This window comes from Tachypleus tridentatus, chromosome 8 (assembly GCF_004210375.1).
Source record: "Tachypleus tridentatus isolate NWPU-2018 chromosome 8, ASM421037v1, whole genome shotgun sequence".
Lineage (NCBI taxonomy): Eukaryota > Metazoa > Arthropoda > Merostomata > Xiphosura > Limulidae > Tachypleus > Tachypleus tridentatus.
The window spans coordinates 117216396-117318076 of record NC_134832.1 but is presented as its reverse complement, the minus strand read 5'-3'; the positions used below and the strand labels follow the sequence as shown (position 1 = coordinate 117318076).

Here is a 101681-nt window from a genome sequence, read left to right as displayed (position 1 = left end):
AAAAAGTTCCACTCTCCTACTACAACACCTCACAAACATCATGAACATTTCATTAGCGACAGGGTATTACCCTGACACATGGAAAAAAGCCATCATAACAACGATCCCCAAGAAACAAACTAACAGAACAAATCCAGATAATTTCCGCCCCATCAGTCTGTTAAGCTGCCTTGGCAAACTGATGGAGAGAATTATCTCCAACCGTCTCCTCCATTTTGCGAATCAAACAACATCCTTCCAGAATCTCAAAATGCCTCCAGGAAAAATAGACAAACAACAGATCACCTCACACGACTCACCGAATCAATATACAAAGCTTACAACAACAATCAAGTAACCATCGGGGTATTCCTAGATGTCAAAAAAGCATTCGACAGCGTTTGGCACAATGCCATCATATACAAACTAAACCACCTACAAATAAATCCTACGATAGTCAAATGGATTTCAAATTTTTTAACCAATAGAACAGCACAAGTAAAAGTCAATAAAACCATATCCAAATTATTTAATATAACGGCAGGAGTGCCCCAAGGATCAGTCCTCTCTCCACTTCTTTACATAATTTTCGTCAGTGACATACCTTTTCCAAATCTAACATACACACACAATTCACAATACGCAGATGACATCGCAATCTGGAGCACCTCCAGAAACCCAGTAATGGCCATGTCTCGCGTACAAGAATCACTAAACAACGTCTCAACATGGAGCAACAAGTGGAGGGTCTTGTTAAATCCGACAAAAACACAAGCAATCACCTTCTATAGAAAACTAAAGAAGCAAAGAAAAATCTAGGAAAAATAAATCTATCACTTGGAAACACAACCATCAACATGAGCAAAACATCACATTCCTTGGCGTCACTTTCGACACAAAACTAACATGGAAAAACACATAAACAATATACACTCATCAATAAGAAAAAGGATTTCATATCTAAAGACTATAACTGGTAAACAATCAAAATGCGCACCGAACACCATTATACAAATATACAAGGCTTACATCCGTCCACTAATAGAGTACGGATGTCAAGTAACATACAACATGTCAAACAACACACTCCAAAAAATCCAAGTGCAACAAAACAAAATATTAAAATCCGCATTCAGTTTACCATCTTTTACACCAACAAATTATCTACACCAAATTAGTAATTTACCAACTATAAGAGATAGAATAACAGAACTTTCTCTGAAATATTATCGAAAAGCAGAAAACAGAAACAAACTAACGGCATCACTACACAAATTATCAAGTGCACCAACAAAATACATATCACCATACAACATATTTCAAGAATCACAATCCACTCAACAAAGAGTTTAAATACATAAAAACTATGTTATTAACATGAATTCCTTTTTTTTCAGGTACAGGGCACACGACAGGCAAAACTTTCGGCGCCTGTCGTGTGAAAGTGGGTTTTCTCGGGGTACTCCCGTTTCCCCCCCCACATCAAAATCTTCGGGCATTGGATTTCTAGATCCCAGCCCAGGCAACCTTTTTGCCAGACCCAGAATCGGGCCGTTTGATTTGATCTGAACTTGAATGAATTACATTCATGTTCACATCTACCCAACTTTTTCTTTTCGAGACAGGTCCCGACCTTTCCTTCTTTCCACTGCTACCTTTGCCTCCACCCAAAAGACCATTTAGTGAGACATTCCCCACCTAAAAAGTCAAGAATAATAACGATAATTAATTTATTAAAATAATAATAATAAAAAAAACCCACCACTTAATCCTAATAACAATCCACGAAAGGGGACGAAGAGGAACTACAAAGTTCCTGAACACCCCAGTTGGAGAGAGAACTCTTCGGATTTCTCTCTCTCTAAACTGAACCCCTGCCACGTTAGTTTAGTTTAGTTTTATCTCACTTACTTTTCACTTTTCCAAATGTACCGACACCAAGAGTTTCACTAAGTATATAATGGCCTATTTTAACTAAAGGTTGAGCCGATGCTCCTGTCGCTTGAGCTTTCTCCGCCATTTCTATTTAATGAATAGATGGCGCATATAACTTAAAAGACTGAAACTGCGTAGAATAACTAATATATGAGTTATATGTTTTTTATTATATTTTTGAAGTTTTCATACTTTTTCATTTTTTAATAATAAATGGCAAATTGTTTCAAAAATAACTAATAATGCAAGTTAAAATTGGACGATTTTGTTTAAAACACTTTCTAAAATGAATATAAGATACACGAAAATCACTAACGTAAATGAAGTAGTAAAAAAATGTTTTAAAACATTTATTTATCCTAAAGAGAAATTGACTACAGAAATAACATCAGTGTAGTATTTTGACCTCACCGTTTACGAATTTTTAATGCCTTAATTTATCTTCAAAATCACACAAGATTTAAATACGTGTGAAAATCAGTTTACTTCTTGCAAAGCAATCAATATATAATAGACTACAGAGTAGCCAGAATTTTTTTTGTTTGTTTGTTTTGGAATTTCGCACAAAGCTACTCGAGGGCTATCTGTGCTAGCCGTCCCTAATTTAACAGTGTAAGACTAGAGGGAAGGCAGCTAGTCATCACCACCCACCGCCAACTCTTGGAGTAGCCAGAATTAAAGTTCAATTGTAGGTCAGCGATAAGTTACAGACTTTGATTTTAACGCTCAACTCTGGGGCTCATTTCCCAGCTGTATACAAAGTACATGTAGTATATCGTGCAACTTTTCTCTAACAACATTAAAATTTACAATAAAATCACGGGCATATAATTGGGGTATAAATAAAAAGTTAGAAAATATTCCGAAAATTAAGAGCAACAGATATAAGATGAACAAATTCTACTTCATAATGTAATATTTTTTTAGATTACTAAGAATTTTATACACATTTGTGAAATTATTATCAAAAGTAACATCAACTACTTTCATTTATAATTTAATTAATAACGAAAAAATGTTGAAACTTGTACCTCAAAAGCAAAGATTCATGCCAAACAGATGTTTTAATTTTACATATTTTCGGATTAGGATACACATTCCGTAGTGATTTTAAACTTACAATTTTCTAAACAATTGATAGTTGACTTAATCGTATCACGGAGGTTTTTAACTGTATTTAGTTTTATCTAGGGGTTTTCGCCTTTTCCACCAATTTTATGTAGTTTAGCTTTCCTTCCATGCCAGCTTAAAAGTGTGAGTGTTTTTCTTATAACAGAGCCACATCCGGCTATCTGCCGAAATCGAATCCCTGATTGGAGAGGTGTAAATCCCTAGACTTACCGCTGTACTAGCGGGTAGACCCATCGTGAGAGAGACGACATGTGTTAATGGTGTCATAAACGTATTGTGCTATAAAGATTTAAAAAAAAAACACACACAACAAAATGCATCCTTTTATAATATTTCACGAGTTAATTTCTACTTTTTGATATAGAAGACCTTATTCCGAGTGTTTTCATATTGTTTTCTTGGATAAAAATTCCGATATTAGAGAACGATCAAACATTGCATGTTATTTTTCTGACATTATTAGATCTACTACACCAAACATTAACCTGTAGTGAAATATCTACTACGCCAAGTCTATAACATTTATTAGACCTACTTTCATTGGTTGCAACACTTTAATAATGCGTATTTAATGTATTACCACAGTACTATCAATGCTTCCTCCAGGGCTTTATAAGCTTATCAGAAGGTACAGCAGGTATAATCTACTAAAAAAGTAATTTTATGTTAATTATTTCTTTATCTGTGCTATAGGTCTCTAGTCGCGTAGAAAGTGTATGGTAGCGTTGCTACAAGATTATTTAAATAAAACTAACTTATTTGTTGTGTTTGTTACTTCTTCATTTTCAGTTATAACGAAATAGTTTTTGTAAACAACTTGTTGTCATTAGCTTCGACTGTGTAAAACACACGCCCTCTAGACTTACTCACGTACCATCACGATACACTTCTGCACTATACAGTTCATTGCAACTTCTTGGGTATATTATAATCTTGTTAATAAGCTGTTAGTTTTACTATAGTCCGACATTTTACTAGACGAAATTAGATTACTACTGGTAGCAACTGGTACAGCTAGTCCAGTAACTTAGGGCGTCATTATTAACTAATAATATTAAATCTGTGCTCACACGAATCTTTTTCCATTGATAAATACCGAAAATGCAGTCGTTATATGGTTTGTTTACCGTTAAACGACGATAAAGGTGTTTACGGAAATTATTTTGAATTGTTTCCAATATAAACCAACGATACTACATATTTCATTACTTTCACGAGGACAGACTTCTTACAGTTTTGTATGGTTGGTTTGATATTTTATGGCGCAAAGCAACAAGGCTATCTGCGCGACTTCTTACAGGCTATTGTACAAATATCAAAGTAATGTTTTGTCTTTTCTATAAATATGGCGCACAAGGATACTGAATATGACGTCATGTACTCTAAAGCATATATAAACTCGGTGGCTAATGCTGTCCAAAATGGAATTTCAAGGTCGCCGTCAAGCAGAGCAGACCTGCAAGTCAAGAGCTGCGAGACAAGTACATTGAAGACTAAGTATTCGTTGAAGTGCATAAAGTTTTACTCAGAAAGGTTAGCCCTTAGTCCTTATCAGGACTAGTAAAACAAGATGAAGCGAAGGAAGATAGCAACACGATCCAACGGAAAAGCCCTTTTGAACGAAGAGATAATGGAGATGCTGAACAAAGCAATCGAAGGACCAGCCTCTGAATCACTGAGTAGTTCAGCTGAGAGTTCTGAAAGCGAACACTCAGGAGCTGAAGAATCACCAAGACCATAATTTCATGAAACAAACGAGACATCAAACAAGAGGAGGCTGAAGAAGAAGAAGAAAAAGGACATGGTAAGTATAGTTTCTGACAATTCTACTAACCCCAACCTTAACGACGCTACTAATAGTACTAAAAATCAAAGTATTAGTAACATAACCCATGTTAACGACGACAAAGCCACTTGCTCTAACGAAAATAACTTGAATACTAACAACACCACCATCGCCACTAATTCTAAGAACACCATCACTGTCACACAAACACACGATTCTCCTAACTACAGAATCCCAACTCTGTTCATCGAAGGAGTAAACAACACAACACGCATTCCACAGATTGTCAAACAACTGAGGGCCTATTACCCGGGCATTCAGTTTAAAGACATTAAACGTCTTCCTAATGGAAGAATCATGCTTAAATGTTCCGAACCGCAAGAGTTTGCGCATATTTTGGCCCACTGGCCCAAGGATGCCTTTGGTGTTCAAGCCACTATCACTACACCAAAAACCAACACACCAAAACTAACAGTCATAATCAGAGGTGTCGATTTCGACATTGAAGATCATGAAATCACTGACGAACTAATAACTCAAGGCTTTGACATTGCATCATCAAACAGAATTATCTCATTCAGAACGAAATAAAAAACGCCACTGATCAAGGTAACCGTCAACAAAAAAGACGATCAGGAGAAATTATTAAAAAACGGTTGCTTTTTATTTTTCAAAAGACACACGACCGAACCGGAAAAAACACACCAAAAACCAAGTATCCAATGCTACAAATGTCAACGGTTCGGACACACAAAAACTAATTGTATGGCCAAGGACAGATGTGTTAGATGTGGCGGATCTCACGAGGTCGCTCAGTGTCCTAACGAGCGTAACCAAGTTAGATGCGCTAACTGTCAGGGCCCCCACGCAGCCAGTTACAAAGGCTGCCCCAAATACGCAACAGATTCCTTTTCAAAACCACGAACAACAATAATCAAACCCACGGCTACCAAAACAACACCAAACAACCTTTACTACCAACTCCAACTGACTCGCAAATCAAACACGCTCAACCTCAATCAACACGTACTTACGCAGACGTAACACGCCCGAAAACAACACAAGCATTTAACCCCACAGATTTCACCACAAACTTGCTAGCAATGCTGATAGAATTGAGTGATCTCCCCTCATTCGAATCGAGGCACGAGTCACTCAAGGCTGTTTGCAGCCTTGCAAGTTATTATTTTAACCTTCCTCACCTCAAACCACACCATCTTTCACTCAAAATTCATGCAAGGGAAATAAAACAACACATTAAAATCTTACACATCAACTGCCAAGGAAATCTCAAAGACAAAAGGATAGAAATATACAACATAAACAAACATATAAACGCCAACATAATCATCGTTTCAGAAACACTTTGCACAGAGAAACAAAACACCACAATCCCCGGATTCATCTCACACAGCATACCTCACTCAGAAAACAACAGAGGTATAATAACTTACTTTAGTACGAAAATATCGCATTTAATCTCGATAGAAGATTCCTTTAAATCTGACATTAATGAAACCATTTTATGTAATATATACTTTAACAACCGGCTAACTATTCCGATTCTAGCCATATATTGCTCACCAACCAAAGATATCGACATTAACTTCCTTCAAAAATGTGTTAATCGTAAACCCAAACCAATTATTATTGGAGATTTTAATTCACCGCACACAGAATTAATGGGTAACAGAGACACACGCAGAGGATCGTGCATAAAAAATTTTATCTCTAGCAATAAAATGCACTTAATTAATGACAATACACCTACACACTTCTTAGCCGCTAACGGCTCATACGATGTACTCGATTTCATCATCGCACCCAAGGACATGGTTAACAGAATATCTAACTTTAAAGTGCATGATGAGATCACCAGTGACCACTTTCCCATGTCATGTATGATTCACCCGCGCCACCCTGCTGTGGCGTACGTGACTCCTTCCGCATACACCTACACTGAAACAGACTGGCTCACTTTTAATGCCTCTCTGGACTCATACCTACCCCATCCAATCGAACATGTAAATAACAAAACAGAACTAGACAACTATGTTGATCAAATTACAGAAGCCACAAAGAAAGCCATAAAAAACACAATTTCTAAATCAAAAAGAAAACAATCACTTATTCAATGGACTCTAACACCAGAAATTCACGCACTAATAATCAAACGCAGACAATTAAGACGAACACACCACATCACACGCGATCCACACATTAAAACAGAAATCAATAGAACAACTACAAAAATTAAACAAGAAATTTAAAAAGTCAGAGAAAACAATTGGCATAACTTCTGTAAAAACTTAGAAAAAACCAAGAACAATCAAAAAGAATTCTGGAAAAAATTCAAGAGTATTGCTTCAGACAAAAACACAAATCACATGCTACAACATATCACAGACAACAATAAAATCGCAAGGACGGACGAAGAGAAAGCTGACTATTACAAATCCTCTTTTAGCGATTTAAACTCACTAGATTTCGACACACAACACCAACACCATGTCAACAACTACATAAATACAAACCAAGCTTCATTCTCACCAGGATTTCCCGGCGAGACACTAGAAGCATACTCAAATTCAATCAATAGAAAAATAACCACAACCGAACTAAAGATTAATATCAAAAAACTTGAAGAACACTTCCCCCGGACATGACCAAATACCAAATATTATTCTCAAAAAAAGTTCCACTCTCCTACTACAACACCTCACAAACATCATGAACATTTCACTAGCGACCGGGTATTACCCTGACACGTGGAAAAAAGCCATCATAACAACGATCCCCAAGAAACAAACTAACAGAACAAATCCAGATAATTTCCGCCCCATCAGTCTGTTAAGCTGCCTTGGCAAACTGATGGAGAGAATTATCTCCTCCATTTTTGCGAATCAAACAACATCCTTCCAGAATCTCAAAATGCCTCCAGAAAAAATAGAAAAACAACAGATCACCTCACACGACTCACCGAATCAATCTACAAAGCTTACAACAACAATCAAGTAACCATCGGGGTATTCCTAGATGTCAAAAAAGCATTCGACAGCGTTTGGCACAACGCCATCATATACAAAATAAATCCCACGATAGTCAAATGTATTTCAAATTTCTTAACCAATAGAACAGCACAAGTAAAAAGTCAATAAAACCATATCCAAATTATTTAATATAACGGCAGGAGTGCCCCAAGGATCAGTCCTCTCTCCACTTCTATACATAACTTTCGTCAGTGACATACCTTTTCCAAATCTAACATACACACACAATTCACAATACGCAGACGACATCGCAATCTGGAGCACCTCCAGAAACCCAGTAATGGCCATGTCTCGCGTACAAGAATCACTAAACAACGTCTCAACATGGAGCAACAAGTGGAGGGTCGTGTTAAATCCGACAAAAACACAAGCAATCACCTTCTATAGAAAACTAAAGAAGCAAAGAAAAAATCTAGAAAAAATAAAACTATCACTTGGAAACACAACCATTAACATGAGCAAAAACATCACATTCCTTGGCGTCACTTTCGACACAAAACTAACATGGAAAAAACACATAAACAATATACACTCATCAATCAGAAAAAGGATTTCATATCTAAAGACTATAACTGGTAAACAATCGAAATGCGCACCGAACACCATTATACAAATATACAAGGCTTACATCCGTCCACTAATAGAGTACGGATGTCAAGTAACATACAATATGTCAAACAACACACTCCAGAAAATCCAAGTGCAACAAAACAGAATATTCAGTTTACCATCATTTACGCCAGCAAATTATCTACACCAAATTAGTAATTTACCAACTATAAGAGATAGAATAACAGAACTTTCTCTCAAATATTATGTAAAAGCAGAAAATAGAAACAAACTAACGGCATCACTACACAAATTATCAAGTGCACCAACAAAATACATATCACCTTACAACATATTTCAAGAATCACAATCCACTCAACAAAGAATATAAATAAATAAAATCCATGTTATTAACATGAATTCCTTTTTTTCAGGTACAGGGCACACGACAGGCAAAACTTTCGGCGCATGTCGTGTGAAAGTGGGTTTTCTCGGGGCACTCCCGTTTCCCCCCACATCAAAATCTTCAGGCATTGGATTTCTAGTCCCAGCCCAGGCAACTTTTTTGCCAGACCCTGAATCGGGCCGTTTGATTTGATCTGGATTTGAATGAATTACATTCATGTTCACATCTGCCCAACTTTTTCCTTTCGGGACAGGTCCCGGCCTTTCTTTCCACTGCTGCCTTTGCCTCCACCCAAAACAACATTTAGAGAGACATTCTCCACCCAAAAAGTCAAGAATTATAACGATAATTAATTTATTAAAATAATAATAAAAAAAACCACCACTTAATCTTAATAACAATCCACAAAAGGGGACGAAGAGAAACTACAAAGTTCCTGAACACCCCAGTTGGAGAGAGAACTCTTCTGATTTCTCTCTCTCTAAACTGAACCCCTGCCACGTTATTTTAGTTTAGTTTAGTCTGTCCAAAATTCCAGTTAAACGTTTTTCTTATATATAGACATTTACGTTTCGTCACTTTCTGATGAATTCTTATTATTAGACTTATTATGCTTTTTAAGCGTAATGAAGGCACGGGCTGGGATCGAATCTGTACAATATATTACTTACAATTTAAGTTTTAGAATACGTTATGAGAGTTGTAGTTGTTGCGTATTATAATTTATCTCGGACGAGTCTCTGATTTATTATGTTACATGCCTTACGTATTACGATTTGAAATAGCCGGAAATTTTAATTCAGAAGATAACTGAATTTCGATTTGTATCAAATTTATGATATTTGCCAACAAGATAGATGCACACAATTTTGTTTCTTAATAGAAATATATTTTAATATACAAACTGATTTCCACTAAGTTTCACGAAGTGAATAGTCCTATAGAGGTATGTTGTAAAACAATGCTGCTGCTGCTAAGTAATTCAACATTAGGGACGTGACAGATAACCTTAGTAGTTGTATAATAAACACAAAATATATTCATCTCAATGTTGTATGGTGGAATATATACGTGCTGTGCAAGTAGAAGAATCGAGTTTCACAATTCAGGATTATTATTTCTCGCGCTTACTATTGAGCCATCATAGGCGTCTTAATTATGTAATGATGCATCTATGAATCAAACATTTGCTCTCAATAATAGCAGAATAAGAAATGGAGTAGGCTTTATCTCTTTTTATTTTAGTGACTTATCATGTGATATAGATGACAGCTATGAGAAGAGGTAATCATATCTCATTTTTTCACGACCCATCTTTTAGTGCATATTGCTTGAATATTTTTGTTACAGCATGTAAAATACAGAGGTTAAATTCGTTGTAATAAAACAGTTTTTGTTTGTGACACTCCATGTCGCCACATCCGTTCATATTGATGATGGTGCATCTTTACAACAGCTTTGAAGCGTAAATTCCGTTGCCAAAAGGCTCCATATAACTGCTGTCATGTTTGCCTTTCCGTAACCCATCTACTGTATTGGAATGACGATTTCCCAGCACATTGAAATGTATGGTAACTGCCTGTTGTAGAAAAAACACTAGTGTAGAGATCTCAAAATTTGTTGGGCATACTGGAGGGATTTATACATTTGATAAAAGTTGAAAAAAACGATCTTTACAGTCCAGATAAAATATAAAAGAATATATTTTAATTTAAACCAACGTTTCGCCATTGCAGTTTCTTCAGGGTTAGTATGTATATTAATCCTGTCAAAAAATGTCAGCGCTTTTTTCAATATTTCAGTGAAACAGAAATCCATAGATGTTTCATCCGCTGATTTAACCGATATGTAGGCACATAACTTGTTCTCCACCATCTTTATTAACATAGATTGAAAAAAAAAATCATTGAGACTGTTTCAATATAGTTTTAGTGTTATAAGGTGGTCCTGAAAACTGTTGACATTGTTTTAATTATTTTTCAGTCTATGGTACTTAGTGGCACAGAAAACTGCATATCCAGAACCCAAAAGCTTTCAAAGTCTTGAGGCGACTCCTGTACCCTGGCTGCATTGGATGTTCCTTTTAATTTGCATCTTACATCTCTTGTGTTCTCTAGAACAATGGTTCACAAACCTTTTAAATTTATTCTTCTTTTAAAATAGGCACTTTGTTGCGCCCTCACTTCCCGCACTCCGACAAACCTAAATACTTTTTATGTATATACTGTACATGTCATTTTCCCATTTTACTTCTTGTTATCTCTAAGCACGATAGTGCTGACTACGTAGGGATGGATTGGGAAGAAAATGGCCGTCCATATACTCATCATAGTCACAAACAATCTAAGAAACTTTTATAAACACCTAACTTAGGTTTGAAAAGCTAGAAGGATCTTCATTTTAGCCACAAAAAAAAACATCATTAAAATAGAGAACCAGCGAGTAGTGTAACAGCCAATTGTTCTGCAGATTATTCCGATTTTGGCTTCAGAAGGGTTAGTTACTAATGTTTAAAACTGTTGGATAGTTTACATATAAAAATGTTCTGTTGTAACTTGTGAAATGCAGAAACAGTGTAGCATTTCACTAACTTCAACATACGATGTCCATCAAGACAACTTATTACGTCAAGCTAAAATCTAAAACTGCTGCCTTCATAGCGACTACCATTTATTAAACAAAAGAAGAAGAAAAAAGAGGGGAACAAGTAATAACAAAACGTAAGGATGATATAGGAGCGACAATGTCATAAAAACATGTTAGGAACGTAAGAATGATATAGGAGCGACAATGTCATAAAAACATGTTAGGAACGTAAGGATGATATAGGAGTGACAATGTCATGAAAACATGTTAGGAACGTAAGGATGATATAGAAGTGACAATGCCATAGAACATGTTAGGAACGTAAGGATGATATAGGAGCGACAATGTCATAAAAACATGTTAGGAACGTAAGGATGATATAGGAGTGACAATGTCATGAAAACATGTTAGGAACGTAAGGATGATATAGAAGTGACAATGCCATAGAACATGTTAGGAACGTAAGGATGATATAGGAGTGACAATGTCATAAAACATGTTAGGAACGTAAGGATGATATAGGAGCGACAATGTCATAAAACATGTTAGGAACGTAAGGATGATATAGGAGCGACAATGTCATAAAACATGTTAGGAACGTAAGGATGGTATAGGAGTGACAATGTCATAAAACATGTTAGGAACGTAAGGATGGTATAGGAGTGACAATGTCATAAAAACATATTAGGAACGAATACACAATACCGTACAAAAATCCCTACATAAGTAGCCACCAATTCAATGTTACAAGCTTATGGGAATTAACCATTGTAAGACTTTTCTATAGCACTATTCAATTTCAATGCTTTTATTCAAACCTGAATTCATAAAATTGAAATAATTAAACATTTAGTTGCAGATAGAAGGTTTTTCTTAAGTATATTTGGCAATTTATGCAGTTATTTTTTGTGTATTCATTCCTACCTTGTTTTCATACTTTTTAGCATTGTCATCTCTACATCATCCCTACTTTAAAGTTGTTTATTGCTTGTATCTAAAGGTTCACTGAAACAAGAATAAACCCGATTTTAAGAGTTCCATTTATTTATTTTGTCTTTTAGGTTAAGCGATTTTCGTATGATTTTTGTATTCGTCCCTTCCCTGCTTCTCTACTTTTTGGCATTACAATTGCAACATAATCCTTATTTTTCTATTTTTATATTACTTAATATTAATAACATTACATTTTAATGGTAGTCTTTGTTAATTCTTCAACTTGTAATTTTAGATATGTTTTCTAGAGGAACAGCGGCAATTCTGCAAATTTAAAACGCCAAAATCAGGGGTTCGATTACCGTTGGTGGACACAACAGATAGCCCAAGCTGTCTTTATTATAAAAACACATACAATCAGATATAGTTTATACTTTCTATAGTCACAGTTACACTTTGTTTAGTCTCGCATCTTTAAATCTTTCGATGTTGGGCAGAGAACAACTAAAATACAATGATATCCAAATAGTATTTTTACTTGAAGATTTTTTAGTGGAACTAAACTAAGAAAATACATTTCAGTTCTAGTAAATTTAATTTATTTGTCCATTTGACACTTGTTCTCTCACAGCATTGATTGTCTGTGACACACAGATATTGCTATTTTAGCTAGAAAAAATATTACAATAACTGACTGTTAGATTTTTCACGCCTGTTTCAGTTTAATGCGAGCTTTTGATTTAGGTAGCTTATATAGGGTGGGTATCATATCAGTTACTTTTAGAAGCGACAGTTTAGGGTAAATGTACTTACACAACTGTTTAAGAATCATATGTTGTGTAGTTCACTTGCTGTAAATTTGCGATTGTTTGCAATAGTGAGATTATTGTAACATGTTGCTAGATTTGTTTTGAGTTTTTCTCGTTGGTATGATTGAATATTATTGCATTAACATATCTAGTATTGTGTGGAATGATTTAGCCTTCTGTCGAACTACCAATACGCGTTTAAAAATCATTATTTAGTTCTAGACTGCGTGATAGTAAGTTTAACGATAAAGAGTGAATAAAAGCGACTCTTAAAGTAAAATTATCACAGTCTGTATTGTGATATCAAAGCAGAAAAGAGTAATTCGTCTTGTCAGTTGTGTCCTAATGTAACAGAACCAGTCCCTGTGGACTTTGATGTAAAAGAGACAATTATTTAAAGCTCTGGGTCAACTGTGATAACTAAGAGTGTAACAAACATTTGTATAGACGTTTGATTTGTTTTAACACATCTTAAAACAAGCGGATTGTGTTGCTGTTTGTTTATAGTTAAAATTTGTTGTCAACAAGTCACAGAACCAACAATAAAGAATCTAACCCTACACAGTCTGACACTTTCAACATGAATTATATATATATTATTGTAATATATCCTTCAGCAGAATAGGCACTATTTACTATAGAGAATAAGGCAACCCTGATGGCTTTCTGAACCATGTAGTTATTTTAAAACTGCATAAAAACAAAATAATTTTAACTTTCGTTATACTATTTAGATAATATGTGATATGTTTGGATATCACAAGGCCAATCTTGAGCCATTGTATTTTTAACAACACCCATCAAGATTTCGTAACTATCTACTTGAACTTTATTCTAGCCATTCTTATCTGCTACAAGAACATGAACAGATTCGTAACAGTAGACTCGAGCATTTGCTCTTGTACTAACATATCATTGCGCACATTTCAGTGCATCCAAATATTTTTCTTTCCATGGAAATGAAAAAAAAAGCAACTCGTATCGTTACATTTCACCTTCAAAAATCTACAACAGAACTATAAATGCAGTCTTTCTTCCTAACAGTCATTAATACCATGAAAATATCTGTCCATTTGCAGAAAACGAGTAGCTTTGCGCGAAATTCAAAACAAACAAACAAACAAACAAATCTTTCAGAAGACGGTAAAATCCTATCCTTTAGTGTCTGGTGTAGTTGTATGCTAGCTATGTACCTAGTGTTCCTGGAGCTTGTGTGGCAGTTATTTCATCAAACCTGCACTGCCTGCATTTAAATGCAGTGATGAATGAACATAATAGTTTTAACCAATTGGGCCAACATAACAGTATATTAAGCCAACTGACCAATGAGACTTTAACTCTGTAATGAGTCTAAGTTGTTATTACAATTCTAATTAGCGGTCTCAGATGTGCTTGTAACAAAGTATTTGTTTTGGATAGGGTATAACGTAAGTAGTGATGGTGTTACAACTGGTATTAGTCACCTATACTTTGCTTGGCTCTTCAATAACTATTCCAGATGGAATTTGTTTTGTTGGTCTTCCATAACTGAAATTATGGGTCTTTATCCTCAATGGACTGATCGTTATCCAATCTTCTATAATTTTATTTACAAAACAATTTGTTTGGTGTCTTTACTCGACATTGCACGGTACCAGAACTACATGGTACATTATTAGTATAAATGGGAGTACTCTCAACCCTTTAAAAAATGTACATTAGTACTTCACTGTTCCTGGATTGGTGCTGACCAGCATTGGGTAGACTTCCTGCCAGAAATAAGTTAATATGATTTACAATTAAAGTTGGAAGAGAGCTAGTTCAATATATCTGTACTGAGGATGCTAATGCCAGAACCTAGTTCGGCAATGACGAGTTCTTTCTATGGTTTACATAGACCTAGACACAGTTGAAAGCATGCCTCTCAATTCATGTTTATAAATTCTCCATTTACAGAATGAAGTACATATTAAATGGCCAAAGTGCCTTATACGTGACAGTATCTACCATTATTCTCATAGTTCCTGTGTCAACCAGGAACTTCCTGTTCTACTGTGTATACTTACAGACATGTACCAAGCATCACACAGACCTGAAAGGTCTGGGCAGGCCATCAAAAATTTTGATACAAAGATGTTTCTGTGCTCTTCCAAGTAAATTATCATGCTAGGCTCGGGCTTTAGTAGTACTTCTTTCTAAGCCTGAACAGCAGTAGTTGGATAGCTCTGTCCATTTGCTTATCTGTGCTACAAGACTAGAAGGTATCAGTTGTAGTCTAACTTTCATAAAAGCTTGAGCTTAATGGTAGGTACCTTCTTGAGTAGAACAGATTGTCACAACAGGTGCTGCTGTCACTTTCCTTTTCTTCTGCAATTAGCTACGGTGACAATTCTGAACTTCATCACCGCGGATATTGCATCTATCAGAGTAGAAATAACTCGTACCCCCAAATGAAGTCTCGTGGTTTAAGTTGGTTGCTCCTTGATATACTTGTCCATAAGGGTGTCTTAGTGATCTTCTGACACTGTTACAGGGTAAACTTTCTTATCCAAATGATACACATTATCTGTTAAAGCACTCAAATAATCGAATGAACCTCCTTCGAGGCTAAAACTCGGTCCAATGGATGGCTTACTTTCATCAGTTTTAACCATCAATCCAAGCACTTCTAGGACTATGTCCCAATGTTCATGCTTCTCGTTCATTGGGAATTTGATGGCATCAAGGCTAAGACTGCATAAATTCAGAGTTAAGTACTGCGTTAACTCTTCCAGAAACAATAGTTTCTACGCCCTGCAGTATTTGAAATTCCCTAAAATAGTTCAGCAGTTTCAATAAATGAAGAAATTAGAAAGTAAAAGTAAATTTTATATTGGACGTACTTTATTTATTAAGTTAAACCTGTCAAACGTAGAATATCCAAACTTTGGAGTTTGAAGCTAAAAACATAACGTTATTGTTAAGTGGATTGAATGTTTCCTTAAGTATGAATAATTAACACTTGCGTAATGTTAAAATTTAAATATATATAATGTTTATATTCACACAATATAAACTTTATTAAAAATAGAAAAATTGGGCATTTTATTGTTTGTTTGTCTGTTTTTGAATTTCGCGCAAAGCTACACGAGGGCTATCTGCGCTATCCGTCCCTAATTTAACATTCTAAGACTAGAAGGAAGGCAGCTAGTCACCACCACCCACCGCCAACTCTTGGGCTACTCTTTTACCAACGAATAGTGGGATTGACCTTCGAACCCCTGATTTTAGCGTTGTAAATCCTTAGACTTACAGCTGTACCAGTGAGAGACAGTGTAATACGTAAGTAATAATAAAGTTGTTAATATGTATTCATAACTATAGGGCGTGTGATAGTTTCTTTAGTATAGATACAATTACGCTACAGAAGTTTTGTTCTTTAGAATACTTTACAAAAGATGTTTCCAAACAGTGGTTCGCGTTCCCCTAGGTGTCTGCGATAGTACTAACGGGGTTCGCAGTAACACATCAAATTTATGAAATTATCATTTACTAAAAAGTAACGAATAAAATTAAATGCTAAGCCATTTAAACTAATATAGTAATATACATATATATCCCAAACTGGTAATTGTAATTAACATAATTTCAATTGTGTAAATTCGCTGTGCGCCTGGCACCGTTGTTTGCTGATCACAAAAATCGAGACCGTTAATTTCCACTTGTATTGGCAAGTATAAAATAGAAATAAGATAAATGTGGAGCCGAATATTTGTTTGAAACTGTTTGACACTGAGTCACAAATTTACAAAGGTTGATTCAGTATAGCAATTATCATCCTTGACATTAAAATACGTCGTAAGATTAAAAAAAAATTCAGTTTTTCATTGTTCTTTCCTTGAAAATAAAATCAAGCTGTAAAGGTGATAAGATACATGTAAGATACACCAGTTACACATGATTTAACTTATGGGAGGTGATCAGTCCTTGCAGTAAACAAGTTGAAGGGAGTCCGCCAGTTTGTAAAGTTTGGGTTTGTTTTGAATTTCACTCAAAGCTGCTCGATGGCTATCTGCGATAGCCGTCCCTAATTTAGGAGTGTAAGACTATAGGGAAGGCAACTATTCATCACCACCCACCGCCAACCCTTGCACTATTCTTTTACCAACGAATGGTGGGATTGATCATCACATTATAACGCTCCCACGGCTGAAAGGGCGGCTATCTTTGGTGTGGCAGGGATTCGAACATGCGGCCCTCGGATTACATGTAGAGTACCTTAATCACCTGACCATGCCGGGCCGGTAAAGTTTGGGAACCCCTGGTTTACAGTAATAGTATAAGCAAATGTCTTTGTGACTACTAACGTAATTTTAATTTGTTTTCCTGTACACGACAGTTTCAGCTGTAAACAAAGCATACAGAATATGCTCTTAAATACTATTTTTATAACAGTTTCTTGGAATCTGGATAGTTGAAAATATGTTTTTGTGGTTTGACTTTAAACTATAAATAGGGAATATAACAAATTGATGACCGACTAATTACAATCTAAAAGTATTTTTCTACGTATTAAATATTTTATCTAATAAAAATGAAACATATAATAATGCCCAAAGTTTTGTTAATTACTGGTTATTCTGGAATACAATTTATAAACACCTGGGACTAACAAATAATGTCACGTATATATATATACGTATCTTTACTAAAAGTGAACTTCTGTATCGTTCACTCTTTCGATACACTTTCTTACATGTTTCTGTTCGCTAGTCATTCTTTAATGTTCAACACCTTTTTTATTATTTTAACTGAGTGAACTGTAGAATCTTAACCTTCTTAATCACCATGAAAAATATAGGGTATTTTACTAATTTTCAGCGAAGAAATAGTGACTTCTAAATGTGTGGCAAATTTAATTTTATTCTATAAATATAATCTGTAATACGAAATTATGGAATTTTGTGTCATTATATAAAGTCCATTAGTTTGTTAAAGTTCTAAATTAAAAAAAAAGAACTGTTTCGACATTGCTACCCAACCAATCAGTATACGTATATTCAATGATAAAACACTTTATTTACCTAAAGTCACGTGCGACATCAGGCTCTCGTGACTGCGCCTTTTACTGACGTTATTTCTTACTCAAATACACTGTCTCTATTCCTCTCTACGCGTACAGCAAGCGGTAACTAACGGCTTTCGCAGCGTATTTGAATTAAATTGATACAATTGTAATAAGGCTAAAATGGGTGCAATCCTCGCAGTTCCTGTAGGATTTTTGATTTATCACTTTCTGATGACAGAAGACTTGCAACCTTTACATGGAATATACAATTTACCAAATCGTTATTTCCAACTGAAAAGGATTATTACGTTATTGTATTTAAAAATTCGACGTTGGGGATATCGAAGAAGATTTGATCTTTACGACATGAATGACCTACAGGATTTAGTAAAGACAGGTTGCCTGCCGCCAGTTGAAGAAATAATTCTCGAAGAGCCTCAACCACCTACTCACGTTGTTAAAAACTTAGATGAAATTTTCTTTTACGGAGTCAAGTCAACAGGGGAGTGTTTATTAATTAAAATGTCCAGGCTAAAAAATAAGATGTCAGAAGTCATGCTGTTTCTGAGAACTGCAGCTGGTAAACAATACTGTTATCCTGACGGACCAATGCGATACGTGTCCACTGGAAACAGTAGTGCTTTCAGAGGAGGAGGCATCACAATAACCTGTATTAGCGCCATGAGAAAATGGAGGATTTCTTTCAATGGAATTTTAAGAGAAAAATCTGCTATCTCAGAAAATACCAGAATAGTCCATGTGAAATTCAATTTTATATGGAATGCCATGTCTGACGTACAGGATATGACGAGTGACATAGATCCAGGTCTCGTAGCTGACGCTTTAGCAAAAGAGCCGTGGGCTGGATATTTTCCAAATATTTCAAAGTTAGAGAATGCCCTAAATATTTATGAACAAGCAGGGCAATTCTTAGGAACTGTTATCATTGATGAACTGGAAGACGAACTCACCCTGTGGGGAATCCGTAAGCGATCACTAGGTCAAGCTGTTCGGTTACATCGTAGTGTTGACTTTTATGGTTTTACAACGGATGGAAACCTCTTTCACGTCGGTGCTACTTCCTTACCAAGAATCGTCTCTAATCTTGTTTATGGTCATTACATTCACTCTAATGGTATGATGTTCCCTCTCACATCATGTGACTTTCAGCTCCCCCTACTAGCTGAAAATAAACTGATTCCCTCTTCCGAGAAATTTACTTTTGTAGCAGCCAAAAAAATGTTTGAGTGTACTGTAGATTTCGGAGATCATCTGTGTGACTTTATTGGTGAAAATAATGAGCAACACTTCAAACATTCTTCCATTAGTCTCAATGGGATTAAGGGTAGTGGAATATCGGTGTTCTTGTACAAAAATAACAAACCTAAAAGTATCCCTATTCCCAATTACTTAAATATATTCTCTATGCAAGAAGCACCTACATCGAGAACTCTAGTCATTGACTTAGAACACCCACATTGTCAAATAACAGAATTAACTGGTGGAAAGGGTTCATCTCTTGGTAAATTAACTGCAATATCTCATTTCACCAAAGAATTTCTTGTTCCAAAAGGCATTGTGGTAACTACCACAGCTTATCGCGAATTCATGAGGAAAGGACACTTTAGTGAAATGTTGACAGTTTTAGAAGAGGTAGCTTGGTGTCATGTGAAAGGAAACTTAAAGGAGATATGTCAACAGGCGATGATGGATATCGGTAAAACTAGACTCCCAGAAGAATTATGTGAGGCTTTACAGAATAAGATGGAGTCGGCATTTGGAGAACAACTGAGTAGTCTCACTTTTGCTATTAGATCTTCAGCAACAGGTGAAGATTCCGAAAGTATGTCAGCTGCTGGACAAAATGAAACGTATCTTGGGGTCCAAGGACTCGATCAAATCCTTCTTGCTGTATCCAAATGCTGGGCTTCACAGTTTTCTTACGTTGCCATAGAATATAAACGGCATAATGGTCAACTGTTAAACTCTCCAATGGCTGTTGTTATTCAGGAGATGGTTCCTGCTGAAGTTGCAGGGGTGATGTTCACATGTGACCCTGTGACATCTAATCCATCATTAATCACTATTACAGCTAACTATGGTCTCGGAGAAACTGTTGTTTCTGCCGTTGTTGAGCCAGATACTGTCATATTAAATCGAGATTATAAAAACAAGCTAACACACATTTCCACCAGTATTGGGAAGAAAAACGTCTGCAGGCTCATTGACATCAGTGGTCAGATAAAAGAGAAAGCTCTTAGTTATGGGACGTCACAAGCCTGCTTATCTGAGTATGCCGCTTTAACTCTAGGACATGTTGGAATTTTAGTTGAAGAACATTTTGGATATTTTGTAGATATTGAATGGGCTTTGGTAGAAGATAAGGTATATCTGCTACAGGCTAGACCAGTTACAACAGTGGACACAGAAACCGAATTTGAAATTATACATGAAATGGACATACCTTTACGCAGTGAAGAAGAATTTCTCAGTAAAGCTAATATCGGTGAAGTTATGCCGGGAGCTATGAGTCCCTTAGGAATATCAACTAACTTATGCAGTATTGAGACTTTATTTAAGAAACTATTTGCATTTCCACCTGAATTGTGTTACCCGTACTGTACCAAAAGTTTTGCTTGCAAATTTAACCACGTATTTTTTAACTTACTAAGTAATCCAATGTTTGGAGAGGAAAGCAACCTGATTACAAGTATTGAATTGTCAGCATTTGCACGTCCATTGAACATTAAAGAAATAAAAGTTCGAAACAAAGAGCGACACAGTATCAAGAAAATTGATTTAATGACAAAGTTGAAGATCTTGTTTTCAACACTGAAGAACTTAATATCAGCAGAACGTGTCATTAAAGATGTAAAGAAACGATATTCAAGGTATCACATTCCACTTAATTGTAACAACTCTAAAGTAATGTATAAAATAATTGGTCAACATCTTCAAAGTGGCACTAACGAGCCATTTAATTGCCATATGACCTGCACTTCAAGTTCTCAACTGTGGAATGCACTATTGCTAAATTTGTTATTTTCTGTTGAAAAGGAATGGAACGAAAAAGTCTTCTCAGATTTTGGGTACCTCTTGTCTACCTGTACCAATGTGGAGAGCGCTGACGTGCCTGCTGCTCTTGAAAAACTAGCCTTAGAAATTAAAAAAGAAATTGAAAGTGAAGACTTTATGAACATGAAACCAGAGACGGCAGTGAGGTGGCTATCTATTAGCCAATCAATAGCTGGGAAGGCATTTCGGAAATTTCTCCGAAAACATGGACACCGCTGCTGGAAAGAATTTGACGTAAACACCATTACTTGGGGTTCTGATCCGACATCTGTTGTGAAAATTCTTCAGAGTTTGATTGGATCCGTTAATCCTAATACAGTAGTTAAGGAAGAAGTAAGCGTGGAAGAAGCAATGAGAAACCTTCAAGTGCCTTTATCATTTTGGCAAAAGTGGCTTTTGCGGTTCTTGTTACCTCGGGTGAGATCTGCAGTTCGGCTACGCGAAGCTTCCAAATCTATGTTAATTAAGGTTTACGACGTAATACGGCAGGGTTATTGCCGTCTAGGGACGTTGATGGTTCGTGAAGGACGATTACCCGATGCTCGTATTTTATTCTTTTTGACTTTTGAGGAAATCAACGAGCTAATTCAGACTAGATCAGCGCGATTAATTGCTAAAGCAGTTCGTCGAAAAAGAATTCATCCTCACTTGGACTCGTTATGCTTCTCAGAGATAACCCGTGGCACCATTAAACCCATAAATAAAACGGAGCAAACGGACCAAAGCTTCTCTTCATTTGGCTGTATGATAGGTACACCAGTTAGTAAAGGGTTTACGCGGGGTACAGCGAGGGTCATAACTTCCCTTGACCAAGCTATCGAGATACAAACGGGAGATATTTTAGTGACTTACAGTACAGATATCGGTTGGAGTCCGTATTTTCCACTCTTGTCAGGAATTGTAACGGAGTTGGGAGGCCTAGTTTCACACGGAGCTGTCATTGCTCGAGAGTACGGACTTCCTTCTGTGGTGGGACTTCATGGAGCTACAAGCTTTTTCAAGTCCGGAGAAATGGTAGAACTTGATGGAAATAAAGGAAGTTTGAAAAAAATTCAGGGTTAGGGTTAATGTTAATTCGATTTTATTTTCAGTGTTTTAAACCCACATTTGAAAGCTTATCTGTTTTATGTTGAGAAATAATTATACTTAAGGATGTGTCAAACAGTTTAATTGTAAAGGTTTTCACCTTTTTATTTTTTTTTGTTAGAAATTTCAATTTATAACATACTATACGAAAACACTATAAAACGTACGTTTGATGTATTATGTAGAATTTTATTGCTGTTTAAGTAGTTTGTTTTCAATGTTGTTTGTTAATCTGAAGCCTTACTAAAATTAAATACTTGTTTATTTGTGAGTTGTTAAATATGATCGAATCCAATGAGCTATGTTACGTATTGTACTTTATTTTGAACGAGTCCCCGATTTATTATGTTTTGTATGGTAACGTACTGCTATTCCAAATAATCGGAAAGTTGAATATAATAGTTAATTAATACATTGTCGATTCTTAGACTCCATAATTGTCTGTACATTTTGAGAACAGGCGGGACTTGCGCAATACACAGTCAAGAATATACTTCACATGCAAAAAAAAAGAAAACTACGAGTACATTGAAATAAGCATGTGTATTAAAATAAACGTATAACGGTAAACCCATTACAGCTACGTGTGATGTGTTCGTTACGAAGATTGAGGTCTGAATTTTAACATTAAACTTCCTCCAGATTTAAAATTTTAAAAAAGAAAATTCAAGTCGTTGTAATAAAAACTGTTTATATTTATTTTTTCAATACAAAGATACACAATAGATTATATACAATCCGTCTACCACAAGGAATCGAACCCTGGATTTGAGGCCTTAAACTTATCGCTTACCCACAGCGGGTCACAGACTAAATGTGAAATTAAATATGGCAACAACACCTGAAAAAAAAAGATAATATTTGAATTATATACACGTTTATTCGTTTTGGTGGAATTTATTTTAAACAACTGTTTCGTTGTAAGGTTCTCTTGCCTACTATATCAGTACTATGCTTCCAACATTACAAAATTAGATCCGGGCGTGTGTTCTATAAGCTTTACTTCAATTGCAATTCTGACATAAAAAATACCATGCTGAAACCGCAACATTATGACCGTAACATTATAACGGCCCCACGGAAGCGAGCATCTTTGGTGCGACGAGGATTCAAACTCGAGATCCTCAGACTACGAGTAGAATGCTGTGTCGGGCCTAATACTAGTGTAAAAACTGTAAGTTAGTAGGTTAAATAGAAATAATGATTTTACATTTAGTATGACTACAGAGAATGAATTGAATTTGAATTTCGCACAAAGCTACTCGAGGGCTATCTGTGCTAGCCGTCCCTAATTTAGCAGTGTAAGACTAGAGGGAAATCAGCTAGTCATCACCACCCACCACCAACTCTTCAGTTACTCTTTTACCAACGAATAGTGGGATTGACTGTCACATTATAACGCCCCCACGGCTGAAATGGCGAGAATGTTTGGCGCGACGGGGATGCGAACTCGCGACTCTCAGATTACGAGTCGGACGCCTTAACACGCTTGGCCATGCAGGGCCACACAAAGAATGAAATTATAATAAATAGTCAAATAATATCAAAGTAACGAACAATCTTACATTTTATTATGTTACTTTATAGAACATTTTTATTACATCTCCACTTACGTCATTTATCAGCTCATATAATCAATGTTCTCGAATTGTAATAAAGGGCTTTGACGTTTTTTGATAAAATACAATAAAATTGTGACTGTAGCTAGAAACGATATTTTCGTTAACGAAAACGCATGGCTTAGACGACACTAAAACTAAACGTTTCTCCAAAACGATTTCGAACAAAAATTTAAAATCTCAAAACGGCAACAGTAGTTGGTTATAATTTGTTCATTTCAAAACGTTTCAATTTTCAAGTAATTTTTTTTCTTATTTTACATTTTATTTTGGAATTGGAAATATCAATAACCAAGGGTCAATCTCTGAATATTAACCATTTTACAAGACGTAACTGTCAGCAGAGAGGGCGCTATTTTCACATATTCACTGCCATAGATAAAATATTTTTGAAATTTGTTTTTTAACTTGTATATTGTGAGTTTAAATATATATCTCTGATGTACGATCGCTAGTCATTACAGTCAATGTTATAGTTGGACTCTGGATTTTGGAATATGGTTAACTGGTACATTTGTAACTTTTTGTGTTTTATTGTTGTTTTGAAAGAGAAGGACTAATGACTAAAATAATATTCTGTTGTTGTTCATTTAATTCACGATTACTCGCATCACAATATGTAAATTGCCAGAGTAAGTGTAGTAATTATACACTTAAAATAATTGCTCTATGGATAAGTGATTTTAATTAAAAACTCCAAACGGTTTGGTTCGAAATTCGCGCAAAGCTACAAGAGAACTATCTTCGCTAGCCGTCCCTAATTTAGCGGTATAAAACTAGAAGGAAGGCATCTGGCCATTACCACCCACTGCCAACTCTTGGGCTACTATTTTATCAACGAATAGTGGAATGGATAATTACATTATAGCACCCACACGTCTGAAAGGGCGAGTATGTTTGGTGTGACGAGGATTTGAGTCGAGTGCCTTAACCACCAGGTCATGTCGCGTCGCTCCAAACGAAAAGAAAACTAAAGTTAACTCTAAATACTTCAAACTAAAAGAGAAACTATGATTGAATATGCACGTAAACAAGCAACATGAAATAAAAACTAAAATTATTTTTGAATCTAAAATATCACTTGTAGCTAGAGTGACAATTTACCCGAGTTTATAACGCCAATAAATACATAGATTGAGCCTTACATATTGCATAGTTTTTGTCATAAGTATAAAATTAAATAGCACATTATATTTAATTTCAAATCTTAAACAAGATCCGGATCTCGGTAACCTCAAAGCTAGCTGCGACGATGTATACAATAAACAAATAGTTAATGAGTACTTAATCCACTGTGGTAAAATGTTTAGCCTCCCAGGGGCACAGCGGCATGTCTGCGGACTTACAACGCTAAAATCCAGATTTTGATACCCGTGGTGGGCAGAGCACAGATAACCCATTGTGTAACTTTGTGCTTAATTCAAAACAATAAACACACACAGTTTCTAATTCTTGTAACTATTTAGGTGTCTCATCACTCACTGGATAATGAGCTGCAGTAATGTGTCTCACACCCGAACAGGGGTGTTCCAAATACAAAATGCTAAGTGGAGGACCGAGCGAAAGGTAAGCAAAGAAGGAAAAAGACAGAGAAAGAGGCAGCCCAATTGAGAAAAAAACTCTTTTACAAAACATACAGTAATTCGTTTTTGGAACACACGCGCTTATAAATTTAGAAACAAGTTAATTTTTGTGTGCTTATTGCAAACCTCCACTCCTTACCATGTTAGTTCCATCCGGCGGTGATACAGCGGTAACTCTACGGTCTTACAATATAAACTCCAGCGTTCGTTTCCCCCTGGTAAATACAAGAGATAGTTTAATATGTTTTGTTCGAAAACAATCATCAATTTGTTTCCTAACAATGTCTTGCTCTGTAGAAGTAAAACACTAGTCAGAATTATTTATTATGTGTACTACGTTAGACGAAAATCCACCTTTTTATAACTGTGTTGTGAGAGTTAATGCTGATGATGGAAAGGTTACTAAATCAAAAGTAATTGTTATGGTGAATTAAGTGTACAGTATTTCACTAGAGAAATTATATTTACTGTTCTATAAGACTCAGTAAGCACTATATTATGTTCAAAGCAAAGAAAAGAATAATTTCAGGCAAAACTGATAACATTCCTCATATCTACTTGTTGTGATAAGTTTGATAAAAACGACCTTTACTCTCCAAGTAATTAGAAAAGACCTTTTCGTAAAGACGAAACGTTGGTTAAACTAAAAGTTTTGTTTTTAATCACCTGTAGTGTAAAGGTAGTTCTTTTTTCTTCCCCTAACTTTATTATCAAAACATATAAATTCCTTCATTATACACTACAGATTTTGAGTGTGTGTGTGTGTTTTCTTACAGCAAAGCTACATGGGGCTATTTGCCGAGTCCACCGAGGGAAATCGAACCACTGATTTTAACTTTGTAAATCCGTAGACTTACCGTTGTACCAGCGGGGTACGCAGATTTTGAAAGACTACATATTGTGAATCGTTTCTTATCAAGTAAAAGTAATATAATAAAACCAATAAGAAAGTCAAGAACATTTGAATAGATACAAGATTTAAAAATAACAATAAAGACAGAAGAAAAAAAAACTGCATAGGTTGAAAGTCATAAATTTCACATTTGCATGATTGGGAATAATTTTAACTTAACAATATAAAATAATTGACGTTTCAGGAGAATTAAAGTTAGGAGAGAATTTTGAGTCCTGGTTATCAATGAACAGACCGTATGTAGGATAAGTTACTGTTAACTGTTGTCTCTTGTTGCTGGATTTCTCTCAATATATATTAAGCTATGTAACTTTTTGTGATAACATTTTATAAAATTCTAACAGTTTATTTCACTAGGGGGCTTCTAGCAGATACAATCAGTCCTCTATTTTCTATGATCATGAACACGTGACAAACATATTCAAGTAAACACATTTAATTGAACATATATTTTTTAGAAAATAACTTTAAAGACAAATATGTAAATGGAACTCTTAAAATCGGGTCTCTTCTTGTTTTAGTGAATCTTTAGAAACAAGTAATAAACAGTTTTGAAAGAGTAAATATGAAAACAAGGTAGCACTGAATACATAAAAATATCCAAAACTCACGACATAATAGTCAAAAATCTTTAAGAAAAACTTTTATCTGCAACTAAATGTTCATTATTTTAATTTTACGAATTCAGGTTTGAATAAGACCCGGCATGGCCAGGTGTGTTAAGGCGTTCGACTCATAATATGAAAGTCGCCTGTTCGAATCCTCGTCGCACAAAACATGATCGCCGTTGAGACATTATAAAGTTACAGTAAATACCAATTCTTTGGTAAAAGAGTAGCGCAAGAGTTGGTGGTGGGTGGTGATGACTAGCTGCCTTCCTTCTAGTCTTACACCGCTAAATCAGGGACTATCGCAGATAGCCATTGAGTAGCTTTGCGCGAAATTCTAAAACAAACATACAGATTTTTCAAATGCATTTTTTGTCCATCACGAATCCAGCCCAGCTTATGAAGACTATAATTGTGAAATGTGAAATTAAAGTAGAAAATTTAAAGAAGTATTTTGGTTGAATTTAGATAACATATGCTGTGCAAAGCATGTTAATGATACAGAGGTCTGAAAACGTGACCCCTAGAAAATTTGTAAAATGTATAGGCTATGAGATTGAATCTGGGAGAAATTTTTCATGAAATGTAGCTTTAAATAATTGCATGGTTATTTACGTGAGATCCACAAACATCTAATGAAAAATCAACAAATCATGTTGCCCTTGATGACGAGGAAAACGTAGATACAATTTCAATGTTGATAGCAGTATCATATCGATTATATATTAAAGATGGAGTGCTTAGTCTTTCTTTGGTTTGTGCAAATACACTACAGGTGTTTATTCTTGTGTGTTTGTGTTTTTTCTTATAGCAAAGCCACATCGGGCTATCTGCTGAGCCCACCGAGGAAAATCGAACCCCTGATTTTAGCGTTGTAAATCCGTAGACTTACCGCTGCACTAGCGGGGGGCGGTGTTTATTCAACCGGTGGAGAGCAGATACCGAACATTTGCACGAGCATGTTTGTTTGTAATTAAGTGCAACAGACCACAAACTTACCACTTTGCCACGTGGAAACCACATGAGCATGAACTTAGTGTCACTGTGGTACAGAGTTTCGGTAACATTCAGATATTTCATTCATTGAAGCATGCTTATAAACATTCACCCAGTATCTGGGGTTTGTTTTAGAAAGAAATAGAATGCCAACTTGTTTTCTATTGATAACGTTCTTCATTAAAAATATAGAGATTTGGCAAATCTTTCCTATAAAAATCTGTAACCTCTCTTTTTTATTAAATAAAAATACTCTTGTGAGAGTTTTGATGGCATAAATTTCGCAATTAATGCTGCTTGGTTTACGTGTTTATAAAATCTGGAGGAAATATTATTGATAACATGGTCAAGAAAAGAAACATTTAGAGTTTTCTTAACGTAATCGTCCACGGAATAATATTCTATATTTGGAAGTTTTACGTTCAGTTGTTATGAGTCAGCAGTTGTTATATTGTTGCTTCATTATACTAGAGCTTTGGGAAATTTTCTCATTGTTTTAATTGAATATCATTGTTTCAAAATTTTTAGTAAGGGATTGAATGAGCTAGACTTCTGTTGGGCATATAAATCTGCGTTGAAAGATTATTATTTAGTTCTAGACTGCATTATTGTATGTTCAGCAATAAAGAGCGTGTAGAGGTGATTTTTAAGGTAAAATGATCATAGATTGTATTATAATAACAGAGTAAAGAAGAATACTTAATCTTGTCAATTATGTTCTAAGGTAACTAAACCAGTCTTTGCCGACTTTGACGAAAAAGAGATAGTTATTTAAAGCTCTAGATACAATTGTGATAACAAACAGTGTAACAGGCATTCATATACACGTTTGCCTTGTTTAAATATATTGTTAGGAAACAAATGGACTTTGTTGGTGTTTGTTTGTTGCTTAAAGTTATCGCCAACAAGTCACAGACACCTACTATAAAGTATCTGGCCTATAAAACTAGACAGTAGCAATACGATTTCGACTTCCAATTACAAAGGGCCAACAGAAGCCATTTTTTGCGACTATTTCAAGCCAAAAAAATCCTAATGCTTCATCAGAAGAAGTAAACTATGCAAAAAATGTAAAGTAACATAAGTAACTGACCTATAGCTATGTAAACATAATTTTTGTTTATTATTCAATGAACGTAGGAGGTTCGCTGGAACCCTTTTGAACCCCCCTTGTGTGTGAACTTTTATTGATTGTAGCTGAGTTTTGACTAACTTTCTGAATTTGAATACACGTTAAAATTTTCAAAAGGTGTAATATAATTCTTAACAAGTTATAATGTATTTTAAGTCAGTCACAGAGACTTCAATTAGTCTTTCTAGTAAAAAATCATAGTAATAAAAATATTCACACTACACTACTAAAATCAGTTACAAAATATAAAAGTAAAAGACTTTTTTCTTTTAATGGATAACAACTAAATTTGTTTACCAGAACATATTTATGGACTGTAATAAAATAGAAAAGAAAATAACGTTCAGATTATAAAAAAAAAATAACTATAATGTTTTACTGCATTTTGTTTTAAAAGGACATGTATATACACACATATATTATCTTGTCTTTGATGCTTGTTATTCACTTTGAGTAGTTTGACCATTTTCAAGTCTAGAAATCAGTGAATAATAAATAGTATTTTAAATGTTTTTGTTCAAGTTTTCTCCAATCCCCTAAACCCACTACAGCAACAGATCAGTGAAAGAAAAAGAAACAAACAAAAAACTTTGTTGTCGAGAAAAGCCTTTCTTCAATGCTTAGTTTTTAATTGACTTTTTGAAATCATTATTTAAAGACATTAAAACACCTTTGTAATTTTTTAGTTGACTATAAATACAAATAGTTTCTACTACATTTTCTAGGACTAGGTTTTTACTTTAAAACATTACAAATTTTATATATTAGTTTTTATTCTTTCTTACAACATAACAAACGGACAACAGGAAACCATTCAGTCTTTTAAGATTTCAGCCCATCCGATAATTTCTTTGGTGGTTAGGGCACTCTACTGGCAGGTACGGAGTTCAAATCTTGTTGTTGAACATGGTCGCTTCTTCAGCCATTTGAACGTTATGAGGTCAACCAAACTTTTATTTGACAACAAAGTAGCGTAGCCCGAGTGTTGATAGTGGGTGTTGTTGTGTAATTGCCTTTTCTCTAATCTGACACTTCTAAATTAAGTATGGGTAACACAAATGGCTCTCGAGTAATTTTGCGTGAAATTCCAGAAACATGCAAAACCGCTATGTCTCTTGATGTAACTGATATATTGGCTCTTTTAATTAAAAAATAATCGCACATTTAAAAAAATGGATCTTGGATCATTTGATACGAATTTAAAAGTCTATTGTCATAATAAAAATAATATAAAATATGAAAAGGAATTAGAAATTATACTTCAATGACACTACTTAGGCTTGTAACGGCATTTTGTCGGAGGCATAAATAAAGATTCTTAATACTATTTGTCTGTTTGTTTGTTTTTTGAATTTCGCACAAAGCTACTCGAGGGCTATCTGTGCTAGCCGTCCCTAATTTAGCAGTGTAAGACTAGAGGGAAGGCAGCTAGTCATCACCACCCACCGCCAACTCTTGGGCTACTCTTTTACCAACGAATAGTGGGATTGACCGTCACATTATACGCCCCCACGGCTGGGAGGGCGAGCATGTTTAGCGCGACTCGGGCGCGAACCCGCGAATTACGAGTCGCACGCCTTACGCGCTTAGCCATGCCAGGCCTCTTAGTACTATATTATTTTATCTATTTATGCTACTGATGATGTTACCTCGATATCTTGGGGTTAAAAATATTATATTTTCGTAAGTGGAAGTGTGTTTGCTGAAGCTACATCTCTGCTTAATAGAAGTAACTATTTGATTTATATAAAAATAACAATTGGCTTTAAAATCGATTTTACTTCTATTTATTTAATTCATCAGCTAAATATTGGTTAAATTATTTGGTTTATCCTTTTCACATTAGGTGGCCGTGTTTTAAGATGGGGTTAGTAGAAAGTGTAGTGGACGATGCGCTCTATTTTGGAGTTTTGCTAGCGTTGTTTCTTCGATGGTGTGTTTCACTTTATCCTTATTCTGGTGCGTTTGTTTGTATTTTTCTGGCATTATTTAAAAGATAGTTTAAATCAAAATAAACTGAATTATATTACTAGATAAAATTAGGCCTAATTTCAGGCGTGGTATGAAACTTGAAAGTAAACAGATTTGTCACTTCAATTTTAGTATTAGTATTCACATAAGGAAGACTCGCATTAATTGTAATTTATAATAGATAAGTAAGGTAGAAGTGATACTCATAGTCTTATGTAAATTTGAAATTACACAATTTTTTTTGTTTCTTGTATTATAATTTATGACAATTAGAAGTAAATGCAAAAAGTATGTAAATACCTAATTTGACATACAAAAGTGCATGAATTAGAAAAGATGTATGAAATTAGAATTGAAAAAATATGAACTTATTTAAATGTCTATTTAATTTGTTATTTCATGTAAAATTTTTCAAAAGTGTTACATTGAGAATATTATATTATTATAAATAACAAGTATAAAGAAGCACTCCAGCTTTCAGATGATTACAGATGATCTTGCATTATGATCACTTGAATTGGAAAATGAACAGTACTTTGTTTAGAATCACTGTATTTTATAGGATTTAATTCACCCTTAGTGAAATATTAATGTGTTAACATTAAAATATGGAAAAAATTTAATTATTATTTCCTTGCATTATTTTCTTGTAACTTAACACATTATTAAAAATTTTTGTAAAGGTGATAATATCATCAAAGAACTGGCATATCCTTTTAAACATACATTGTTCAGAGAATATATTAAGATCTCGCTATTTATTTCAGATAATTGATGATCCTGCAGCTATGTGTAATACTTTTCTAAAGAGAATTAAGTATATAAATAATTCTGGTTCTTGGCGATAGAAGCGTGCAAATACAGAATCACAGTTTTGAACATATAATGCTTGCATAAATAAAAAACAAATAATTGTATAACAAACAATAAGTGGAAAATATACATTATTAGCACACACTGAATTGTCATGATAAATTAAAAGGTATGTTGTACTGGTTGGGATTGGCTTTAAAAAGCATCAAAATTACTGCTAAAGCTATCATCTGGCATTTATCAGTAACCAGTGAGAAAAGGTTAAAACTAAAACCAGCATGTTGGTTTGATTTGTTTTAACCAATAAGGACCAGTGAAACATCATCAGATGTTAGCTCTTTCTATGCTCTACTTTGACTGGTTTCATTGGATCAAAAGCCATTTGATATTTAAAAACTTGCATGTAAAACTTTAAAATCATATAAAATTGTGCTAAGCCATTGAAACAATCGAAAGGAGCATATACAGTGTACTTAATGTTGCAGACTAGTTAATGAATTCATTGACACGCAACTACATTTGCTCAAATTGAACCAACAGAATGTCAAAAAGTAACGAATGAGGATTGTTGTTTTATATCATATTATTGATAGTAAGTAAATTATATTCTGACAATAATTTACTCAATATCATATCTTTGATGTCGCTATGGCAAAAGACTGTGTGCAGTAATTTTACTGATGAAAATGGTTCGGACAATGACAGTGTATTAAATTTACAGTTTGTATTTTAAATAAGAGTGTGATTTGTATGTATACATTCAATAATTAAAAATTACCACTCTAACTTAGAGAGTAAGCAATATCTGTGTTAACTAGAAATGAAGTACCTTGCACAACTGGATACATCTCTTTATGCATCTCATTTTTTGTGAATAATTATGCAAGGAACTTTAATGGAGAAAGGACAATCAGGGCTCAATGCTAACCTTTTTGACCACTTGTCCTGAGGGTAACCTTTGTGAAATATTTGCTTCCCTGTACTTTAGGAGTCACTGTTCCAAATAAAAACTGCAACAGACTAACAACAGACAGAGATACCATTTCAGTAACTGACTTCAGTAATAAAACAAGTATAACATAATAAGCATTTAAATATCTGTAAAACTGAACACTTCAAAATACAACAATACTCAATAAAAACATTGAAAGTTTCAGTTGTTTGTAGTTACTCCACATAAAATGATTATATAATTATCCTGGTAGACTAGACTAGATAGACTACAAGTAGTCTGAAAGTGGACTAGTACTGAGTAACACCTGTAAACAGTTACTCTGGTAAGTACACTGGTAAGTAGTAGATAGACTAAGTCATCAAAGTAATCAGGCCTCCTGGTATGACGAGATTGAATCCACCAGTACTTCACTGCTCCCCTTGAGTTAAACTCAACCAATGTTGGACCATCTATTACTATGCTCATAAGCATGGATAGCATGACTGAATCCAGACTGACTTTACAGTCATGCTTGATTTTCTTGATAGTGGAAAATCCTCTTTCACAACATGCTGTGTTCATTGGCAGTGTGAGAATGATTTGTGCCAAAAGACACAAATTTGGGAATATGTTGGAGATTGATGAAAAATTCAATTCCAGAAGTGGTAAAGGTTCATGCCTTGAACATTGTCTTGCCTCTGAGAGAACACCTTTAAGTCAAGGCACTCATGTAATGCTGTAGCATTATCATAGCCTACAACCTGAAGAGGCTGTTTGAAATGAGCTATCACAGTGTTAATTTGATACACCTCAAACACAGCAAGAGTTTCTTGAGGTTCATTGAAAGGCCAGTCTTTTGGATCCATCTCTATTAAGAAGTGCAATTGGTCCATTTTCTGCTCCAGTATTAATGGAAGCACCATCAGTACCTGTACTGGTTTCCTATCTTTTCCAGTCCTCCACACCAACTGTCTCAAATGCTTTTTCAGTTTCTGTTTTTAATCCTTTGGTAGTACCATTGGGTGGGGCCTCCAAGTCCAAAAATTTTGCAACAACATTTCCTGCCTTAACAAATACAATTTCTTCAATTACTCCAGTGTCTGTAGATCCCTCTGACATGAAGGAAAACACTGCAGCATTATTATGGTCTGCACACAGATCTTGCATCATGATGTCATTAATACATGTGATAAAGTTCTTTGCTGATTTGTCATTTATGTATGTCTCCTCGCTACACTCCATTTATTTTCTGTAATTCACATAAAGGCCCAAAACAAGAAAATGGCTGTTCTGTTACTACTAAGTAATAGGCATTAGTGAAAAGTTTTTCCAGTTTCTCAAGCTGATGAGCATGTACATTTCTCATGCATAAACCCATTGGTTGAACCTATGGGTTCACTTCAGCATTGGCAGCATGCCTTCCACTTGTATTATAGGCTTTGATCAGTTATAGAAGAAAATTACTGGTACTTTTTACAAATACACTATGTCCCTGGCACACATTTTTGTGGCCTTTGCATGCCTTGCAAAACATTTCATTAGTTTCTTGATCAAACTCTAACCAAGGGAATTCTTTTTCCCATTTCAGCTGGTAACTCCAAGATTGTTTCTCCGGGTTATACTTTTTATTGTGTTCTGCCAAAGGCATTGGGTTACCCCCTGCCTGCTTGATCTTGCTGTTGAGGTGGCAGGAATGGCCTCACTATGACCACTGATAATCGAGGTGGTGCCTGCTTTTTCCTCGTTTTTTTATCCTTCTCAGTCCTAACATCTTCACTACAGAGTTCCTTTATTTTTGTACAACTATTGTCTTTACTAATATCACTTTCTGTATTCAATTCTAAACTCTCATCACCAGATTTCCTTTGCTTTTTGAAATATTTCAATAAAGCCATATTCTTTGGTAAAATCATACATTAACTACAGACAAGAACGGCTGTTCCGGTTACTGGACGAACAGATTTATTGGGTTATGTAAATTATATGGAGACAACTAGATATTGCTGTTACAGGCTGCTCACAAAAATCACTGTCCCTGAAACACACAGAAACTACCAAACAAGGCTGTTCAATTTAGTTTACACACAGACCTTTTAATCTATATATTACAACATGTGTTGCTGGTGCATCAAGGGGAGGATGTCTAATGAAAGAAATCTTCGCTTGTTGTCTGACTTTCAGTTTCATTACAGGCTGTTATTGGCAAAAATTTGTTAAGTGCAATAAAAAATGAACTACTAGTATCGAAAGATTTCAAGACTATATTCAGTGTACGTTTCTGTTGTGACTATAATGTTAAAAATGATTGACATTTCTTTTTGCATATAAATGTTAACATAAATACAGTACTTATTTTTATACCCTATTTTTAGGGAGGAATTGTTTGATTAGGTGGTTTTATGGCATTTATTGGTGCAAAGCATCTAAGCTATCTGCACCAAACAACTGGTAAAAAATGTAAGAGTAAAGTAAAAATAGAGTTAAAATGAAATAATGACCAAAAGTTTGATAAATAGAATTAAAAAGGCCAATGGCTCATAAAAAAATTAAAACAAAATTAAATTGTTACTACCATCAATGACACACTTTTAACATCAGGGGTAAACCTATAGAAAAATGTCTAAAATTGTGTCATTGATCACCATTGTAACAACAGCAAAATGTGGGCTATTGTAACTTGAGTGTCATAAAGCCCACACATTAATGGATCAGTACCAGATAAATTGATAAGTTAAAATCTGTGCCAAATACGTAGCCTGGTTAGAACAACTTTCTTTTGATTGTAAAGGAAATAAGATGGCCAAAGAACAAAGTTTGATCTGAAAAAGCTTTTATGATGTTGCTCACTCCATACAGACTGCCAACTGGTACAAAGCTGAGCCTATAATACAGCACTATAGTCCACATGCAGAATAGGCATGGCTGTGATGGGACCAGAGCAGATGGACTTAGCTTTGGTGTCAGCAAGATTGTTCCCACGAATGCTAGCATGGCCTGGTATCCAGAGAAAAATAGGCTAGTCATTTTTGAAAATTGATTAAAACAGGATGAGAAATAATGCTAGGTAATTCCATGGCCATGAGAGAGCTAAGAGAGTTGGTAAATAGTATAATTGGTGTACTGCATATCTTCTTCTGATTCAGGGAAAGAGAAATGGTAACAACTTGGCAGTGAACACACAAACTGTAGAAACCAAGCCACAACAAACCATGGTGGATCCCACAGTCATCTGATTTTGAACCACCTATATAAATTGAGGGTAGTCTGAAGCTGTTGGTCAATAAACTTAATGTTCAATCAGCAATTCAAGATGTGGAAATAATTGACATAGAGCTCATTTGCAATAGTAGGAGGAAGTTGTGTAGTGATTGAATTAATATTGATACTGAAAAGTGTGACACTCAAGACACAGCCCTGAGGGACTCCAAGTTACTGTAGAAAATAATGGAAAGAAGTAAAACACCACATGGACATGGAATTGCCTGTTCTATAAACAATTCTGCATACAATTATGTAATTGGCCACAAAACTCAGAGGAGTGGAGGTCCCATAAAATGCAGTATTTCCACATAGTGTTGCAAGTCTTCTTAAGGCCAAAGAAGCAGAAATAGGTTGTTCCCTATTGAGGAAGGCTTCCTCGATTGATGTTTTAAGTCAAAAAAAGGTGGTTCATGGTGGAGCACTGTCAATGGAACCCACATTGTATGGATGAGAGAAGGTTGTTTGATTTGTGGATCCAAACTAAATGAGCATGAAACATCCTTCCTAAGACCTTTCAGGAGACATCAAAGAAACTGGATGATAGAAGGAATCTTGGGATCCTTTACAGCAGGGGTGTGCAACAGGCGGCCCGCGGGACACAACCCGGCCCGCCAAGCCATTTAGTGTGGCCCTAGTTGTTGTAATCTAACCATGTGGCCTGATCTGTAATCCAACGCAAATGGAATATTTTTAAAAGCATCGATCCTACGGGATTCCCAGGCTTCGACTCGACAAACGTCTAAAATTATCTTTGCTAGAGAGGAGCAGGCCGAATTCGATTGGTCGGCCTCCTTAGGGCATGAATAGGTGACGTGCACTAGCACTATTGTCTACGACTCAACGTCATGTCCTGAACCTCGCCTTCGCCCGCTGGCGACAATTTTCCCTAACCTCTGCTGTCCGTCATTCATTATTGGTGAAAATTTTATTACCTTTTTACAGTTACTACAAGAGATTGAAGGTAAATTGATTATTATTTAGCATATTGTTGTGACTTTACTGAATTTATTAAAATTTTTGCTTTCAGATGCATCTGATTCTATGTACAGTGTGACCTCGTTATTCGCGGGGTTACGTTCTTTACCCTCCCGCGAATAGCGAAAACCGCGAATATTGGACGCAGTTTTAAAACGTATATGTATGCGATTATATACTATATGAAATGCTTCCCAAACACTAATGATACTTATACTCATTGATGCAGTAATAATGTAGCAATATTGCATACTGTTATGTATTTCACTAAATTGTACCGTGCGTTACCGGGCTGTGCTTTGCCGTTTGCGTTGTTGGGAAGCTGAGGCAGTCAGCCAATAGCAGTCCAATCTTGTTTGGTGAAGACGACAATTGATAAAACGGCTTGATTGAGTAAATACAACAGAAATCTCCTCGAAAAGCCCTTTCAGTCTCTGTGACCTACAGAAACGCAGTTCGCGCATAACCCGCGAATGGCGAACCGCGAATAGGCGAGGTCACACTGTATTTTGCTATTCTCAATTAATTTAAGTACCGAAAGGCTATGATCGGGATGCCAATTTAGAAACGTGTTTCTGTCCATAAGAGGTTCCATGTGTAAATAAATTCTATGTTTTTTTCTACTTTGCTATTTTCGTGAGAATAATTTTTGTTTTGATTTCAGGGCTAGTAAAATGTCAGCAGTTAAGAAACGAAAAATTGAGGGAAGGTTATTCAACAGTGAATGGTGCACAAAATATCTTGTTGTCCCACATAATCAAGGTGTTGTCTGTCTCGTCTGTCAAACTACAATTGCAGTCATGAAAGAGTACAATATTAAGCGACATTACGCAACTAAGCACTCCTCCCAGTTTGATGAAATTGTTGGTCAGGCACAAAGGACAAAATTGAACATTTAAAACATCCATTGAAAAGCAACAAGGTGTTTTTACCACTTTCAAGAAAAATTCAGAACTGGTGACAAAACTGAGTTTTAAGCTTTGTGAATGTATGGCAGAAAAGGAAAGCCTTTCAGTGATGGAGAATTTATTAAAATTGTTTAACAATATTCACAGAATATGCATGTCCAGAGAAAAATATTTGGTGGAGCAAACTAGCCTTTCCCGCTTTACTGTCTCACGGGACAAAAGATCTTTCAGAGGACATCAAAGAAACTTTGAAAGAGAGATTGAATTGTGTGAAGCTTTCAGTCTGGCTTTGGATGAAAGCACTGATATCAATGACACATCCCAACTTGTCATTTTCATCAGAGCTGTTACTGCAGGCTTTGATGTTTTCAAGAGTTTTAGATATGGCAAGCCTTTCCTCCACAACCACAGGACAGGATATTTGTGAACAAGTGCTTAAGGTTGTAGAAAAGTTTGAACTGAATCCTTATAAATTATGTGGTGTTACAACAGATGGTGCTCCTTCCATGACAGGTAGGACAAATGGATTCACCAAGAAATTTCTAACTGCAATTGGAGCACAAGACGAAGTTGTAAGCCATTGCATTATTCACCAAGAGAGCTTGTGCACCAAAGTTCTGGATTTTGCAGAAGTCATGAAAATGTCGTCCAATGCGTAAATTATATTCGAACACGAGGATTAAATCATCGACAATTTAAAACTTTTTTTAGATGAGCTGGACAGTGAGTATTCAGATGTTTTGTACTTCTCTGCTGTACGTTGGCTTAGTAGAGCTGCTACTTTGAAGAGATTCTGGAATCTGCGAGAGGAGATTAAGTTCTTCATGGAGAGCAAACGCCAGAATGTGGACTTCTTGAGCAATGAGAACTGGCTGAATGACTTAGCATTCCTCACAGACATTACACAGCATCTGTCTGATTTAAACTTAAAACTACAAGGAAAAGTCAACTTGTGAATAAGTTGTTTGAGCATATTTGGGCTTTTGAGAAGAAATTGGAACTTTTCCAGGTTCAGTTGAGAAGAGCCATATTGACCCATTTTACATGTCTTGCAACCAGGAAACTGGAATTTCCTAATCTGGATTGCACCAAATATGGAACCAATGTACAAAAGCTGCGTGATGAGTTTGCAAACAGATTTCCAGATTTCAGACAAACTGAAATTAGATTGAAATTGTTCGCTCAACCTTTGATTTGGCAGTGGAAGACAGTCCTGATGATTGCCAAATGGAACTCATTGAACTGCAGGCTGACATGGACACTAAAAGGAAATTCTCTGAAAACAGTTTGCTAGACTTTTACAAACTCTGTGTACGGGAAAAGTTTCCCAATTTGTCCCGTCATGCACAAAGAATTGCCTCCCTTTTTTGGTAGCACCTACTGCTGTGAGCAATTTTTCTCCAAAATGAAGCTCATCAAAACCAAATGTAGAAGTCAGCTGACTGATGAACATTTGACCAGTCAGTTAAGAGTGGCAACCACTTCTGTCAAAGCTGATATTGACAAGCTCTGCAAGGACTCTAAATTTCAAGTGTTGCACTAAAATGATCACTCATGCAAAAATATAAAATATTATTGCTTGCATTTTGAGAATTTTTTTTAATTTATTGTGCATGTACACGAATAAGCTTGTTTTTTAAGTGGCCCTGCTTGATTGATGAAGTTGGTTATATGGCCCACCGACGAAAAATGTTGCACACCCCTGCTTTACAGGCTTAGTAAGGGAGGACACTATCCTGGTGCCAAGCATGAGGAAAAACACTTTCTTGCCAAATCCAATTATAAACAACCAGAAGAATTGAGAGAGAGATGGAGCAGCATCTTGTAGTGAATGTTATCAGGTCCAACTGATGTACTGCGAGACTGAAGAATATCAAGATTGAATTCCACCAGCATAAAAGGGCAATTATAGTCATTGAGATGATCAACCCAAAAAGAAAGATGTAATTGTTCTGCCTATGACTTGATGGTCAAGAAAGTAGAGGAGAAAACAGAAGTGCTGGATGCATGTGAAAATCTCTTATTGAAAGTATCAGCAGTGTTCTGCATATCATCAACTTACTTTTCATTGGAGAGCAAGATGGAAAGGCATACCTCCCATTGATCTTCTGAAACTTGTCACATGATTTTGGAACTGGTGGTAGAAAGGATACTAATTGTGAACTTATTCCAAGATTCCATTTGGCATTGATGCATGATATGCCTAGCATGGGCATAGGTCCACTGAAGAACAGTATGATTTGAAAGAGAGGTGTACCATTGGAAGGCAGACAGGACTCCTCCATAGATGAAAATACTGTAGAAAATATGTAAAGGTCTTAAGAATAGATTGAGCAGCTGCATGGATGATGCATCTAGTCTCTGCTTCCACCCAATCATCTACTGATGACTTACATACAATGGCAGAATCAAGTTTTGAGAGAGTAGTGAAAGAGTGCCAGTTGGCTTTATTCAGCTTCCACTGAGGCACACAGGTCAGGTGGCATCAATAATGGCTAATCTCATGCAGAATGATAAGAAATGATCACTGCCCTGTGAGTCACTATCAACCCTCCAAGTAAAGGGCAGCATTTCAGAAAATGATGGCAGTAAAAGACCAAGTGCATGAAAATAAGTGTAAAAATCAGTATTGAAGATATTAAGGTTGTGATCTAAGAGCATATGTTCTATGGAACGATCCCTCCCATCGATAGCAGCACCACCCCAGAGGGATTATGTCCATTAAAGTCTCCCAGAATTAAAAGGTGAGACAGCAACTTTTCAGTGAGAACATAAAGGTCTGATTAATCATAAGTCTCACCAGGAGACAGATTAAGAGAACAAACAGTGATGATAAAAGTCAAGGAAATGCAGATGGTTATGGCATCCAAGGTGGTATCAAGTGGCAAAGACAGCATAGGTATGTGCTGGTTAACCAGCAGTGCCACTCCTCCAGGTACTCATTCATTATACAACATGTCATTTTGATATAAAGAAAACCATCCAAATGAGACTGTTTGGTAGGTTTTTTTGAATGTTTCCTGTAAAGAAGTACAGAAAAGATGATAGGAATCAATCAAGGCCTTAATGTCATCAATATTAAAATGGATACCTCAAAAGTTCTGTGTCAGGAGGCCACTTTTAGTTAGGTGAAGGAGAACTGGGTGGAAAATCCTTCAGTATATGACAACACCATTTCATTTATTTTTATTTTTTGTTTTAGAAGAGGTCTGTTGACCTTCATAGATCCTGCCTTTGGTTGAGCAAACAAGTCTCTGTTGGTAGCCCCATTAGTACAGCTGTATGTTGATAGATTTACAATGCTAAAATCAGGGGTTCGATTCCCCTCAGTTGGCTCAGCAGATAGCCTGATGTGGCTTTGCTATAAGAAAACACACACTCTCTTGGTAGACAGAGAAACAAGTGTTTGAGAGTATGAATAAGTAATGAATCTGCATCTTGGAGCTAAAGAAAATGGACTTGAGCAAATGGGGCTAAAGGAAGTGGACCCAGGCAGTCACTTGAAGGAATGGTAGGCACAGAGATGGAGATGAGGACAAAATGTTGTTAACCTCTTTTTATCTTTTTTTCCTCCACCAACTTAGGGCAAGATCAGTAGTAAGAAGGGTAAAATATTCATACCATTAACACAGTAAAGGTCTAGTTCACATTTGTAGGCATTGTGGTCTTTGCCACCACAGTGATCACACATCACAGAATTATGACAAGATGCCTCTGAATGGCTGAACTGCTGATACCAGAAACATCTGAGAGGGTTGGGAATATATGGCTATACCTTGAAGTTTAAATATCCTGCCTTGACAGCGGCAGGTAAACATGGCAATGTAACTGTGAAAATTACTACATTGGTAGGTAGCATAATTCTGTTCTTTTGAGTGGAGACAATTGCACTGTAGAGACTCCTTGGCTGGAGAACCCAGCAAGGATCTTTGATTTGAAGATGTTAGTCAAATCCTTCTCAAACATAACTCCTCATGAGGAATTCAAAATAGTGCAGGGAGTAATATCAATAGATATATCCACAATCACATTTGAATTCAAGCAAAATTTACTGTGTTTTGAAGTAGATGTTTCCACCAAAATGTACTCAGTTCATAGCTTCTTAACTGACTTTGGAGTACCAGCAAGCTCATCTGATCCCTTCAGAATCTTGAACAAGGAATGAAAGATCAGAAAATGATCTAAACAAAGTTCAGGATCAAGAGGAGTTGAAGATCGTTGGTTAGTTGCAAGGCATGATCATTTACCTGTTAGCTATGTTTTTATTAATTTTTTAGATAGGGTGATCCATTATAAAAGGAGAATAATTTGGTTCCAACTGACCCCACCCACCATGGAATCCTAGGAGAAATGCACTACATTGCCAAACAAGGACACTGCAGCAATACCAGGGTTTTGTGATCATTATACCCAAACATTAGCATCAAACATAATGTCCACAACACCTTCACTTGGTTGACCGTAGCCTATCTGAACCAGCTGATTGACTCTTGGGGGAGGCATCCATTTACAAGAATTCGGTGCCAAAGCAGTGTGTTAGGGTTAGGACCACTCAACTTTCAGTATCCTCTCCTCCTATTCATGTGTCACCATGCACAGTGAATGTTCAGATCCTAGAAGAGGTAAATTGAAAAGACAGAACCTTCTTCAGGAGATGCTTTTGCCATGTACAAGGATTCATGCCGAAAGGCCACTATTTGTGGTTTTAATGATGTTTTCATAGATTCAGGGTGATCTTATTAGACTATGGGTTTGTTTGTGTGTATAAACCAGCTTGTAATGCTTTTAATGACTAGAAATAAGCTGTTACATTCTAGAACACAGACTGTTATGTTTGTGTTCTTATCTCAACAGAATGTTCTCAGGTGTTTACTTGTATACTAACTTCTGTAGATCAAATTTTATCGATGTGGATAATGTGCATGTTATCCTGATAACTGTTAGATTTAAAAAAAAAAATCTATTCAATAATTTAAACTGTGATTTATGAAACATTTTAATTATATTATTAAATAGTTTTCTTTTACATTTAATAAACTCAATACTTATACAGGGTGTTTGGAAAGTCACTGTGCACTTGTATATTTATTAACAGACATGTTTCAGTATAGAATACAGGAGGTAACTATGAATGACAATTATAAACAATGTTGAAAGTGGCCCCTGTTGGCATCAATACAGGCCTAGATCCTTCTTATTTTGTTTCTAAACACTGCTATCAGTTGCTGGCTTGAAATAGACTGAATGAATGCTGTTATCACTGCTTTCAAGTCATCAAGTCATAACTGCACAGTGACTTTCCGAATACCCTGTAGAATTTAGAATGAATTTTTTCTTTCTTTTGTAATTGTTTACTAGTTGAGTGACAGTAGAAGGAATTAAATTTATGTGGTAGGATTTTGTACCATACTTTTCATATAACATTTATCACTATAGAACTTTACTCTTGCACACTTAAAAAAAAAAAGCTAAAAGTAGGAGGTGTTTTTTATACAATGTTACACTTGTAGTAGCATTATGGAAAGTTTTTGCTTATACTTCAAGACAATTGTCATGCATCACATATAAACATGATTGGTGGAATGTTTATTAATAATTTTCTGCCTCAAACTAACATGGAACTGAGTGATTTGTGATGTCATGAGTAATGATGAAGTTCAACATAAATTTAGTGAACAGTTGTTTTGATGCAAGAATTGAAGTACAGTAAAGATCAAGTAACTTCAGTTTGTGTATGGATGTAAAGGTAATTGAAACTAATTAGCACAGTAATACACTACTTACTTTATTGACAAAGCAGACATAATCTGATTTCTCTTATATTAATCAAAGCTTGGTGAGATAATTTTTTTTTTTTGTATTCAGGTGCTGGTAAACCACCAATGTTTGGGGATTATGAGGCCCAGAGACACTGGATGGAAATTACAGTCAACTTACCAGTAGAGGATTGGTAATTATTAGAAATAAGTTATAAATTTCAGATTCATAATATCCTTCTCTCAAAGTTAAGACTGTTTTATTTTTTATTGACTCACACTGTAGCTTTATTCCAATGCAAGCTTCTCTTCTCTGCCCATGTAGACATTAGTATGAATCTTACCTCACATGTTTCAGCATTTATACCCCACTATATTGCCCAAAGCAAGTTAAATCTTGTAATTGTCTCTACTTATGTCAGTGTGGCCCCTATCCCAGATCTGTATACAAGTTTCACATTATTACTTCCTCTTCACTTTTCTTGATGGCAGAATGTTACAATTATGTGTTTACTGTGGGTCTCTCTTCAGTGTTAAATGGCTTTAGTTTTATCTACACTTTATATGATTCCTCTTTTTTTTTTTCTTTATTACACATGCCTTTGTGGGTCTTGAATTTGTCTTTTTTTATTTTACAAAATGAAATTCTGAAGTAATTGTTTTTCAAAAGGTGACCTCAGCAATATTATTTATTTCTCCACATTTTTTAGGGACCCTTTTGCCTTTTTTATTTTGATCTGATACAGCTGCAGGTGTTTTTTGATCAGGTATGGCTCCTTCCACACTTGCACTTGCTACCTGTTGACTAATAAAAATTAAAAAAATTCTGTAATGACAAATTCTTTTGAGATGAGGTATTCCATAAGACCATCTTGTGTGCTTTCCAGGTGGAAAACTTACAATGCAAAGATTAATACACAACTAGACCACCACTCGTGGACCATCATGAGTAAAGCTTAAAAGAAATTTGTCTATTTCTGCTGGCCCTCAGTTTAAATAAATCTGGGTCAGTTTGATTTTTAATACAGGGAATGTGGTTTACATATCGCATTGTCTCCAGAGCATCATTCTTCAGGACTCCCCAGTGAAAGGATCATCCATTTCTCCAAGTGGAGTATGGGAGTTTTTACCACACCCAGTTTCCAGTCATTGGAGTGGTAGACAGAGGTCTGTTCCTTGTGATTTATGATTGAATTTATAATTCCACTCAAAGAGAAGTGAGTGAAACTGGATGCCCTCCTTCCAATAATTTTGGCTGGTTTTTCAATGTCAGGTAGGAGCAGGACAAGCCTATGCAGGATTCTCCTCATAATTCTAGTTCAAAGGTGACTCTTCACTATATGACTGAGTTGAGTCTGGCTTTTCTTTATTGGTCCTTCTTATCATTTCCATTATTATGGAAGAGGGTTCTTGACTCCTCATAATTCTTCATACAGAGCATCTTTTTTGAAGTCACTCATTGAACTTTGTTTCATATCATACTCATAATTCTGTGACAGGAAGTGTATCTCCATCTCTCTGGTTGTTGAGTTAGGGTTTCATTTTATAATACCAAGACAGGTAATCTGTTTTTGAGGTTAAATGAGGTGTGAATAGTAAGTTTGGTTTGTTGCATTTTGAACTTCAGGTGGGAGTGAAAGTTTGTTCAGTTTTGTGTTGCTTGCCTTTTGCTAATAATTTTGGTGGTTTGCAATATGCTATAACTTTCAGGTTGAGTTCCAGTAATTTCACGTTACTAAACAAAATTAAATCAACAGTGGTTCTCATGCCCTAGACATTATACTTTGGATCTAAATTTGGGTCCACAGTGCTATAATTTCAGTGATGAGACATGGGATATTGCCTTTCTGGTTGGGATCTGAACAAATACATTCTTCTGATGATGTTAAGAATTTGCATCTTGGCCAGTAGGCCTTTATTGTCCAGAAAGTAATTTCTTATTGCCCAGGAAAAGAGCAGAATCCATTAATGTGCTATTCCTATGTTCATTTTCACACAATTTTGTTTTTTCTAAGTGTACACATTAGATATGGTCTTGCCCTCACTGCCTCCCACCTTGTCAGTGTGGGATTTTAGCTGTAATGTGAGAAGTGGTAAGTATGTTTTGAAAGTTAATATCTCTACCAAAAATATATTTCTGATAAAGCATACCTCTTTTCACACTCTCCTGCCCTTCCTCTCCATGAAATCTGTAGTTTTAGGTTTGCTAATAGGACTGTCTTATAAACTGAATAAGAAATTAATGAGGAGGAACTCATACTCTGATCTGGTATAGGAGGTACATTGACATAAGTGGAGAGAATCATGAGATTGAACTTGTTTGGACAAAATAGTAGGTTATAAGGGCTGGAGCAATTGAGGTAAGATTCATACCAATGCTTAAATGGGCAGAGAAGAGAAGCTGACTTTGCAATAAAGCAAGAGTGTGAGTAGAGGTAAGTATTATTGGAAATAAATTTTTGGTAGAGGAAAATGTTATCCTTAAGTTTTAAACTGTTGAATTCTTTATCATTTGCTAGATACTTTTATCTATCAGGGGTTTCTTGAATATTTAGAGAACAAAAGTGCCACATAAAAGATATCTCTGTTCTGATGTTTGTCAGAAAAGAGTAATACTAATTTAAAAAAAATTTTTTCTTCTGATGGTGTGAGAGTTTTTTTTTGGGGATCAGCTGATTATTTTTGTAAAATTTGTTATTTTGTTTGCACTCACAATATACAAAAGTATTCAGTTTTTGTAGATATTTATATTGATGAAAGTAATTTTTATATATGTGCACAAATTCTTATAAACTTATAAAATATCCCCAAAACACTTGTGCTTTTTAAGTGTGATTTCTTTATCAGGAATGGCTATCCAACAGAGGGCTACTCTTTGAATGTGGTTTAGCTTTTGGTTTATTATTTAGACTCATAGTAAAGTGTACTTTGTGGTAAAAATAGTATGATTTAGGCATTTACAAAACTTAGGTGAGGTGCTTAGGACAAAGGAAAATATGATTGGTAGAAAATGTTAATTGACAAGCCATTAAAATTACAACATAATTATGTAGAGAAGGGACTAAAAAATCCATTTGTTATTTTTTTATAGCTACTACCAAATAATAACTTAAATACAATAGTGAAAAAATGGTAAATGACCACGTCTTGAAGATTCTGAGCAGCAATCTTCAACATCTGTAACAGCTGTTGTACCTCATTTTCTTTTACTACATTCTCTTTCAGACAAACCTTCAGGGCAAATGTCTCCCTTTCTCATTCAGAAGAAACTTGAGGGACTTGCTGGCTCTACAAAGTCAGTAAAGTAGCTTCGATCTGGTGACATATTGGTGGAAACATCCACATCTCAGCACAGTGAACTCTTCTTGCATTGAAAGGCAGTTGGGGATATACCTATTGAAGTTGCACCTCATGCTACTTTGAAATCATCATGAGGAAGTATTTGATGAACATCCCTGAGTCTGAGATTTTTACTGGTTTCTCCACCAAAGGAGTTTCTGCAGTGAGGCATATTTTCACTTGAAAGATGGAATTATGATCCTGACCAGTGTCCTCATTCTGACATTTACATCGGCATGCCCACCTACTGCCATCAAGGCAGGTTATCTTAACTGCTGGGTATGGCCATACATTTCAAACCCTCTCAAATGTTTCCATTGTCAGCTTTTCGGTCACTCAAAGATGTCATGTCGTGACTCATTGATGTGTGCTTATTGCAGTGGCAAGAACCATGATGCTTATGAGTGTGAAACAGACCCTCATTGTGTCAATTGTAATGCCTCTCCTCAGTCCTACTTTTGTTCTTGCCCTAAATGGTTGAAAGAAAAAGAGGTGCAGTGTTTCAAACCAAAGAAAAATCTTTTGAACTCCATTGTTTAAAACGTTGATGAATCAACTTCAACACCTATCTCAATCCCTAACATACATTCCAGCAAATCCCAAGATCCATTTCCTTTGGTTCTGGGTACAGGCATTTCCTCTGGTACATCTTCTTCCATCCCAAGATGCAGAATGATCATTCATTCACATCCTCAGTTGTTGGAATCCTCTTCCAACAGCAAAGACCTGCCCAATCAACCCAGGGCAAAATCCAAGGAATTCTATAGACCTCCCTCGAATAAAGACAGTAAACAAAAAAGACGTCATTGTAAACAGAAGGGTTCTCCACCCAGTTTGCCAACACATAAATAAAAATGGCCACCTTGATACAATGGAACTGTTGAGGTATACATTCTAATCTGGATGACATCCAAACACTTATTACTTATTACCATCTTGTATGTCTTGCCTTACAGGAATTATTTCTGAAACCTGCCAATACAACCTGCCAAGTCACCTTTGTACAGATATGACAGGCTGTGGGATGGACAAGTGCATGGAGGGTTGGCACTTTTGGTTGATCAGCATGTTCCCACCCTGTCTTTGCCATTCAATACACCCTTGGAGGCTGTAGTCATACATGATTCTATACTATCACTGTTTGTTCTCTCCACCTGTTGCCTGGAGAGACCTATGACCAATCAGACCTTGATGTTCTCACTAAACAGTTGCTGTCTCCCTTTCTAATCCTGGGAGACTCTGGGAAAGTCCTGATATTGATAGGAGGGGCTGCTCTGTAGAGTATATGGTCTCTATTCACAACCTTTCTCTTTGCAATACTGGTTCTCCTACATATTTTCATGCATCTAGTCAGTCCTTTACTGCTATTATTTCCTCAATTTTTCCCCTTCACTATTCTCCCATTTTTCATGGAGGGTTGACAACAATCTATGAGACAGTGATCATTTTCCTATAATTTTGAGATAAACTGGCCGTGGTTGATGCCACCCAACCCATGTACTGCAGTAGAAGCTGGATCAAGCAAACTGGCCCTCTTTCACAGCTCTCACAGAACTTGGTCCTGCCATTGTCTTTAAACCATCAACAGATGACTGTGTGGCAGCAGTAACTGACTGTATTATATAAGCAGCTGCTCAATGTATTCCTAACACTTTGACACATTTTCCACAATATTGTCATCTGTGGTGGAATTCTGCCTGCCACATGGCATGGAAGGCTCAAAAACGGGACTGGGATACTTGTTTCTTCCTCTACCTTCTTAGCCATTAAGACTTGGGAAAAGCACTCACCTCTTTTCTGTTGAACTGATTGTCTCTATGACTATAATTGTCCCTTTACACTGGTGGAATGCAAACTGGCTCTTCATCGGTCTGGCAGTATATCTAATGATATACACTATGAAATGCTGTGCCATCTATCTCCTGCTTCTCTTGGTATTCTTCTGATTGTTTTTTAACAGGATCTGGCAAGAGAATGTTTTTCCTGATGCCTGGTGCCTGGCTATTGTCCAACCTTTCTCTAAGCCTGGGAAGGATCCCAAGATTCCTTTAAACTACCGTCCAATTGCTTTGATGAGCTGTCTCTGTAAGACCTTAGAGAGGATGGTTAATGCTCCTCTTGTTTGGTGCCTCAAATCAAACAACTTTCTGATGCCCACCCAGTATAGGTTCTGATGACAGCATTCCACCATGGGCCACCTAATTTGACTTGAAAAGTCAATCAGAGAAGCCTTTTTCAAATGACAACATCTTGTATCAGTATTCTTTGACATTGAGAAGGCTTATGACAAAACATGAAGATATGGCATTTTGTGAGACCTCCATATATATCGCTTACATGGCCATTTTCCCATTTTTATTAACTTTTAATGGGCAGGAGATTCCAAGTTCATGTGGGTTTGACACTTTCCCATTCTGTTCAACAGGAACTTGGATTCCTTCAGGTTTGTGTTTTGAGTGTCACACTTTTCAGTATAAAGATTAATGCCATTACTGAACAACTCCCCCTCACTGTTGCAAATGGGCTCTACATTGATGACTTTCACATCTCATGTCAGTTGTGGTGTATGAGGTATATTGAGCAGCAGCTACAGACTGCTCTCAGTTATTCACTGAAGTGGACCACAGCAAACGGCTTTACCTTCTCTCTCTAAAACCGTTTGCATGCACTTTTTCTGCCATCAGGGTATTCACCCGTAACCTGAACTCTGTATCAGTGAAATTGTGCTGCCTGTGATCCCTGAGACAAAGTTCTTGGGGCTTATCTTTGACTGAAAGCTGACTTTTATACCACACATCAAGCAGCTACAGGTACAAGAGCACTGAACATCCACTGTGTCCTCTCTTCCACCACTTGTGGAGTTGATCGATGTTCTTCTCTAAAGTTTTATTGTGCTCTTATTTGATCAAAACTTGACTATAGATCACTAGTCTATGGCTCTGCCAGGACTTTGGCCTTAAAGATTCTGCACCCCATTCATCATCAAGGACTTTGGCTCTGCACTGGGGCTTTCTGCACCTCTCCAGTTCGGAGCTTATACATAGTTTTGTGAACCTTCTTTGCACCTCTGCTGTTTTCAACTCTCTTTACTATATGCTTTGAAACTTCCTTCCTTACCAAAACATCCCATCTGGGGTTGTGTTTTTCTTCCTTGGTGGACCATACCTTTTCAGATTAAACAATATGCTGTTGCACCTTTTGGCCTTCCCTCCAGGTACAATTGGATGAATTGGGTCTGTTCTTGGATAATATTGCTGTATCCACTGGTCATCCCATCCCACCATGGCTTCTTACAGTCTCCGAATGTGACCTGTCTTTAAGTCATCTGAGAAAAGCAGACATTCCCGATTGGAAATACTATCCGTTATTTGCTGAACATCTTTTGAACCATCCTTCTATTTACACAGATGGTTCCAAATCAGGTGACTGTGTGGGCTCTGCTATGGTTTGTTGTGGTTCAGTGGTTGCATGCAGAATCCCTCTACAGTTTCTGTGTTGCTTTTGAACTATGTGGCATTTTCTTGCCTTGGATCAAATAGAAGCTAAGCAATGCTCAAACTGTACTATTTATACTGACTCATTTAGTTTTCTACTGGTCCTGAAATCACTTCACTTTAGTTCACACCCTGTTCTCACCGATATTCAAAACCGACTGGACCATTTCTCTTTAACATCTTCTTCTATCTAGTTTTTCTGGACACAGGGCCATGTTCGTATTCGTGGGAACGAGCTTGCTGACACCACAGCTAAATCTATCTGCTCTGGCAATATCACCATTGTGCCTGTTCCATACATAGACTATGGTCCTGTATTCAAGGCTCGTCTCAATGCCAATAGTGACTTGTAGTGAGCAACATGAAACAAGCTTTTTGAAATGAAACCCTGTATTGGACTTTGGCCATGTTGCTTCTGTAAGGATCGGAAAGAGGAAGTTGTTCTGACTAGACCATGCATTGGTCACAGTTTTTAACTCATTGTTTTCTTTTATCTGGGACTGATGCACCAATGTATTGTCTGTGTAACACTCAGGTCACAATAAGCCACATTTTACTGTCTTGCTATCATTATGACTCTCAATGACAGCACCATTTTAAACAAGTTGTATCCTAAGGTTTATCCACAACATTAGACAGTGTTATTGGTGATGATGACGCTGTCCATCTTGGAAATGTTTTTAGTTTTTTAAAGGCCATTAATTTTTTTAATGCTGTTTAAGTTTTTTTTATTTATACATTAAGCCTTTTTTTAATGTGATTCTCTTTTGAAAATCAAAGTCCATCTAGTTCAATTTGAAATTAGAAAATGGCCATAATGTCAAATAACTTGGAACCAGGACTGGAAAGGCCAACTTCAGGTGACTGATGGTGGTTTTTGAACTTGCCTATTAGTCTTCCTGGCGAGTTATGATAATTATAGTTATGCTACAGAAAGCCCTTTACAACTTGTATTACTGTAGTTTTTCTCTTACCACTGTAGACTAGATGTAAACATTGGTTTTAATGCTTTTTTTTAAATTTTGATTTATTTTACTCTAAGTTACTTTTATGAATTTAACTAAATTTTCTTTTTTTAACTTTTTACCAGATGTTTGGTACAGATAGCCTAGCTGCTTTGTGCCATAAAACACCAAACCAAACAACTGGTCCTAAATAGGTAATTCATGTAAATATGTGTTTTGTAAGTTGAATATTCTTTATTGATGTATTTGCAAATATTGGGTAGTACTAGTATATTAGACATATTTCTCATGTCTTTTCTGAAAGATTTTTAAAAATAGTGTATGTGTATGACTGTTTTATTTTTGAATTGTTTTACAGGTACAAAAACACAACCAGTAATAACCTGTTGTATTGGGGACTTGACTATCCACCACTTACAGCTTATCATAGTTTATTGTGTGGTTATGTGTGAGTAAACGTTTTTGATTTTGGTGCAATTTGTGAGTACATCTTGTATTGTTGTAGGTGGTTTTTTATAGAATTACATTCATAATTTTCTTACCAGTGTATATCAAAGCATAGCTTGTAACTCACATTTTAATGTTATATTAATTTCAAAAAGAAATGTTTAAATAAATCCTCATTCTTTTCTTTATCATGTGATACTTTCTTGCTCCAAATTCCCTGTTTTAGGTTCTTTTGTTTTACTCCTATATGGTAATTTGCATTTTCCATAGATTACACACACAAATATTCTCAAGCATAAAATGTAAATTTCTGATATGGTAGTTATTCTTGTTCTTTATGTGCAAACCATTTGTTTGTGAATGCCACAAGCCTCTTGTCTACCCTGTTGGAATTGGTATATTTTGATATCTCTCATGTAAATCAACATGCATTTTCCCTTAACCAGTTGTAGCATGATGTTTTCACCTGATGTCTGTGACTCCTTCTACACTCCTTTACAAAATCTTCACATCTCAGTTGGAGTGTTTGAGTTGAGATGTATTATTTTATGTGTCTAGTACTTCCAGTCTGACAATTTTGTTTTCTCATGTGAAATGGTTCCTTTTGTTTTATTTTATACCAGTTCATTTTTGTTGCTATATTTCTGCACTCAAGTTTTTTATGCCATGAAGTTCATGTTACTGTTTTGGGGTTGCGAAGTTCATGTTACTGTTTTGGGGTTGCACCAATGACTAGTGCTTCTTTTTCAAACCTGCAATGTGGGCAACGGATCTCTCTACTTTTATATGTCAGGAGACTGAGAGCTATATGGGTAAACCTTTGTTCCCAGACATTGCCCAGGCTCCTCCTAAGTCAGCTGAACTTGTTCATAATGACAAGAACTATGATTGTTTTTTCCCACGTCCCGAGTTTACTCCTCCTTCTCAATTGCTGTCTGAAGAATCGCCTAGGCCTAATTAGGTCCTTTCTGATTTTGTCTCAGGTTTGTGATGTTTTATCCCCTTCCCCTTATCTCTTATTCCCTTTGTCCTTTGTTGTTACATGAACAGGCTTCCCAACCGTGTTTGGTTTTCCTCCCTCCCCTGATATGTGGTTACCTGTAGATCAGTTTTTCTCCCAAGTAACTGTAGATATCAGCATGCAATGTCCCCTGAGGACTTTGATTAGTTCACCCATTCTTAGCATTGGGTAAACTATCTGTTTTAAAATCAGCAGTTGTGAGGTTTATTGTTATCTATTTGGGGAACAGCTCCTGAATCAAATATTAGTTTTACTTATATCCAATATTCCTATCTGCTTCTTATTTTGTCTTTCTTCCATACATCTCTTATTGGAGGCTTTCCACTGAAATCCTAAGGGGTTTTCTGCAGTTACACTAACACTTCTCTACTTTAGTCCATGTTTCATCTTCAGCTCTGAAGTTGCCACAACCCCCATTGTCAACTCTATTAGTGAATACCCTATGGGTTCTGGTCCAGTGGGGGATCAGCTGTTAGAGTTTCTTCCTTGCCACAGATGATTTCAGTTGTTTAGTGTTGCAGCAGAGAAAATAAGAGATAAAGTATAATATTTTATTTAGGATCTTTCACGAGCATTTTAACTCCAGTCAGTATCATCTCACCAGAGATTACTATTGAATGGGTATGATAAAAAGAGATAAAGTATAATATTTTATTTAGGATCTTTCACGAGCATATATCATCTCACCAGAGATTACTATTGAATGGGTATGATAAAAATATTATAACAATAAATTGCATTTTACCATGGATAACCATAAAAATATACATAATTAAAGTTCCAGTTGTGACCACCATACAACAATTTATGGTAAAACTAAGTATAATTACAATAATAACACCAGTATTAAAGTTGCATGTTACCATGGATTACCATAAAATTGCACATTTGAAACAGAACTAGTTAGTGTCCTCATGCCAGAGCTTACCAAGGACCTATGTATAACAGACCTACAATGGTCTTGAAAGCTTTAGATATTCTACAGTAATTCCTGTATGCTGAATCTGAAAATGGTATCCATTTTCCTCCATCATGTAAATATATATATTTTCACAAAAAATTATGCTTACTTTTACATAAGTGAATCATTTTAATTGAAATCCAGTCACATTTGGTTATGCTTGCAGTGTTGACAACCACTCTAGGCCAGTCGTAATACAAGTCATATTGATCGTTTTTGAACTCACAAGAAACTCACCATTAGTATATAAATGGTTAACAGGCTGTAGTATGTGTCATTTCTGGATAATATTTATTTGTGTGTATGCACTTTAACATTATATTTTTCTATTCAATATTACTTATATGTTGCCATGGTAACAAGAGGTTGTGTAAATGACCCTAACATATCCTGTTTGTGGTAAATTTTTGTTGGAACTTAGATTAGGAAATCAAATTTAGATGAATATTTCAAACGGACAATGAGGAAAGTTGAAAATGGAGTGTGGATTACCCTTGATGTTACTGACAAATTTTTAGGAAACAACAAAAACCCAAATTATGAAAATATTGTCACTAACATTCTCAATAAGTTCAGAGACTTGGGTTATAATATAAGTTTGAAATTTCATCCCTTACATTTGCATGTTGATTTTTACCATGAAAATCATGAAGCTGTCAACAAAGAACAAGGGGAAAGGTTTCATTAAAATATTAGTGAAATGGAGAGGAAGGTATCATGAAAGATGGAACATCAGCACAATGGCTGATTACTGCTGGTCATTAGAATGAATTATTCCAGACATAGTATATAAAGGAAAGCCCAAAAATATAGTTTTGAGACTAAAAGACTTGGATTTCACAAGTAAAATCAGGATGAATGAGGATGCATATTCATTTGACATCAGTTTTCTTCCCTTTTCTTCAGTATGTTTATTTTTTTTGTTCATCATGGTAAATGAAATGAGTTGATCTAAGTATTACTTTTGAAATCTGAACAGCTAAATTATAGAAAATTTATTATAAAAATCAAAATTTTTATGATGTTTAAATTGGCAGGTCTATGTAATTAAAATAATAAGTCAGTTGCATTCTACTATAAATTAACATAACTTTTTGCATAGTTTAAAGTAATAGGCTTTCCTTGAAGTGCATTATAAAGTAGTATATGTTCCTCAGTGAAACTGATGTAAGATTATGGATTAGTGCTAAAATTCTGGGTTTGATTCCCTGTGATGAACATACTATACAGCCCATTATGGCTTTATTCCAAAACAAACAAATAAACCAGTAAAGCAATATTTAAAAACAAAGATAATAATACCAGATAAATTAATTTGACTAAAAATTACTGAATTTTGTTCAGTTAGAATAACATCAGTCTGTCTTATCTTACTGAAACATTTTATATAATTAAAATAAAAACAGCAGGCAGATTTATATTAGATAGTCTTATAGTCATGTGTAATTAGGCTAATAAAAACATTCTTGTAGTGTTATCAGGTGTAGCTACAGACACTGTGGTGGGTAGAACAGTTGTAGAGAAATAAAATCAATTATGAATTTCTCTAATTATAAAAACTATTAGTACTACCACTTAGATTTCAGAGTACTTGTGGTATACGTATTTTAAGACATTTTACATTAAAAAACAAATACACACCTCTTCATGTCCTATGTTTTGTTTGCTAAGAAAATGTGAAAATTACTGAATTATTGAAAAAATATTATGGAAAATGTAATGTAGATTTAGTAATATTTTTAAGGTCTATTTCCTATAAAAAAAAAAAAACAAACCTTGAGTAAAGATTATTTTCATAGTTATTCATTTCACCAGGGCACAATGGATCAATAGCTCTTGGACAGAACTTTTTTGGTCAAGAGGACTGGAAACTTATCATCATAAGCTGTTCATGAGAGCTACAGGTAACTTTTTTTGTACCAGTTACCAACTGATCATTTAACTGAGTCCATCTCATGTGAAGCAGGAATCAAGGCTTATATCTAGGGAACTAATTTTTTCTTTTGGTGTTATTATATTTGTTATAAGAACTTGTATAAGTAGGGACTACAACACATTGGCTGTCCATGTAAATAAGTAATTAGAATTACTGTAGATGGAGAAGAAACTTGTGCAATAATTAAAGTAGTCTCAAAATTTAACTACTAAATACAAATCATGTAAGATGGAAATTTTGAAATTCTGTTGTAGGAGAAATTATTTTTAACAAGTAATTAAGTGAGGTTTACCTTAATTATTAGATTTTAGAAAATTGTATAAAAGTTTTAAAACATTTTACAGCACAAAAGCAAATAACACCCTTTCATTTCCATTTTTTGTTAGAAAATTTAACACTATAAATTGAATGTTTTTAAAATATATGTTAAATTAGAACTAAAAATGAACAATTATTCATTCTCATTAAATAGTACTCATCCTAGTTCCTACCCTTCAATTATTGACTTCTTTTATACATTATTACTTAGGCCCATATATTCAGGTTTCCAATTTTTTGAAGTTACAAAAACAAACTATGTAGCCAACAATTGGAAATTATGCATTGTTTATATGGCAGATTTATCAATTATGCAACAATTAACTCAAGTAAAAATAGCAGAAAACACTTCTGACAATGCTAGGCACAGTTCTAATATCAAAAACAATTTAACACTAAAACACAAAATAAATAATGCAATATAAAAATTTTATGAGAAAACAACAAAGATGCTGTTTAAGCATAAAATGTCTTTTGACAGGTCATTAATAAAACTAGTTCAGCAGGCACTACTTGTCAGGTAGCAGAAAGTCTTAAATGAGTCAAAGTTGCATATCAAGTAGCATTGACCTAGACTTCATGTTATTAACTTTTTCTTATTGGCCTCTATAATATACACGAGTTTGTCTACATGTTTGTATATGTTACATATTTACACTATAACTTTTGATACAACATATGTATCTTCCAAAATTTGGTAGACTTTTAATAAAAATTGCACTTTTTGTATACAAAAAGTTAGGGCTCAGCATGGCCAGGTGGGTTAAGGCATTCTACTCATATTTGCTTGAATATGAAAATATAATGTTCTGAATATCAAGGAAATAATGGGTGGAAAGTTATCAGTAAATATGATATTATTTAAATATATATGAAATAACTTTTCAGTGAATATCTTATAAAAAATTAAAGCTTTTGAAAATAAATTTACTGTTAAATATTCAAATTATGATTACACCATGCCAGCTCTAAAAAATAATTTCAAATTAAATGGGAAGCACCGTTTTTAAAGTAAAGTCAAGACTAATAGAATAATTGAAGTGTCATTGAAGCTGTGTTTTAATATTTAAATTTGAAGTCTCAGTACAGATACAGTTCCTTTGACTCTGAAATGGAGAACACAAGCATTCAAATATAACTCAAAATAGTATTTTAAATGCTAAAAACTATACAAGTATTCAAAATATGTACATATTGTCTACTTACATGAACCAGCATAAAAGTGTGTGTTTTCATCTGGGCATTACACAAATCTTATATCAGGAAAATGATTGTGATAATATACTACTGTAGAATTATGAAAAGGTTTTGTTATCAGCTCTGTAGATTTAAGTTTAGCAAGTGTTCAGAAACAATACCAGATATTAGGTATATCTGAATTCTCTTAACTAAACATCAGTTGGTTGATATATGTTTATAGTTGTAGTTGGCTTCTTATAGTTGCTGTTGCAGATATGCTGGTTTACTTTCCACCTGTAATTCTCTACTGGATTTTTTCAAAGCATCCATCCAGACCAAGAGACAAGGTATCCCCTTTTATGTTTTGAGTGATGTTACAGTTGTGGAAACTTGTAAATCATAAAAAGAAAACAAAAGGAGATTTTAGAATATCTTTGTTCTTATGTCTTTCTCTTTTTTCATAGCAAAATTTTAATTGTGGCTACATTGATTTTGTTTTTAAAGTCAGAATGGTGAAGAAATTGTCTTCTGCACTTAAATATGTACAAAGTTTGTACAGATGATATTTTCTAACATTTATCTGGGTAGGTAAGAACCTACAGTACTTAATATGAGAAAGTACATTTCACATTACAAAAAATGTTGATGTTTTCATCAAGTACAATTACTTGATAAAATATTAATAAAGTAAAATATTACTATTTTAGAAATATATTTTTTTTATTTATAACAGTTTTTGTGACTTTAAAGAACAGTTATATAGAGCATGCTAATTTAAAAAAATTACGTTTGTTCAATAATATTAGGTTATAATTTTCAAGTCTTGAAGCATGTAAGATATTTGGGTAACTAGGTTTTAGAATATGAAGGTCCAGTTAAGATGTAATTGTCCTTGATCTTTTAAAGAAAATTCTGTGAACATTACAAGCATTTGTACATATCTACTGTGTAATCTTATTTTAGTTTTTTTATAATTAATTTCTGTATTTGTTGATGAGTAATGTTATGAATAGCCCAGTGTTTGCTCTGCTTCATTTATCTGTGTGTTAGTAGAAACTGTGCTTGAGTGATCTCTGATTTCTGAAACATAATTGAGACAAAGTGGTTTAGTAGCAAAAGAGTGTGAAACATAAAGGCTAGTAATTAACTAATAGATAATTTGTTAATAGGAACAATATTTTATTTTTAGGCTATTTGTGCAACACTAATGTTGTTAGTTCCTGGCCTTATTCTGATTGACCATGGTCACTTTCAGTATCCTTTTTCTCAAAGATCAAATATGGTAGGATTCAAATTACATTAAATTTTAATATCAAAGTTTCTGATGATCATTTTATTCAAATTAAACTGAAATTATTGGTTAGGATTGAAGTCTAAGTTACTTTATCTGGATTATCAAAATTATCAAATATTTCTAGTTTATAATCTCAGTGTTTTAACTTCAGAAACTAAATAATTTACCAAAAATGCAGAATATAACATTCCTGATTTAGAATTAGATATGTGGATTTTATCTATTGTATACTTCCGTAAATTAGTAATGTAATCTAGTCTTGGGTATATATAATATTTAGAACACCAGAAGTTAAGAATTAATTATTCTAGTTCTATTCCTTATAAGCTAATGCATTTTTTTTTTAATGTTTATTTTCTTTGACTTCATATTCAGGTATAACTGTGTTAGCTTAGGGCTGACACTTTGGGCCATTTTATTTTTGACCCAAGGATATGATCTGTTGGGTGCTGCTGCTTTTGTCTTTGCCTTAAATTACAAACATATGGAGCTTTACCATGCTCTTCCTTTTTTTTGTTACCTGCTAGGAACCTGTGTTCAAAAAAAGAGTCTAGAGGGGTGAGTATTTTTTTTATAAAATATAAAAACAATTACGACCACTGCATTTGAAATATTTCATTAAAATTGAGTTCAAAATGGCAGACTTATCTGAAATACAAAAATTCTTTCCTTGAGTTACTTTTACATTGTGAACAAACATATGACTAAGATTCTAAATGTCCTTGATACAGTGCAAGACATAAGTCAATTGACACACAGCTCTCCACTCTCCCATCTTCCACATAATTATTGTGCTTGTCTCAGATCATTGTAAAAGGACTTGCTTTCCCACCATAATCCAGATTTTCTTGTTGATAGTCATGCTGTTAACTTTGCTGTAATGAACGTGGAAATCAATGTTAATTCTGTTGTAAAATTTTCCAACAACATTGAAACTTTTACAACCTATTTGGATGGCTTACTCATGCATTCTGTCTTTACCGTGCAAAGCAATCCCATTTATCTGCCCTGTCCTGGCTGTTAATGCCAATTTGTTTGCTACTGTTCAGTTGTGGATATAACGATCATATGGACACTCATGATCTGGAACAAGATCAAATTTCATTCAGGTTTGTTAGCTAATGATGTCTGCTAGCCCTAATCTTAAAGAAGCTTTGGCTAGTTTAGTTTCTTTTTCTATCAGGTATTTCTGTTTTACATCTTGAACCAATTTCTGTTACATCTGACTGTAGTACTTGAATCCGTATTTCTTCCACTTTTTCCTAGTATTCCATTTGTTGCTGATGCTTGTAGAAACTAGCAAAATATGAACTCTATCATCTCCATTCATATATTTATACATACTAGACATCACCTGTAATGGTAATGGAAGAAATCATTCCATAAAGAATAAAAGGTTAACAATAGACTTTGTATTTCAATTCTAATACTGTCTTTCCAACTCATAATCCCAGGATTGATCTTTGACTGACCTCTAATTTTCTTGTGTGGTATATTTTCTTATTTTGAGACTTTCTTCTTTTGCAAAATTATTAGCAATTCTGGTTTGCCTGATATACTTTTTAAGGATCAGTGTGTTATGTGGTCTTCATTAACTGTTTCTCAAGAGATATTGTTTCTGTGATTCATATGTCCCTTAACAGTTGAGACCATTTTTGCAAGGTAATTGTCTTCCTCTCTTCACTTCAGTTTGTCTCAAAAGATTTTTAAATCTTTCTTACATAGTTTTTTACCTTTGTAGGTTTTGTTTTTTATGAGACCTGGTTTTCCATACACAAGAAGCATGCCAGCAAGCAAGAGTTGGTTAACATTGTTTTTGGTCATCATCCATTTCTAAGACAACCAATGATTAATGTTTATTCTTCAGTTTTACCTTTTTTGTTTACTTCTTCATTAATGCCAACTACATCTATTCACATCTTTCAATCCTTTTGAGTGGTCTAACATAGAAGTGGTTGATGAGAGAGTTCTTATTGATGTTTTTTTTGTTCCATATGGTTCTTTCATCCAGGCTTTTGTGGAGTTTGGATCATTTGATCATCTGTGGAATCTTTGAATTTGAATCTTTGAATATTGAGGCCTTTGAATGACAAATATGAATATACAGAATGATTATCTTTCTATCCCTGTTCATCTGTCATCACATACTTTTCTTCATTTTTGCTACCATTGAAGATGTCTAACCATTTCATTAGTCTATGTCTTTACATTTTTCTGTTGGACAATCAAAGCACTGATGATGATCTATATTACTTAAGTATTGACTCATTTTTGTATGGAAAATTGGTTTATTCTGACCCTTAATTTTACTCAGTATTGTAAAGACACTCATTGACCAGCCAACTAGTTATATCTCTTATGTATCATTTTCACTTCCAAATCCTATGTATTATCAACACAATATTTGAACTTTTTTTGTTTTGGCTCAGCACAGTTGAAAGTGTACTTGAGTCATCTCCTGTGGCTGTTAAAAAGTCTTGTGGTCTTGTGTTCATATTCTTCTGTCTTCCACACCTACTGTCAAAGGTATCCTTTCTGCTTTAGGGACTGTGGCCTCACTTCATTAAGTCGTATCTTTGGAGTTTGCTCACATGAATCACCTTCAGTAAGACCTTGTTTCTCAAAAGCATCTGACTTCAGACCCCTTTCTAAATCTCATTTTCTTCCTTTTATTTTTGATTTTCATCCTTTCCCAGATGCATGAAAGGTTAAGGTGTTGTGTTGAGAGAATTTTTTAAGAAGGAACAACTCACATCAACATCTTAAAACTTTGGATTGTTCAAAGTGCTCATTTTTCTCTATTATTCTGTCCCTCAGTGGCTCCGTAAGACTGAGGGTTTATAACACTAAAGCTCAAATTTTAATATCTGCAGTGGGCATAGCACAGATAGTTTATAGTATAATTTTGTATTTAACAACAAATTCACCAGCATTGTATGTAAATTCACACAGACAACTTATCTTGGTACTTAGATCAACAATCAAGCCAGTACTTATTCTTGTGGTCTAACTTCCCAAAGAAGGTTCTGCTCTTTCAGAGTACCTCCTCTGGGATCTAAACATCCACCAAAGTGTTTGCCATGCGTGGCGACCCGTGAAGGGGAGGAGAGGATCCTCGTAGTTGAGGGGTTTAACCCTAACACACCACTTTGGCCTTGCATTCCTGTAGACGGGCAGTCTTTGGGTGCCCCCCTCCCCTGGGTCAATCAGCTGGTCCACTTGGGCTAGAGTCAACCAAGTACCAGTGTTAGAAGTTCTCAACAGGTGTTGTGGACATTGTGTCTGATGCTAGTGTTTGGGTATAGTGCTCATGAAACCCTGGCATTGCTGCATTGTTCTTGCATGACATTGTAGTGTGTCTCCTCTTGGGGCTCCATGGTGGGTGGGGTCAGTGGGTACTGAAATTTTCCTTTTTTCCTATGGATCCTCCAACAAAAAATTTAAATAAAATAGTGAAAAAACAGTCAGTAGGTAAACGACCACGTCTTGAAGACTGAGCAGCAATCTTCAACATCTGTAACACCTGTACCCCATTTTCTTATATTACATTCTCTTTCAGAAAAAACCTTTAGGGCATATGTCCCCCTTTTATATTCAGAAGAGACTAGAGGGACTTGATGGCTCTCCAAAGTCAGTAAAGAAGCTTCAATCTGGAGACATATTGGTTGAAACATCCACATCCCAACACAGTGAACTCCTCTTGAATTCAAAGGCAATTGGGGATGTACCTATTGAGGTTACCCCTCATGCTACCTTGAATTCATTACGAGAAGTTATTGTTGAGAGGGATTTGAAGAACGTCCCCGAGTCAGAGATTCTTGCTGGTCTCTCCACTCAAGGAGTTTCTGCAGTGAGGCGCATCTCCACTCCTCAAAGACGGAGTTACACTGCCGACAAATATCCTTGTTTGGACATTTACATCACCACGTGCACCTGCCACTATCAAGGCAGGTTATCTAATTTGCAGGGTATGGCCGTACATTCCATACCTTCTTAGATGTTTCCTATGTCAGAGGTTTGGCTACTCAAAGACGTCCTGTCGTGGTTCCCTGACGTGCTTGTTGTGGTGGCAAGGACCACGATGCCTATGAGTGTCACATGGACTCATTTTGTGTCAAGTGCAATGGTTCCCACCCTTCCTACTTTTGTTCTTGCCCAAAATGGTTGGAAGAAAAAAAGAGTTGCAGCGTTTGAAAACGACCCATAACATTAGTTATCCTGAGGCTTGGAAATTGCTGTCCAGCACTCCATCTCGGACATATGCTGCTGCACTTCGTTCCACAACTACAGTGGGAGTGCAGACAGATCTCTCTGTACCTCCAAGAGAATCGTTTTCAAAACAAATGAAAAGCCTTTTGACCTCCATGGTTAAAAAGGTTGATGAATTGACTTCTACCACCATCTCTGTTCCTCCCATACAGTCCAACAAATCTCAAGATCCACATCCTTCGGTTTCAGATACAGGCATTTCTTCTGATACATCTTTTTCTCCAACTCCACGATGCAAAACTATCATTCATTTGCGTCCTCAGTCACTGGAATTCCCTTCCAACAACAAAAACTTGCCTAATTGACCCAGGCAGGATTCATGGAGGTCGATAGACCTCCTCTGAATAAGGACAGTAAGGACAAAAGACATGGTCGTAACAGAAGGGTTCTCCAACCACTTCGCCTACCCGTCATTAAAAATGGCCACCTTGATACAATGGAACTGTCGAGGTTTACATTCTAATCTGGATGATACCAAAACACTGATTGCTTCCTACCATCCTGTATGTCTTTCCTTACAAGAAACATTTCTAAACCCTGCTGATACAGTCACCATTCGGCAGTTTTCTCTGTACAGAAATAACAGGCTGTGTGATGGACGAGTACATGGAGGGGTGGCACTATTGGTTGATCAGCATGTGCCCACCCTGTCTTTGTCACTCAACACACCCTTGGAGGCTGTAGCCATCCATGTGTCCTTGGGTCATACCATCACTGTTTGTTCTCTCTACCTGTCCCCTGGAGAGACATATGATCAATCAGACCTTGATGCTCTCGTTGAACAGTTGCCATCTCCATTTCTAATCCTGGGGGACTTTAATGGACATCATCCCCTCTGGGGAAGTGCTGTTATTGATAGGAGGGGTCGCTCTGTAGAGCGTATGCTCTCTGATTACAATCTTTCTCTTTTCAATGCTGGTTCTTCCACTTATTTTTATGCACCTAGTCAGTCCTTTACCACTATTGATCTCTTGGTTTGCTCCCCTTCATTATTTTCCCATTTTTCATGGAGGGTTGACAATAATCCACTAGGTAGTGATCATTTTTCTATACTTTTGAGAGACTGGCCATGGTCGATGCCACCCTACCCATGTGCCCCAGTGGAAGCTTGATTAGGCAGACTGGTCCACTTTCACTGCTCTCGCAGAACTTGATCCTGCCATCGTGAATCAGCCATCAATAGACGACTGTGTGGCAGTGGTAACTGACTGTATTATACAAGCAGCTGCTCAGTGTATTCCTAAAACCTCAACACGTTTTCCATGATATCCTCGTCCGTGGTGGAATCCTGCTTCCCACTTGGTACGGAAGGCTCAAAAACGGGCCTGGGATACTTTCCGTAGATATCCCACACTTTCGAACTGCATCGCTTTCCAACAGGCCCTTGCACATGCTAGGTGGGTAAGACGTCAAAGCCAGAAGGAATCTTGGATTAAGTTCACAACTAGCATATCTTCTGCCATCAGTTTCAAGGTCAGATGGGACAGGATTTGAAAGGTCAGTGGGCACTACAATTCTGTCCCCCTCTCCATCTTACTCTCTGATGGCCAAGAGGTAGTTGATGTCCAGAGCATCGCCAGTACTCGAGGTGAAAGCTTTTGCCAGGTATCTAGTACTTCTGCTTGTTCCTCCACCTTCTTGGGCATCAAGACTCGGGCAGAGCGTTCACTTCTTTCCTTTCGTACCGACTGTCTTTTTTACTATAATTGTCCCTTTACACTGGTGGAACTGAAAATAGCCCTTCATCGGTCTGGCAGTACATCTGTTGGACCTGATGATGTACACTATGACATGCTGCGCTAACTCTCTTCTGCTTCTCTAGATATTCTTTTAATTGTTTATAACTGGATCTGGCAGGAGAATGTTTTATCTCATGCCTGGTGCCAGGCTATTATCTTACCTTTCTCTAAACCTGGGAAAGATCCCAAGATTCCTTCACACTACCATCCAATTGCTTTGATGGAGCTGTCTCTGTAAGACCTTAGAGAGGATGGTTAATGCTCATCTTGTTTGGTTCCTCGAATCAAACAACCTCCTCTCGCCCACCCAGTATATGTTCTGACGACAGTTTTCCACCATGGACCACCTAATTTGACTTGAAAAGTCAATCAGAGAAGCCTTTCTCAAATGCCAACATCTTGTTTCAATATTCTTTGACATTGAGAAGGTTTATGACACAACATGGAGGTATGGCATTTTGCGAGACCTCCATATATATGGGTTACGTGGCCATTTACCCATGTTTATTAAAAAAATTTTTAATGGGCAGGAGATTCTAAGTTCATGTGGGTTCGACACTTTCCCATTCTTTTGTACAGGAAATCGGGTCCCTCAGGTCTGTGTTTTGAGTGTCACAATTTTCAGTATAAAGATAAATGCCATCACTGAACAACTCCCTCTCACTGTTACAAACGGGCTCTATGTTGACGACTTTCACATCTCGTGCCAGTTGTCGAACATGAGATATATTGAGCGGCAACTACAAACTGCCCTCAATCATGTACTGAAGTGGACTACGGCAAACGGCTTTAATTTTTCTCTCTCTAAAACCGTTTGCATGCACTTTTGCTGCCAATGGGGTATCCACCCTGATCCTGAACTCTGTATCAGTGTAGTTTTGCTGCCAGTGGTCCCTAAGAGCAAGTTCTTGCAGCTTATCTTTGACCATAACCTAACCTTTATACTACACTTAAAGCAGCTATGGGTCAAATGCACAAGAGCACTGAACATCGTCCATGTCCTCTCTACTGCCAGTTGGGGAGCAGATTGATGTTCTATGTTAAAGATATATTGTGCTCTTATTCGCTCAAAACTTGACTCTGGATCAATGGTCTTTGGCTCTGCCAGTCCCTCGGGCCTTAAAGATGCTGGATCCTATTTATCATCAAGGACTTCAACTCTGCACTGGGGCTTTCCGCACCTCTCCAGTTCAGAGCTTATACGTGGAATCTCACTAACCTTCTCTGCACCTTCGCCGTTTGCAACTGTCTTTACTGTATTCTTCGAAACTTTGCTCCTTACCTAAGCATCCCACTTGAGGATGTGTTTTCCTTCCTCGGTGGGCCTTACGTTTTCAAAACAGACGATTTGCCATTGCTCCTTTTGGCCTTCGCATCCAGGTGCAATTCGATGAATTGGATCTGCCCTTGGAAAACATTGCAGAATCCACTAGTCAGCCTTTCCCCCCATGGCTTATTACAGCCCTCAAATGTGACCTTTCTTTAAGTCATCTGAAAAAGGCAGATACTCCCAATTGGAAGTACCGTCTTTTATTTACTGAACATCTTTCGAACAACCGTTTTATTCCAATTTATACGGATGGTTCAAACTCAGATGACTCTGTGGGCTCTGCCATGGTTTGTTGGGGTTTGGTGGTTGCAGAATCCCCCTCTACAGCTTCTGTGTTCACTGCTGAACTGTACACCTTATTACTTGCCCTGGCTCATAATGAAGCTGAGCAGTACCCTGACTGCACTATTTATACTGACTCCCTTAGTTCTCTGCTGGCCTTGGAATCACTTCACGTTGGCTCATACCCTGTTCTCGCTGATATTAAAAACTGACTGGCCCATTTCTCATTAATATCTACTTCTATCCAGTTTTTGTGGATACTAGGCCACGTTGGTATTCGCGGGAATGCGCTTGCAGACATGGCAGCTAAATCTATCTGCTCTGGCACTATCACCACTGTGCCTATTCCGTACATGGACCATGGTCCTGTATTCAAGGCTCGGCTCCATGCCAGCTGGCAGTCCACTTCGAGTGAGCAACATGACAACAAGCTTTTTCAAATAAAACCCTATATTGGGCTTTGGCCGTCTAGCTTCCGTAAGGTTCGGAAGGAGGAAGTTGTTTTAACTAGACTTTGCATTGGTCACAGTTTTTTAACTCATCGTTTTCTTTTATCTGGAACTGATGCACCAATGTGTAGTTTGTGTAACACTCAAATCACTGTATGCCACATTTTACTTTCCTGCCATCGTTACGACTCTCAACGACAGCACTATTTTAAACATGTTCTCTCCCAGGGTTTGTCTGTAACATTGGGCAGTGTTATTGGCGATGGTGACACTGTCCACCTTGATAACGTTTTTAGTTTTTTAATGGTTATTAATCTTGTTAACCTCATTTAAGTTTTTGATATTTATTCATTATACCTTTTTAATTGTGGTTTCCTTTTCAGTCTCAATCTCTCTAGTTCAATTTGATATTATAAAATGGCCAGAACATTAAATAACTCGACACCAGGACTGGAAAGGCCAACTTCAGGTGACTAACACTGCTGTTTGAACTACCCGTTAGTCATCCTGGCGAGTTGCTATTACACTTTTGCTGTATGTCATTTAACACTTTTATTACTTTACCTTTTAGTACTGGCCATAATGACACATAATCCAGAACCAGGACTGGAAAGACCAACTTCAGGTGACTGACGGTGGTTTTGTACTTACCTGTTAGTCTTCCTGGTGGGTTATGATCATTACCATTCTGCTACAGGAAGTCCTTTACAACTTTGTAGACTGGATGTCACCATTGGTTTTATGCCATTTTATGTTTTAATTGCTGTTTTGTTTTTACCTTTGTTTCCTTTTACGAATTTTACTGCATTTACTTTACCTTTTACCTTTTTACAGGACATTTGGCTAATTTTTAATACGATTTTGCTATATGTTTTTTAACACTTTTCTTATTTTACCCTTTGATAATGGCTGTTATGACAACATAACCCGGAACCAGGACTAGAAAGGCCAACTTCAGATGACTGACGGTGGTTCTTGTACTTACCTGTTAGTCTTCCTGGTGGGTTATGATCATTACCATTTTGCTAAAGAAAGTCCTTTACAACTTCTCTTACTCTGCTTTCTCTCTTAACATTGTAGACTAGGTGTCAACATTGATTCTATACTTTTTCTGTTTTTCAATGATGTTTTGTTTTACCTTCATTCCCTTTTATGTATTTTACTACATTCAATTTATTTTTACCTTTTTACTGGACGTTTGGCTCAGATAGCCTAGCTGCTTTGTGCCATTTCACACTAAATCAATCAATCAATCTTGCGGTCTTAGTTTTGCTGCATTTTCTTTATTTTTGCTTCACTCTCAACATCTTCACATTCTAGCCTATCATGTTCTTGGTGTAATGGAACTCTAAGCTGACTCTCTTTGTCAGTATTGTTACTTATTTCACATGAAATGAACCCTTTCCCCTTTGTTTTTTTAGTGGATTTCCACACATTTGGGTTATTTGATGACTGATGCATTTGCTACATTGATAGTCTTCCTCTCTACTGATTGTCAGTTCTAGATTCAAGTTCTCTGGCAATGAATGCACTGACTCAGTTTTAGGAGAACCTCCGCTTTTATGAATACCTTGCTTTATTCTGTGGGTCCTTTTCAAGATCAGCTACTCAAAGTGTCAGGCTCTCTTCATTATTTGACTTAGCCTGCTTAACCACAGTTTCCTCTGTTATGTTAACTTTCTCAAAAAGAACTACAGAATCATCTTTATGGAAAGCTTAAAATGACATTCAACATTTACTCTTTCATAATTAGCTCTATCTCAGTCTTTTCTCTGAGAAACTAGATTCTTTTCAAGCTCTTAGAACCTTGCGTCTGTACTCTAACAAATTCTCTCTTGCAGTTGGTGTATTTTGTTTATTGGAGTGTTTTCATACATCTTAAAGTAAACTAGTAACAAAAAGTTTATTCTAAAATTGTTGAGATCTAGATTGAAAAAGAGCAGAAACTAGAGTATTTGGATGGGAGAAAATTTGTGTTACCCATTCTTTCATCACATCTCTCATATACTTCACTCACAGGATGGGTGCATATATATGTTGGGTTACTATTTGTTAAAGTTGGTTTTCACTTCCAGTGGGGCTGTAACTTCTGGGTGAGAGATACAATTTCATCAATTTATTTGGTTCTATTCTGGAGGGAGCCACAATCTTATAGACATTACTTTTTTAAGCAAGATAAGTCATAACCAAGATATTGCACAGTGCAGTAAGGGAGTATACAGTAGATTATCTATTTCTATATAATGCAGATGATGGATTACTGATCAGAGGCCATGATTAGTACTTTGAACTGTAACTAACCTATCATGGATCACTTCCTGCTTTTGGTATGAAAAGGCACATTCTCAGGAGTGGAGAAATGTTTGATGTGCAGGCTGGTTGTAGGCACACTGTGGTTTACAAGCTGCAGCTGACAGAGAAGAAAGAAATGATTTTGTGGCCTGTTTTTCAGATGTTAAGGAAGGTTAGCCAAACCTGAGGTATTTTTCTACTTGATTAGTGAATGGATTTTTGTCTTTATCCTTTGGTTGGATTTTGCTGACATATTGACATAAATGCTGCTATACGAGGGCTGTTCAAAAAATATGCGGACTGACGTCATAAAACAAAATGTACTTTATTTAGAAGTTACAGGTCTGGGACCCCTTCAAAGTACTCTCCTCCCCAATGCACACACTTATCCCAATGGTGTTTCCACTTGTTGAAACAGTCCTGCTACGCTTCTTTTGTAATGTCCTCCAGCTCTTTCATTGCATTTGCCTTAATCTCGGGAATCGTCTCAAATCTTCTTCCTTTCAAGGGTCTTTTGAGTTTGGGGAACAAGAAAAAATCGCAAGGAGCAAGGTCAGGTGAGTAGGGGGGTGGGGAAGAACAGTGATCAAGTGTTTGGCCAAAAACTCACGAGTTCTGAGCCACAAATTTTGCAGCAACGTGCTGCATATTCAATTTTTCGGTCAAAATCTCGTAACAAGATCCAACTGATATCCCACACTCTTCAGCAAGCTTTCTGACAGTCAGACATCGATTTGCCCCGCACCAGGGTGTTGATTTTGTCGACGTGTGGGTCGTCAGTTGACGTGGAAGGATGTCCAGGATGCTCATCATCTTCAATGGACTGCCGACCATCCTTAAAACGTTCATGCCACTTGAAACATGCCGTACGCTTCATAGCAACATCACCGTAAGCCATGTTAAGCATACCAAAAGTTTCAGTCGCAGATTTTCCAAGTTTAACACAAAATTTCACAGCAAGTCGTTGCTCCTTCAGGTCATTCATTCTGAAATCCGCCAAACGAAAAAAAATCGCACTTCACTTAAAACCACGTAGCTAATACACAAATGAAGATATCTACAATCGGGAAATGGCGTCGTAATCAGCTGATCTGTGCGAACCTAGCGACACCAAGGGGATTCCCCTGGAACCAACTGGAGCCGCACAATTCAAACAGTCTGCATATTTTTTTAACAGACCTCGTATACAATTTACAGGCTGCCATTTTTAGCCAGACCCATCCCTACATAGGGATTGCTAATGTACTCTCTGATTTTAAGTTACATCTCATCAAAATTCACCAATTGGCTATCATTTTGACATCTCAATTGCCAGTACCCTTTAGTGGTTGCTCTACAAGCCAGAATGTAAATAAATTTGGATACTTCCTGAAATTTTTATTTACATCATTATGCCTTTGATTATGGTTCTTGAAACTAAATGGAATCCTTTGCAGGCAAGTTATTCTCTGTTCCATGTTTGATTGTCACAAGAACCCACATTGCTGATGAGAATGATAAGCTAGATTTTGATATGAAGTCCAACATTCTTTAATAGTTAGAGACAGCTGGCTTGTAGAATCATTTTATATAAAACATTAAATAAGTGTTTAAAACCAGGTCTCTTTATAATATGAAACTCCATGTTTGAACAGATTTGTCTGATCAGTACTATTGTATATTACATCTACATCTGTGATTGTCCTGGGTAAAATTGAACCCTTAACACTAATGCTACATGAGAAGGTGGTGCCCTCTGGAAATGGGAAGAGAAGTTTCAGGAGGTACCTTTTTCATTTCTGTGTGTGTGCCCTTGTGTATCGAGACGAGAGGATCCTTCTCCAGGTGATATCTTTTAACTCTGATCAGGATAAATATAAAGCAGTACAGTGTCCTGATCCAGTTTTGTGGCTTGGCCATCCTTGTTGGATGTGAACTTGAGGGGTCTTAGTCTCGGTAAACTGTCATCCAGTCTTAACAGTTATTATTGGTTTTGTTTTTCCCAGAATCTTCCTCTAGAGGACAATTAATTGTAATTTGATCCTGAATACCAGTTATCTCATTTGTGACTACATCTGAAAGTTTCATGGTCTCACAGGTAAGTACATGTAATTTTACTACCCATTTTATGTATCATTTAAAGGTTTTTGAGGTAAAAGAGATACACAGCTGAGATTAATGTATTTTCTGAGTATTTTCATTTGATCCAGTATTTCACAAGGCTGGGACATTTCAGTCAGTTTCCCATGAATAAGGGGTGTTTAATCTATTTTCGTTCTGGATTCGTTTCATCTGATGACCTAGTGGTCCTTTTAGTCCTTAGTTCCCTCTTTATCTCAGTGTGGATAGCTTGACTATTTATTTTTCAGTGGGAAGACTGGCTGTCTTTATATTTTTATAATTAAAATTCATTTTAAACAATAACTTACTCTGAAATACATTTACATCTATCATCCTATAACTGTGATATGTAATACCTGCCACAACTGCATCTACAAAGTCTGGATTATGGCAGAGAAGCAGAGCTTCTGAACTTTCTTCTGACACCAGCAAAATAGGCCACATGGAAGGTGGATGAATAGAGAGCTTGTGAGTAAGTTAACATATGCTCTGTCTCTGTATTGTGTCAAAGTCATTCAAGATTTTAATCTTGCGTTTGTTGATAGCAACTCATCAAGGAAGAACATTTTATATTTCAGAGGTATGTATTTGTATGAAATTCTCTATTAATTCTAAGCATTTTAAATTAAGAATATTAATCTTATTTCTTTCTAAGATTATACACCTAACTGTATAGTGTTCCATTTTATTTTGTACTCATATCAAAGTATTAAATGCATAATTGTAACATTTTAATGTGTTCTTTTGAACATTGTAATTAATGACTGAATTTTTAAATAATGTTTTTCATTTAAAAATAAATTCATGTTAACTCTTATTGTTGTAAAAAACAAAACATTTTTAGTGCTTTTTATAGGTGGTAAAGCATTTATTCACATTTATAAAAGTTTTAATTAGAAAAGAAAAGAAGGCTCATAAGTTGCATTATAGTATATCTGGTGAATGTAGGTTAGGTTTTAAGGTATGAGATCAATGTCACCTTTTTTTCTTGTAATTGACTTTTTCATTTGAAAGTACCGTGGATGCTGAACTTTAAGTCACTGGTCAACTAGCAGTGAATAGCAATTCATTATAATGAATTGTCTGTAATCTAATCAAAATGTGTGTGATAAGTATTTGTAGTTTTTGTTCTACTTTAAACAATGTCTTAAGTACTAAAATAAACTTTTTCACAGCATTATGAAGGTACTGTTACTAGGAGCTGTTGTTATTGGTGCTACTACACTCTGTTGGGCACCATTTCTAACAAAACTTGACACATCCATTCAAGTCCTTAGAAGACTTTTCCCATTTGACAGAGGTCTTTATGAGGTAGTTATAATTTATATCTACATTTACATTATATGATTATAAACTTTAAAAATTTTCCATGCTGTGTAAGACATTGCTAAACATCATTTTAGAAAGGTTTGTTTTGTAAATATAGATGTGTTTTGGCCACCCATACCAAAGTAAACATCTCTTCTAGTTTTCACTGTTTTATTGCAGTTTTATTGTGTTCACAACATATCCTTTATTATAATTTGTAGGGCTCTTCCAACTATGAGAAGTATTTTCAGTCAGTATAAATATTGTAAACATTGTTGTTATTGACTTATTCTAAGAAAATAAATTTTTTGGGGGAATGGGAGGGAACTTTGAGATTTTGAAAAACTCCATAGAAAATTGTTCTGCAAGGTAGTTGATAAACAGTTGATAATCCTAAATAACACCATGTGGAATATATTGTACAAACAAATTAGTATACTTAGAATGGGTTTTATCAAAAACATTTACTTTAATGCTTTCTAAGTTTTGTTCATTTTACTATTTCTTTTTTTTTACTTGCAGGACAAGGTAGCAAACTTGTGGTGTGCTCTCTCAGTAGTCATGAAGTTGAAATCAAGATTTTCAATTCCAACTTTAGCCTACATCAGGCAGGTTTTAATTATTGTATATTAACATAATACTAAATTTATAGTTGTATACATGTTTTTTTAGTAAGGTCTCATCTATGTTTAGATTGAATCTTTAGCTGTGGTCAAGTGTCTTGTACAACAGCTCTAAAGGTTGTTTTTTTGTTTTTTTTTTATCCAAGTCTAAACTTTTAGCTCATATCTCCATCATCTCTTGATCAATTTGAGATTAATTACAGTTTGGGACTCAAAACATCAAACCATTTGGTGTATTTGACCATGCTTGAGATCTCCCAGATTAATTTATTATAATAAATTTGAGTCAGGGTATGTACATTCTCTCTTCTTGGTATTGCTGGTGCACAAAATATAGCTAATGAAAAGGAAAAATAGTCTCAAACATTAATTCACTTCAATCCTGCCTAAAAGTATCTTGAGTGCCACAACTATTGAGGATTTTTTCTTGTTACTTTTGATTTCCTAAATGTCAGAATGTTGAATTTGTTAGTTATCATAATTAACATTTTTTTACAGTAATGTTTTTTATTGAAGTGTTTCATTATAGAAAAAAATTCATCTTTCTATTATATTGTCTGAAAATGTTTTAGTAGTGCATATATGATTAGTTTCTTTTAGAATATCATCATATAATGTAAGGTACTTTGCTGAATCTTTTCTATCTAATAGTTTTGAAGCAACTGCATGGATGGTTTTTCTAGCAAATTGAAAATGAGTAGCATTCCTGAAATGCAACCTATAAATAGTTTTCCCACTGAACCTTGACTTTTATCAGTTACTGGAATTTTTTGGGCCTTCACAGTATCACCATCTCTGAGTGAAAATGTTGCATATTATGTACTGTCTTAATATTTGGTTAATTGGCTTAACAAAACCTAGTGGCTAGACTACTTAGTCTGAATTCAGGGATTCATGATTTGTGACCTGTTGGTGCAAAAATGCACTACAGATTTTCAGGGTCATGGGTGTGTTCTTAAGATTGGTAGCAAATTCCACTATTCAAACAGCTATGAGTAGTTCAAGATTTTGTGTTTAGTGCTGTTGACGAGCTGCCCTACCTGTAATTTATCAGTTCAAAATTAGGAATGGAAATTTTCAAGCAGCCTTTTGAATATCCCTCTTAGTTTTATTATAGGTATAGTTGAAAGTGACAGATATTTCAGTATTATGTTGTATAAAACACACACCATTATTGTATAAAAATGAATTAATGTTTTTCTGAGACTTCTCTGGTCATTTTAGGATCATAAGTACGTGTATAAATGTGTGTCTTGTACACCATCTAATTTAGCAGCTTTAATGAATGATTGCTGTAATGACTTAAATGTATTACCTAATTAATATTTGTAATTTCATTGTATATTTTTCTTATCTTTTCTTTGTTAAATATTCTTAAGTTAGCTAAACACTAGAATATTGTAGAAAAGCTAAGGTTTTATATTAATCTCTTACCATTTACTTTGTTAATTATGAGAAACCCACTTGAAATAAATATATATCTTAGAATGGCTGGTATGGGTATTAACACTTTTACTGATGAACAGAGAGCAACATTTCGACCCTCCTAACCTGAAGATGACCTAGGAAGGTTGAAACATTCTCTGCTTCTCAGTAAAAGTGTCAATACCAATACTAGTAGCCATTCAGAGATACATTTGTTTTATTTTCACATGAATATGAAAAAGTTTTACAATTTAATATCTGTTCAGTTAAAAGTTGTTATATAGACCCAAAATGTTACTGACTTGTCACCAGTTTCTTATAATAGTTGGCAATTCTGAACCTTGGAGACTCTGATCTGAACTATCTTGTGTGTCACATAAGTTGCCTCTTAACCCTATTGCGATGAGTAACTGGTCAGAGGTCATGTCATTGTGATTGTTGACTTGCATTGAAAATTTTATTGAACTATTATTTTATGAATTTATGTCGACAAGTCTGGTACTAAATTATAGAATATAATTCAAATTTTAGTATTATACATTATTTCATTTCTTAATTTAAAAGTAAATATTAAAAGAACATGCCTAAATATTAATTTTTGAGTCACATAGTATGTTGAATGCAGCACTGGGTCAACTTGGATGTTTGTGATGTCAAGATACTAAGAATATATTTTATTATGAATTAGGACCTCGAATTACCAGTGTTAACAAGCTATAATATTAAAATAAGAACATTATATCTTTTCATTTTGCTGAGATATGATTCATGTGCTGAATCAAACAGAATGGCCCTATTCACTCTTTACATTTTTGGAAACAGTCCCTTATATACACTTACTTCAATACATGAATAAGCTGTTGCTTAGAGTGCCCCCTAGTGGTTTTCTCAGCCATTGTAATGTGTTAGAAGCCGTTTCATTTTTTTAGACCAAGATTTCAAGGGGTAAGTTGTATCTTTAATTTACTACAAATTTCTTTCTTTTTCAACCTAATTACAAGTTAGTTATTAAATTTGATAAATTATTGTGGAATACTATGGTATCAATATAGTAATTTATGACTTGTTTGGGTTATTCATCTCGTATATTCCACATGCAAAATTTTAAAAGGCTTAACAACCTAGTACAGAGGTTGTACCTACAAGAGATAATTATTTGCTTTACTTCTTTATTTATTCTATATTTTAAGAAAAATAAGTTTAATAACTTATTTCAAAATTGTAATAATGAATAATTTATAATAATGAAATGTGACCGGAAATTATAAAATACTAGTCTACTAAAATGGTCACTTTGTAAAGACTAAAGATCAGTTTATATCATTTCATATGGTAACCTGAGTGAACAAGTGCCAGGTTGGTGTAAGTTCTGTACTGTTAACCAGGTATGACTGGAAGGTCAGTATAATAAAAAATAAATATATAACATTATGAGACATAACCTATTTAGACTAGGCATTTGTATTTTTATATTAATCATTCCAGAATGAAATAACTCAATTTGTATTTCCTTTTTTTTATGGTGGTTATGAGGTCAGTCATATTGATAGACCACATGTAGTTAGGTAATAAAAAAACAGACAAAATATAAGTTTTACTGAAAAACAAACATGAAATTTATTCAGAAGGTTTTGGAAATTACACAAATTGAAGTTTCTCTAAGAGAGAATAGATTTTAATCATAACATGAAAATTACTTAACACTTGGACTAGGAACAAAACAGACAACATTTTCACAAACAAATCTTTATTAAAAGTCTATCAAAATTTGTGAAGATACACTTGCATATATTGTGCTGAATCTGTTGCAAAATGGTTAAAATATCAAATTATTGTACCATTAATTCATTTGCAAAGAAACTGGCATCTGTGAAGTTCATTGTTAGTCACAGAATGTATTTTGTGAGCAGTCAGTTTGATTTTAAGCACAAGAATGATCCTGCTGTTGAAACTAATAATGAAACATTTTAAATTATATACTTTTTATTTATTTTCTGATTTTAAGAAATTCAAAAGTATAAAATAAAATTATCATGTAATGTTATTTGGTGCAGTTAAGAATTTTGGTACAAGTATTGTGGTACAACAAATGATTTAATACAAGCATCATGGTATAATGAAAGTATGTAATACAATCATTGTGGTGCAATGAAGGATTTTGACACATTTGAAAACTTGAAATATTTTGCTGAGTCTGTTAATTTTTTCTACAGTAAATTAACTGATATATGTGTATTTTCACTTCTAGCGGGTTTACTACTCTGATAGCCATGATTCCGTCCTCTTTTCATCTTCTCACAAGACCAACCCTTCAAAGATTCAAGATTGCTTTGGTAAGTGTTACAAGATATTTTTTGTACTTGAGAAAACATGCTTAGGTAAAAGACAGACTGAAAAATGTACCTACAGAAAATAAATTAATATACAAAAAACACCTTTGATCTTAAGAAAAATATTTAGGTGTTGATCATATGACATCTGTTAATTTATCAAGGAAATTGTTTTTGATAATTATTTTGTACGAATTTTGGCTTATGTTATATAGTAATATGTGTAACATACTTGAAGTTTGTTCTCTTTTGTCTTATTTGTTCATCCTGTTAGCTTTTGTACTGACACACATGTATGTTAGTGACTGTATGTCTTTTAGTAATATTACTGATGTTTATATAACAAGTAGTTTTTATGAATTGCAAAAGAAAACATGGTGAACAGGTTCAACTTTCATCTCTTATCAACAGTATTCAAATTTTAGGAATTTCATGTGCTACATGTCATTTGGATGTTTACCTTTTTCCACAGACTATGTTGAGAATTAATGGTTTAGAAATAATTATAAATCTTCAAATATTTACATTTATAATTTGTTTTTTGTAAGAATACAAAATTCTTAGGTATTTAGTTTCAGTTCTGTTTAGGTAGAACAAAGTTTATTGCATTCAAGTTTTATAATTTTTTTCTTTCCAGATTAACTCATCAATGATATTCTTTCTATTTTCCTTTCAAGTCCATGAAAAAAGCATACTTTTAGCTGTCCTGTAAGTACATATTCCATCTCTCACATGTTTTTGATAACATATTTTTAAAGACACTTCCATTACCAGAAAGTTGAGCTTTCTTAGCTTGCATGCTTATGTCTTTTGTGTTTGTATAATCTCTTAAGCCTGTTACTTGAATGTAAGATCATATTTAATTGTATAATACCTTCTTAAATCAGTTTTTTTGAGTAAAGGCAAGTGTTAAAATTAATATAGACATAACACTAATAGAAATGAAACAGTTTTTAAGTCAATAGGTCTGAAATAAATGTCTACTGTTTATGAGAAATATATAAGCAGATTGCTTACATGTTAGTAAGTATAAACTGAAACTGTTACATTTGGTAGTTTGGAGCTTAATGTAATACTAATGCTTAGTTTTAATTGGAACATATGGACAATTCAAAAACTTGTCAACAATAAAAGGTATAGATAGTAATTTGGTTAGTAGTTAAACATTGACCAGTGTGTTGATCTTATAATTTCAGTCTGAAGTATAAGATATAAAATAGATGACTTAATAGAGTTACTGGAAGGAATGGAAGATTTTGATATGAGAATAACTGAAACATGATTAATCATAAATGATTTCGATTACAGAAATTTCTTTTTACACACAGGGTTACTGGCTATTTTAATAGGGCTAAAGTATTTACAGAGTGGGGGAAGAGTGGCTTTATATGTAAAGTATGAGTTACATCCTGTTGCAGTTAAGGATATTAAAAGTAATAGCAAGGAAATTGAATCCATTTGTGTTCATATCAATGAATATAAAGAGAAAAGGCTTTTACTGGAAATATGTTACAGATTATCAAATGATACTAATGAAATTAATGATAAACTTTACAGTGAGACTAAGATTTCAGCTGTTAAAGAGGTCATAATTATGGGTGATTTTAATTTCAAATATACAGATTTAGAAATAATAGTTAAACTATAAGGAAGAAAGGTTTTTGAAAACTGTTCACGATGGCTTGGAACCTACTGGAAACTGCTATTTTAGATCTAATGTTAACTTTACACTCTTGATCATTTCTGTATTTAGACATCAAGGAACATCTGGGTGCAAATGATCTTTGATCTATTAGGTTCAACATTTTGCTGCATATGAAGATGAGGAATAATGATATTTTGGTTACAAATTTTGAAGGAATTACAACAAGAATTATATGTTGTAAGTTAGGCAGCTGATTTATTTGGTGATCAGATATGGACATTTTTTAAATATTCAGGGTAAATATATTTCTGATAGAAATAAAAGGGTAGCTGCAAGTAAGAAACCATGTTAGCTCACAAAGAGTTTGAGATAAAAGTAAAGAAAAGCATAAGAAACTTAAATTGACTTGTATGACAGGAGATTTAGAAGATCAAGGAAATTGGTGAAACAAAAAAAATTAGGACATCAAAGAGGCTGTATGATTAGGGGTTGTATGAAAATGTAACAATTAACAGTAAGGATTTCTTTAAACACATCAAGGGTAAAATATGTCAGGAAGGGGGTAGGATCCTTGAGGGATGATAAAGGAGGCTTGTATCTGATGGTTGATTATGAGGCTGCTGGATTATTAAATTTTTATTTTTTACTAATGAAGATTTAAGCAGTATTCCACATTTGGGACAGTTGGAAGATGAAAGTGAGATCAAACAAGATGCCCCTCGGTGTGGATTCCTGTACATGGTGAAGGGACCTCTTAGGGAAGGTTTTGTTCTTTCAGTTTACTTCCTCTGGGATCTAAACAGTCACCCATGTGTTTGCCATGCATGGTGATGTGCGAAGGGAAGGAGAGGATCTTGGTGGTTGAGGGGTCCAACTTTAATACACACTTTGGCCTTGAATTCCTGTAGATGGGCAGCCTTGGGGTGGTCCCACCTGTGAGTCAGTTGGCTGGTCCACTTGGGTTGGGGACAACCAAGTACCAGTGTTGGATGTTCTAAACAGGTGTTGTATACATTGTATCTAATGCTGCCCTGTCCAAAATCAGTAAAGAAGCTTTGATCTGGTAACATATTGGTGGAAACATCCACATCTCAACATAGTGAACTCCTTGCATTCAAAGGCAATTGGGAATTTACTTTATGAGGTTATACTTCATGCTACTTTGAATTCATCACGAGGAGTTATTGTTGAGAGGGATTTGAAGAACATCCCAGAGTCTGAGATTCTCGCTGGATTCTCCACCCAAGGAGTTTTTGCAGTGAGGTGTATCTCCACTCTCAAAGATGGAATTACGATGCTGAACAATGTCTTCATTCTGATAATTACATCACACATCCACCTGCCACCATCAAGGCAGGTAATCTTAATTGCAGGGTATGGCCATACATTCCAAACACTTTCTCTTTTCAATACTGGTTCTTCTACTTATTTTCATGCACCTATTCAGTCTTTTATTGCTATTGATCTCTCAATTTGCTCCCTTTCACTATTCTTCCATATTTCATGGAGAGTTGACAAAAGTCAATGAGGCAGTGATAATTTTTCTATAATTTTGAGAGAGACTGGCTGTGGTCGATGCAACCTGACCTGTGTGCTCCAGTGGAAGCTGATTAAGCAAACTGGCCTTCTTTCACTGCTCTTCCAGAACTTGATCCTGCCATAGACTGTAAGCCATCAATAGACAACTGTGTGGCAGCAGTAACTGACTGTATTATACAAGCAGCTGCTCAATGTATTCCTAAAACCTTGACACGTTTTCCACAATATCCTCAGCCATGGTGGAATCTTGCCTGCCACATGGTACAGAAGGCTCAAAAACAGGCTTGGCATACTTTTCATAGGTATCCCACACAATCACACCTCATCGCTTTCCAGCAGGCCTGGGACAAGATTTGAAAGGTCAGTGGGCAATATAATTCTGGCCAGGAAGTAGCTGATACCCAGAGCATTACTGATACTCTAGGTGAGAGCTTTTGCCATGTATCTAGCTTCTTCCTGCACCTTCTTAGCCATCAAGACTTTAGCAGAGCAGTCACCTCTTTCCTTTTGAGCTGATTGTGTTTATGACTATAATCATCCTTTTACACTGGTGGATCTCAAACTGGCACTTCATCAGTCTAGCAGTTAATTGGTTGGACCTGATGATGCACACTGTGAAATGCTGCACCATCTATCTCCTGCTTCTTTTGCTATTCTTCTGATTGTTTTTAACCATATCTGGCAGGAGATTTTTTTTTATAACTGGTGCTAGGCAATTGTCCTACCTTTCTCTAAGCCTAGGATGGATCCCAAGATTCCTTCAAACTACCATCTAGTTGCTTTGACGAGCTGTCACTATAAGAACTTAGAGAGGATGGTTAATGCTCATCTTGTTTGGTTCCTCAAATCAAACAACCTCCTTTCGCCCACCCAGTGTGTGTTCCGACGACAGCACTCCACCATGGACAACCTTATTTGACTTGAAACGTCAATTACAGAAGCCTTTCTCAAATGACAATGTTCTTTGACATTGAGAAGGCTTATGATACAACATGGAGGTATGGCATTTTGTGAGACCTCAATACATGCGGGTTACATGGCCATTTGCCCATTTTTATTAAACATTTTTTAATATACAGGAGATTCCAAGTTCATGTGGATTCGACAGTTTCACGCTTCTTTTACAGGAACTTGGAGTCCCTCAGGGCTGTGTTTTAGGTGTCACACTTTTCAGTATAAAGATTAATGCCATCACTGAACAACTTCCTCTTTCTGTTGCAAATGGGTTCTATGTCGACAACTTTCACATCTCATGTTAATCGTTGAACGTGAGGTATATTGAGCAGCAGCTACAGACTGCCCTCAGTCATTTACTGAAGTGGACCACAGGGAACAGCTTTACCTTCTTTCTCTGAAACCGTTTGCATGCACTTTTGCCACAACGGGGTATTCACTCAGATCCTGAACTGTGTATTGGTGAAATTTTGCTCCCTGTGATCCCTGAGACAAAGCTCTTGGGGCTTATCTTTGACCGTAAGCTGACCTTTATATACCACACATCAAGCAGCTACAGATCAAATGTACAAGAGCACTGAACACCCTCTGTGTTCTCTCTTCCACAACTTGGGGAGTGGATCAATGTTCTGTGCTAAAGATATATCGTACTCTAATTTGATTGAAAATTGACTATGGATCACTGGTCTATGGCTCTGCCAGGACTTCAGCCTTAAAGATTCTGGACCCCATTCATCATCAAGGGCTTTGGCTCTGCACTGGGGCTTTCTGCACCTCCCCAGTTCAGAGCTTATACATAGAGTCTCATGAATCTTTTTTGCACCTCCAACGTTTGCAACTATCTTTACTATATACTTCAAAATTTTGTCCCTTACCAAAGTATCCCACCTGGGGTTGTGTTTTTTCTTCCTTGGTGGGTCATACTTTTTCAGAACAGATGATCTGCTATTGCTCCTTTTGGCCTTCGTATCCAGGTGCAGTTGGATGAATTGGGTCTGTCCTTGGCTAACATTGCTCTATCCACTGGTCAGCCTGTCTCACCATGGCTTCTTACAATCCCTAAATGTAACCATCTTTAAGTCATCTGAAAAAATCAGACACTCTTGATTGGAAATACTGTCTGCTATTTGCTTAACATTTTTTGAACCATCCTTCCATTCCTATTTATACAGATGGTTCCAAATCAGGTGTGTGTAGGCTCTGCCATGGTTTGTTGTAGTTCGGTGTTTGCATGCAGAATCCCTCTACAGTTTCTGTATTGACTTTTGAACTGTACAGCATTATTCTTGCCTTGGATCAAATAGAAGCTAAACAGTACTCAAACTGCACTATTTATACTGACTCATTTAGTTCTCTACTGGTCCTGAAATCACTTCACTTTAGTTCACACCCTGTTCTTGCCAATATTCAAAACCGACTGGACCATTTCTCTTTAACATCTACTTCTATCAAGTTTTTCTGGATACAGGGCCATGTTGGTATTCGTGGGAACAAGCTTGCTGACACCACAGCTAAATCTACCTGCTTTGGCACTATCACTACTGTGCCTGTTCCATACATAGACTATGGTCCTGTATTCAAGGCTCGTTTCAATGCCAACAGTGACTTGTAGTGAGCAACGTGAAACAAGCTTTTTGAAATGAAACCCTGTATTGGACTTTGGCCATGTTGTTTCTGTAAGGATTGGAAAGAGGAAGTTGTTCTGACTAGACCATGCATTGGTCACAGTTTTTAACTCATTGTTTTCTTTTATCTGGGACTGATGCACCAATGTATTGTCTGTGTAACACTCAGGTCACAATAAGCCACATTTTACTGTCTTGCTATCATTATGACTCTCAATGACAGCACCATTTTAAACAAGTTGTACCCTAAGGTTTATCCACAACATTAGATAGTGTTATTGGTGATGATGACACTGTCCATCTTGGAAATGTTTTTAGTTTTTTAAAGGCTTAATTTTTTTAATGCTGTTTAAGTTTTTTTTATTTATACATTAAACCTTTTTTTTAATGTGATTCTCTTTTGAAAATCGAAAGTCAATCTAGTTCAATTTGAAATTAGATAATGGCCATAATGTCAAATAACTTGGAACCAGGACTGGAAAGGCCAACTTCAGGTGACTGATGGTGGTTTTTGAATTTGCCTATTAGTCTTGCTGGCGAGTTATGATAATTATAGTTATGCTACAGAAAGCCCTTTACAACTTGTATTACTGTAGTTTTTCTCTTACCATTGTAGACTAGATGTAAACATTGGTTTTAATGCTTTTTTTTAAATTTTGCTTTATTTTACTTTAAGTTACTTTTATGAATTTAACTAAATTTTCTTTAATTTTAACTTTTTACCAGATGTTTGGTACAGATAGCCTAGCTGCTTTGTGCCATAAAACATCAAACCAACCAACCAGTCAAACTGCATAACTGCATTAATTCTGAGCTGGTTAAAAGAAATGTTGGGAAGTTTAAAAAACTATAAGGCTCCTGGGCCAAATTTTCCTCAAAGGTTTTGAAGGAGGTTAAAGATTGGATATGTGAGCTGGTCTCTACTTTTTTTCTTTTTTTTCAGTTTTTGAATAGTGGGCAGTTACCAGAGGATTGGAAGTTTGGTATGTAACTTATCTTTTCAAGGAAGGTGATAAAAATAGTCCCACAGTAACTATAAATCCATTAGCCGTACATCAGTTATAGGAGAAGTTTTGGGAAGTCTATTAAAAAATGCTTTAGAAAGTAATTTAACAAAGTTTACATTCTTTAAAGAAGTCACTGCTTATGTAGATAAGGTTAAAGGTAATGATTTGGTGTTTCTGGATTGAAGATTGACTGAATGGAAGGGAAGAAAGCAGAGGTTTGTTACAAAGGGAGTTTCATGAAACTGGATTAATATCAAAAGTGGGGTACCCCAGAACTCAGTCTTGGGACCTTTGCTCCATTTGAGTTACATCAATGATGTAGATGAAGGAATAGTCAATAAATTACTCAAATTTGCAGATGATATTAAGGTCTGGGGAGTTGCTAGCTGTGAAGTGGATGCTGTTGATTTACAAAAGGATTTAAATCATTTACTAAATTGGGCAAATTAAAGGCAGATGGGTTTAAATTATAATAAATACAAGATAATGTAAGTGGGTTAACATAATTTGAATTGTAAGTATAATTTGAATGGGAATAACCTTGACAGTGTCATAAAATAAATGGATCTTAATGTATTGGTCAATTAGTCTCAAAAGCCATCCAAGCAGTGTGCTCTTGCTTGTCATTGAGCAAATAGGATTTTAGGATGTATGTATGAAAATATTTAATACAACTCTAAAGAGGTTAGAATTTCATTGTCCAGGTCACTGGTTAGCCCAAATTTTATTATAGCATCTTCAGTCTTGGTCTTACCTTAAGAAAGACATTGAGTTGTTGGAAAGGATTCATAGAAGAGTTACTAGAATGGTGCCTGGTAGGAAGGGATTGTTATGAGGAGAGGTGGAAATATTTCAATTTTTTTCTTGAAAAAGTTAGGAATAATTTGATTGAGGTGTATTAAAATTGTAAAAGGAATTGATAGTGTTTATGCATCTTTTTTCATATTTAACAGCGAGAATAATTGGTCTAGGGGACAGATATACATTTTTACTAGGTAGGAGTCATCTTCAGCTAAGAGTTTCATTTTTCTAAAAGATTAGTTTGCTTTTGGAATTGGTTGCCTTCAGATGTTGTAGAAGCAGTAAATTTAAGTGCATTTAGTAAAAAGCTTGATAACTATATTAGTGATAATGGCTGACTCTAAGATTTGATTGTTTTAAAGTTTGTTTAATTTAGAACAGTGGATCCCAAATTTTCTCAGTTCACAGCACCCTTAAGTGTCTTAGCAATTTTTTCATGGCACCCTAGGCAAAAAGAAAAACTTAACAGTTTCATTTATTAAGTAGTTAGGTCCTAACAACTTGAGTTGCCCTAACAACTTAGTGGCCCTTTGAAAGAATAATACATATAAATTGAAAGTAAAAATAAAATTATTTCATTTTAAATAACCACAATTACTATTGGGATGTGTGTACTTTGCCACCCTCATTTCATGTTTTACATTGATTTTCACACAGTACTTGCTTTTTATCACAGCAACTACTGAAAACCTAGTTTTGCAGAAATATGATGTCACAAATTGAATTAGAATTTGCTGAGCTTTAGCACTTAGCAGCAGATATTCATCTTTTACTGACATCCAAAACTTGGTTAGTTCCACGCTGCAAAATTTTGTTTTTAAAGTCTTGTCACAAGACAGTTCATTAACATTTTCTCCTTTGGTAGAGGTGAATTCAGATGAGGTCTTAGCCTTGAATGGGTTTTGGATCCATACAAGTTTCTCCATATCTTCTGGAAAGTAATTTTCAAATTGATCACCAAGTTGTGTTAGGTGTTCCTTAAAAAGAGATTTTAGTTCGTGGACCAAATCAATTTCATTGGATGTAACAAACTGCTGTAACAAGGGGAAACGGTCTTTGCCATCATCTTCATTCATTTTTCTTCTCTGTAGTACTAACTTTTTTCTGAAGGCTGAAACTTCTTTGAGAGTTTCAAAATATGTGTTGCTTCCCTGCATAGAGAGATTCAATGCATTCAGTTTTTGAAAGAGATTTCACAGGTATGCTAATTTTCACAGAAAATCAGTATCCAGGAAATTTTTAGCACATTCGTGTTCTTCAAGATAAAAGTATAGTTCCTGTCATAATTTGAACACCCTGGACAGTACATTCCCATGGGAAAGCCATCTCAAGCTACAGTAGTACAACAAAGATGTGTACTCACGTCCCATATCCTTGCACAGTTTTTAAAAACACCTTGGCCTTCAGTGGCCAAGTTCTTATAAAGATCACCACTTTTAACACACTTTCCAGAACTAGGTTCAATGGATGACTCAGGTGCTTTGATGCAAGGGCTTCCCTGTGGATTGTGCAGTGGGTTCACAGTGCATCAAGAGTTTTGCTTCATATGGGTGTCTGCAATCCTCCATAACAGCTGGACATAGAGTGACCACCATTGGTACAGACGTCAATGCACTCAGTCCAGTCTAAGTTGTTTTCATACATAAAAGTGTCAAGGACCTCAAACAAGTTATGAGTCTTATGCAGAAAAGGTCTTTCACAATTTTGTCACCATTCACAAACCATTTGTAGCAAATCAGGTGAGATCCTTGTTACTATTTGTTGCCTTGTCTAACTATAACCAGAATTCCTTCCCTTTCACTTTTTCAATTTGCTGATCATTGAGGTCTTTGGCCATGTGTTGGATTCTATGACTGATAATACTATTGGATAAAGGTACCTTTGAAAGCATTTTTCTTGCAGATTCATCAACCATAATGTTCACCGTATCCACTGTAGCTGGTAAAATCAGTTATTCTGCAATGGTGTGAGGCTTTTTACATTTCACAAGTCAATATGTTACCTTGTAGGATACTAGCCAAGCATTACTTGATATTGATGCTTATTTCAAAAATGTACCTTTTTGTTCTTTCAATTTTCTGGTAAAATAATCATGGAATTTACTAGCCATGTTAGGATGATTGGTCTGTAAGTGGCATTTTAGCTTAGTTGGAAGCATGTACTCTGTAGCCAAAACTTTTAGATATAATACACACTGAGACACTCTTCATGGTTGACATATACTGAAGTATCATAAAACTAAAGCCAAAATCTAGATAACTATTGTCATGTTTCCGATATTTGTTTCTTCACAACTTTGCCACTGGTCTGTGGTTCACCATCCTTTTCTTCACTCCCACACTTCTTATTAATGTTCAAAAATCTTTCCATATTTATGCACAAGGACTAAAAATCAACAAAATAATTCATAAACTTTACTAAACCTCACAAACACTTGATCACAACACCCTTCAGTTATTTCTATTACTGACGGACCTGGAGAGTTGACAGGTATTTACATACAAAATCTAAGAAATGAGAAAGTTCAAGAATGTACTGGCGTAGCTGAAAATACAGTAAAACAAAAACATATCTCAAACTTTTGAGGATGGCATCAAAAGGAATGTAGCTCAATGTTAAAACTGTGAACTACCTCAAACTAGTAGTTTGTGCAGTGTCCAACAGATGTCTATTGCTGTGTTTCCCTTGAAAATTTTAAATATTCCAGGGTGCCACAGTACACAGTTTGGGAACCACTGGTTTAGAGTATGGAATACAAGATGGACCAGTAGTTCCATGCTGTGTCAAAATGTTATTTGTGACTTAAACATGAATATTGATAACCCATTGTTTAAAAAGAAATGTTTAATAATTTTATTTTCATACCTGGTACTTAAAATTGCATAAACTTTGTGTCATTGGTTAATTAATTCATTTTTTTAAATTTATAAAATAACAAGCATCTAAAAATGTATTTTTTTGTTAAATATGTTTTGATGTTATGAAAGTATCTTAAACATTTAAAAAAAATTAAAGAATATCTTAAAGTATATTTGTTGTCTTGCAAAAGGCCAGTTTATTTCACAGACAGTAGGAACTTGTGTTTTAATAGCATTATTATATGCTATGAGATTATTTTAAATATAAAAATGACTTGTCAAAAGATAGAAATGTATAATAGATAATGTGACCTTTTTAATGAATATTTCATGTTTTTTTTAATTAGGCCAGTCAGCCTTCTGATTCATGAACATCCACTAGTCACTACCTGGTTCCTTACAGTTTCCACTTTCAGGTAGAACAGTTGCCTTGTTTACTTTAAAATAAATGTAGTATTTTTTTGGAAAAGTTTGCTCTTAGTAAGTAGTGGGCAAGATTAATCTCTAAGCATAAATATAATACAATATTGCCTCTCGTGATCTAGAGCTATCTTGATCTTCATCTGCCCTATAAGCATTGCTAAAACATTTTCATGATCAGCACACCAGTCCATATACTAGTCACTTTCGCAACATTTCTGAACATTTACACATCAGGTGACCACTTTCTATAATAGTATTGTGCTACTGGTATTGGTGCTGCTAGTTAGTTCCCTCTGCTATTCTTACTGAATACTCACTTTCTCGATTAAGATAACATTGTTTAGACATGTTTTTTCATGTCTGTCTCTGTCTACTGGTTTTAAATGTGCTTGTTTGTCATATTAATTTGTTCCAACAGTTTTATGTTAATATATTTACATTCACTTGTTTTAACAATTTTTTTTCCTTTTATCGACTTACAAGAGATCTTAGTATGAATTTGTGTTCAAAGTATTTACTACATAAATTACTGTTACAGTCAATAACATCATTGGTATCACTTCTCGGAAATTGGGTTCAACTTTATGTGCAGAAGGGGTATAGGCCTTATTACCCAGAGAACTAGATTCATGTGATAGTCTTGTGATTTCTTCTTCTTGTCAGTGTGACAATGTTTCTGAGGGAGAAGACAATTTTGGAATCTTCTTACTTTAGTCTGTCACATACTATTCTCCTCTTCAGGAGTTGTCATCAGTTGCTGTGCCACCACATTATCCACTTTGGTGGATTTGTTCTTCTCCTCCTTTCTTCTTATTGCATACAGTTCTCCTTGGCCACATATGGTAAATTTTTCAACATGTACACTTTACACCTGGTTGATATCTCCATGGTAGGCACAGCTCAGATGCCATTTTTTACACACAGGAGAATTCTACATTTCATATCATCAGTGCTTGGACTTTAGTAAGTTAGATATTTGTCTATCCTTTGTCATCTAAGTTACTTAAGACAGATTGTAGGTTAGATGTTTATTATTGCCTTTTATTTGTTAGGTAAGTTTAATCATTTTGAACATTCATTAATATTTTTTACATTGTAGCCTCAGCAAATGTTGTGGGTGTGTTAATTTGTTATTAATAAATACTTTAACTAGGTATGTTGAAATTATACATACTTTATATGAACAACTTTATAAAAATGAAAAGCAAACATTTTACTTGTAATATTAAACCTCTTTAAATCTGTCCTCGCAAATCAAACTGTTACACCCAAAGTTACAAGAAAGTTTTCAAATATACGTAGTCTATAGTTACTATTGCTACAATGTGCATGTGACTTGAAACTGATTACTAAATACATGACAAATATAGTCTGATACACAAATACCTCCTTCTATTGTAAATTACTCAAAATGTTAAAGCAGGAATATTCTATCCAAATAGAACAGAATATATGTATTTAGCTCCTACAATAATTCCTTTTTTAGTAGTGATTATATGTGATATAAAACACCAAAAGTGGTGAAGTGTATTTATGTGTATGTTAATGAAGAACAATGGAAAAATACAAAAATATTATAAACAGTTTTATTCACTTCAAATAATAGATTTTGAACAACACACAATTTTTAATGTCACTTTCATTTCATTGGTTATTTCATTGAATCTTTTGCAGAGCTGCTTGAGGGTTATCTGCACTAGTCATCACTAACTTGTAAATGATAGACTAGAGGTAGATTACTCTTTATCAATGAATAGTGAGATTAGCCGTCACATTATAACACTCCCACAGTTGAAAAGATGAGCTTGCTTGGTAGATTGCAGCTGCAATTTGAAAGTCCAGTGTTTCAACCACCAGTTAATTTTATGTCTATTTGTTATTTCTATATTTCACGTTATCAGTAAGATGTCATGCTGTATAAATTTTCACATTACTTGCTCATGAAAATGAAGAAAGTAAAGTAATGCCTTCACAAATATATTTAGTAATCAGATTTGTTTTTACTCACGAGTTATAGCTTAATGCCAAAAGAAAGTGAAATGTAATGGTGAACATAATTAAAAAAAAATAAAAAATAAACTTTAAGGAAGATTTTGTTCAGTAATATTACAGTATATTCTGATTAAATCCTACACTATATCATTATTTTAGTATCGTTGTTTATAATGTATATATAATAACGGCGTTTTAGCCACCTTTCCTTAATATTCACAACCCTTTTCGTGCTTATGAACTTTCTTGTAGGAATTAGAAAATAAAGATAAATGGTTGCGTTAACTACTATGGTAGATGTACTATGGTATAAAATTTTACTTGATTCACACCTGGTTGATATCTTCATGGTAGGCACAGCTCAGATGCCTTTTTTTACACACAGGAGAATTCTATATTTCATATCATCAGTGCTTGGACTTTAGTAAGTTAGATATTTGTCTGTCCTTTGTCATCTAAGTTACTTAAGACAAAATGTAGGTTAGATGTTTATTATTGCCTTTCATTTGTTAGGTAAGTTTAATCATTTTGAACATTCATTAATATTTATTACATAGAAGCCTCAGAAAATTTTGTGGGTGTATTAGTTTGTTATTAATAAATACTTTAACTAGGTATGTTGAGATTATATGTAAGTTACATATCATTACTATTAGTAACATCTAATTTGCTGTTCCAATTGAGTAACTTTTTTTTTGCCATTAAGTGTGCCTTTCTATCACTGTAAGACTTAAATAAGTGTACTTAACCTCTAGGTTAACTTAGAGGAATTATTGATGGTTAATATATTTTCTCAGTAATTTTACTCAGTTTGGATGTTCATTATTTTGACATACTTTGTGGGCTAAATACATTTAGGTGGGTTGTTTCTTTGATCTTCATAAGTACTTTGTTAAGTAGGTATATTTAGATAGTTTGAATATTAAATACCATTACAGCTAGTAATATATATTTTGTAGTTATATCTTTTTTGTTTTATGGTTAACTATATTCCTTATTATCCTAAGTTTTCTCTGTGTGGGACTTAAATTTTGTACGTTGTTGAGTTGCTCATGTGATTGGTTCCTTTTCATATGTTTTTGATAACAGAAATTTCATTTTCTCCTTATAATATAATTCAAGGTTATTCCAGTTCAAGGTTTTACCATTATGATCAGCCTCAGTTCTTTTAGTGATATGTTAGGAGGTATAAACTTTAACTCTTGTCCAACATCTTCATTTTATGTCTTTACACACTTCTTCCAATGGACAACTGGCTCCTGCTTGCTTTCTCCTGTTTACAGTCCAGAGATGACACTCCTCTGCTCCTACAGGAAGCAGCACTTGTGGTATTCCTGATGACTATGGACAAGTCTGTTCTTACCCTGCTCAGTACCCCATTAATTTTTGAAGATTTTTTCTTTACAACCTCAAATGGGCCGAGCTTTCTCCTCTTTGTCCTCAAATTTGGAGAAAGCAATTTACATATTCCTCAGCTCACATTTCTTAAAGCTTGAAGTATTCTATCTCTTTGGGGATGTGTGGGCTCCCATTTGCAACCTTTGGACCCTCCTTGATCAGTAGAACTTTGCCTCAGATTTCTGCCTTGGTGGTTAGACAGAGATGAGACTATGGCAGTGGTGGTGCTTACTTCACCTTCTCTGTACTTATACCCCTAGAGGTGGATTTCTGTACATGATGAGAGGACCTCCCAGAGAAGGTTCTGTACTTTCAGTTTACTTCCTCTGGGAATCTAAACATCCACTCATCTGTTTGCCAAAACATCTGAAGAATCTTTTGCCCTCCATGGTTAAAAATAGTTGACAAATCTACATCTACTTCCATCTCTATCCATGCCACTCCTTCTAGTGACTGGCTGGGTCTACTTCCTTTGACTTTGGGTTTGGGTGCTTTTCAGGTTCATCCTCTTCTTCAGCCCTGAGATGCAAAACAATTATTCATTCATGCCATTGGTTGCTGCAATCTTTGTTCACAGATAGAGACCTGCCTACTCAACTCAGGGCAGGATTGATGGTGATTGATAGATCTATGCCCAATAAAGAAAAAAGTGGTGAAAAACAGAATGACTCTTTGTTCCATTCTCTCTACATAAATAAAAATGGTCACTTTGATACAGTGGAACTGTTGGTGTTTTTGTTCAAATACAGATGTCATTAAGGATTTGATTTATTCTTGGCATCCTGTGTCTCTCTCCTTACAGGAAACATTTCTGAAATCTTGTTGATGCAGTCACTCTTCAGCAGTTTTCTCTGTTCAGAAATGACAAGTTGTGTGATGAGCAAGTGCATGAAGAGGTGACACTGCCGGTTGATCAACATGTGTCGACACTGCCTTTGCCACTTGATATACACCCTTGGAAACTAGCCATCTGTGTTACCTTGAGATGTGTCATCACTATTTGTTAACCTTATCTGGCCCCTGAAGAGACCTATGTTCAGTCGGACTTTGATGCCCTCATTGAGCAATTATTGTCTTCCTTTTTAATTCTGGGGGATTTTAATGGACATAATCCTCTCTGGGGTGGTGCAGATATGATGGGAGTGGTTGTATTCTCTTCAGTGGTGGTTCTTATACATATTTTCCACATACTCAGCAGGTCAAGGAATCTTAGATTAAATACATATCAAGCATCTCTTCTACCACCTGTTCCAAAGTCATATGGGACAAGATTCAAAAGGTCAGTGGACATTATACTTCTGCCCCTTTTTGATTTTACTTTCTCATGGCCAGGAAATTGCTGATGCCCAGAATGTTGCTGATATTCTCAGAGAAAGCTTTTCTTGTGCATCTAGCACTTCTGCTCCATCATTTATCTTTTTAGCCATCAAGGCATGGGCAGAGTGATTGCCTTTTTCCTTTTAAGCTGATTGTCTCTATGACTATAACTGCCCCTTTACGCTGGGAGAACTAAAGCTTGCTCTTCATTGCTCTGGCAGTATATCAGTTGGACTTCATGATATTCACTATGAGATACTACACCATCTCTCCCTCCTTCTCTTGCTATTCTTCTGGTTGTTTTTAACCAGATCTGGCAAGAGAATGTTTTTCTGAAGCTTGGTACTATGCTATTATCCTCCCTTTTCATAAGCCTGGGGAGAATCCTGAGATTCCTTCAAACTACTGTCCAATTTTTTTGATGAACTGTCTCTGTCAGATCTTAGAGGGGTTGGTCAATAAGCATTGTCTTGTTTGGTTCCTCAAATCAAATGATTTCTTCTCACCCACTTCAGTTTGAGTTCTGATGACAGTGTTCAACTATGGACCACCTGATTCAACTTGAAACATCAGTCAGATAAGCCTTTCTCAAGCAACAACATTTTGTTTCTGTACTTTTTTACCTTGAGAAAGTTTGATACGATGTAGAGGTATGGCATACTGCAAGACCTCCACTGAACATCCTCTGGGTCCTCTCTTCCACCTCTTGGGGAGCAGATTGATGTTCTGTGCTAAAAATCTATTGTTTTCTTGTTCGATCGAAACTGAACTATGGGTCTCTGGTGTATGGCTCTGCTAGAACCTCGACCTTGAAGATGTTGGACCCTGTTCACCACCAGGGGCCTTGGGGTCTTATGCACTCTACCAGTCCAGAGTTTGTACACTGAGTCTTGTTAATCTCATCTACACCTCAGCTGTTTCAAACTGTCTACTGTATGCATCAAAACTTTGATTCTTACCACAGTATCCATTGGGATTGTCTTTTCCTTCCTCATTGGCCAGGTGTTTTCAGAATAGACAGTCTGCCATTGTTTCTTTTGACTTTCATATCCAAGTGCAGTTGGATGAGTTGAGTCTGTCCTTGGATAACATTGCTGTTTCACTGGTCAGCACATCCCCAAATGTAACAATTCTTTGTGTCATCTGAAGAAGGCATATGCTCCTGATTGGAAGTACCATCTTCTATTTGTTGAACATATTTCGAACCATCCTTCCATTCCCATTTATACAGATGGTTTGAAATAAGGTGACTGTTGGCTCTGCCATGGTTTGTTGTGATTCAGTTGTTGCACACAGAATCCCTTCTACAGTTCTGTGTTCACTGCTGAAATGAATGCCATTTTTCTTGCCCTGGATCACATAGAAGCTATGCAACACATGAACTGTACTCATTATACTGATTCAGTTAACTCTTTATTGGCCTTGGAATCCCATCACATTAGTTCTCACCCTGTTCTCATCAATATTCAAGACCAATTGGCCCATTTCTCTCTGTCATCTACTTCCATCCAGTTTTTCTGATACCAGGTCACTTCTGTATTCACAGAAACAAGCTCGCTGACATTGCATCTAAGTCTGTCTGCTCTGGTACTTTCACTGCTGTCCCATACATTGATTGTGGTCATGTATACAACCTTTACATGTGCAGCCTCTCCTACCCTTACCTCTGTCTTGTTCTTTATTCTGTTGACCTCAGTCAAACATTGCTCAACTGGATGTCACTACATGCATGGCTTTTGCCAAGTACATTATCTCAGTTTAGGGACTGACTCAACATGTTTCATTTTTCCCAATCTGTTCATTCTTCTTCCATGTCCATTTACCATAGGTGATAGTATACCTTCTGTTTTGGTCTCTTCAGACTGGTTTCTGTTCCTGTTTTTTCCCTTTTTTATTTAACTGGTTGTTTGACAAGGGCTAGCCTACTTTGACTGTTTCTAGCTATTGGGTAACCTTGTAGAATGTCTTCTGTTTCTCTAAATTTTGTCTGTTATGGCTTCTCCTATTAGTTCTCTTTTCTGCTTCTTGTGAGGCATGTGCCCTTTACAATCTTTTGATTTGCCTGATTGAGATATCTGTGGTCTTTTATGCTTCTATCCTACTTTTGAACCTTTGTATTCATTTTCCATCTTCCTCAAGATCTTTTGCCCTCTCCTCCTTGCTTGGAGATATGGTTGATCAGATATTTCTCTCTGCATCCTCTACCATTCCTTTTATGTCATACTCTATCTAGAATGGTCCTTCCTCCCTCAGACTTGTGCTACCTGGGAAGGCTGTTTGGCTTACACATCCACTTCCTTAACTTTTGTCTCCTACTACTACTCCCATTTTAATCCTAATCTGCTTCTTTGTTTGGTTTGTTTCTTAGTGTGTTATGTGGCACATCCTGTCTCCTTTTGGGAGTTCAGGTTTCTGTGTGTTTTTATTCTCTGGAACCCTTCCCTTTCTTGTGATCCATCCCATATTACATTAACTGTTTGAGTTCATCAGCTCGTTAGGCTGACATATTTTGACTTATTTATGGAAGGTCACCATCTCCACAGTGTTTCTTTTGATTATATTTGTCATATTATCATATCTTTGGCTTTTTGCCATCACCATCCATAAGGAAGTATCATTCAGGTGGGTATGTGGACTACTTCCAATGCTATTGTCTTTCATTATTTGCATGATCTGGTTGTATTGTCTGGTGGATATTGTCTCCTCCCATGGTGTTTCTATACATGTTCATTTGCCATTCACTGGGATAAGTCTCACCACTTCCTTTCATTTCTGTTTTCTCTGAACAACCCTAGTTTCAACTACTGCTGTAGGGATTGCTTTCTGGTGGGTAGTGCCTGATCAGGTCTGCATTATTTATTGTTTGCATTATAATGGTCACTGTAGAAATGGAGTGCATCTGTAAAACCACCAGTGGCTGGCCCACTGGTGTGTGTGTGTTTGTGTGTTAAGCATCAGTTTTCATTTTATAGTGTAGCATCACTCATGGAGTTCTGTTCATCCTTACTGGCCCTTTGATTGAATAAATCAGGATCAATCTGCTTTTCAAAGTAGGGAATCATGAACACCCATTGCACTTTTACTGATAAGATGTTTCTCTGGACTCACCATCATGTCCCCCCTTTTTTTTTTTGCATAATAGTGCCTTCTTACTTTGGTTGTGCACAGTAGACATCTGTCTTGTTGATTCCTGTTGTAGGAGGTTCTTTCCCTGCTCCTGTGGTTGAGTTTGGGAGACTTCATCTGCCTCATGATGCTGGCAACAGGATGTATATACTCTGTTTATAGATTGATTGGATGATCCATGTCCTCATAATTCTAGATGCAGGTTGTTTCTTCCTTGCATTTATGGTTGAATGAGTTATGATTTTATCCATAATACTGGTTAAAATTATTACCCTGTTCTTATGGTTGTGTTTAGTCAATACCATGAACCTATAATGCAGAGTTTGGTTTATTGTACTTGCTCCTACAGGTTTGTTTTGAGTTTGTATGGTTTTGATTAAAAACTCACTTTCTCTTATTAGTTCTAGTTGCTTGGCATACGACAGTTTACTTATGGTTGGCATTGATGGTTCTATATAACATGGTCCATGTGCCCTGGCTCTACTCTTAATGTCACTTTTTTTTTCTTTTTATTCTCAGTCTCCTAATGCTGAGGACAACTTATAGAACTTAGTTGATCTGGTTGAGTTTAGGAATGTTTATAGCTAATTCTATTTTCATATTGCTACAGCTTGCACATATCAGAACATATTATGCTTGTAGAAGAAATTTTATTTTTATTTTGGATTAGTTTCCACATTCCTGGGTGAAAAATATACCTGTTCCAGAAGTAGAGCTGAACCATATAAGTGTTTCAGTTTCATATCCAAATATACCAATTCATTCTGGGTGATTGCTTTACACATGGTTTCTATGCTGTGCACCTAAACTGGCCCCCTCCATTTCTGTAGTGTAGAATTCTAGCATTGTGTGAGGGGAGGTAAGACTGTAATATTGGAAGATAACATTGTTCTTACACTGAATATGTTCATCCATTTGGTACTCACATCTTCTTACATATTTTTTCACCATGATCAATGTTCTTCTTTCAGAGCCTGCAAATTCTTGGAAGTGAGAAATCAGTGGAAATAGGGGAGGAAAGTAGTCATGATGTGTTCAGAAATGGAATGGCATTGATTATGTTATAGACTGGTGTGCTAATTGCAGATATTTTTTTGCAATGCTTAGAGGGCAGATGAACATCGAGATAGGTTTGACTGAGGACTAAATTATTAATTTTTATAATTTAGAGAAGTCAAAGGGAAAAGTAACAATACGTATATACTTGAATGTGTTAAAATCTATTTCTGCAGTCTAATAAAAATAACTGGAAAAATAACTGGAGTGTAATAACAGAACTTCATGTACAATTTTAAGGTCAAATGAATAATTTGTGTAGCAACAATCTTCCAAAGCTATAGCATGTATTTTATTTTTTCCAGCTTGTTTCCACTGCTGTTGAAAGATGGTCTGGTTATACCATTCTTCTGTTTATTAGTTCTGTATTTGGTTATTGTGTTCAAAGCTTATGGACACATGAGTCTTGGCTTCCAAGAGGGTTGGAAACAAATTGTCAAAACATTAATGGTATGTTTTCTCTAGGACTTTTTTTTTTATGATAACTATGAATGTATGTAACATTTCTGAGTTATTAGCGAGTTTAAAAATTTTGCACAAGTCCAAAGTAATACTGACATAGTGCAGAAAAATATATAAACTTATTTCATGGTTATGATACAAAAAAGGCCTTTGATACAAGATGCAGTTTTTAGATGATGTAATAAAATAAGAATGGTATAAATTAACAGGGTTTTACTTCTCTAAACAAAAGTTTATATATTAAATATTCTCAGCTTTCCACATGCTTTCACTGTTACTTTAATAAGTATTTTTTTCTTTCTTTCTATGATTAGTAGTATATTTATTTTTTGTGAACTATTTACTGTAAGTTTATCTCCATATTATACATTTATTGTTTGTTTTTTGTATATATTTAATGTGTAATCTTCACGTAGTGGTGTACATTTCCTAGTGCTTTTCATGAAATTCATTGAGGATTCAGTTAAAGAACCAAATGATTAAATTTCTCATTCACATTTGGCACAACAGTTGATTATTTGTTTATCTACTGTTCTGATTACTTCTTTTTTTTTTCCACAGTTTGTATTTTCTATAATAGGATGTGGAATCTTGACAGTGATACACTTAGCTCTAGCTCCACCATCTCGTTATCCAGATCTTCATCCTGTTCTGAACTGTTTGTATAGTTTTTCACATTACCTGGTGTTTACAGTGTATTTTCACAAGCTCCAGTTCTGTGCAACAGATGAATTGCTCACATCTAAGGAACAATTTACAAAACTGAAAAAATTCCCCTCATCTATCAGTTCAAAAACTAAACTTAAAGAAAATTAAAAAAAAATGTTTTCTGAAGTATAATAATGATACTTACAAATGAATATAATCACTCTTTATCTCTTAAAATATTTTGGCAGGAAACCTGTTTTTATTTGTTCATGGCTTCTGTTCCTGTTTGAGTGCTGCATACGTGTCCATGTCAGGTTTAAAATATTTTTGTTTTCATCCTTGTTCAGCATAAACCAGTTTTGTGAAATCACTCACTTAAATGCTCTCAGGTATTCTTTGTATTAAATTTTTTCTGTTTTTGCTTTAGGAGTTAGTAAAATTAATTGTGAAAGACTTGTGTTTGTTTGATTCTGGCATGTTGTTCTAAATAAGATCATAACCTTTCATAAATCTGTAAGCAAAGCTGGACATTTATAAAGGAAGTTTGTTTGTGTTTCATCTGTTTATTTAGTTTGAAGGTAACCTTCAAAAGAAACTAAACACAATATAAATTCTCTCTCTCCAGTAATTTTTGAGAAATTTGTGGAAAGACTATTCTGTGATGTGAGTAAATGAAGCACTTCCATATTTATATAAAATTTAAAAAGTTAAAAGGAAACCAAGTCTGCAAAGAAAGAAATATTTTAAATTTTGATTAGAAATAGCTCTTCATTTGAATACAATATATTATCATGAGTTGTTTCTTAAATAGTGGAATAATGTTTGTGAAATTTTCTTTTCAGCTACAATGTGTGTTTATTTAACTACCAGTTATTCATGAAGAACTGTTTGCAGTTTGAGTGTTGAAACTAATTTCTGTAGTGAAAAGCTTTTGTCAAACAATATTATGTGAACTATTTTGTAAACCATGAACATATTCCTTTTGAGTCATTTACAAAATGTATACATCATGTACATAATACATGCTTTTCTTTCTCAACCTGAAATACTCTAACATTTAGAATTAAACATAAGATGTTGTTAAACTAAGAAAAAAATAAATTAGATAAATCACTAAAATGCAAGTTTCATGAGAATTTTTTGTTTATTGTATAGACACCTTGGAAATGATCTGAGAAGTGTCAGAAAATAACTGAGAGTAGTGAACAAATGAGATTAAGTAACAACTTATTTAAGTAAACTTGTGTTCAACAGTAAAACATGTTATATTAACTTTCCAGGTTTAAACTTATAATATTAAAATGTGCTTTGGCTATTAAATTACTTTTTGAAAATTTTCTTTTCAGACACATTTTAAAACATAATTAACTTGGATATTACACAACTTGTATTTCTGGATTATGTAGATTTTTCTCATAGTTGGAGTGAGTACCAATACCCTAATGTTGAAGAAGATTGATTGGATTATAGAATTATGTAATTCATTAAAATTGCTTGAATGAATCAATCTCTTTGCCTCAAAAAACTTTAATAAGACTCTGGCCTATCATGGATCAGACATTGAAATGATTTTATATCAGCATCAAAAGAGAAAAAAGTTTAAAACTTAGTTTTTATTGGAATGCATAGTATTGAGACACACTGCACTATTAATGGAATGCATAGTATTGAGACACACTGCACTATTAATTTTAACTTTTCTTTTGATACTTGCTCTCTAATCTTGTAGTTGAAAAAAAAAAATAACTAGTTGGTAATATATACATCTAGTTGATTTGATACAAGTCATTTTTATCTGTGTTTGGAATTATGCATAATATATATCTTGAAAAAAGTTAAAATTCTAAAAAGTGGACCTGTAGAATTTTGATATTTACTATTTTAAACTGATTAGATTCATTTGGATGGTCATATCGAATATGTGTAGCTACAATGGCAGTTGGACGAATATTGTGTACAGTGCTGGTTATCTGTTCTTTTGTTTCATTTCAGTGTGACAATGAGAATGAACAATGCCATTCATTTTCATATGGAATTTCACTGAATCTATTGGAATTGAGGGTCAATAGATATATTTAAATATTTGTCATGTTGCTTATTTATTATACTGTATGTGAAAAAATGTTTACCTTAGTGTTTAGGTATTTAAAACATTTTCATACACAATCAAACAAATGTACATGATTATTTTGTAGGTAATAATAAATATTTCAGTTAAAATGAGTTACAGATTCAACAAAGACGAAAGTTATTAACCAGATAATTTAGTATTGCCCACAATCGAAACAAAAAAAATTGAATTTTTAGTTTTTTTAATTATTGATTGTGTATTATGTGAAAACATCTGTTCTCTATAAAAAAGACAAACGTTAAGGTCCAGTCATTTTGCATGTTTGGCAAACCAACCAATTTTCCCGTCCAAATTATCATTGTTGTATGGATTAATCTCAACCTTTGTGTGATTAAAATCTTATTTGCTGGCTTTCTAGAAAAACAGGTGGTCGTTGTCTCATTGGATAATGATAAGTCATTTATTTTTCAGAACTAAGTTGTCACTAACATGTTGTATATTAAACAAAAATGCTTCAGTATGTATAGTGTCTCAAAATGTATATCACTGTGACTAAGTTTGTTGGTACTTGATATGACAAATATTTTTAGTCAAACTTTATATGGCTTAAATTGACCATTCAATAATACTTGACTACATATTTCTTAGCATGAGTCGATCACAGTGAAACTGTCGTTTTGGAAGCAAATTTGAACAAGAGAAAACGTACTTGAACAATTTGTTATATAAAACTTATATAAATTCTGCACTTAGTTGCTTACTGCGGTAAAACGTAATGAAACTTTCAAAATGTTGCTATAGTGTTGATTGTTTTCTCAAAGCAAGCTACTCTGCTTTTTCATTTTGACCTTGATTTGTTTTACTGTAAGAATTGTTTTCAACATATTCAAGACATCCAAGACAATTTTAAGTTAGTGTAAACTAAATCTTTAACTCTTTTTTTTTTATGGTTATGGTGGTTAAGATCTAAACGGTCATATACGAGTTTGTCAGTTTCCGAACGTTCAAAGATACAAGTGTTTTGTACCCTCATTTCTGTAATATACGTTGTCCTTTTCTCCCAAAAGAAAACGCTCAACTGATTTAAACCATATGTTTATATGTATATATATATGTATGTATCAGCCAATGACGACAACGTTAAACTTTACAAAGGTGGAATTTTTTTCTGACGCCTTACTCCCCAAAAAATTAAAATAAATCGTTCACGTGTCACCTTATCTAATTCAATGTAAGTGGTTACAATGAAAAGAACAAGGTTTCGTATTCTTGTTATTCCTTCACCTTTGCAGTTTTACTGTTCTGTTTTGATTGGATTTCAACGTTTCTGGAAGAATTCTCTTTGTGATTGGTGCGGGACAGCCTTAACGTTACGGATTTGCAACGCTAAAATTTGGGGTTCGGTTGACCTTCATGGGCACAGCAGATAACCCAACGTGTCTTTATTGTAAAACAAAGTCTCCTTGTGATAAGTTCAGCTTTAACAGAAACCCTAGCGTAACTGTATCCACAACGCTTTTACACTTATTTCTGTTTGAACGACGTTAGATTCCTAGATTTAATAGTTTTATCAAAAATCTGTAGTAAGTCTAAAGGCTTATAACGCTAAAAGCCTCTTTTCTATGCCTGCAATATGCTCGTAACAGATAGCCCATTCTGTGGCTTTGTGTTTAACTACAAAAAAAAGTACATTTATGAAGGATAATGTATAAATAACTAGTTGGAATACTTCTTCCCTGAGCGGAATTTATGCAAATTCACCATTAATGAAAGGTTATTTTAGGACATGACAAGTTGCTCCCCTTATATGCAATTGTAAAACATGCTCATAAAAAATA

The 101681-nt window shown here is 35.3% G+C and overlaps 2 protein-coding genes across 4 annotated transcripts; both read left to right on the top strand.

Moving 5' to 3' along the window:
• The first annotated feature begins 18263 nt into the window (after positions 1–18263).
• LOC143223297 (rifampicin phosphotransferase-like) lies at positions 18264–29252 on the top strand. 2 transcript variants are annotated; one of them, XM_076451090.1, is made up of 2 exons: positions 18264–22322; positions 27886–29252. In XM_076451090.1, exons 1-2 carry the CDS (start codon positions 18371–18373, stop codon positions 27909–27911), a joined length of 3978 nt encoding a protein of 1325 aa, XP_076307205.1. In that variant the 5' UTR covers positions 18264–18370; the 3' UTR covers positions 27912–29252. The 2 variants fall into 2 exon arrangements, with proteins under 2 accessions (XP_076307205.1, XP_076307206.1); XM_076451091.1 differs by lacking the exon at positions 27886–29252 and adding an exon at positions 25437–27854.
• A 1765-nt stretch (positions 29253–31017) lies between these two features.
• On the top strand, positions 31018–100266 carry gny (ALG6 alpha-1,3-glucosyltransferase garnysstan). Of its 2 annotated transcripts, none has more exons than XM_076451088.1 (14): positions 31018–31161; positions 43930–44014; positions 51977–52066; positions 55863–55951; positions 57742–57827; positions 58670–58734; positions 59150–59332; positions 72411–72546; positions 73066–73151; positions 76840–76924; positions 77559–77629; positions 87698–87766; positions 96968–97112; positions 97686–100266. In XM_076451088.1, the coding sequence occupies exons 1-14, from the start codon at positions 31065–31067 to the stop codon at positions 97938–97940; spliced, it is 1542 nt and encodes a 513-aa protein (XP_076307203.1). In that variant the 5' UTR covers positions 31018–31064; the 3' UTR covers positions 97941–100266. The 2 variants fall into 2 exon arrangements, with proteins under 2 accessions (XP_076307203.1, XP_076307204.1); XM_076451089.1 differs by having other exon boundaries at positions 31046–31135.
• Positions 100267–101681: the final 1415 nt, after the last annotated feature.

Bases quoted from the DNA above. Each gene is read 5' to 3' on its own strand.
- LOC143223297 (XM_076451090.1), top strand. From the start codon at position 18,371: ATGGGTGCAATCCTCGCAGTTCCTGTAGGATTTTTGATTTATCACTTT. The intron at 22,323-27,885 runs GTTAGGGTTAAT...TTTTTCTTATAG, and splicing joins AAGTTTGAAAAAAATTCAGG to CAAAGCCACATCGGGCTATC.
- gny (XM_076451088.1), top strand. From the start codon at position 31,065: ATGGGGTTAGTAGAAAGTGTAGTGGACGATGCGCTCTATTTTGGAGTT. The intron at 44,015-51,976 runs GTAATTATTAGA...ATTGTTTTACAG, and splicing joins AACTTACCAGTAGAGGATTG to GTACAAAAACACAACCAGTA. The intron at 58,735-59,149 runs GTATCCTTTTTC...CTTCATATTCAG, and splicing joins ATTGACCATGGTCACTTTCA to GTATAACTGTGTTAGCTTAG.